The sequence below is a fragment of the Excalfactoria chinensis genome, chromosome 4 (genome assembly GCF_039878825.1).
Source record: "Excalfactoria chinensis isolate bCotChi1 chromosome 4, bCotChi1.hap2, whole genome shotgun sequence".
NCBI lineage: Eukaryota > Metazoa > Chordata > Aves > Galliformes > Phasianidae > Excalfactoria > Excalfactoria chinensis.
In genome coordinates this window covers 27,237,180-27,381,358 of record NC_092828.1, presented here as the reverse complement: position 1 = coordinate 27,381,358, position 144,179 = coordinate 27,237,180, and the positions used below count along the sequence as shown (strand labels likewise).

At 38.2% G+C, this 144,179-nt stretch overlaps 5 protein-coding genes and 2 long non-coding RNA genes across 37 annotated transcripts; 4 read left to right on the top strand and 3 right to left on the bottom strand.

The window, feature by feature from the left end:
- Positions 1-22,670: 22,670 nt before the first annotated feature.
- On the bottom strand, positions 22,671-25,320 carry LOC140252193 (uncharacterized). The gene is made up of 3 exons (XR_011903566.1): positions 25,205-25,320; positions 23,684-23,773; positions 22,671-23,335 (listed from the first exon to the last, which is right to left on the bottom strand). It is a non-coding gene; the product is annotated as an uncharacterized lncRNA (long non-coding RNA).
- A 1,134-nt stretch (positions 25,321-26,454) lies between these two features.
- On the top strand, positions 26,455-34,281 carry FRG1 (FSHD region gene 1). Its single transcript, XM_072336334.1, has 9 exons — positions 26,455-26,641; positions 26,865-26,932; positions 28,846-28,968; positions 29,913-29,970; positions 30,154-30,268; positions 30,613-30,717; positions 31,458-31,549; positions 32,516-32,626; positions 33,388-34,281. The coding sequence occupies exons 1-9, from the start codon at positions 26,580-26,582 to the stop codon at positions 33,422-33,424; spliced, it is 771 nt and encodes a 256-aa protein (XP_072192435.1). The 5' UTR covers positions 26,455-26,579; the 3' UTR covers positions 33,425-34,281.
- Positions 34,282-38,956: 4,675 nt separating this feature from the next.
- Positions 38,957-53,090, top strand: ASAH1 (N-acylsphingosine amidohydrolase 1). The gene is made up of 14 exons (XM_072336376.1): positions 38,957-39,122; positions 43,672-43,718; positions 43,888-43,978; positions 44,604-44,690; positions 45,512-45,590; positions 46,464-46,538; positions 46,960-47,005; positions 48,530-48,674; positions 49,211-49,265; positions 49,447-49,528; positions 50,132-50,263; positions 50,493-50,616; positions 51,113-51,169; positions 52,243-53,090. The coding sequence occupies exons 1-14, from the start codon at positions 39,045-39,047 to the stop codon at positions 52,330-52,332; spliced, it is 1,188 nt and encodes a 395-aa protein (XP_072192477.1). The 5' UTR covers positions 38,957-39,044; the 3' UTR covers positions 52,333-53,090.
- Positions 53,091-58,388: 5,298 nt separating this feature from the next.
- Positions 58,389-66,968, top strand: LOC140252252 (general transcription factor IIE subunit 1-like). Of its 6 annotated transcripts, none has more exons than XM_072336719.1 (7): positions 58,441-58,489; positions 59,156-59,262; positions 61,897-62,358; positions 63,605-63,806; positions 64,359-64,585; positions 64,961-65,146; positions 66,776-66,968. In XM_072336719.1, exons 3-7 carry the CDS (start codon positions 61,908-61,910, stop codon positions 66,862-66,864), a joined length of 1,155 nt encoding a protein of 384 aa, XP_072192820.1. In that variant the 5' UTR covers positions 58,441-58,489; positions 59,156-59,262; positions 61,897-61,907; the 3' UTR covers positions 66,865-66,968. The 6 variants fall into 6 exon arrangements, with proteins under 6 accessions (XP_072192817.1, XP_072192820.1, XP_072192819.1 ...); XM_072336718.1 differs by lacking the exon at positions 66,776-66,968 and adding an exon at positions 66,063-66,330; XM_072336715.1 differs by lacking the exon at positions 66,776-66,968 and having other exon boundaries at positions 61,900-62,358; positions 64,961-65,772.
- A 17-nt stretch (positions 66,969-66,985) lies between these two features.
- PCM1 (pericentriolar material 1) lies at positions 66,986-106,191 on the bottom strand. 25 transcript variants are annotated; one of them, XM_072336690.1, is made up of 40 exons: positions 105,813-106,191; positions 101,599-101,728; positions 100,743-100,988; positions 99,566-99,838; positions 98,854-99,024; positions 98,540-98,656; positions 95,168-95,345; positions 94,745-94,854; positions 94,235-94,451; positions 92,817-93,015; positions 92,330-92,506; positions 91,465-91,622; positions 91,018-91,232; positions 89,174-89,325; positions 88,963-89,092; positions 88,167-88,298; positions 87,165-87,358; positions 86,842-87,036; positions 86,084-86,306; positions 85,824-85,969; positions 84,754-84,947; positions 83,575-83,752; positions 82,591-82,946; positions 81,937-82,095; positions 81,127-81,183; positions 79,843-80,015; positions 79,634-79,762; positions 78,998-79,118; positions 78,567-78,704; positions 78,206-78,339; positions 77,346-77,480; positions 76,987-77,184; positions 75,276-75,335; positions 72,243-72,381; positions 71,547-71,695; positions 71,165-71,240; positions 70,358-70,611; positions 70,075-70,167; positions 69,835-69,958; positions 66,986-68,272 (listed from the first exon to the last, which is right to left on the bottom strand). In XM_072336690.1, the coding sequence occupies exons 2-40, from the start codon at positions 101,692-101,694 to the stop codon at positions 68,247-68,249; spliced, it is 6,222 nt and encodes a 2,073-aa protein (XP_072192791.1). In that variant the 5' UTR covers positions 101,695-101,728; positions 105,813-106,191; the 3' UTR covers positions 66,986-68,246. The 25 variants fall into 25 exon arrangements, with proteins under 25 accessions (XP_072192791.1, XP_072192789.1, XP_072192788.1 ...); XM_072336688.1 differs by having other exon boundaries at positions 86,842-87,039; positions 105,945-106,191; XM_072336687.1 differs by having other exon boundaries at positions 86,842-87,039; positions 105,813-106,190.
- Positions 106,192-106,258: 67 nt separating this feature from the next.
- On the top strand, positions 106,259-134,068 carry FGL1 (fibrinogen like 1). 2 transcript variants are annotated; one of them, XM_072336720.1, is made up of 11 exons: positions 106,259-106,396; positions 107,126-107,178; positions 107,700-107,718; positions 114,254-114,478; positions 118,182-118,257; positions 122,274-122,454; positions 126,115-126,274; positions 126,874-126,971; positions 128,101-128,189; positions 128,740-128,927; positions 132,260-134,068. In XM_072336720.1, the coding sequence occupies exons 5-11, from the start codon at positions 118,192-118,194 to the stop codon at positions 132,417-132,419; spliced, it is 942 nt and encodes a 313-aa protein (XP_072192821.1). In that variant the 5' UTR covers positions 106,259-106,396; positions 107,126-107,178; positions 107,700-107,718; positions 114,254-114,478; positions 118,182-118,191; the 3' UTR covers positions 132,420-134,068. The 2 variants fall into 2 exon arrangements, with proteins under 2 accessions (XP_072192821.1, XP_072192822.1); XM_072336721.1 differs by lacking the exon at positions 107,700-107,718 and having other exon boundaries at positions 106,362-106,396; positions 107,129-107,178.
- Positions 126,286-143,306, bottom strand: LOC140252255 (uncharacterized). The gene is made up of 3 exons (XR_011903593.1): positions 143,269-143,306; positions 129,279-129,364; positions 126,286-126,311 (listed from the first exon to the last, which is right to left on the bottom strand). It is a non-coding gene; the product is annotated as an uncharacterized lncRNA (long non-coding RNA).
- Between the last annotated feature and the right edge of the window lie 873 nt (positions 143,307-144,179).

The following is a 144,179-nucleotide window of genomic DNA, read 5'->3' as shown; positions in this document are numbered from 1 at the left end:
TCACTTTCATCATAACTGAGAAGGCAAACATTTTAACTGCTGTCTCCCACAGACTGCATCAACAAGAAGGGGTTTAGAGATGTTGAGCTCTGGGATATACAACTTGCAGGAACTACAATCAGACTTGCTGCAAGAGTGAAAAAAATGCTAACAGAGCCAACTTATCTCTGTATGAGAATAGCTTTTCTCTACAACACCAGAAGCAATATTTATTTCTTCTAGATGGAAGAGGCAGGAGCACCTGCAATCAGGTATAGCTCAGACAACAGATGCTGCAAAAGCTATAAAAGAATCTCAATGACTCAGCTGGAGCAGACAACCAGGACCTGTAGCACCCTCCCCATCCAGTACTGAGCCAAAATAGCCAACCGTGCTGAGCAACATGATAGTTGGAACCAGAATCACACAGACTCCAAGCAGAGCTGAAAAGATGGTGCAGTACATTTGCAGTGACACTATGCTACTGGTGCTCCTGTGGTTTTATTTCATCTGGTAGAGCCGTTATTTTCCTCACCAAACATCTGTTTTATCATCTCTGCCTCTGCTTATGTATTCATGCTGGTATAGTGTTGATATGGGAGCACTCACAGTGAAATTAGATACTGAGCTTCTGAACATCCTTCTTAAATCATTTCCTGGCATTACTGGATGACCTGCCTACAACACAGATCTAATGGTAAAAGCAGCTATTGCTTTCTGTTTATTTTTCTCTGATGCTTATCTGAGTGCTAGAAAGCACTTCTTCTGGCTTGTAGCTATGTTGAAAATAAATAAATAAATAAATAACCTTGCTATGGAATAAAAAGATTAACTACAGTTATCAAAAGTACAACGATAAGAACCTTGTACCTATAAGCATGCTCATCAATACACAGAACAGAAGCCAAACCTAAATCTAAAACCTTCATCAGTCTCTCTTCATAGACTTAGAATCCTTTTAAGCATTTGCATTTTCTTCCCCCCGCAGAGATTACTCCAAAAATAAATCTACCCCCAATGTCTGACAAAATATCCTTGCTGGAGAGAAAGCTACAGCCCATCTGGCTAGGCATCAGGCACAGGATAATCTCTGTTGTTCAGCTACTGAACTTGTTAGAACAAATTACACTGAGCCCAGTTCTGTTAACTCATTCAAACGAGAGCCTTAATCTTTAACAGAACTTTTTCCACAGAAAAGACTCAACTCCACTTCTACCCAAAGCACTTTGAGACAAACTGAGGGGAAAGTGGGGGACAGGGAAAAGTGCTACAAAAAGAAAGGAGGCAGTGTAGAAGGAAAATAAAAGGAAAACAAGAAGAGATTATAACTGGAAACAATTGGTCTTGTTAACAAGAGTTGTCAGATAACAGCTTGGTGCTTGTTCAAAGTTCCAGAGACAAGAAATCTGGATGTTTGCATTGTTTTGAGGGAGAAAAAAAGCAGAACTGAGAAGTGTTTAAATGTCCCTGACACATAAACCTAAACTCTGCAGTTTAAAGACAGATTGCTTTGATTCCTGGAGGCATTACTCTGCCACTTTTAAAGATCAGAGGGGTTTGTGAAGCTGTGTGGTTGCTGGCATATTCACTACATGTGAAAACTGACTACAAAACAAAAATAAGGACAAGAACGGAATTTCTGAGCATAACAGGAGTGCTGTCTCTGTCCCTTTTCAGATAGGCTAAAGACTCAGAACAGGAAAGCGATCAATAAAAAGCTGAGCTCTCTCATAATTCTTATCTGATTTTTTTCCTGCACACTGCTGCATTGCTCTTCCATGTTTCTCACTCTCTCATGTATTGTCAATCCTCGCACACCCAATAAAATAGTGGGAATAAACACGTGAGAAGAGTAACAAAGCAGGGGACACAGCACAAATCTGTCAGGGAGAAGATGAGAAACCAAGGGTAAAAACTGCTTTGAAACTTTAAATACTACAGGGAAATAGAAACAGTTCTCAGATTTTTTTCTTCTGCAATATCCTATTACACTCCACTGAAGGTGTTACGTTTTTATCTAGTATATCACTGCAGCTCTACCAACAGATTTCTCTATAACATACATTGCTCAGTGAGTACTGTTATTCTCTTGTCATTTGCTCTCTACAGAGCAAACTGAAGTGGATTCCATTAACCATAATCAATTTACAGAAAGAAAAAGAAAAAAGGATCTCAAAAACAATTATGTAAGTAAGTTTCTCTATTGCACAAGTAAAGAGGTGGCCTCTTTGGAACTGATTTCCCACATCAAAAATGATGAAGCTTTATGCTGTGGTCAAAGTTACAAGGCCACTGTGACATTTAAGCAGCTTTATCACACACTGGATCTGTACATAAAGAAGTGACCTTCACGCCAAATGTGATCAGTTTTCAAGTCTCACAGATTGATATAGTTTCAGAAAAACTAAAGTCAATGGTTAAACAGGAACTGACATAAAAAAAAAACAACAGTATAAGTATGCATAAATTTGATGAAAGGATTCCTCAAGAACAGAATTTCTACAGTATTCTGTATGTAGCAGTCCTAAATAACTTATTAACTTCCAAAACATTCCTAATCCTGTAAAAATGTAAGATAGTAAAAGGTAATATTGCTTTAACCTGTGCTAGAAGGGCTGAACTCCCTAGTTTTCTATACATCTGAACATCGATGCATACTATGGTAGAAGTACAAATATTAAAAATTACAATGCTATAGGAATCAGTGTTTGAATACTCATAGCAATATTTTTCCATCAAATGTAGCTATGTCTGCACATACAGCATGTCCAGCACCACCTCACTCTCAATTGGTCAGAACTTCTTTCATCTTGCTTTTTCCAGTCAGCGCCCTAGAGTCATCTGTTCCTGCTGTTTCATCTATTCCTTTGCTTATTTCAAAAAATAATTTTAAAAAATAAAATATATATATATATATATATATATAAGTTGCTTGGGAATTACAGGACCAGACTTATTTATTATTTATTATTATAACTTACTATTTCTTGCAAAAATACTCTTTCATGTGTTCAGTGCAATAAATGCTACTATACATATTGTTTCACCTCCCCTCTGCGTATAAGCACATGCTTATTTGAACTACTGCTACTATCCATGTGTTCACAGAAAAGAAAGTTCTTTAAGGGCTCCTCTTGAAAGCAGCGATCGCATCATTCTCCCTTACAATTTCCACTTCTATAAAAACACCCAGTCAGTGGAAGCGCTGGACGCCCAGTCATTATCTCCTTTTATACTTCAAGTAGCAAATCTCATTCTACTCTTTCCCCTTTTCCATTTAGCTACATCTTCAGCAGAGAAGATTTGTTCTTCACCAAGTCAAGCACACCTTGGAAAGGAGTTACTTTAAGCACAGAAAAGAGTGTTTTTGCTTTAGCTAAAGAAATAAATAAATTGAACTATTCTCCCCATTGTGTTTCTTACATGCACTCTTAAACTGGTAAAGAATTAGCATCAAATCATGCCCTGAATAAATTTACTGAATGCATACATCTGCATGCATTTACATGCACACATTCACTGCGGCACCACACATCTAAAAGCAATGACTCAAGCTAAGCATCAGAACTTGCCTTTTGTTTCCTTCCCAAGTCAAGTAGCAAATTACGCTTAAGCAAAAAATAGCAGGGTGTAGCAGTAGGCTGCTGTGAAAATGAATTATTCGGAAGCAATTGCAGCTTTAGCTTGGTTTCTTGAGTGCTGCTTTTTAAGAGATCTCTGAAAGATGAGGATAAGCTGAATAGCCTCTGTCCGACTGCAAGCAAAGAAACTCAATCCAATTTGCACAACATTCAAGTAGCAGAATTTCTTCCATGTACCAAAAGGTGACATGAAGCAGTCAGATAAAGGAGAGCAGGCCTTCAAAGATACACAGAGCTAGCCACGATCAGGCTGTGAACCACAATAACACAATATTAATCTTCAAATAGAGGTACTGCTGGTTCTCTGAAAGAAAAACAGATTGTGAGCATACGATCAAGCTACTACAAGATAAATTGGTTTGTAGATGTTGGGGTACTAAGTTGTCTTTGTAAGGATTTACGAGTGTATACAGTAATTCTGAGTAGACAGAGTGTTCTAGAATAGCTGAGTTATGGCCTGTAGGTTGAGAGTTAGTGGGTGGGGGGTTTAGGTAGGTGTGTGTATAGGTCCTCTCGCATGCATCAGGTTATGTGTAGCAGGTGCACGCATCTGCAAGGGAATTAGAATGGTATATAAGGAGTGTGATGCATCAATACATTGAGAGAAGACCTCATGGCATCCATGACCATGTCTCTCTCCCCCAGAAGGTCGAGGTCCTGGGTATAAGTCAGGTTAATTGGCAGTTACGTCAGTAGACATAAACTGGGTGAAAGAAGCTCCACAGTGACGCTCCATTATTAATTTAATTATACTCTAAGGTCCATGCTACACATCTGATCCTCCTGTGGAAAAATAATACACAATATACAAGCTACAAGGCACAATCACAACAGCTCATCTGCATGCCTACACGTACAAAAAATTACCTTTCCTGTGTGATTCAGAGACATTCAACTGTAGAAATAGAGAGCCCACAGCTTTCTTCATTTCAGCTAAGACAGAATAGTTTTCATCAAAGTGTCTGGTAGGGTGCTATGTTTTGGTTCTAAGAGAAAAACAACACTGATATCACACTGTTATTTATAGTTACTGCTAACAAGTGCTATACAGAGCCAAGACCACTATCAGCAGAGGAACCAAGGAGCTGGGAGGAAAAGGATTAAGACAGCTGACTTAAACTGGCAAAAAATTCCAAACCATATGACACCCTGAGGAAGGAGCTCTGAAGGGGGGTGGGAGTTGATCTCTCTCAACCACTGCCTGAGGGGCTAGCTGGGCATTGGTTGCAGGGTGCTGAACAATTGCTTGTGCACTACTTTAGTTACAGACATTCATGTTGTCACAGTTAACATCCCTTTCTTCTTCTCAGTAAATAGTTTTATCTCAACCCACAAGTTCTACTTTTGTTTTTTTAATTATTATTATCTCTGCAATTCCACCAGGAAGTGGGGGAGTGAGCAAAAAACTGTTCTGTGCTTAGCCACCTGCTGGGTTAAACCACAACAAGAGCTCTCCTGTGGTCTATTCCATTGCCCGTGCAGCTTCCTGAAATGGCTTAATTACATGCCCCTGGGAGATTCTAACATCAATTAACTGAAACTGTTCTACAAAAGTAAACAATGGACAAAATCCTGTTCACATTATTCAAACAGTTTAGAATACTTGATCCTGAATCAGTGGTGAGAGCATATTTTCCAGGCCCTCCTGTGCAACACACAGGAGTCAAATCCAAAGACAAGCTAATACAGGCCCCAGTTGCAGAGCTGTCACTTGGTGATCAAGATGCAGCAGTTCATGCTTTTAGCTCTGAAAAGCCTGTTATCGATTCCTTTCTGTTGGTCCAGAGCTGATTATCAACCAAAGCAAGCAGTATTTGGCCCACAGCATGCTCTACTTTGAGAGCACACAACTGGGATTGCCAGTATAAGCAAACACTGGCAATGTTTAACACTGACAGGAATGCTCTGTTACATATGCTATGGGACTGTCCAAATCCCTGGCAGAAAATAAAGTGCCAGTTCTTAAGTAACCAAAGATTTAGAAATTCCACATGTTTATTTTAGAAGCTCTAACTGTGCTCCCAAGAATAGCCACAGCACTAAACAGAGGTTGTTCTAAGGATAATACATTGCCAAAAGAAAATCCCCTATCAGATTAAGTAAATAAATAAATAAAAATCAACAGGAGGCAATTTATCAGATTAATCGCAAGAATTAGCTCTGAACTGAAATATTCAGTCTTTAAACGAAATCTCATTCCTTCCATAGTCCTGGATCACTTTTATTAAAGGCTGAACCTTCCTCACTTTATCACCCAAGTGTCTGCTGGCACTGGCTGTAAATCAGGAACTCGGAAGAAAAGCTGAATCTTTATCATGTTTACTGAGTTTTGCTTGTCTCCATTTGTTTAAAATGTTTCCTGTAATAGATTTGGTGAAACTGATCCAGGAATACTGAAGTGTAGCAAACTTACGAACGTATACATTTGACGAAGTTGGCTGCATCTAGATGGAAGTTATGAACAAATAAACCCTAACAAATAAAAACACTTTCTTTGTATTCAACTTTCATACGCTCACATACACTGCCATCTTTTCTGCACCTTAGAACATTCTAGAACACAGAAAATTTAACACTGAACTAGCAGACAAATAAAACTCAACAACATTTAAAAAGACACAAAAATCTAAAGCAAATCATAAAGTTCTAAAGCAGTGCTTAGTAAGTTTCATTTACAGTGCTTCACAACACGATATGGCCTAAGTTCATACTAAGCAACTCAAAACATTTTTTAATTACTCACTGAAGAAAAAAATTGCAATTAATGCAAACAATGCCCATTCTCTACTTGAAGACACCTGTTTTTCAAACATTATTTGACAGCTTATTTGTATGGAATCTGATAACCACCACAAGACAGCCAAAGCATCACATTTTCACAGATCGTACTGTTTTTTTCTCCTTCTCTGCTAACAATAGCTTCATTTTCCAAACTCATCATTTCTAGCTACATTTCTTCCTAATTTCAGCCCCCTGGTCAATCTACCCTCAACATTCATCCCTTTCTTCAACTTGGGGCTGCACATTTCCCTATGGGGGCATAGCACTCTATTTGTCACAAACAACTCTCAGTTATTACATCCAAACTTGTGTTGATTTATCATCTTATCTCCAAAAACTGAAGGAACTTCTGTTTTGAAATTACAAGCTGTTTGAGCTTTCTTTCTTCCCACTGTAATTAGGACCACAAATCCCATTGCATTTTTCCTTTTAAGTTCCACAAGTTGCTTCCTAACACAAGAAAGCAATGCTATTTTCCCAAGAGTTTGAAGTCTGTGGTGACACTAAAAATCTCGTCTTGAAAGTGAATAGAATTATTCAGTTACTAGAGATAGAGCAGGAAATAACTTTCCAGTTCTCTCAAGTTAGAGGATGTCAGATTTATCACCACCCCAAACTGGAATGGGATAAAAGAAACAGCAAAAATTTAATCACATGAAAATCTGAAAGAGAATTGTTTCGTCTAAATTAAATAGAGTGCTTTGATCAAATCCATTTTAAAAGGTATGCATTAAAAAAAATAAAATTAAAAAAAATAATTTAAAAAAAAAAAAGCCATAAAACCAAAGGTACTAAAATTTCTGAATTTACAGACCCCGGTTTCCATCCAAGCTCCTTTTCTTCTCCTACTACCAAAGAGCCAGTACAGCACCAATTTGTCCTTTCCGGAATTGCAAAGCCCAGCAATCAGGGAGTTCTGGGGTCCCTGATATGGTCAGCAGTAACTTCAACACATGGAATTAAACTGAGATCAGTTACCAGAAAAGAAAAAAACTAAAAGGCAATATTATTTTCCTTTATTTAGGCTAGAAGTTTCACTTGAAATCAAAGCTTAGATTGTAATGATTCCCAAAGCTAGAGATACAGAAAAAAAACACCAGACATGGCAAGAGTTAGAAATACTGCCTCAAAAAACTTTTCTGCATCACCTCATCCCTCTAAGTACATGGGTGGCCCAGGACTGCCTGAAGAGATCAAGGGATGACCTAGAGTGTGTACTGACACAATCAACCTATTATGGACTGAAGATAAAAGTATAATACCAGGAACTGATGACAGAATTTGCTCTAATCACTTCCACCTACTTTGATAAAAGAGCAAAGGAAATGCCTCTGTCTTAAACATTCAACTTGGAGAAAACTGATTTGCCATATTAAAAATCCCCTTAAAAATAATGGTTTAAAGCATCTGTTAAAAGCCTTCAGCATATCTATGTACGCCTTCAGTTATTTCACCTGAAGGTCATAGACAGAAGTAATCAGTGATTCCTGTTCATTTGGTACCTAAGCCCAAGAAAAATGTGAAAGATAAAAATGGCTCTTGAACTCTGTAGTTCAGATTCACAAATCATTCTGAAAAATAAACTGTTACCCAAACAGTTCGGTTTATTCCCATGACTGAAAAAACAGATGTGCCACAAGATAGCCAAAAGCTTAAAGAGCTTTTGGGGGTAAGTCCTCCTGAGAATACTAATTTTTCCCCTTAACTCAGAACTTGTGTACTTAATACTGCTACACGTAGAGCAATTTTTAAACTAAAGCTTAGTTAAAGTAGATAAGAGACCAAAGCAATGTGTTTCAAACTGTTAGGATTCATAAGCATGCTTAGCAAACAGAGTTTATCCAAATAAAGTTATGAAATCCTCTCTGTTTGCCTGTATTGGTTTTAGATGACTTCTGATGTTAACTCTCTTCAAATGACAAATTCTCAAAATGGAACTTCTTTCAATCTGCAGTGTTTAGGAAATGTATATGTTACATGTTGTGCTTCTGTGTGTGTTTGCAGAGAAATCAAAGCTAATCAAAGAATTTACTAGGAGGGGTATGGAACTTCATTTGCAAACTAACAGCTATGAAATGAAGAGTAATCAAGTCCTTCATTTCAATATTACTGGTACATGTTTATTCACCACATGCTCCTACAGCACCAAGACATCCCAGGATTGAAGAGACTACAAATGGTGAACCGATTTCTGCCATCTTCTCATATAGCTCATCACTACTACTCCTTACCTACAAACAAACAAAAATAATTAACCTATAAATTGTGAATTTGACCAAGAAATAAAAGAATGGAGAGAATTAACACCAAAATCTACTTGCAGAAATACAGACCAAGGAAATAATTTATTTTTTTTTATTAATGTGTTATTGTTATTAACATCCGTTCTTCTAGAGCTACTCTGATTTGATGTATTTCTTTGGATGCCAATGGGACCATCCCAATTTCAGACAGATTCTTGTCTACCATTACATTTTCAAGTGCAGGTGTCATAGCTTCAAATTAGAAATGGATGTCCAAGTTTAAGACAGAGGACCACAGTAACAGCATGATTATTTTAAATTCTTGCTTTTCATATTAGTATAACCAACACAACTTGGAACTCTAAGGAGGACACTTATATACTTCAGTTGTCTTTTTGTTTTGTTTTCAGGTGAATATTCCAAGCTGCTTTGATTACTTGGAGGTGTCAGAAGCCCAGGAAGGTGCTCCTGTATTTAATTTACACATCAAGGGCAAGGTTTTGACAAGGGGCTCTCCCTGTGCTGTAAAGAGCCATTTCCAGCCAGTTCCAAATCAGACCTGCCTATAACCAAAAGCTGAACCCATCACCAAAGCTGGTAGTACCTGTGTTACCACACATTTGAAAAAAGACTAAAAGCACAGCAAGTGAGAGGCAGAAGAAGGAGAAAAATTGGAAGGAAAAAATAAAAATAAAAAAATAAAAAATAAAAACAATCCTGCAGACCCCAAGGTCAGTCACACAACAAGGGAAGAAGGTCCTGCAGGTGCCAGAAGCCTGTGTCGTCCACGAAGGACAAAGTGAAGCAAAAATTCCTCTTCAGCCCATGGAGAGCATCACAGTGAAGCAGGCAGTCCTTGGAAGACCCCACTATGGAGCAGGTGAATACACCTTGAAGGAATTCACAGCAGGTTCCTAGCAAGAACTGCAAACCATGGGAGGGTCCCTATGCTGCAGAAGGAGGGAACATGAGGAAGGTGCGAGAGAAACAAACTGTTACGGGCAACAACCATCCCACCACTAGTTACAATGAGTAACTGATTTACATTATCTCAACCCACAAGCCTTTCCATCTTATTTTCTTCTCCTGCCCTTTTGGGAAGATGGAGTGAAAGAGCAGCTGGACGGTGGTATGGCAACTAAGCCCACATCAATCTACCACAGCTCCTTAAGTGTTTTTGCAGGCTGGCTTCCTTGATATACTTCATCAGCCCAGATCATTCTTTTGCTGCTAGCAGTAAAGAAGTAACACTCCAAAAATGGCACTTTCTTCCATTTTTTAGATACTTCTAATTCAAATGTATATATTAATTACTTTCTGTTAAATCCCTAGTTTTTTTCCCCATATAGCGTTACCTGCAATTACACAACGCTACATACAGCTGTATCATTATACTCCTTTTTTACACTTACTACTTATTTGAAAGAGACAAAATACTCAGTGAGCATCTGAAATTTTATCTAAAGCTTTTAGTAACTAAATACAGATAAACTATGGATTTCTACCTTTTTTTTAATTCATTTGCATCCAAAACTTTAGAAGGTGTTTTATTTGTACCAAATCCACATCCCAAGTGTTTATGACTTGGTTATAACCAAGAAGCAAAACCAGAAATACTTGTCTTCCCGTTGTCTATACAAAATGCATTACACACTAAGACATGCCTTTTAAATAACAACAGCAGCAGAGATGATTAAATTTTTTTGCCCTATCAATTTTCTACCTTTCGAAGAAGTCAAATGTTACAGCATATATCAAAAATCAAAATGATATAGCTGATAAATTCTGAAAATGATAAAACAAATACGGAGTGTCCAACTGCCTACCTCCTTCTGGTACTGTTTTAGAAATATTTCATTTTCTATGTCAAAATTTCCATCAGAATTGTATATTTAAACACTAATGGAAATGGACTTACCCAGAGTCATTAAGTCATTTCCTTGCCAACACGGATGCCAAACCCAGAAACAACTTCTAGAAACTTGTCAAGTTCTATTCTAAAAGCAACTAACTGTTCTTCCAATTTCCACCTGCACTTATTTCTGTCTACTATCTATTTATATTCTGCCTTTCTGTCCATTATCACAATCCACTAAAAATAACTGTACCTTATAGAATTCTTTTCTTCTGACCACCTAATATATATTCATAGAAAACTAGTATCTCCTTTCAGCTTTCACTTCTCTAAGCTAAACAAATCATTTCATTGTTCCTTCCATCTTCTCCATTATACTAATAGCAATCAATTCTTTACACTTGTAATTTTAGTATGGACGAACCCATATTAAACATGCAGTACTTCAGGCAAGGCCTCCTGTACAGTAACATTCATTCTTCTCTACCTTAATGGATGTGTCTTGATAAATAGACTGGAATTTCTATTTTTTAAACATTAGCCACACTTTCCAAATTAACCACTTCCCCATGCCCTTTATCCTCTAATGTAACCCACTATGCATTAAGTGTCACCATATTAAATTCTATAATGAAATTCAAATAGGTAATATCTGATATACCAGCTTTGTTCAGAAAATCTGGTACCAAATAAAAGAAAACAGTAATGTTAATTTTATGCAGTCTGCCTTTCAAAAGCTGCCATAGCATTTTAACCCCATTGTACTCAATTTCTTCAAATTGCATTTCTGTCTATAGGCTTGAAAGCGACTGTGGTAAATTTAATTGGCCTGTAGTTTTCATGATAACTTCTGCCTGCCTCTCAAATCCTTTTTTCATTATTAAGTCTGCTGACCTCTGGAAGATCTTTTTTTGTTTAAATTATTTCCAAGTGGAACTACAAGAGTTCTGAGATGGAGAGGATCTCAAATCCATCTTCCATGTACCAGCAACTTGAATTTCTAACCTGTTCACAGCCTTTTCAATTCACACGATCACTTTCCATGATCCTTCTCACCTCAATATCTCTGTCTTTATCTAGAAAGTATGTTGTTGGCTCTGGGGTCCTAGACCTACTGGTATTCTTTATCTTCACTTATACAAGTCTTTATCTTCTTTCCCACAATTTCTACATTATCTCCAAGATTCTAACTCAACCGGCTAAATGTCCAACTCTGTCCCCGTGGCTGAATTTAATTTTCTCAATACTTGTAAATTGAAAAAATGTATTCTCCATACTCAAGTTTTTAAGCATGATGAGAATTCTAGCTAAATACGTATTTTTTGTTAGACATTGAAAACACTGTTGTTATTCTTCCAATGAATTTAAACTAAAGTTCCTCATGATCACTTAATCTATTGTTATTTTTCCATCTTTTTATTTTTATTATTTTTTTAAATCACAGCATCACAGAAGGTTGGCAGGGATCTCCTGAGACCCCACTCTCATGTTCAAGCACTGTCAGCTGCAGCTGGTTGCCAAGACCATAGCAATCTCCTTACTCAATGAAAATAAGCAAAAATATCAATGTTTTACCATTTCAGCACCATCAGCCGCCAAAAACATGCAAGTACTACTTAAAGATACAATAAAATTTGCTTCTGTTAGCGTTGTTTGCTAGCATTAGTCATAGCTTAAAAGAGAGGGGAAAAAAAACCACACTAAAGACTCTCTAATCAAGTAATGACAAAGCATCTGAGCTGCATCTAAAAGATATCAGTCTGTGTTTCAGACTTTGTAAAAGCGCAATCACTGCAAGTCACATGCAAACTAGTAAGACATTAATCTACAGTGAAGTTCAGTAACAGAACAGAATAAGGTGCAAAAGCAGTTAAACACTCAAGCAGCCCGTCTGATAGAAGTTGTGGTCATGGGAGAAAGCCTTACAGAGGTAAATCTGAGATGAACACAGACAAGGTAGATTTGATATCCAGTCTTTTATATGTCTGCTGGAGTGAGCAGAATTGATCAAATGGATGACTGCTTCTCAATTTAGCATCACATTTGAAGCCATAACAGGTTTTTAGATGTTCTTCAAAAATACACAGGCTCCATCTACTCCCTTTCTTTCTTATAGCATAGAAAGCCACACTGACAAGATTACTTAAGGAAGAATCAAAGATCACTTTTTTACTTTAATAGAAGGAGTTAGAAATCATGCAAACAACAACCATGTATTTTGCATTATGTGTAAGTCCTATAAAGCCTTAATTTTAAAAAAAAGTTTATTCTTCTATCTGAAATGGAAGATGGTTTGTAAGTTCAGCTACACATACATATGTGCACAAGACACACAGGCCCTCCCCACAAACTTCACATTGTGCACAAGAATAAAATGAAAACTGGAAGGAAAAAAAAACTCTCCCGCTGCTGTGCTGGTTTTGACAGGGTTAAGCACACAGGCCTCAGATCATACATCTGTACTGCCCATTCAGATAAATGGGTTTCATTTTATTGTTTACTTGTACTTGATAAGGTTTTTGGATTGATTCTGGTGGCTCACAATGCCTCCCAGGCACAGGATGTTATTCTTACTACCGCATCCAAAGTCTTTCACGACAGTTTTTTTCCTCTAAGAAAGGCAGTCACTGTGAAACTCAAATATCAGCAAAATATTTTTCTGCTTTTGTAAAAAGAAGATGACTCTAAACATCAAGTCAATTATGTGCCAGCAAAACAAGCAAAGCACCAGAAACATCAACAAAACAGGACCAAAAAATACTCTTTTTTTCTCCTCTTCTGTCAATGTTGGACAGTATGAAGACACAGTGGAATTCATGATTCACTCTTCTAACCCACAGCTGGAAAAGTACTTGAACATGTTTGAAATCACAGATGAAACCACTCTTGCAGAGAAGGAAAGTATTTTTAATCTAATCAATTAGCAACATCAGCAATTCAGGTTCCTAAGCTAAATAAGGAGAGAGACTTTTTCCATCTTCATTTCAGAGCTAATGCCCAGTGAAATCCAAAATGATCTGCCATGAGTTTGCTATGGGAGATAAGCTGCACGTGATTAGTTCAATAGATTACTAAAATCAATATTGCTTTTATCAGTTCCTCACACAGTCATTGACTCACACAGTCTCACAATAGTCACTGCAGTAATAGCTTCATCTTACTTACCATATGTAAAAAGATGAATACCAACATATAATTACCTCACTGAAATGCTGGTAACGTTCTGCATTATTAAACTACTTATAAAACTCAATTTTTAATTAATTCAAGGAAGCCACAGTTTGGGGAGTTTTACTGAATTATTACCTGCACAGTCTTAATGGTAATTGTTTCAAACCTTCAAGACTGGTGCCACATTTTTGGAGCACATGAAAATTCTTACTAGGAGCAATGCACAGTGATCTTATCAAGAAAACGCAGAGTCATTAAAATGACGGCATTTTAGACAATATTTTCCTATTTTCTATGCAAATTTGGATAATACCTTACCTATGAGAGTGTGTTACTAGACTTCAGAGAAAAGCTAGCTCTGTTGTTTATACACGTACCCTGCTTAAAACCTTTTAGGACTATTTCAGGCTTCTGACATATTCTTGAATCTTACCCAGCTTTCTTTCCTCCATGCATAGCCTGCTATAAATTGGAGCTCTGTGTCTGGCTGCATAAAAGAATGCCACACTGCAAAGGCAATTGTATTACAACATTTATTTCACATATCCTGCCATCTTAGGGAATCCCTGCCCACAGAAATTATTCAAAGCCTAACTGTGGAAGTGGCCAATTCTGTCAGTAGTATTTGTGAAGCGCAGCAACAACTACCTTTACCACAATTTTCTAAACTTGTACCATAACGAAAAGGGCAAATCCTGTGTTACCTCCTCAGCTTCCACAATTTAGCAGCCAGTATGCTCCCATAAAGTTAACTAGATATTTGCTAAAGGCAGTATTGAAACTACAAGCCATGATTCATAGTTATTGTGAAATGGGCAGTAGGGCAATCATAGCAAACATGAGAGGGATCACAAATCAGAAAGCGTACTAATTTGCAACTAAAGATGCTCATCATAGCTCAACTAAGTAGAAAATGCCAGAGAAGACGTTTTCAATTCTACCTTTCTTCAGAAGTCATATTCTTCCTCTCTAAGGTTACACAGCGGCAAACAGACCTGGAGAGGATTCATACTTCTGCAGCCTCTGTGTGCTTACAGAATAGACAGTAGTACACCAATACACCTCAAACCAAATTGCTAATAGTTTTTCTAGGCAAGCCATAATAGCATCATATAGAAAATACAAAAAATGTAGTTAGAGCATTGCTGACACAAGGCCTCAAGTCCTCCAACCATAAGATATAAACCCAAAACCAGAATGAACAAGAAACCAAATCCTTGTTTCTGACATGCTGGATCATCACACAAATGGTATGATAAAACAGTATGGAATATTTGAGTTGAAGCATTTCAGTCAAGCAGGGTCAAGGGACTTATGTCTTTTTGAAATATTTTTTTTAAAATAGAATAAAATTACTTGGCTTACCATACAGCAATATGTTCAACACCATCTTGGTACATCCAAAGCCAGTTCTCTTATACTCGTGAGGAATTTCACACCTGTGTCTACTTTCCTTTCAAATTAGCTGCTCATCAACTCTATTGCTAAACAAACATGAAGCAGCTGTAGCTCTCAGACTATGATTAAAATTAAACCCTTCAAATCCAGGCTAGCTTAGAGAGTCTCTGTACAGTTGTACTCAATTGATTAACTCCAACTGGTTTCACTACTAAAACTAATCCATTAATTTAACAGTCTGAAAAGGCTTCAGAAAAAAAAAAATAAAAAAAAATCATTTCACATGAAGAGGATCTGAATAATATTTTGAGTAAAGCACAGAAAAAATGATGCCACTAAAATGCTTTCCGAAAAATAAATATAGTTTTAATTATTTTTTATTTTACAACTGGAATTTATTTATTTATATTTATTTTTGCTTTGCACAACACTGAAAAAATAAAAAAATAAAAAATAAAAAAGTAATGCTGCTACTGGTCGTCTAACAGAAAAATGAAAGGGAAGAGCCAAGGAACTCCAAACAAGTCAGCCCACTATCAGCTTCATGCACTACTTGTGGTAAAATGCTGAGTGCCTACTGGAGGGCTAAGTTCCAACTAGGCTACAAAATAGGTTTTCGATCTGAACTTTCAAGAATACATACCCTCTCTGTGCAGTCAATGAAACAAAGGAAAAGACAAATGGCTCTAATCCATAGGCCTGCGATATCCTGTTAAATCATCATTTGATGAATAAAATATTACAGAGTGAGAAAGTTAGCAACACAGTAGGTGAACTATATAGTGTTCTTCATGACCTTTAAATACATTTCATGAAGTGCTTCTTTTTCCATCTTCTCTCTAAGAGAAAATGTGAGTCTGCATGAATACTTCTTCGCTGCTGGCTGCAGCTTATAAATATGAGCAATACTAACCCACTCATACTCTCCTTTTCCTTGTTTCTGTTTTGGGTTGAAAGGTTTTACCATGAGATCTACATTGTTTTCACTGGTATGATGGAAGTGATGAATCCTTTCCACTTAATATTCTAGTTAAATTAACAGTATTTCACTGGAACTTAAACAGTCCCATAAACACACCTGCATTAGTATTCTAATGACTTAGTTCTCCACCTGCTCACTGACCTCAGCATTTTAAGGCTGCCAACATCTCTCCTTCAAAATGGAGCTGGGTATGTATTTGCTTTGACACTGTTTCCATCCCCACCTGTCCATCATTTCCCATGATACAGCCAAAAGTATACAACCCCTATAAAAGAAAATCGTAGCACCATCTAACAGTTCTGAGACAATAGCCTGAGGCACAACGTCATCCCAGCCCCAGGGATCTGTCTCTGAGCCAGATGGACACGTCAGAGTCTTCAAAAATTGGCACACAATTGAGAAAACGGTTTGACCTACTTCTCAGGTTGCAACAGATTTAAAAGCTATGCCCAATTAATGTTACAGAAATAAAAATAAAAAAGGAGAGGGAGAGGGATGTCTGTAACAAGGCTCAAAATCCTTCCATGGGAGATGGGAAGAGATAAAATGCTACAACTGCTGTGGTTAGCATGTGGTTCAGGGATGAACAAAGCCACCACACAGTGTGCACTGCAGCATGTGGAAGGAACAAGGAATTTCACTGCCCTTCAGGGAGACAAAGGGAAGAAATAGGAGACAACACACAAGAGGAAGGTTACACTGCCTTTCTTGTGCTTAGAGCAGACCACAACTGCAGCAGTAGCCAAAACCATGTCAACAGTCCACCCCAAATTATCCCTTAGCCTCATCATAGAGAGATTTTTTTAGAGACATAAGGCAGTACTATGTATCCAGCCAAAATGAGTACTCTGACATCAGCATCAAAGAGGGTACTGGATGCTCTTCCTCCTTCCACTAGCAAAGGATTCAAAGGGAAACCTAAATGTCACTTCCCAGTGGCTTTCATCTGAATCACACTCCCACAGTGACATGCCATTCTGCAAGGGCACCAAGGCTAAAAGTTAGTTTACTCTTAAGTTCAGCAATGGGGCAGAGCAGAGTAAGGTGCAAAAGCAGTTTAATGCTCCACACAAACAACTTGTTACAAGTCTGATACAGAACTAGTATCAACAAAGATAACATCAACTTGATATCTCCAGCTCTCTGTGCTGCAGAGAGCAGAACTGGACAAATGGAAGACTGCTTCTCAAACCAGCAACACACATGAAGCTGTAACTGCTTTTTAGACACTGTATCAGAAATGCACATCAGTGGCAGCAAAGCTGAGAAGTGCTGTTATGTACGTCCACATATAGAAGAGGAAATAATGCAGCATCCAAAAACACTTCTGACATCTTTTATTGGCACACCCCCTGCCACCTCAGAAACAGAGAAATGACCTGGTACCATCAGGTCAGAGGGTGAAATAGTTTCAAGATAAAGGAAGTCAGTTTTGCATAGCACTCAGGAGCCTGACAGCTCCTTCCATATTTTCCATTTTTGAGTTTTCACTATCGTTTGGTGGATGGATGCTCTATTTGTATACATATGTACAGGTACTCTGGGCCTTACAATGCTCCAAAGCCTTGCTTTGTAAACAACTGTATTGCCTTGGACTGACATTGACTCCACAGGGCAATTTTGTTCCTCAGTGCCTCTAGGAGCCATGTCTAACAGTGGTCAGTATTTATGTTTGTTGTCTTTCTGTGAGCAATATGTCTCAGGCCACAACCCAAGCATGACATAGAAGTACAGTTCATCTCAGCTGATTCTGAAGCTTCCCATATTGCTGCAATAAACTACTGTGAACAGTGTTTCAAACAATATTTGAAAATATTAAGTGGTTGTGAACCTTGACTGCTAGACACTGCTACCAAGAAGGGCTGTATTTACGCACTTCATCAGCCAGAATCCCTAACCTATACACAAACATTCTCTCCTCTTTAAAATGTCCCAGGACAGCAGAGGAGCGCTGAGGGGCCAATAAGGGTGGCCTGGCTTGTAGGATAAGCTTCTTACTGCACACCATAAGACTACCAAAATTATTTTTACATTAAAAAGACTGCTCTACTTAAACAACGTGAGCCTGTTCTCTGAATTTCATGTAGTTTAGGAGAAAAAAAAAATAACCACTGTTCATTTTCCACTCCAACTTTAGTCATCTGTTTCTGCCTTCCTCTCATACCCTTTTCTCGGGTGAGGAAACCTCTGTGCTTCCTGATACAGACTACTTGCCTTGCTTGGCACAGAGGAAAAGTCTTTGTCTCGAGGGGGAAAAGATACATGACTATGGAGCATGTGGTTAACTTGTATGGTCCTGGATTACCCAATCCTACTGCTGAAGCCCTGGGCAGAACAACTTCCATTTTAACTAGGCTGATGATGTCTTTTTGCTAGACGTTAGCAAGTCCCACACACAGGTTTGGCAAGGCTGAGCATTTAATACGTCCTACATCACAGAATCATTGAATGACTTGGTCTTTAAAATCCCTTCCAACCCATCTGGTTCCAATCTCCCTGCCATGGCTGTCCAGCTTCTCTGGGCAACCTGCTCCAGTGCCTCACCACCCTCTGAGTAAAGAACTTTCTCCTAACATCTAACCTAAATCCCCCTTTTAGTTAAAAGCTGTTCCCCTTGTCTTATCAAGGAGTCGTGCTGTGGACAAGTCACAGCAGATCCACACACACCTCTACGGACTTAAGCCTCATAAACAGGCCAAGAGACAGCATGCATATAGCTCAGTACTCCATTATGAAGTTAATTGTGTAAGTTAAACCATTCTATTGACCATGCCAGAAAACGGCCCCGATTATTCCCTGGGACCTTGACCCAACCAAGTAGTCTTCTGGGATGCACTGAACACCTTGGCCAGACTTCCTGACTTCACCTTTTATGATCTAAACCAGTTCATGCTTGTCACAACAGAGTTTCATGAAGCTGTGACACAAAAAGGACTATTTTTTATCTTCAGCAAATTAGATTTGGGATTTTCGGGAGCAAGAGAGACTCCTTCAGCAAAACAAAGCTTAATTGGAAAAAATATTTTGTGCTGCACCTAGACTGTAAGCAAAACACTGATGTATCTGACAGAATGTTGTGGGGGAAAGAGCTTGAAAGCAGGTGATGCATGGTGAAATGTTCTCTTTTGTTTTCTCTCAGGATCACGATGTGGGAAGATCAGCAGTTTCAACTCCCACTAACCTACCAGCTGTGACAGGACACAAACCAACAGATGTTGCCAACTCAAAGTAATCATTAATCAAAAAAAAACCAACCACCTCACAGCAGCATCATTAAAAGCAGTATTTATAAAAGGAATACATGTGGTTTTCTTTTGTTCTGCCTTCCAAATTTTTACACTCTTACTGTCAGGTTTTATGTCTTCTTCATAAACGTGAAGGATGGGAATTCTGGTTTGCATTGTATTTTTTCAGTAGTGGCTAACACTCTGACATCACTCATTCGCTCAAATAACTGAAGCTTTAAGAAAAACAAAGTCAAGCTGCATTAGAACAGTGAATGCTGCCATCTCTGGCTGCCACAGTTTAAAACAGCTTCCATGTATTGTTATGTCATAGAAACTCTATTTTCTAATGTAAAGAAGGAAGGAGGAGTGTAATAATGTACCTGTTTTATTCTGCTTGTGCTGCTCCTAGAAAGCATAACACAAGAAGCTGGGCAAACCTGGCAGAGTTAATAACAGAAGTACATCCACATACTGACAACAACTGTGGTTAAGGTAAAAATCAGGAACTTACAATTCTGCCTTTCATTTCTGTAACTACTTCAAAATCTAATAGATACTGCTGTAATTTGGAGGCTCTTTGTACAAAAAGGATAGTTTGATAGGCTGTCATAAATATGCATAAGCTAAGCATATTTACTTTTTTTAATATTTGGCCCAACAAGGAAAACAAGACACATTTGGAACCTCTGTCACCTGTGGTTTATCGACTCACAAGGAAGTGAGAGAAGGAACAGCTCAGATTTTTCTCGCAGCAAAAAGCTTTTTATATTTTTGCCTAGACTACATATATTACATAGGCAATAGCCCACAGGTCTCCCTCCCACCTCTGCAGTTGTTAAGTCCATACAGAAGGATTTTTAAAAGACATTTACTGCCACTGCATTAATAAAAATTGCCTTGTAGGGGAAAAGCATCTGCATTCATGACAAAGTACATGGACTCTGGAGCTACGGAGAATAAGAAAGAAAAATCACTTAGAATAGCTCTTCAGATTCAATTGGTCAGTGAAAACAATCATAGCAAGTAAATGTTGTCTCAGGGGAAAAAAAAAAAAAAAAAAAAAAGAAAGAAAAGAAAGAAAAGAAATTATGTGACCATTCCAATAGGATACTTAATTAACAAAGAAAAAGGGTACCGTTTTATGGCCAGGGAGAACAACAGCATTGGGAATGAACATCCTGCCAAGGGTTCATTCTCTTTTTAAAGCTCTGACTATTCAGATCTCCATTGAAATTATCAAAGACATCCATGTTGTCTCAAAGGACATGGTGTAGCAATAGGACAGATCAATACAAAAAGAAAAGTTGTTTCACCAGAGATGCAATGATGGAAGAATCAGCACAATAGAAAAGGTGCAACAAAGGAAGGGAATAATATTGCTCACCCATAACCAGGTTCACAGGGGAAAGCTTCATCAAAAATGGATCTCCAGAAAGAGATCCTTCCCCAGTGGCAGTCAGCCCTTAAATGGGATCTAAGAAAGGTACAACCAGGCTCCATCCCTTCTGGTCACACAGCTGAATTGCTTTCACCTGTGCTCCTAGGGCTGACTGGGTCAATCAGTGGTTCAGGCCATGATTCAAGAGTTCCTATACACACAGCTAACAAAAATATCATGAGGATTTTTTTCTCTTCAGGAAAAACAAACAAACAAACACAACAACAACAAACCAATGGCTGGCTGTTTCCCTATTGTCTTTTGGCCAAAGCCAACAAAGAAGCCATACTAGGTGCAGCTCCCTCCTCAGCCAGAAGGCTGCAAAGGTTTGTCTGCAAACCCCTCCTAGACCATGCAACACCACCTGTTTATTTCTTACAAAGTCACAGAAGAAATGTAAAAAGGAAGAAATCCTTTTGGAAACCAGAATCTGAACAAACTGATCTGGCTGTGGATGTTCCTGTTTATTGCAGGGGATTTGGACTAGAACTTTAAAGGTTCCTTCCAACTCTAGGGATCCTATGATTCCATGAAACACCTAATAAACACCACATACAAATGACTTTTATTTTAAATATATATATATAGTCTAAAAAAATGAACAACAACAATAAAGCATATACATGAAATGGCAAATCTGAACTTATTCTAGACTGCCCACCTTCTTTCCCCATGGATCCAGTGGCTTTTCTAATGGCATAACAAACTCAACCATGTATAGCAAGGGAAATGAGGCTCACTTGAGAAAAGAACAAAAGTGCATTCCAGAGATGTAAAAGTCTGCATACAAACACGTAGCACAAAGGCGGTAACTTGCCACAAAATCCTGTCATGTTTAATTTATACACAAATCTATCTGCAATACGGTACCAGTGGGAAAGGGAATGGGTTTTCAACTACATTGGCATCAAACGTGCTAGTTATTTGTCAGGAAATGTCACAAAACTTCAAATATAGTCAACTTGCAGAAGCAAATTTCCATTCCATTTATATATATATATATACACACACACACACAATATATATAGCAATACATTGTTTCTTAAGCATTAGAAGCAACACAGCTTGATTTTTCACTCATTAGTGTCCTATGATTTATTATGAGTATTTTTTCCCCACAGACTCCTTTCTACAAGGTCCTCTCCCATCCCCAGTAAGGTGGAGCTCAAATTGCTGTCCATGAGGAGAGTTTCAGTCCTTTCCCATGCTTACCTAGCAACTGTTTAAAAACTTATCAGAGTTTAATTATCTCTGACTTCCATCTATCTGATAAATTGGAACACAGCTGGGCAGCTAAAAAATACCAATATAGAAACATAGACTGATAGAGATGTACATAGTCACATACATGCAACTTCCTCAGTAAATCAGGATTAAAAAAATCAGAGCAGTTAGTGGAAAAGAATATCAGAATTTGTAGGAAGTAGACATGATAAACCACTTTGAGTGATCTGAAGGACTGAGCCCAAGTGAGAGTCATACTGAGTTGGCATTTGTGAGAGACTAATGGACACTCAAGGTTACCTCTTTATCTCTCCTTTCACACTCTCAGTGCCCTACAGAAAGCAACTCTGGTGAGTGCACTGTCCCCCACTGTCAAACTGTAGAGCAGTGGTTTCAATGTCTGTGAAAGCAGACTTTGGGAAAGTCTAGATAGCTTCAGAAAGGTAGCCACAAAAATTTCACAGAGCAAGGGAGGAGTAAAGTGTGGGAGGTGAGGGAACAAGCAAAGAAAAGCAGAGGAGTCACAACCATAGGATCTCTAAACCAGGGATACTGAGCAGCGAGGGCCTGAGCTGGGGCTCCATGCTGCTCCTGACAAGCTGAGAACCTCCCTTCTATTTTCCAAACACTTTACTACACCATAAACTGAGCAGTAGAAGTGCCATTTCAAAGATATTTACTTATCTGTGCTAAAAACTTAACATTACCATTTCAGGTTTTAAAAAGAGGTAATTTCAGGTCATATTTAAAATTGAGAAGATATTAAAAAAAGCATTTTCAGCAAATGAAATGTCAAGAATCAAATCTGTTTTTATATACATCTGTCACGTTACTGTGGTATACACCACCATGTCCTGGGGATGCATCAAGACTCTTAAACAACTGCTGCAGAACATTATGAGAAACCATTGCAACATTTCAGTACACGCACTTCGTCCCACAGGGAAAAATTAAAATGCAGTTGCTCTGGCTCTAACTCATGTCAGATTTCAATCCTTCTGTAAATGAGCAAACAAAACGATATCAATCTTGGCCGTTACATCAGTCAGCAGCTTAGATATTTCACAAGGGTCCCATACTTACAAATGAAAGCTAAAAAAACACAAAGACTATTTGTCAACTTTGCTATCCAAGAAAGCTAATTCCAGTTTCGTTGGTTAGGGGAGGTATTTTTATATCTCCTAATGCGTGTTTAGAAAGGCAAAAGAAAACTCCAAAATGTCCATGTTTTGGTTCAGGCCTTTCTACAGACTGTCATGACACATGGGCACTCAGGTTCAGCTCTCCGCTTCTGTCAGTTCAGAGCACCTATGGGAGACACTGTTTGTAATGATCTTCAAACTCAAGTGATGAAAGTGCACATCTTGCAAATGACACCTCAGCCAATCTGCCCCATCTGCATGAGAGATGGCAAATGATTTCACTCTTTAGGTATTCAAAATAAAATGCACACATGGCAAATTCCAAACAGGCAGAAAAACCCAGTCATTAAAAAAAAAAGTGATTTGTTTTCTACATTTGTAAACACAAAGGCTCCATTTATTTCCTCTGCCATAAGGAAAATGAACCGCTATATTTTTTAAAACAATTGTAGCCAGCACATTTGAGACTGTTTTAATTTCAACAATACTAACTAGCAAATTAGAGTTTAAATGGCTTTTCTAAAGTGGTACCATTCTAGATACATTTTTCTGATTGATGGCATCACTTTGCCCTGCAGGAAAAGATTTCATCGTCTACTTACATATACCGTAGGGAAGCCAGTTGCTGGAGTCACTAAGTTAACTCATATATTTTAGGTTTCTTTTTTAACAACCAGATACATTCTGGGAGCCTGAAAAATAAAATAAAAATAAATAAATAAATGAAAATGTATATACATGTGTTTATTCTTTTAAAATCAAAAATGTATGGTCTCTAATCTTCTATATGTTCTTCTGTCTCTACATGAGACAGGTTAAGCATGCCTGTAAGGTTAAGCACGCTTAACCTCACATAGAGCGAGTTGCTTAATTCGACTCACTGGGACTATTTCCAATGCAAAAATGTAAGATGCGTGTAATTCTTTCCAGGATCAGGATATTTCAGGGTGACCTGTAATGAAAATAAAACTACTCGGACTTTCAAACTTCTTAACCTGCACTTATTTTTGCAGCTACAGCAGCATCTGGTGGACAGACAACAAAATATACAGCTAATGCACTTCCATCAAGTAATATACATCCATATACTTTAAAATACAAACTGCTATGAATTGCTTTTGTTTACTTTAAGTCAATGGGGGGGGTGGAAGAGCCTACTGTGGATTGTTATTAAAAATGGTGAACTTTACCCAAAACAACCAGAGACACATACGGAAAATTTAGCATGCAGTCTAAAATAAGAGTAATTCACCATTGCTAAAATTGCTTAGTGCTAAGGCTTGGTTTAGTTTCCTAGGGCCTGCAGACAAGTGAATGTAGTCTAAAAAGATGAGTATACTGACCGAAACATTTTGGCCCTGAATAAGACATTCCAGCTTCCTTACTTGGCTTTGGTGGTAGATAAGTAACAACCATTCTATTACTGATCATAAAATCCTAAGTTGACAGTACCAAAATGACTCTAAAAGTCAGGCAATAACCTCTAGGAAGATGAAAACAGAAAACAGAATGTATGAGGTTTAAAACAGTGGATGGAATACTAACAGTATAACCAGGACTTTGTCTTCTATTTGGAAATGTGGATCTTCTCAGGCCCCTCATATATAGTAATGCGTACAAGACCTTCACAGCCTGACTGGATATAAGCCTCTGCAAACACAGCAAACCCCTGATTTTAGCCTCATTAAGAAATCAGAAGTCATCAGCAAGGAGTCAATCACTTCCCAAAGTAACATTAGTCTCTGCTTTTCCACCTATTATTTGAAGAACTATTCTCAAAATGCAAGTTCCAGGAACTAGGAAATCAATGAATCCATAAAGTCACATATCGTCCATATAACAGCACCTCGCTTCAAGTTACCCACTTCCCGAAGACTGACCACAGAGAGAAACATCTTTCACCAACAAACTGCAACCAACAAGCACACAGGCAAGAAAGCAGCCTACCTGGGACACACACACACATAAATAAATAAAATCTGAATTTACAGACATGAGCAGCTTGACTCAAGCATGACTTAAGTCCTTGCCTTTTCCCACCTTCCTTCTCTGCATAGCTCAAAAATGGGAGACCTACCAAAAACTCTGGAAAGCTCATTCCAGACACACAGCACTTTTCTTACCAGATGTAACTATTCCCAACAACTTCACAGCCCCCCAAAAATGAGGTTATGCATATTAGGCATATAGATAAAAATCAAAAGCATTGCAGTGAGAAATAACAGCATCCTGGATCCAATCAAAGCACCTGCAGAAGACAGCTGCAATCATCAATAAACCCCAGGGTCATTCACTGAGAAAAGTTACACCTGTGGAGTTCTGCCACCTGGCTGTGATTTCAGTGATTTTGAAGGTCTTGACATAACTGTACTTAAGAATCTCACTTATTACTTCTAAAACCCTTGCAACCCTCAGTAAGTAATAAAATCAGAAACCTAAAGGAAGTAATAGAATGCCCATGTATAAGGCAAAATTTGGTGGAGACAATATCTCACATTTTACCATCCAGTACCAGCAGAGGCAAATAAACTTTAGGACATGAAACCTCTCTAATTAACAGACTAGATGATAAAACATACGTCACCAATGACTGTTCTAGTTTGGAGCCTAATTATACACGCACTAGGAAGAATATTCCCCAATGAAGAAGGTATTTGTTGATAGGATGGGGAGCTTAGCACACCAAGAGAAAGCTGACCATGCCTTGCAGGAAATCCAGGGGATGGATTTTACTCTGTGGCCTGCCAAGTAACTACATGGATGGCAACAACTGTCATAAACCTCCTTATGCTCCAAGTATAACACATCTGGCAGACTTACAAGCTTTGTTTCCACGGCTCATGCTCTCAGGCTTCCCTCGAAGCTCCCGTTTCAACGCGGCCTCGTACTTCGTCCTGCCATGCTGCCTCCCCCAGCCCCTCCGCCACCTGGCAAGGCTGCTCCCCCCAGCGGCGTGCCATGCAACTGTCCTTGCGATGGACCCCTGCACAGGCCTCAGCAGCACCTGCCGGGCTCCTCAGTGAGCCCCGGGGCACAGCAGAGGGATGTGGTAGGCTCTTTGCTCCCTAGCACGGAGGGCTGAGCAGCTCTGCAAAGAGCTAGAGCAACTCAAGCAGAAGGCGAAGGTAGATATGATTTTAAACCTCATCCTGCTAATGTCATGGTTCTGCAGCCTTCCTTCTTTAATGCATTAATTAAAAATAACAATAAATGAAAACCTTTTGTTACTTGTGCACATAAACTACATTAAGTGTCGCACGTGCGGATTCAGAACAACTCTCGTTCCCTCAACGCAGGGCGCACAGCCAAGATGTCGGACGCACCCCGACCCCCGCCTCGCTTTCTCCGCCATGCCTGCAGAGCGCGCGCACGGCCACCAGGCGGGAAAGAGCAGGCGTGGCGCGAGCCCTGGCGGAGCGGGCGGGGAGGAAGTTTGCCGCTCGGCGGCTTCCGTCCGTGGTGCCGCGTCATGTCCCGCTGCGCCCGCCGTAGGCAGACATGGCGGAGTACTCCTGCGTCAAGTCCACCAAGCTCGTTCTCAAAGGGGCGAAGGAGAAGAGGTGAGGCTGCTCCCTTCGGTTGCTGCTGAGCCGTCAGCTCGGGTTTGGACCTCACGGCTCGCCGGCCGTGTAGAGGTTGAGGTCGGGCCGTCACAGTGTCGGGGGGCGCAGGGGTGAGAGCGAAGGCTCTGGGGTGGGCAGCGCTCCGCTCCTGGCAGCCCCCCCGGCTGCTTGGGGGTGGATCGGAAGGTGCGTTCTTATCTTTTTGTGTCACCCTTTGCAGCAAGAAGAAGCACAAGAACAAGAAAAGGAAAAGGGATGAGGATGCAGAAGAGCAGCTTGATATCGTCGGTGAGCAGCTTTCTGGGAACGATGTGACTCGGTGGCAGCTATAGAGGACAGCAGAGGTGGAAAAGATTGCTACAGGACTCTTAAAACTAAACGTACCCTGTGTTCAGGGTTATAGTCACTTGTAGCATGTTTGTAAGATAGAGTCTTTCCAGCCTCTTTTTGGATCAAGTATGTTCATATGTTCTCAAGCTCTTTATTTGCTTGGATCTCATTTTGGTTTTGTTTCTTTTTGTTTGTTGTTTTCTTTCCAAAAGTATTTGCTGTAAGCAGAGACTTATAATGCTATTCTGCACAAGTAACATGTCTTATGTTATTTGACCATTTCCTACTTTGAAGCATGTGTGCTTTCTATTCTTATTCTGTCTGTAGTTACTTCTTGCCTGAGTTCTTTAGGTCGCTCAGACCTTCAGTCTTTCTGGAAGGAGGTTTTTGTTTGCTTGTTTATTCTAGTTTGTCACACTGCTGTTATGAGTTCACGTTATAAATTTGCTTCTGTTAATCGAAGTCAAAGGCTTAAACATTATTTTGTATCCAAATGTAACTTCACTTTTTTTTTTCCCTGAAAGAGGAGGATCGAACCATGTATGGCTTTGGGAGATAACACAGCAGACTGCCCTTTAGTGCTGTTTGTGCTTAATTTATCATAATATATTTCACAAAAACAGCTGAAATATATTTAGCCATGGGAGGTGCAGAGGTATACTGTAGCACAGTGCTCCTAACAGCATAAATGTCATTTTCTGTTTTGTGCTTAGGCACTGCAAGGGAATTTGTGCTTGTTTCTCTGTTAAAAGACCATAGGTGAGAAAATAAACTACTGTGCTTCACAGAATGTCCCAGGTTTTTTGCATTCTTTAGTTTACTTCGATTTCAAAAGAAAATGCTGGCAGAGATTTGGAAAATGTATATGCTGATGAATTTGCATTGCTCGGGGAGCAATGGCTTAAAACTTGAGTGTAGGAGATTCCATACAAACATGCAGAAGAGCTTATTTGTGATACGGGTGATGGAGCACCGGAACAGGTTGCCTAGAGAGACTGTGGAGTCTCCTTCTATGGAGATATTCAGGACTTGTCTATATGCCTACAAGTGGGACTTATTGTAGGGTTCCTGCTTTAGCAGGGGGCTGGACTCGATGGCCCTTGAGGTCCCTTCCAAAACCTGTAATTTGGTCATTCTGTGAGCAGTAAGCTCTGACTCTGCAGGATAACCAAATTTGCTCCATATGTTCTATAAAGATAGGTGAGGATTATTTCTACTAAGAAAGATAGATTTGCTGAATTTACCATGAGGAAAAAAAGGCATCATATTTTAATTAATTAAAATTAACTATGTTAATTAGGCAGAGAATATTTTTAAGCTAATAGGAGGAAATGTTACCTGTTTAAGTATTACAAACACTGTAATTCTGGTTCATGCGTGTGATCGGGGTTATGTTGGTAGAATTCAGTGAGGCTCAAAAGTTCAAAGTTGTTCAGCTGGAAACATTGTAACTGTAGAACTTGTATGTAGCGATTTCAGAGAAGATGGTTTAAAGGTTTCTGTTGTGTTGGATGTGTAGTAATTGGCTGTGACTGTAAAACTGCAGGAGGCTGATCCAGAATCAAAACCCACCTATCTTGCAAAGTGTTTCTTCTGCTGGATCAGCTGGATGAATCGAAGTGCTTTGTAGTGAAACAGCACTACAGAGGGATGGAGAACAGGAGACAGCGATTAGGGACAGCAAGGTGGATAGAACAGCAGAATAGCCTGTTCCAGCAGAAACACCATTAAATTAGCTGGGTATTATAAAATAATGCACAAAAATCTTAGATACCATTTTTGTCTATAGAATGTCAAGTCTTGGAGTAGATACAGAAATAATGAAGTTGCGATTACTCCATTAACTGTGATGGTTATTTTGTTTGTTTTAGGAAACTGGTGGGCTGTCAGCAATTTCGGTGAAATTACAGGAACTATAGCTATAGAAATGGATAAAGGAGCTTACATCCATGCCCTTGATAACGGCTTGTTTACGCTTGGAGCACCACACAAAGGTTTGTTTCAGAAAATTTGGGAAAAAAGCAGTTTTAGTAATGAAAAGCATAAATGTAGTGTCATTAAAGGCAAACAGTTTTACAGCTAAAGGCAGGTCATTACAAAGAATGCAGTAATCTTGGCTGTACTATGACTGACCTAATGACTAACAATCAGTTTCACTTATTTCTTCATGCTGTTTTATCTGTATAATAAATTGAACCACATTGGAGATGTATCCTGTTACTGGATAGGAAGCCATACAACTTATAAACTCTATAGCTTATAACTTATAAGCATTGTAACTTACAACCCTATAAAATCTTGATGGTATCAATTTGAGAATGCAACTCGAGGCAAATGAGTTTCAAGGATTATTGCTGCATCTTCTTCAGAACGTATTGGTTTTGTCGCTGTGCAAGTGTGGCATGGTGTGTGGCACTGGTATGGTGGGGGTGAGCTTGTCTTCTACTTTCAGTCTGAAGCATCAGTCAGATAAGATATGCTTCACAATCCTCACAGTGTTTCATCTTTAGAGTGAGTTCAAACCAGCAGTGATAGTGTTATCTCACTTTGGTTTTGAGGAATGGAGAGGTTGGCAGCTTTTTAGGATTTCAGGCTCTGCTGGAGGCAAACTGTGATTTTGTTATTGAGAAAATAATATTACAACAAAATTATAGTTTTTCAACATCACCTGGAGAATTACAAAATGTTACTGACTGCAAATTCCTTACAACAAGGATTATATTTGTTCTGTTTTACTTGAATGTAACTAAGCGCCTCCATTGTTTTCCTTTAATAATGTGGATATTCTGAAGGAATAAAAAACGCAGCATTGTGGATTTCCATAGAATTCAGCAGTGGCAGTTGTATTGTTTTTCAGCTTGTTTGAAACTGTAGTGTTAACTGGTTAAATACTGCCTGTAACATGTACTGCATAACTAATGGAACATTCATTCCTAAGATGATGAAGGCCCTAGTCCTCCTGAACAGTTTACTGCCGTGAAGTTGTCTGATACAAGGTAATTACTGTAACAAAACGTTACAAGCCTCGATATTTGTTTTCTTTGTTTCTCATATGAATACCTGATTTTATATTCTCTTAAGATACATTGTATAGTAATAACATTTTTTATTTATTGAAAATTGTGAATTGCTTTAAATCAAGATGTTCTTCATTGTTTTCCTGTATTTTTCCATTTGAGGATTGCTCTGAAGTCTGGTTATGGGAAATACCTGGGTATAAATTCAGATGGACTTGTTGTCGGGCGTTCAGATGCTATAGGATCAAGAGAGCAATGGGAACCTGTCTTCCAAGATGTAAGCTGCTTGGGATAATTCATTCAATATTCCCAACATCTGACTGTATTTTGACTTGTATTGACAGGCTGTAAGATGTTATTTACCAGTTACCTTTATGCATTTTCTTTCATATTTTAAGTTCTTCTGTTCTCCTGAGTACAGTGTAGTTTTTGTATTTCTATAGAATTTTTTTCCTGTATTTTGGCAGCTACGTAGGATTTAAGAATGGAGAAGGCTGCCAGTTAGCTGTTGAAGTGTGTATATGTAAGAGAACAGAATGCACATACAGAGCTTTCTGTTGCAGTATCAAGAATCAATGTTACAGTTAAGGTTTATACTAACCATATATGGTATTTCTGCAGAAAAAAATGGCATTACTAGCAGCAAACAGTCGTTTTATTAGATGTAATGAAGATGGAGACATAGAAGCCAAAAGCAAAACTGCAGGGGATGAAGAAATGATAAAGGTAATTACAATATTCTACAATTAATACAGGCTTGGTGTGGATATTCAAGCTTACCCAAGTACTTGTACGCTACAGTTACTGATAGCATACAGGTATAATTGTTTTCTATAAGCTACCAATTGATTTGGCCTCGAAAGAGGCAAATTAGTGCCAGGATTGCCTAAACCAAGGTACTTATCTATCTAGTGGAAATATTTATGCCACTAAAGAAGTGGTAGGTAACTACCCTCTCTGTGGTACACCAGGTAATTCTGGACTGCTTGGTACAAGATAGAGGAATTCTGACTGAACCAGCAGCAGAAAAGGGTTATCCAGAATGATGCTGGTGCAGAGATTTTATGTATAAGAGGATGTGGAAATACTTCATTTGGACTTGAAAAACGTGTCTGCAGATAGAGAGGTGTGTTAGTCATAGCAATAATACTATGGAGTCAGTCTCTCAGAAATACATTTTACTCCTGATAACTCTTAACAATTGTAATGATGCTTCTTTGGGGGAGGGGCGGGGGGGATTATGTCTTACAGTATTTTGAAGTACTGTGCTTAATCCTTCCCTGTGCTATAGGAGACTCTTGCTTTTATTGCTGTTTTTTCTAGTTAACCAATTTGAAAGCTGAAAACTTAAAGTCACTGTGACTCTCATTTGGTTATGAAGGATATGGTGTCTTCTTTAAATTACAGTTTTTTATTTAAAAAAAAAAAAGACATTTGCTATTATGTATTTTCTTCTCAATTAACAGATTCGAACTTGTGCTGAAAGAGAAACTAAGAAGAAAGATGATGTTCCACAGGAAGACAAAGGAAACGTTAAACAATGTGAAATCAATTATGTGTATGTAGTTGGAAGCTGTTAACAGGTTTAAGTAACTTCTTCCTCTTTTCTTTGGGAGCCAAACTCCCAACCAGTTGGTTGCTCACTTCCTCCTCCTCAGCAGTACAAGGGCATAAAATAGGATGAGAACGTTCATAGGTCAAGTTAAATGGTATGCAACCTCCTTCTGTTCAATGTCGCAGACAAAACAGACTAACCTTCAGGGAAATTAATGTATTGCCTCTTAAAACAGATAGGGGTAGTGAAAGAGACAAGCTAAAATTAAAAAACCTCTCTCTCCCCTTGCTCCCAAGCTTAACTTCACTCCAGACGCCTCAGCCCCCTCCCCCAAACTGGGGAGTAGCCAGTACAGGATAGTTTCTCTTCCCCATGCCTTTATTCTGTGTGTTCCCCTGTTCTAATGTGATCCTCTTCACTGGGGAATATCTGCTCGGGCACCTGGATCACCTCCTCTTTCTACTTTGTCCTTCATACCACATTTACTGCTTTTCTTCCTCTTCTCTGCCTGTGTGGCATCTTTGTCCTTTCTTAGATGGTTTCACAGAGGCATCACCAGCTCTGTTAAATGGACTCAGCTTTACCATATGGTGGGTCTGTCTGGTGTGGGGCAGTTCCTGGCTTCTACTCACAGAGGTCACATCTGCAGCCTCCTCACTACCAACACCTCACCACCTACACCCAATGCACCTTCATTCCTGTCTTGTTTTGCTCGTAGGTGAAGGACTTGGAGTTCTTCAGAACTTTTAACCATATCACGTTAATCATGCATGGTGTCATTCCACTCAGTGCCCCCAAAAAACTGAGTAGTTTTCACATAGATAAATTTTAGTGCACTTCTGGTAGTGTGATGGCTTGTTAGAGTTTTATTACGCCGGTTGTCTACTGCAAGATACTCATCGCAGCTGTTTTTATTTAAATACAGATTTTTAAAGGAGTTGCAATTCTTAACATTTTTTCCCCTTACAGAAAGAAATTCCAAAGTTTCCAAGACAAAAAGCTGAAAGTAAGCAAAGAAGATACAAAAGCCCTCCGAAAAGCCAGGAAAGAAGGCACTTTTCATGAAGCATTGCTTGACAGGTACTTTAATGTAGAAGAAATAAGGTGCTAATTAAAAGAGACTGAGAGATGGGATGACAGTAAATTTGGATCCAAAGAATGGATAGGTTTCATGGAGGGGAGGGCAGAGAGGAGGTGCAGATATGAGCGCTTCCTCCCAGGTCAAGATATTGCAGAGAGTCATATGCATTTTTATTGCATTTTTTGTTGTCCAAATATTCACATATTTGCCTGAAATTTCTGGGTTGGGAAATTCATCAGAACTGAATTCATTTGGGCATCTCTAGGTTTGCTCAGTTTACTGAGTACAGGGGAGGTGAGGAATGGCTCTTTTTAATGACAAGAAATAAGCTTTTAACTTTTTCTTTACCCACAGTATCAGGGCCGTTTGGAAAGGGGAGAGCTGCATTATAAGGAGAAATAGCATTTATTAACAAGTCTTCAGGCTATTAAGTGAGAATTTTTCCCAGGGAGCCAAGAATGCAGAAACTGTCCTGAACTTTTAAAATGCTTTGTATGGTTTAAATTTTAATACATTAATTAAAGCAGAACGCAAGTCCTGATTTGAAAGGAAATATAAGGTTATTGTTACACACCGCAGTTGTAGCTCCTTAAGAAAACAAAGTGAACTCACACAGCCTAAGTGTTGTTAGGTTTTTGTGTTTGCTTTGAATAAAGAAACAAAACTGCTTTCAATGCCTGCTTAAGATTTAGAGGCAAATAAAACACTCAGATGTAATGTTCAGTTTTTAATGTTTTGTTTCATTCTCCTTTCCACACAGGCGAGCAAAAGTGAAAGCAGATAGATACTGCAAGTGATAACCAGTTCGTCTGTTTTCTTCTGTGTCTTTGATTATAGGATCATATTGAAAACACAAGTAAAATGTTTTATAATTGTTTATACAGAAGTTGTTTTGCTGATATTTTTATTGCGTTATTTTTAAAGGACTGCCTAAGAGCTGTAAATAAGCATCAACCTCGTCTCAAATTTCAGTAATGATTACTATTGATATTATGTTACAAATACATGCTCTTGAGATAGTTAATTACTTACTGGAAGACAAGTTATTTGATCCACTGGATCTCCCAAGGTTGATGAAATAAACCTGAGTTTAGAGACAGTGATAAAGGGCAGATGAGAACAGCAAAGTTGTCAACAATAAAGTATTGTTAATGCATTGGAACTGTCAATATATATGTAAATGCCTCAAGCAAGCAAGAGGAAATAAATAGAATACGTCATATCAGTTACTGAGTAGAACATCTGTGGAACCATCCAGTGCAGTACGAGGTAGGGACCAGAATGTTCAGACTTCATAAAGCAGTGATTGAAACAGGCCCATTACTCAGACTGATAAATTACAAACTGCAAAATCCAGATGCTGATGAAAGTCTGGATAAGTCAACCTTATAACAAATGGAAATGCACTTGTCTCGTAAGAAAAGGGACTGGCTATCTTGTGTTAGCAGGCTCCTCATCTAAAAAAAAGGAGGATAACTTCAGGCAAACTTGCTCGTTTCTTTAGGGCATAGACTTTAATCTTTCATAAAACAGCAGTGCTTTTCTTAAGGTCATAATGTAATGTGTATTCCTCCTGTCTTGTATAAAATATGGTTTCCTATGTCTTTTCTGATTACCAAGAAGTTTCTCAATAAAAACATCTCTGTAGGAACTACCTCAGATCACTTAATCTCTCTTTCTACGTAATCTATTTCATAAAGATTACTTGGTAACAATATTGAGGATTGTTTTGGTAATAATTTGCTCTCTCCACAGAGCCCCTACTAATGGTCAGTGTGAACTGTATGTTAACGTATAAAGCTGTAAGCTAATGCAAGATAGTGATGTCTCTAAGAAGCACAAGAACAGACCAATGATGTCACGGCAGTAATTGCAGTTAAAATTGTTCTAATTTAACAGGTGGGGGGTCTTGAGAAAATGCACAGAGTTTAAGTATGTTGAAATTGTTTAAACCCGCTATTTAAGTTTTCAAGAGTAAAACAAATAATAGCCAGTATGACAAGATTAGCCAAGGTCAGTAATAAAAACATCTATAAATTACTATTTTTTCCCCAGGAATTCAGAAAATAAGGAGGTAGCCCAGAAAGCTTTAGGATACCGAAAGAGGAAAAATTCCGTGGGCTGGGTAAATTAATGCTGCAATGTAAGGATCCTTTAGCTCATGTCTTCAGAAAAGCAAGTAAAAGTAGAGACTTTTCTCTGAAGAATTCTTTTAAGCTTTTCATACTTAGTTCTTTCCAGCCTGAGTACAGAGATTTTGCCAAAGGACGTTCTCCTCTAAAGCACTGAAGTTTATTGAATTTACGCAATAGTAATTCATTTGTTATCTGTTCTGCAAGAATAAGCATGTTCTCTAATTCCTGGCGCAAATATCTGGTTTGGTGTGAGTGCGTTTTCTTCCCTATTCAGTTTGAGAAACAAAATGTTTGTGCAACTGTTGAGATGATAATGTTTCTAACTTTCTCCTATGTACAAGATAGTGGAGACTTTCCTATGATTCCAGCTGCTTCATAAGATTCTGTGTCTTAATGCTGATAGAACACCAAGACTGCAGAGAAATTAAACTTCAGTTACAGACTAAATCATGAAGTGAGAATTCTCCTCTATATTTTCACATGTACGGGAGGCCCCTCAGTAGCTGTTTTTTGAACCTAAATGATCTGCAGAATTCTTTTCTCCCATAGGCATCACTTATTTAGTTATTGTGTTTCAGACCACACTGTTAACAAAAATGTCATGGTATCAGGTGACCACATAAACTAATCAATCAACCACTTTGCCTTTTTATAGTGAAGATATCTAACTTGATAATGGTGAAGCATTAACATTTTATTCCTAGTTCTAGTACAAAACTTTGAGATTACTCTTTAACAAGTAGCGGGAGTGGCTGAAAATTATACTTATTTCTTATCAGTTTCTATTAACTGCATGTTCTTTCAAAGCAATAAGTTGTTAGGGATATTGAAGTGTTTTCTAGTAAGAGTGCATTAAAACACTTGCAAAAGCTGCAATTGGCAGAACTGGTCTTTGATTGTAATTTTACAGGTATTCCAGAATTGCGTTAAAATTCCTGAACGTGTCAGTAACACAGGTATAAAGGTCTTGTCTGTGTCACACGTGGATATTTGGCCTTATTGCTATACAAAGTAGCTATTGGCAATGGTAGGCTACCTGCTAAATAGTTTAAGACTTGGGAATCGGAATGTGTGATTACATTGTCCAGAGAGAAAGCTGTCTGGCACTTAGTAGTTTTGAGAGAGAAAAGTTGGTGTGTGGGGAGCTCTGTGTCAAAAGTAGCTACCCCAGATTTCTAGGAGAGGTGAGAACAAGCAAAGTCTTTCTTTTAAGAGTTAAAGAACCATGTAAGCATAGAGCACGGCTAGCTTTTTGCCAATAGTAGAAGAGGTCAAACAGATGTTGCTTAGAAGCTTTGGAAAAGCAGTCTCTGTCTGTGCTCTGTGATTCCCTTTTTGTGAAGGGAGCATAGTGAACAAAGGCCATATTGTGAGTTCTTGTAATTGCTTGATAAGATGTGTTGCACCTGCCCAGGAGATCTGCCAGAGCTGTGAAAACTGAATTTGCAAGGAGAAGGTGGAAAGCTAGAAATAAAGAGATGGTTACTGGCAAATGGTTCTGGCCAGAATCTGAAGAATTACTGTGTGAAATGCAGCAGAGCTGTGGGTTGTGCTGTCATAGAAAATAAATGTAATTCATTTTTACCCAGCACTGCAAAGTTTGGTCTAGCACCAAGAATCAAGCGACGCTCAGTAAGTACTTGTAGGTCCCATAGCCTCTATCTGGAAATGTAAATAACCTGTTGTACAACTGTTGCAGCATCAGAGACCCGGAAGTGGCCTACTGCCAAAATTGCTTCCAGAAACACTGGGAAGCAGGTTGTACCACTGGGAGCAGGCTGTGCACCAGGGTAATTGTTTGCTGAGCTGTTAGATAAGCAGACAATATAAAGTGGCTGTGACAGGTTTTTTGTTTTTCCCTGTCTGTCACTTTCAATAATCCTCAGCTTTCAAGAACTTCACAATTCATTGCAGTTTTCCTTGTTCAACAACCACTGTGAATACAAAGTGAGTGCTGATGGTTAAAAGTTGGCTGGTGTTCCAGTATTTATTCTTCCTTCCAAGAATATATTGTTTAAATACAATTCTGTCTGTTACAACTCATAAAGTGATTGTTCAAATACAGAGGCAGCCGAAGCAGAAATCTGATGCACTGATGGAAAGAATGATGAAAGGAGCATGTGGAATCTGAAGAAGAGCCTGAGAATTATCTGTGGAAAGGAATTTTCCATTTCATGTTTATTGATTTAAACATAAGAACTAATATATACAAGCTTTTTTGATGGGGGAGGAAGTTGGTGGAATGAGAGCATCATAGTAGAGAGGGTTTCGCTCTGTGCTGAGACTGATGATATAGTTGATGGAAATGAAAGGTGTCTTGAGATAGAAGCAGAGATCTGAAGTATTTGCTGAAATATTAGTCCCAGGAGAAGGAAATCAAAGGTACAACACAATAGCGAATAGCATCATGTCTTAAACTTGCTGTAAACAGTGTGTTGGTATATTTTCCCATTTGAGACATTCATGGATTTTCTTGGTGACAGTGTCTTCTGGCAGGGGTCTCCTGGCAGCAGTGTTAGCAGAAAGAGCTTGAACTGAAACACAGTGAAAAGGGAATCGCTTGTGAAGTCTTTATTTCTGGAGAAATGAGCAGATCTGGTATGTGGATGGGCGCTGAACAGATGAATGCGAAAAAGCAGAAGGATGGATCCAAAGTACTGATGGTGCATCTAAGTAACGACAGCACCTTTTGTTACTGGTGAAATAATCCAAAGTACAGAGAGGCTTTAACAGATGTAAGTTGTGCATTCAAAAAGAGCTTGTGGTCATTTTCCAAAGTCCTTGCTGGCTTTTCAGAGTGAACGTCTTGCAGATAAGAAAGCATCACGTTTCCTGTGTTACTCTGTACCTCTCACTTCTTAAGTCTCTTGGTTGGTTCTGTACCTTCTTCCACCAGCGCACAATGGTTTGTGTAATTCCAAGCTTAGATTCTGAGCTGATTCCTTCCTACACAGCGCTGTGCACCTTATGGCTGTGAGCCTTAGAATTCTCTTTTCCTATTAATTTCTGCACATCATGCAACCTTCCAATTAACTGTCTGCCTTTTTTTTTCCTCCTCGCCACCCTCTTCTTTATGAGAGACCGAATTGCACAGCCAATTAAATCACAAAGCTTGATTTTGTGTGCCTGAGTAGATGCAGCACACAGAACCTGACTTGGACACCAGATAAAGCGCAAGATGTGAACTAAACCACAGACTTCCTAGAAGGTTTTTAACACTTACACATGGTTTGTACCTCTTATTATGACAAATGCACTGTTTATCTGTAGTAGTGAATAACGACAGGTAACATACATAGGCTGATACATCTAATATTGTTTCTCACGGTGCTAAGAGTGGCTCCAGTTGCAGGTTTCCTGCATCGTGAAGCAGGCAAGGCAGGGAAAATGCTTTCTTCCTAAGGAAGGTGCCCGCCTTGCATCTCATTACCACAAAACCTGCCTGCTTCAAAGAGTCTCTCAAACGCTGACAGTAATTACACAAAGTGAAAACTGGTGCCACAGGTTTGCTCTGAGTGTTGCCTAAGAGAGAGTTTTACTTCATGTTTTCCTGTGTGGAACTGCAGGAGCAGCTTTCTTTGGATTAAGCTTTCCCAGCAAGGCTCCCTTTCACTCCGCTCTCAGCAGGTCACACTGCATCTGCTCAGCTTTGCAGTTCTTATGCCTGGAACCTCAAGAGCTGTTTCACACGTGCTTTAACACCTCTTTCTTGCCACCAGAATTGATAAGGATGTTCGGGGCTTTGCTGTTGGCTTGCAGAACGCTTGCCCACTTTTCAGCTGATGCAGCATCTGAAGAATACTTTGTATCACTCTATTTACCGCCCTAATAAATTATCAGGTAAAATAACCCTCTACCGCTGCTACAAGCACGTTGTTTGAAAGCTAATGAGCTACTTCGGTACAATCAAACTCAGCATAAAATATTAATCCTGGGTCAACCCATCATTTCCGGATGAACGGATGGAGAATTGGGATCAGTGCTGTTTTCGCTTCGGTAAAAATAAGATCGAAAGTCCTCTGCTCATCAAGGAGATGAAAAGCGGGCTGCGTGTGGCGGCACAGCAGGGTGTCCCACCAGCTGTGGAGGCAGCTGAGGTTTAGTTTTGCCCACGCAGGGGACGGGGACGCACAAAGCGCCCCTCGCACCACGCGCTGAACCGCCCCGCCCGGCAGCGCCCGCCACCACCCCCGCGGCGTCATGTGGGCGCCGCGCATGACCGGCGCTGCCAGCAGAGCCGGGAAGTGCCGAGCCGACGGGAAAGCGAAGCGGAGTGGGAAGGATGGCGGGCAGGGGCCGGGCGCTGCTGCCGCCCGCCGTGCTGATGGTCCTGGTGCTGCTCGTCGTGGCGCCGGACCCGGTGAGTCCGATGGGGCTGTGCCGGGCCTGGGGGGGGCGTGAGAGCTCGGGGCCGGGAGCCGCTCCGACCGGGACCTGCGGCCCTTTCGTTTTCTTTCGTTTTTACGGGCTTTGAGCAGATCTTGTGACAAACAGCCTTGTCTTTATGTACTGCTGCAGCGTGTTTTGTACCACTGTGTCTCCTACGTACTGCAGCGTTCGCTGCAACCGTGATTTTCATACTGAAAGTGAAGGAGGACTTGCTGGAAGCTTGTGTGCCTTTCAGTCCACTTACTGCCCTTATGGTCGTTCCATCGAGCAGGCAGGTGTGGGGTGCTTGCCTTTTGAATCATCATTTCAGAAGTATTTAAGCCTTTACAGAAGTCAACTTTCCTCGTTTAGAGCAGGCTGTCCCCCGCCTCCTTGACGTGCAAGCAAGGCCATTCTGGTTCCACGTTGTGGTTTTTATTCCTGAAGAACTATAGCGTGTTTTCCTCTCCTCAGCTTCCTGCTCTCCTTGTTCTCTGTGGGGAGGAATGGGGCAGCCAGCAGTGAGGGTTTGCGTTTGGTTACACTTGGTGAAGCTGTGCACTGATACAATACCCGCTGGGCATTGAGGTTGCAGGTTGTGCATCCAGCTGTCAGGCTTGGGCATTCTGGTTTGGATTCAGGTACTGGACTGCATCATTCAGAGAGGAATGAACAGTGATGGTTGTGTTCCTCTTAGACAGCTGGCTGGATTCTTGTCTTTTTGCTAACAAAGAACATGCGAATGCCATGAACTTGTGCAGCCCGCCATTCCCTTTAGCTTTTGGTTCGGCCTCTCCAGCCACACTGAATGTTTTGTTTGAAATGCACTTAAAATTGGCTCCGTTCCCATCCCATCAGTGCTGCACGAGGACTCCCGTCTGCATAAGGACGAACATCTCCTGGACTGCGGCAGCAGGGCACAGGGCTGGCACTGCCCTGTAAAGGGAGGGGAGCTGAGGACAAAAAGTTCACAGACCAGAAGATGCAGAATAGTTACAATAAAGCTGTTTTGTCTAAAAGAGACCGAATGTCACCTCCTGTAAATACGGAACAGCATTTCAGAGCATAAATGTACCTGTTTTAAAATAGGAAGAAACACTGAATGTTGACAAGGATACTGGGTTTGATCTACATCAAAAACATTTTTGAGGGTAATAAAGAAGGGCTTAGGGCATGGTTTAGACAGGACGGAGCTACATTCAGCCTATTTATATGAAAGCAGTCAGGCTAGTTTTTGAAGTATTTACTCAGCAGTCATTAAACCACACATTAATTTTCTTTATTGTGGTGAATAATAACTGTTATTAATTGATTTATTTGTTTTTCCCAGGCAGCAATTTGCCTTGATAGTTTGTTGGCTGCTCAGTTCCCCGTACTGCTCTACTTTTTTTTTCCCCCATAGATTATAACAAAGCTGTTCTGTATTATTTCCCTTTTCATTATTATTATTATTCCCTTCTTGTCTTTCCCCCCCGCTGCATTCTTCCTGTTTGGCCTCGTGTTTCGGTATCATGCTGTAAGGCAGCTGTTTACGTACATGATGACATGCATTGTCATGTATGTGCAGATTCTGCAGTCAGCTGCACATCAGGTAATCAGGATGTACAGTAACTCCTGAAAGTTGGTCTTTAAAAAAAAACAGAATAAAACAGGAACAGAAATCATTTAATCGCCATTCAAGAATGTATTTCTCCCGGAGGGTTCGGTGCTTGTTTGTAAAGCAATTTCACAGTGACCTCCTGGTGCAAAGGAGCTTCTGCTGGCTCTGCCTGCAAGACCATCTGTGGTTTACAAAGCCTGTAGCTAAAGGTGGTTCCCTCCTTGGTGCAGAACCTGCAGGGCTGCTTGTGCTTCTCTCAGTCAGTACTAATTGCTGCTCTTGCAGTGTCAAACCTCTGCAGAAAAGAGGATCTCGCTGACACAGCAGTGACTTTATGGCTGCTTATTTCAACCTGATCATAGAAAGTGCCTGGTGGTTTTTCTGGTCGTGTAAAGAATCCCTCAAGCAACAAATAGCTGTGAGTTTTCAGCTGGTTTAATAGCTGGGTACTGAGTTTTGTGCTGTGATTTAGAGAAGGTCGAGGGACAGCCTGAGCGCTCCATCTTTCAGAAGAAACTGGAGAAGTGTGCACCCATTCACATGTGTTTGGCTGTGATGTGTTCATCATCTGTGTTTAGCTGTGATGTGGAACTTTCACAGCTGAGAGCTCAGAAAAAGTTGACTTTCTGGTCTTTTTTAACTTTGTCAAAATAGTTTGCAGTTGATCTTCAGAAAAGAACAGAAAATAGAAGTTTTCTGGCCGTGTCCAGAACGTGTGTTCAAACGAAGAAATAAAATCCTCTCTTGTTTTCTGATTGTTTTGACATCCTTTTAAATTACTTTATATCTGTCAGCACATAATAGATTTTTCTATATGAGCTGCCAATAGTCCCGGCTTTTGACAGGTGTATGGAGCAGAGCTAACAGGTCTGGAAGGTGTACAGACTCTTTTGGGGGTTGTTAAGCTTGCTTTATATATAGTAAGGAGTCTAAAGTGGTTGCGCTATAAGGGGAGGACACTTCATCTGTTCTCTGTGCCTCTCATTAGCTCTTCCTTTGTCCATTCCCTCACCTCATTCCTCATTTCCTCTTTTGTGGCTTAGGTTACAAAGGACTAGGAGAACAAAAATAGCTTCACCTACAGGATTAAAGTCGCATGGGAGAGAGGTGGGAATGACATAACATTTAGTACACAGAATATAAAGTAGTTTGAAGTCAGTCTGCTCGGGCACCACAGTTTGCCCAGTGTATACACAGAGTGTAGTGACAGATAACTGAACTTGTAGGGTGGGAGGATCCAGCAGTGCTAAGTACAGACTGACAAAACTTGTTGGCAGCCTTTCCAGGCTGCAGGCCTCCCAAGCTGAAGTTAATTGAACACAGGACTTAACCTAAACCTGTTGGTGTGCAGTTGATAGCTGCGCGTTACGTGACCATGTGTTCTCTCTAACCTTGCACCAGTCCAGCCTGCAGTATTTGTGCCTGGTCCTCTTTCACAAGACAATTGCATTAATGCTGTTAAGTATTTAGTGGCCTTTGCACGAAAAGCCTCTGACTTCTGTTGCCCAATTAGTCATCTGCTATTTCCACCTCCCCTCCTTATTTTGAAACTTCCTTGTTTTGAAAATGCAATGCCCTCCAGTGTCCAGCCTTCTGTTCCAGCCGTGCAAAGGTTGTAGCAGCGCTGCACTGAAGTCCAGGAAGCACGTAGCTGCTGTACACTTGTGCTATGTGGGGGAGAACCAGCTTTCATCTCGTGCTTTCTCCCAGCCCACGGAAAGACTATTATAATGCACAAAAAAAGAACAGCACTTCAAAATTCCTGTTCCCCGCTGTAACAAATTATGGCAGTGTTTAAAGCCTGTGACGTTGTGTTTTCTAGATCATGGCATCAAAAACCAGTGATGTGATGAGCCCAAGAACAGCACTGACATCAGTTAGCTTATCTGCCATGGGTGCATTGCTGCTCGAGATCCTGCCTCCCATGTTATTGGCTGGGATGTGTTAAATGGACACACTAGTAATTTGACTGCTACAGCCAAGTAGGAACTGGAAATCAGTGGTGGGGTGGGAAGTAGGGGAAGGATCTCTGCAAATTGGTATTTCTGATCAGTCTGACTGCCTGGGCGTACAGGATGGCATTAAGTGCGTTTCCTTAGAGAGAGGCTGGACTGCATTCTCAAGCTCAGAGCCATGCCGGGGGGCCACATCCCATGCTGGTCATGCTCACAAATGCAACTAATTTTGTATTTGTATTTCATGAGTACAACGTGCAGTAACACTTGCGGCACATACATACCTGTATGTGTATGTAGGTACAAGTCTGCTTTGTGTAACTCCTGCATTTTCTTGGAGTTCGCCTAAATATAGTTCTCAGCCTTTAATTTCTAACCATTCCTACTTTGCGGATGAAGGTAATTAGCTCTTAGCTGTCCTTCTAAAACATGGCTCTAATAATATTCAGCATCAGTTTCGGAGCACTTTCCCAAAGTACATCTGAAAAAACACCAAAAGGCTTTATAGCTCAATCCTATGGCACAGTAATTTGCCCACGGTTGTATGTGCTTTCTCAGTCCCAGCTACAAAATGAAGCTTAACACTGGACGTGTCCACGAATGGCTCTGTAAAGTGAAATCAGAAATTAAACAGAACAGGCGTCGTGTTCTTGAGGTTTTGTGTAAAAAATGCTGTTTGGGTGCTCTTAGTCATGTGCCAGTCATGTGTTTGAGTCACGGAGTAAAGATGGATTTGCGTATTTATCATAAACTTGTGCTTGCCTTGGAGTACATCAGATAAGCTATCGGAAGCGCTGTCAGATAGCATGGGGAAGTGGTTGCTTGTCCACTTCCTCTTTTATTCTCAAGTCCCAAGACTTCCCCTTCCTTTATTGTCAAACCATCATGAACTCGTTTGTTCTAAAGGTCCAAATCAGAGTAAAGTCTGCTGTAATAGTGTTGTTTAAGAAAAGAATCTCAATAGTGATCTTTTACTGTCTTCACAGTATGGAGAAGACTGCAGAAGTAAAATGTACCCTCCTTCAGGACCAACGTAAGTAATCTGATGGGACTTGTCTAATAAACTCTTGATTTACAAGCATCAGTAGCTCAAGATTTGTTGTGACTTGTTCACGTTACAGACAGTTCTGGTTACGGTCACAAGTGAAAAGCACTTTGTCAAATGCATTTTCAAAGCCCCTAAATTTGCACTTTTCTTTTAGGTTCAAAGGGAATGTACCCACATACATCATAAATCTTGATTTGCCTCCCAGCAAGAGATGGGATGAGTTGATACGTGCCAAAAAGACAGAGGTAGGAAAAGCAGAGTTTGCATTTAAGCTCAGCATATACAAAACTAGATGTGGCTTTCTATTTTGGAAATGGCTTGGAAGAAATACCTCTGCTGAAATGCTCTTAAAGGTTTAATAGGTCTAATTCGCATTTTTAATATGATTATAGACTAAAATAATTGCTTGACTGCCCAACACTTGAAGTAATCGAATCAGGAATAAGGGGCAGTGATGGTTGGATCGCAGAGGCATAGAAGTAGTGTGGTATAAAGCAGGATTTCATTTATGAAAGCTCTTTACTCATGAAGTAATACAGCATGGGAAGGGAGCAGGGAGAGGAGCAGATCAAAGAAACAGCCTCAGTAAACTGAATTGAAACTGAAGCTGCTGAAAATTCAATTCAGTAATGCTTAATTTCTCCAGGAAGGCTACGGCTTTTTCCTTATCACTGCCAACTTCGGCCTTGACTTTTGAATGGGCAACTGGGGGTGTTTTTTCTCAGCAACATCACCACATCTGGCTCTTCCTTAAATTCATTTTTTCAGTAAAATGTTAGTTTTCAAAAGCACGTGGAAGAGTTTTGTCGGTATTCTGTCAGTTCTTGTGTTCTAGATCTTCTATTCAATAAAAGCGCTTGTTCTTTTTAGTTGAAGGCTGTAATCCAGAACATTAAGGATATAGCAAACACCTTCTTCCCTAGTGGCAAAATCGTTGACATAGTGGATCACAAAATAGTAAGTATTTCCATCTGAATTACTTTATGACCGCATGCTCTGACTACCAGAAGTAAAACGCTACTAAATTTGGCAGTTACAAACCTTACATGTAGCAGTTCTTCCTCTTATATTATCCAGAATAGAAATGCTATTTTCAAGAGTTCAGTCAACCCTGTGACTACCAAACATAACATACATCTCCTCCGAGGACTACTCAAATTTGGGTTTATCATGTTGGGCATATCTGCTATTTACTTGATCTCTGTAACAAAATACTTTGCTGGAATTCTGTTTGACATGTTTGGCTCCTCTTAAACAGTAGAATAAAAACAGGTTTTGAAACTTCTAATAACTTTCTGATTACAAAGACAACTTCAGCCAGGTTTGAAAGAAGTCAGGACTGGCTAAAATAGGCTTTGGCACAGGACTGCTACCATAGCTACCATAGAAAACAGCATAGAGCTGGAGAAGGTGTAAGGTCACATCTGGTCCCCTCTCTATTTGCAGCAGCCTTAGATGGAGCTGGCCATGCTTCATTTGGTTTGCTGCAGTATCCCAGTGTGCCTGCAAGGGGTGACACAAAGCTAGCACTTGTATGGGTACTTATGTCATGACATTAGAGATGCCCTTAAATGCTGACAACCTCCAGTTGAGCTGTTTTAACGTTAGGAGTCCTGCTTCCTCAAGTACTCTACAAGCATCCTGAAGCTATGCAAACTGCAGAAGAATTAAATACTCAGATTTACAGTGCTCAGGAGGTACCTACGGGGGAGAGGCTTCTTTCAAGTAGCAAAATAGCATGAACTTAGACAGTCAACATACAGTATTTTTTCTTTCAGTCTTATCTGACGAATTCACTTCCTTATCCTTTCAATGAAGAGCTCCAAGGGATTGCAAATTCATCTGGAATTCCTTTGGGTAATAGTTTCCACCATTTTATTAATGTAGTGAAAATCAAGGAACCTAGATTCATTTAAAGTTAGTATATTTAAGTGTTCGCAGTATAACTGTACTCAGCTGTGTCTTTAACAAGTAAATTATTAATGAAGTAGATAAAGGAATACAGTCCATCCCACACTAAATGAAACCAGTATTTTAGAAGAGAAAGGCGGTGCATCACATAACCCTTTTATCAGGCTGGGTCTTTTCTGTGTAGCTATAGCTTCTCACTCCTGAGCTTTGGGAGCTGGAGATAGCTTTGCCTTCTGTGCACCCGGGCATTGGGGGATTCTCTGGTTCTCTTTGGTTTCCCATTCAGCTCTGTGTCTGCTGTTGACACACAAAGGCAAGGCACTGTTTCATGCCATGCTTTCATTCCCTCGTGATTCTTACCACATCTTCGTGCCTTTCTTCTGCACTCTCTGCAAAACAAATGCAACTCCAGGCAGGAGGTAGACACTGAATTCTTTCAGAGTCTTGACAGAGAAGGTCCGTATATGCACCTAGTCCCACTGCTTCCTTCAGTCATGAGCAATATCCCTGTTTCTTGCATGGGAAAACTGGTTCATACAACAGCTTATTTCTTTAAAGTGAGTTTTATAGCTTGTTTTGAAGCTTCTGGAGAGGGAAGTAGCTGTCAGCTTTCTGTGTAGTAAGGCAGAAGGCCTTTAAGGAAGCTCTTGCTTTTGCTGAGCTGGTCATTTCAAAGGTCAAACAGGATTAAAACAGTCTCGTAATGGAAATGCTGTAGAATACTGAACTTTGCAATGCAATTTTTTCTCATTTTTTTTCCCCTGGTTTTGGCAGAAGCTTCAAATTAATGTTTTTTGTTTTTTCTTTCTTTTATTCCAGGGGAGATTGTTATTTTTAACATCTTCTATGAAATTTTTACTGTGTGCACATCCATAGTGGCAGAAGATAGCACAGGTAATCCATCCCAGAACAGCGTTTCTGGTTTTGTAATATGGTTGGAAAGGATCTGCCTCAAAATATACAGAACATGGTCCTTCTCAGCTCTAGGCGAGAAGGTCTAATAGAAGAGACTAAAAGCAATGATAATAAGCAGGTATGATAACAAAGAGGTATGTATTCAGACTGAATGACTGGAGCCTTAGGTTAAGCAAAAACAAAATACCTTCAAACAAGTTGTGGGGTTTTCTTGATTTATTTCTCCATATAAAAAGGACAAAACCAGAAGACATTTTTCTGTGCTTAAAAAAAAGTACAGCTATACAATGGTATTTTCTTGCTTGTGTGTGTTTTCTGTTTTTTTCCTAAGCCGATGTTTGTCTCTTTCTTCAGAATATTTTACATGCATGTATTTATTTATTCGTTCCTTTTAACATAGGAAAGCTGTATCATGCCAGAAACTTGGATTTTGGACTCTTTCTTGGGTAAGTACCTCAACGTATGCCTTTGGGGTCCAAATAAAAAGAGTCAGCTGAAGAATAAATTTCTTTGTGCCTTCTTTGTGTGCAAGCGATGAATTGAGTGTTGTTAAAATCGGTGACCAACAAGTCTGCATTGTATGTTGTGGAACAGAGGCTAAATTGAACAAAGGAGTTGTTCTGCTGATCATATGTCAGACTGCTTCGCACTTGCAAGGAATGACTGGAAGACAGCTGTGGTCAGCGTTACTTAGTGCTTCCTCAGCTCCAGTTAAATACACAGAGGACAGTCCATGTAACTTTATTTCAAGAGCACAGTGTATTTTGCTCTTCAAGTGATCGAACAGAAGCATCGCTTTCGGTGTGTGCAGTGAAGTGAGGGTTGGTTTGGATTGGATTTTTTTGACTTTATCCCAGATGACTTCCCTAGTCATTGCAGTGCTCCACTGGCACTTCCCATCACCCACTATTTCTGCTCAGAAGCCAGTGACACGTATTTCACTGATCAGGCATTCACATTTGATATGATACAAACTCTCTTGAACAGCACTGGATCCTCTTCTAGTTTTCACTTTATCCCTCATAGTAGGGAATTTCATTTCATTTTCCAAGTATATTTTGTATGTGCTTTTAAAAATACACATTTACATACATTTTGTCTGTTTTGTAATGTCACTTACCCAGATGAGTGTTAATGTTCACATGGAATTTACATCTTTTCACACAGAGGGTGGTGACACACTGGAACAGGTTGCCCAGGGAGGTCTTGGATGCCCCATTCCTGGAGGCATCCAAGGCTAAGCTGGATGTGGCTCTGGGCAGTCTGGTCTGGTTGTTGGCAGCCCTGCATATGGTGGGGGGGGTTGAAACTAAATGATCACTGTGGTCCTTTTCAACCCAGGCCATCCTATGATTCATTACATTTCTCACCTGCCTATCAAAAAATCAGATACTGTCAACTGTGACTGCATCCATCCATCCCTTCATCAGGTTTATGTTGAACCTTTTGTCCATAAGGACTGGGAATGTGCTCCCTAGAAATGGAGGCAACTTTTCTAAGCTGTTCCCAGAACTTGGATTGTTTCCATAGAATTATCTGTAAGTGTTCCTTAGAACTCCCTAGTAAATTGGCTGCTCTGGCTTATCAGGAGCTACTGTAGTACAAACAACACGTGTTTTCGGAATACAATAGGTTCGGTGTTACAGGCAGCACCAATAACAGCTTCCACTGGACAGTAGGAACAGAATGAAGTTATCATTCAGAAACTGTCATTGCTTCAAAACAAACCAGCTGTACTGAGGGTGCTGCTGAGTAGTATGTATGCTGTTACTCTGAATAAAATTTGGTTCTTTTCACTCGCTGTCTGTGCATTTAGACTTTATAGCTGTCCCTTGTGCTGCTCAGGTAACTACTGGACAGTGTTTGTTGGTGTAAGATCCACGTCGCATGTAGGAAACCTGTGTTTTGTGACTGGAAGTTTTAAAAGATCCCGAGGGACAGAACTTACAGTGCTGGTCTGTCTTCCACAGGTGGGATGTTAAAAATAATTCCTGGACTGTAACTCGGGAACTGAAGCCTACAGTGGTAAACCTGGACTTCCGGAGAAACAACAAAACAGTGTTTAGGTCCACCAATTTTGCAGGATACATAGGCATGGTGTCAGGTGTCAAACCAGTAAGTATGGGGGAGGCTTGTCTGTTTGTTTATAGTGCTTCAGACTTAAAGGTTTTCTTGCTTTAACTGTCTGTCCTGGGATGTATGAACTCTCAATTGCTCCAGCACACGGTAGAGAGATCTGAAGAAAGCTAAAAGGAAACGCTGCTGCACCATCCCTTGTAAAACTGCATCTTCAAACTGTGGCAGTATTCAGAGGTCTGAGAAGGTTACATACAGCAAGGGGAGGAAATCTGCCAATTTGGTGATGCAACAAGGGCCAAGAGAAAAATGGCCACTGGCCTGACTTGCTTAGCAAGCCAGCAAACTACGCTTCTGCTCTATGCTAGGTCAGAAAATTATGAATGATTATTTCTGCTTACTCAGGCAGAGATTAATGAGGCTCTTTTCCACATGGGCTTGATCTTCTAGCAGAAGAGCGTAATCTAATGAAGAAGCAGCTCAGTTATCATATAAACTGCAACACTGTCTTTTGCTTATTTCTGGTATGAATAGTCTGGTGATGGATGGAGGCTGATTTGTTTAATTCTTTTCAGGATTTGTTCACTCTGACAATGAATGAGCGTTTCAGTCTTGATGGTGGTTACATTGGTGAGTAGTGCTTGTTTTGTTCATTGTTTCAGTACAAGTTTTCCAGACCTCAGACATACCAGCTACCTTAAATAGTCACAGAAACAGTGAAAAGAGGCCAGATGGATAAAGAGCAGTTTGTTTTAAAGGCTGTGAAAGTTAGAAAAGCAGGAATGGATATTTTAATAATGATATTTTGCAGGTATCTTTGAATGGTTTCTTGGTAGAAGAGATGGTATGTGGATGGGCTTTCTGACAAGATCAGTACTAGAAAATGCTACGAGGTATTGCTTTTCTTCTCCCCATAAATGTTTTACTATAACTTCTTTTGCTCTTGACTAACATGAATATTGTAGGTATGTGCTTAGTATATAATGATATAGGTATCTTCCTAGAAGTATTAACATTAAATAATCCTGGTTTTGCTTGTGTTCTGGTGCTGAGTAAGCACTGCATGTGATTTCCTACCAACTTTTAAAATGGCTTTCTGAGACTTTTTTTTTTCCTTAATGAAACTACTGGCATCTGAATGTGTAACAGAATCCTGCATTAATACATATTCAACAGGTAGTAATATGCAATGGGAAGTAAACAAGCAAAGTAAATGAGTTAGTGGAATGTAACACTAGTACAGTATATCATCATTTTGTTCCTTTTCAACACATGGAACACTGAAAGAACAACCTCTCAACAACCAAACTTTAAGTACAAATTGAGAAGCTTTTACTTAAGTGTGTTCTTTCAGTGCAATATGATCTCTCACATGATACCTGAAAGGTGAAAAAAAAAAGAATAACTGCCCAGACTCTTCCTGGATCTGTGTGTCTTCTTTAGTATGCTGACCATTTATAGCCTTTGATAGTCCAATGCTACTTCGTTATCTGCAGTTACCAGGATGCAAAAGAGAAACTGGCAAAAACAAGACTGCTGGCTCCAGCTTACTTTATACTCGGGGGAAAAAATTCTGGAGAAGGTTGTGTGATAACTCGCTCCAGGACAGCTGCTCTGGATATCTGGGAGTAAGTACGCTTGATCTGATACCCAGCTTCTCTTTTCAGAAGAGAACAGGCTCCTCCAGTAATTGTCATGTTTTTCCTTTTATTGTGCAAGGACTTAATTCTTCCGAATCGTGTGTGTATGTGTATCTATACATATATAATATATATACATCTGCAATATATATATATATACTTGGTTTTGAGGTCTATACTGAGAGAATCAAACCACAAACGTACACCTCTTTTTTAGCCTCGATATAAAGAAAGGCACGTGGTACGTGATAGAAACAAACTACGATCGCTGGAAGCCTCCACTTGTCTTGGATAATCGTAGAACACCTGCAATGAAGTGCTTGAACCAGACATCACAGGAGGTAAACATCCTCTGAATACCTGATCTTGCTATTTGGAAACCCTCAGCTTAAGTTACAGCCCTAATCCAGTAGGAGCTGGAAGCATTGAGGGCACCTACAAGCACAGCTGCAGTGGCAGAGAAGGCTAATGGCTTTGTAATTTGTCCACACTTCTGGTTAATGATACCAGGTGGCTCTTTATATGACTGTGTTTTATCTACACTTTGTCTAGGTGGGTTGCCTACAAGTATCTTCTACTGCTGCATAAGCAAGGGGATAAACAGGAAATACTTGGAGAAATATTAAGTTTCCTGGGCCGTTTATTGCTAGTGGAATTCAAACACACACACGGTCAGGCTGCTCTGACACTCAAGTGCCTGAAGCAGTATGGAGATGTAGGCTGCACAGCTCTTGGCAGCATAACGTATTCCTAAAGGTTTACCTTACTGAGAAGTCAAAAGTTGCAGTTAGGGAACAGGTTAATGTCCATTTACATCAATGTATTTCTTTCTTTCAGAAAATCTCCTTACCAACTATTTATGATGTTCTCTCTACGAAGCCTGTCCTCAATAAGGTAATGCTTCTGTTTCTGCAGATCACCTAGAGCAGGGGCTGAATGGGACAACAGACCAGGAAGTGCCACATTTCTAAGGAGGTGGTCACAGTAGTACATTTGGTTTTTGCCACAGCGATGGGTTGTGGAAGGGCTGAATTTGTACTGTAAACAAAGCTTAAGGTTTTATAAGTGAAGCTAGAAATTAAATGGTCAAAATAAGCCTGGTCTGCCTTCTAGAAACCTTGAATGTCAGCCTTTCAGCAAACTGGTATGCTCATTTTGAAAGGAGGCTACCAAGCAGCAGGTTCTCTCATCCTGATCCCAACTAAAACTGGCTTGTAGTAAGAGCAAAGTAGCTCTACTGGAATGACAGGGCATAAGGGAGAAGGGATATGGAGATAGGCAGGAAGGTCCCCACATCTGTTTCCATTCTCACACAATCATACTGAGGAGTACATCCTTCCATAAGGTTCTGCCTCCCCTTCAGCCCCTTATATATTCATAGTGCTACATAGCAGAGTTTGAGAGCAAATACAATCAGGAAAATTCCAAGTTACTTCAGAATAATTCTTTTCCCAGCACCCAGCTTTAAAACCCTGAGTAGCCTGAGCCTGTTTCTTATCTGCATTTAGCACTGGCACGAGGCAGTTCTTGCATTACAGACACCTAAAGAATCCCTCTGATCTGAAGGAATCTGCAATATATGCCTTCATGCTCTGCACCAAACAAATTAATATGTTATTTAGGCATACTACGGGCATGTTCTTTTGGCAACATAGGATGCATTAGTCTTAACTTGAAGTTTTGACGTGCTTTGTTTTTATTTTGGTGCTGTTGTGTTTTGTTTTTCAAATGAAGGGTTCAAAAGGACTTCTAAAATGAAATAGTTTCTGTATTCAGTGAAGGTGGCATTCTTGGCTGAGGACACAAGCTATTTGTACTTGCGCATTGTTGATTTGTTAAACAGATTTAGAGATTAGAGCCACAATTAGCTAAATAGGTGCACATTTTAGTTAGATTGGAGATGGGTTTCTTCGGCAATACCTCTAATGAGGCTTTTTTCCTCTCTCCTCCCACCTGCTTATTATTAGCTGACAGTGTGCACAACGCTGATGGAGGTGGATAAGGGTCACACAGAGACCTACCTGCGGGAATGCCCAGATCCCTGCAGTCCTTGGTAGTCCTGTACCCTTCCTATGTTGGAAAGCACCTGTCTGAATTGGAGGCCCTCCGAGGAAGAACACTCATGGAAAAAGACTCCTCAGCCTCATTTCTCTCTTCAGAAATGTAACAGTTATATAGTCAATGGGCTTCTAACAGCGGGGGGGACCCTGTCTTGCACTGGACTTTCTTGCTTTCTGCTCAGAAGTTCTACAGGCAAGAAATGCATACTAATGTGTATCTGGTTTGATTTCAGCTATTTCTGCAACATGAGTTCAGCATTTAGCTCTGGATCTCCTCAGTGTTGACAATAGTCTTATTTTGGTTTGGGGTTTGTTTTGTTTTTGTTCACGTGTTGTTGTTTCTTTTTTCTTTAAAGCACAAATGAGTTTAAAATGGCACCTACCAAGCACAAGAATTGTATATTAGAAGATTATCTGTGATAACATACTTCTGTTGTTCTTTCCTACTCGCTTGGGATGAATAGCTCTTGTTCTGGTCTCTAATATGAAGATATGTCTGAGATGCCCTACGACAAAATAACCTACCAGGAATACATATCTAGTCACGGAAACAAGCTCTTGTGGAAATAACTTAAAAGTAGATCTGAGTCTTGAGTGTCTGATCACTGGTTTGTGGATCTTTAGCTGAAATTCTTTTTTGGCCTGTTAACAGATACATTTTTTTTTTTTTAAATACAGATTTTTTTGTTGTTTAAAAAAAAACAAAAACAAAAACAACAACAACAAAGACTAATACAATAAATACTCTGAAGAACTTCTTTTCTTAGACTGCTATATTTGCACTGATTTCATACTTCACTGGAAGTCACCAGGTACGTTACACACACATGGCAGAAAGGGCAGTTGCTTCCCCGTAGACTGATTTTGAGTGATGTCTAAACCATCTGCCAGTTATGAGTAACCAACTACTAAAACTGGATGAAATAGAAATGAAAAGCCAAGTCAGACCTTATCATTGGCTGAAGCACAAATTTAAGTAAAGGTCACCCAGAAACAGGGAGAACAGTTACCTTAATATCTTAGGAAGCAGATAACATAGAATGCATTAATAGTTTTACATATGGCAGTAGATCATTGCTAGGCCTAATTATAAAACAGTGCCAACTCGTTTTATAACATGCAAAGAGAAAACACTGAAGAGTAAGCATAGGGGCCTGTTGGTTCACCTATAGTACTTCTGCCACACTACAGAAAGAACGCTGTTCGTATGTGAAGTGATAACAGAGCCATGAATTTATCCCTGCCATTGGTGTAAAGGAAGTGTTTCCTGTCTCTTTGGTATCTGCAGTGACTGTCTTGCATAAGGCAGTCTACCTAAAACAGGTGAGTTGATGACATCCACTCACAGCTGGATTCTCGATAACCACAGTATTCAGAGCAGTAGGTGTATAGTGCAGGGCTCTGGAACAGTGGGTATTCTCAGTTTTCTGTTCTTATCAATAAAGTCTAGTATAAGATTATTATTTTTTTTTTCTAAGTAACTTCAAACAACACAAACAAGTCTATAGAAAAGGAAAAAAGTTGTTGCCCATAAATCTGAGATTCAAAGTTAACTTTCATCAAAAGCAAGGCTAGCTAAGTTTCAGTTAGTTCTGTTGTCCTTTCTTAAATACAAAGAAATATAAATAGAAAAGCTAACCATTAGTCATCCTTTGTTTTAGGAACCAGGTTACCAGCTTACAGCAAAGTCAGTTCTAATCCTCCATCAGCAGTGGAAATAGGAGGGACAAAAGGAATGCTCTTTGCCAAATAAGTCTATCAGCTGGTATGTGAGGAAGCGTGGCTTCTGGTTGAAGGAAGTACTTATGTCTTAAGCCATAGAACAAAGGCTGCAGTAGTGCAGCAAGAAGCAATTCAAATGGATGTAATGCACTGGCGCATTAGACCACACAGAAATCCACATCCCATTATTTAAACTGACCTTAAAAACAAAAGGGCCACACTAGTTACATATCAAATATTTCTTTTCCAGCTAACGTAAGCAAGCAGAAACACATTAGCAAGATTGTACTACCAGAGTCTATTTTTCATCTAAATCACATCTGTTGCACCTGCATAAGCTAAAATCACATTTTAGATTAGGGGGAAAATAAGGTGTAGTTTTAATGCAGTTTCTGGGTCAGATGATTCACATAAAACAAACCAGGTTACACACTGCAGTCTGTACCTGTCTGTTGTGAAGGACAGGTCACGATTCTGCTGCATTCACACTTTAATCTGGTGTGGGGATGTTCAGATTTATTTAGAATGAGTTGCATAAGAGGCATAATCAAATTACTTTGTCATTTAAAAATAAGTGGTGAGTTTACTTCCTTAATTAGTCCTCTCCCACTTTAGAGCATATGGAGCAAGGCAGTGCAGACTATTTACAGTCATTAACTAATGTGCTTTTGGTATGCCCCTTGTGCAAGAGAATCCACATTTCCACACTGGAAATTGCTTTATAATTGCAGGTGTGTAACTAAATCCCATGGAGATCTATCCAGAGCCTGAATACGTTTGTCTGCTGTAGACAACAAAATATTAAAAGCTATTAAAAAAATGAAGCAGATATGCTATACTTTATCTGCTGTAGTGTCAGTAGTGATTGACATTATTAATTGCTTATTGATTTAATCTTCACATCTTTATGTTGAAAGCGCTTGCTCTGAAGACAGAGGAGTTACATTTATTACAAGTAGAGACATTCATTCTGTTTTTAGCGTAAGTTTAACTTACTCCAGCTGCCCTCCTGGCTGCTGCCATGAAAGCTAAGGCTGTTTCACTGAAGAAATAAAAGACATTGTTTTTTTTAATAGAAAACACACAGATACGTTTCCTCATATTCAAGTACTGTACATTTATCTTTGAGGTACCAACTTGTTTTTCCCCAGGTCAGTAAGCAACCATATGTATTTATTTTTTTTCCTTCTTAAGGTTTTTGTTTGGTTGGTTTTAAGTTTAAATAAGGCTCTAGTTTATTTGCTTGAATTTCTGCTTCTGTCTGAGGCAAAGCACGTATTTCATTCAAAGAGTACAGGAGAGTCGCACAGCTTTCCTGGCTCTGCTGTTCCTATCCACAAAACTCCGGAGCAGTGCCCACCGATATCACAGGAAGTACTTACCAGGAAGGAGTAAGATTAAATACAAGTTAAACTGGAGAAAGCAGGCATGATGGGGCAATGACAGAGCAGCAGAGAACCCCTAAGCGAGCACCACGACCTACCTTATTCTTCTTCACAACACACGGACACCTGCCTGCCCTTCACACACCTCCACAGGCCACTGCTGGGAGGACAAAGAAGCAGGCCCTAACAAAACAAAAACAAAACCTCAGAACCTTGTTTTTACATTAGTGGTAACAGCAGGCAAATGACCTGTTTATGCTGAGGATCAGCAGCTGTTCTGGAGGAGCAGAATCATGGTTGAAAAAGGAACACCAGCCTCTCTAAGCAGCAAAACCTCCCATCCTTTGAACCAGAGGAACGAGATCAGCCAGAAAGAATAATGCTCAAAGCAGTGGCAGAAATCACAGCTTTCCTTGGGACGAAGTCTCCACGTATTTATGCCTTTTATAAAAAGCTTCCCTTAACTGTTACAACTGTCTGGAAACACAACTTGCAAATCGACCACATACTGTGATCAAGAAACAAGCAGACTTGCAGCTGATTCCTCTTAGCCCACCTACTGGTTTTTCACAGCACTCCATCTTGTTCTGTAAAAGATTTTGAAGGTCTTTTGTAGCTCAGTCTGCTCCCACACTCTGCTACTTAAAAGAGACAATTATAAAGGAGTTGCTCTGTTTACATACTGAGTACCTGGAGCTCTGCCCTCAGGCCATTTTCTGCACTGCAGTGAAGCAGCTCTGAATTACATTAATTGTATATAGGACTATTTCAGTCAAATCTGTTTTGTGGAGTTAGTTCTTTTAGCTCCAGGGTTATGTGTGAGCAGTAGAAGAGTCCTAGTAGCAATGCCTACCTCTGACGAGTACTTTGTATTTAAGGTAACTCCATACATTAAGTTTGCTTTGACTTTCCCACTTTTAAAGGTCTGCCATTATCTTAATTTTGCTAAGCTTTCTCCATTAGGCTGATACACAGTGCAAAAAGTAAAAATAATAAAAATCCTCAATGAAAATTCCATGTCTCAGAGCTTCATATGTAACACAAGCCTCTACCTTTCTGGATGGAGGGAAGAATGCAATGTACGCTACTCAGAAAAGAATCAAAAGCCCTCAGAGTGATTTGTTTGATGCTAGCATGGCTTCAGGGACATTGGATTCAATAATTCAGTAATAAGGGGAGAACACATTAGGAAAACCAGTAGGAAAATGAACAGTCTCGATGCAGGGTTTGGTTGGTTCACAAACACAGAGTGTTAAAAATTAACACCTAGTGTGTTGTTTAAGGCAGAGACTCATAGGACAGCAAAGAAAGAGAGGCAATGGTACAATTAATAACTGCCTGCACAGGGCAGCAGGATTCATATGGTCACTTAGCATCTTCCTGGTGTTTTGTCATTTCACATTCGTTCCACAGGGATCTTGGCTATATTCCTGCTCCACAAAGCAGCAACCCTTCACTTTTCTCATTCAACTTCTGGTGATGCTCTTTATTTCTGTCATTTCAGACTGCTCAACCAACAACCTGCCTCCTTTTTCTTGAGTAGCCCCAAGCACAGCACAACACCAGAGCCACTCTACACAAACATCACCACTGTTCAAATGGGCCTAAAACAAAACCAGACAACCTTGCCTATCTATGTCTCAAGCTCCTGCTTTCAGTAACATCTTTATTGCACAAGAACTTAACAGCTCAAATCCTGCTTCCCACGGTCCTCAGAGCCAGAACTACAGGCACTTAGAAACACTCAAACTGCATTTTTTATTACTAACTTGCTCCTTGTCTGAGTGAGTGTGCATGCCACAGGGGGCATAGCAAGAGCCCACACAGAATCACGCCACCACTCAAGCATGTACAGGGCCCCTGCTGTACACACTTACCTCTGCTACACACACAGGCTGATGTCCTTACTCAGCAAGCCCAAGTGCTTGTGATTTCCTGTTTCTGAGAGCAGTGCCACCAGATAAACTATGGCACTCCTGAATTTAGAAAGCTGTTTTATGTCTTCATGCCATGGTTCCACATCTCCACACACTGGCTGAGGATGGCCACATGAATAAAACTCAGGTTACAGAGCACTTTCCCTGTTGGAAACACTTAGCAAGGAAACCCACAGGCATTACTCATTATAAACCTTTCCCACAGACAAAACACAAGTACCAACATGTAGTCTTGCACCTTTGCGTGTTCGTATGGAACATCATAGCAGAGGACTGTGCTCAAGAACCAGCATATGAAAAGACATACACCTGCTCAGCTGCTCTGTGTAAGCACTTTAAGTTTAACACACAATACACAATAACACACATTGTGTACCACAAGGTTCCACCCTTCTCTGCACCGCACACATCCCTGATGGGCACAGATTGGAGATCAAATTGATGATTACAGTCCCAACAGTGTCTGGCAGCCTTATTTTACTGATTGTGTTAAATGTGGCGTTCTCACCCATAAAAGGAAATAGAAGTATCTATATAAAGTATCTATATAAGTATCTTCTTGAGAAAAATACAGTGAAAAAATGTTTCTTTCATTTCCTTTGAAAACAGAAGCCACCTAAAATAGACAAACATGCCAAAAACACAAAAGCTAAACACACATATTCTGTTTTGTTTTTCTGAATATTTTCAATTTCCTAGATTTGTGTTATGAAAGCTCCTAAACACAAGTTATGTAAATTACCCAGGCTACATTATGAGTTAATTATCATGTTACCTGTAGTTTTCTAAAGTCATGCTAATGAAAACACTAATAAGAGATTGCAGTCACTTAACATTTGGGTCCTGATCTGTTGTAGATATGCAGCATTGAGCAACCAGATTTGTAACTTTATTGTGATGCAACCTGTACCAGAGTGAATTCATTCAGTGCCTAATGAAATGTGATTTGGGGACTCTTGCTCCACCTGGGTGATAATTAGGGCTGATCACAGAAGGGTGTAGGAAAAGGCTGGGAAATACTTAAGCTCATTTTGCAGTCACTTTCAGCTCTTAGGAAATGAGTGATTCTTGTAAAGCAACAGCCCGAAGATTTCTGCATATACAAAGGAGGTAATGATAAAAGTTCTTAACTTAGTTGCAAATAATGTGGTTATATTAATTTTGACAAAAGGCTACTTTAATAAATCTTTCCTTTAGAGCTTTTTGAAGTCAAAGTCTAATGGAAAAGAAAACACATAGCTTGTCTGCTCAGGCAGTTTCAAGTTGAAGGTTAACTAAGCAAGTGGCTGTAGTTCAGCCTTGTACAACCTGCTGCGTGTGATGTCTGTGAACCTGAAATGCTGCTTTTGATAGCTGCTTATGAACACAGCAAGTAATTCTGCGTAGTATTCCCCAAACAAGGGATGATCTGAAAGGTAGTTCCTATTCTTATAGTAAAAACAAAGCAGAGTATTTTCTCTTCTGAAGTTATAATAGCTCCATGTAAATCATAAACAGAAGAGCTGTTCCAGCATCTAAAATAACAGCTGGGTCAAAAATAAATAAATAAATTAGAGCCCACCCTTATAGGAGTGCTTCAAAATCACCTAGAAGTAGAAATTAGGCCAGGATTTCAAGGGTATCTGTCAATATGTGCTACCAGCTGAAAAAAATTACTTCCCATACACCTGCCTCTTGATTGGACTGTGACTGCAGTTCAGCTCTAGAGCAGATTCCTGCTTAAAGCCTTTCTATCTGTGTGGCACAACTGCTTCCCTTTCTTCTCTCCTTGACAAGGGCCATCTCGGTTTCTTCTTAATGAAGATCTGCTGCCTGCGGACAACAGCTCTTAAGAAGCATCAGTTCCTCCTGAACCACAAGCCTCCAGGCTTGGCAATTGGAAGGTGGGGAGGTTTATCAATGGGGACTGGAGAACATCACCTCAGATGTAGCGAAGTGCTGGGGAGAATGTTGGGTTTGTGTTTTCCATGACTGCTTTTTCAGTGAAAATTCAGCCACTTTGGTAAAAAGAGCGCCATTGCCTTCTGTGTTTGACCAGAAGTTTGAATACCTAAATTTCAACCGCAAATTGATAGTACAATTGTGTGCTGATGGGTTTTTAATCAGTGTTTTTGCAGAATATCTTCACAATGTTTATATTACCAGTGATAGACAATGGATTTTGTTGTTTAAGTGCTGGGTTATTTTGGTTTGGCTGCTTTGGTGTTGAGAGTGTTGGAAACAGTGGGGTTTTTTTTTTCTCCTTTTTTGCTTCCTTGAGTAGATTTTGTGGTTGTAAGATGCTGGGCTTGAAGTGCTATTAACAACGAGGTGTTTGGAAACACTTCAGTGCAATTCAAATCTCTGTATTTTATTCGAGTACGTAATACAGGTCTGGGATAAGGAATCATAAGAATTCATAAGCCAGCAAACCCCAAGCTTACAGCTCAGGTCCGACATCTTCTCTACTGAGGTTATCTCCTTATTCTGTTCCTTTGGAAATTATTTTAATCCTGTATTTGACTTAAGGTCAGAAAAAAGCATTGTGAGACCTGCTTGTAATAGAAGTTAAGTGTCATGGTTCTGCCCCACGTTAGTCAAGGAATAGATATAAATGTGGTTTTGTGAACCTTTTAAAGCAGCACCACCTAATTGACATTTTTAAAACAAATAACCCACACAGAGTGTATCTTAGCCCTTTCTGAGATACTAACCCAGACTAATGGTACCGTATCCCAGTCAGGTGCTGAAGCTGCACTTCTGCTCTTTGTTGGGGCTGGTCCTTATTACAGAAATACCTGATGACCCCTTTCTGTAGGGAGCACAGTGAAGGTCCCAGTGCCTCCTGTCAGTTTTATTATTAGCCAGCAAGGACTAGGCTCAGTGCTCTCCAGAGCCTGAGGATGCTCAAAGTCATGCTCCTGATCTTTGAAAATGATGTTGGCCAAGGACACTGTCCCTCATTCCTGCTGAGTAAAAGCTGCTGCACAGAAAGAAATTCCAAATCTGAGGCCAGAAAAGGGGAGAAATAAATCATCAGCACAAGTTACCATATTCTTTGGTGGAAAAAATCTGTGGGTGGTTGTTGTTGTTGTTTTTTGTACTCCAGAAATCATTTTCTGCTGATGCCCATTGGGAGTTTTAACACCAGAGCTCAGATGTGGGAGTACATCCCATTGCCATGGGTCAAAAGCAGCAAATGGTCTGGTACAACAGCAGTCTGCAGCTTCTCAGCTACCCTTTACATGAAGACTATTTATTCTGCCTACACTTATCCTGACTTTTAAAGGAAAACAAGGAGGCCTTCTCAGCTCTAAGAGGCCAAATGAAAATTGCCAGCTGAGTGCAGCTGATTTGAGTGGCTTGATGACAGCTGCTGTACTCAGGCCTATGTATTTTCTCAGTGAAGCAGTTACTTGTGTTTTCCATCAAGGATAGGGGTGGAGATGGAATTACAGTCAAAGTAGTTGGCTAGAGGCTATCTCTGGCCCAGTGTATACACCTGCACACATGTACACAGATGGTGTTATGCTCTGGAGGGCATCTGGTCCAACCTCTCCTCATGCTTCAGTAAACCACAGAGCGAGGTCAGGTAGGCTGCTCAGGCCCTTTCCCTGTTGAAGTCCAGACATTAGTCCCCTCCCTGAACAGCCTAATGCAGAGCTCTCTGTTCTTCCTGTGGGAGATTTAGGTCAGGGCAGTGCCATTTTTTTCTGTGTTTCTAGCCTTAGACCATCAGGATTATACTTGATTTAATGATAAGACAGTGCTTTCCCTATGAGATGTAAATTTAATTATAGCTTTTGTTTTTAAGTGTGATTTCTGTTGAAGGATAACTGCAAGCTCTACGAAGCAATGCAGAGTCACCTGGGATTGAGCAAGGTGCCCCTCAGCACTGGATGTCAGTGCAAGTGCTGGCAACTTACTACATGCCATAATGTGCTGTCCCACCCCCACCCACCTTCTGATGCACTGGATCAAGTAGGCTCAGTCCTAACACTGTGCTGAGTGAGGGCAGTGCCAGGCAAGATGGAACATCCTTTTATAGGCCTTTGCTTGACCCTCACAACCAGCAAGGGAAAAAACAAACAAACAGACAAAAGCCATAAATAGCATGCTAAGAGGTACTCGAATACCCGTTGTAGTTTTGTCACAAAGGGAGACAGAACCACATCTATTTCATGTCATTATGATTTAAACTACTGAGTTCCCACTTGGCTCGTGTTCTGAGCTGTAATATTCATGGCTGGCTATGAGTGAAAGTGGGTACTTCTGGCAGGCCTAGACATGAAGACAGTGTCTGCTGTAACCTATCTTCCTAGATGTCCTCTTGTGTAAAAACCCACAGAAGCTGTGAATGCTTCAGTTGTAATCACTGTACCTAAATACCTAATCTTTGTCTATTGATACCACCCCATCTATAGGCACAGATTAAGGATTGTATATTATTTTATTCAGTGAAGACTCACAGAAGAGCAAATGACAGTGATAAAAAAGGCCTACTATAACTTGTTGTGCAATACTTCTTTCTCTGACAGCAGTTCAACTCATGATGGAAGAGCAAAATGTTACCACAGAAGTCCCAGCAGCCCTAAAGCGCCTGGCCAAATACATAGTGAGGGGTTTCTACGGAGTAGAGTACTCCCTGGCTGTGGATGTACTGACACGCTACCCCTGTGTGAAAGAGGATGACTTGTTACAGCTGCTCAAGTACGAACGCAAGCAGCTGCGCACTGTTCTCAACACACTCAAGGCAGACAAGTTTGTGAAGCTGCGCATGCGAGTTGAAACAGGGCCTAATGGGAAGAGCACAAGGCACAACTACTATTACATCAATTATAAGGTGCTGGTGGATGTGATAAAATACAAACTGGACCATATACGGCGGAAGATAGAAGCAGATGAGCGGGATTCAACTACCAGGTCCTCTTTTAAATGTCCATCTTGTTCTAGCACATACACAGACCTGGAGGTCAATCAACTCTTTGATGTATTTACAGGTGTGTTTAATTTCTTACTTGATTTTTATCTTGAAGAATAATTGTGATAACGGTAAATTTGCTCTTGTGGGAGCTTTGCAAGGAAAGTATATTTTTTAGGGTTTACTTCTTGTTTGGTGATGGGACAAGAGCCCAGGACAGGAGAAAAAGCTGGGAAATGAGGGTAGAAGGAAAAGCTATTCTTGTAGAATAGGCCAAACAAGAGGGATAATAATCCTGAGTGTAAGAGCCAGAGTTGGGAATCAGGTATAGGCTTAAACTTGCTAGGAAGAAGACACTACCTGGGTTAAGCCTACTCATTTGTCTTTAGTCCTGTTTTCTCATATGAAAATGAATACATATTTATGTTACTCTGTCCCAAATTTAAGTTAATCTTTGTGTCTTCTGTCTTCCTGATGGAAGAGCTGGACAAGATGGATAAAGCGCTTTGTAATCACCTACTGTAATAACCACAACAAAGACCCTCAGTGAAGGAGAGGTGTTCTGCCACTCCTGTACCAGAAACAGAGACGTCCAGGCTCCAAATATCCATAGCAGAAGTGGCATCAGAGTCCAGGCGTTTCTCTTTAAAATCAAAATAGCTAGAGAGCACTTGTTCAAAATGATTTAAAATGGAATTGTATTGCAACATGCGACTCTAAATGCAGCTATGATGCTTAATATCTGGGTTGTGGCACCTTGAAAGGATGCCAAAGCCAGTGAGAATGATCGATGCTTTATAGTGACTAACTTGAAACTTCAAAGGTGAGGTTAGCATGCCATCCCTTGGGAAATCATCACCTTGTTCTCAACCTAGGGACTGTGATGTGCTATTGAAATGCAAACATGAAGGCTGGTGATTATTTCATTTAGACACAAATGTTTTTTAACTGTGAAACTTTGAACTAAAACCAGCAGATGCTCTTTATGCTTGCAAAGTCTTTTCATATGTTTGTGAACTTAGAAACTAAGATCAGAAAAGAAGGAAAAAAGCCCACCTTTGTATCTAATGCTACTCCATGTCTAATCAACCTAAGATTTTCCCCCCAGTACGGGTACTTCTGTTTTGCACAACTAGCATGAGAATAGTCTTTCTCCACCCCCCCAAAAAGCAAGCTTAGAACTTGAATTCCTTTGGATGAGATGAACAAATGCAGAAACTCTAGCAAAGTTGAGAGTGTTGCAGGTAGGATTTCTCAACCAGTTACTGCTTATCTTTTGCATTCTATGAACATAAAATTTCTTTCCAATTTTGACAATGTTGCAGAGACTTTCCGCTGTACTTACTGCAGTACTGAAGTAGAGGAAGATGCCTCAGCACTGCCTAAGCAAGATGCTCGAACCTTGCTAGCAAAATTCAATGAGCAGATGGAACCTATCTTTGTGCTACTGCGTGAGACGGAAGATACTGTTCTGCCATATGACTTGTTGGAACCTCAGCCAACAGCAATCCCAGGCATATCGGAAAGGTATAAATATAACTCTCCCATATCATAATAATACAAGACTCTCCAACAACTTTCCAGTTGCACCATCTTTGACATACTTAATCTAGAGGCTGCTTTATTTTGCCTCTGTCACTACTGTCTACTGTACGTGATGGAAAACTCTTTTAACGAAGAAGGTGTATTATCTATGACATCTTAAATTGTTATAAATTTACAGCTTTATTTTTGTTACTTTATTTAAGGAATTATTTTCTAGAGTCCTCCTTTGGTGACTGTAGTTCACAGCTTTTCCTGTGATAATGTTACTCTATGAGTATGTTTTATCTGAAAATGCATTGCTGAAGAAATTATGCAAAATAAATAAATCAGTGGTTCAGGATCACTCACTTGCCTCTGTTATGAGGTAAGGGGGAATGAATATTAATTAAAACTAGAGAGAACCTGTTAAAGCTAGGCAGCTAATAAGCTTGTTTCTTCTTATTATTATTATTATTTTCTATTTGGTTGGTTTGAATGGGAAGTGGGGGTCTTGCTTGTATTTCATCTATCCAGAACTGATAACTTTTCATTCAGCCTTGACCAGGAGGTATGTTCAAGCATGCTGGAACCTTGCAGTAGACCTGAAAAATGGGCCACCAGAAATTCCTCTTCTGGCAGTCTGTATAGTCAGCACTTAATTATTGATGTCCAAGATTCTGAGCACAAGAAGAAAAAGAAAGAAAAAGCAACTAAAGAGCAACCTATCTGGATGTCAGAGAGCACTGTGGAAGGAGCAACAACAGCCATCATCAATAATGCTGGTAAGTTTTGAGAACTGACAACTCAGCAGTTTTACTGCAACTAAATGTAGCTTTCCTATTGAAAATGATGTGATATTGGTTCATAATATACAATAACCCTCCAATTCTGGTCTAGTGACTGTCAAAACCAAGTTTCTGAAAATTATTCTTTAAACGTGTTTAGATAATAACCCTAAAGCCAGAAGTTAAGCACTACGTCCTGAAATGTTCTGGCTCTAACCAAGCGGTAACACTGGTACTGACTTATAAAGCAGAAAGTTCTTCAAAATGCCTGCATTTCAGATAATGCTAAACAAAATAGGAAAAAATATTTCACTTTTATATAGCATCTGTGATAACTAAAACTATTAATAGCTCTAATGTACTGTGTATTAGGAACAAATGCTTCTGAAGAAGCAGAAGAAACTGTAAAAGAAACTGTCACTGAGAATGAAATCATCAAGACTCTTCTCATCCATGAATCCATGAAGTCATTGTCCAGCACAGACTATGCTCCTGATGTCAAAAGCAGATTACCTCAATCAGGCAGTGACATGGAGTCAGAAAATACCAAGCACTCAGGTACAGTAATAACAAAATTAGCAGGCAGCAAGCTTGAACAAGAGGAAGAGCAAGAAGCACTAGATCCTATTTTAATGGTAGCTGGTCAGCCTTACTCATATGGTGAAATTAGTGAAAATCCAGAGCTTGTGTCTCTTATGACAAATGAAGAGAGAGAAGCTTATATAAAAGTAGGACAAGAAATGTTCCAGTCTGTGTTTGAGTAAAAACTATTGCACTGATTTATACACGCTTGTATGGAATGTGTGAAGTTTTCTTTTGGATTAAGACAAAGTTAGCTTGATCATTTAACTTACGATCTTACATCTACCATTGATGAGTTATGTTTTGTTTGAATGCCTTCTGTTAGCAAGATCGTAAACTAAATATTACCTGTAGGAGGTAACTACAGTTCAAAACACTAGCATTGCAGCAAAAGGAGCCCAAAGTTACTATACTGTTTTCTGTTGTTCTAATGCTTAGATTTTTGTGAATGCTGTAACCAGTAATTCTGGAGCATAAATAATTTCAAAGTGCAACTGAATATTGGGATCTGATTAAAATGAAGTTTCAAAATCAAACCTTCCTCCTGGAATTTGCATAAGTGAGTCAAATCCCAACAGGGCTTGGTTTCACTCTGTATCAGTATGTTCTATATATTGGCTTGCAGGTCATTCTCTGTGCAGAGCAATTTCCCTCAATGCAAAGAGCTGCTACTAAATTTTGTTAGTGAAAGAAGAAAATCAGTTCTGCTATTTTCATCTCAAAAATAGCAAAATGGAAACAAACAAACAAACAAGACCCTAAACTAAAAATGCTTTTTGCTTATTGTTCCCATACAACCATTCCTAAAGGGATGAACAGCACAATGAAATTCAGAATCACAGACAGTTTCAAAAAATGTCTGTTCCATTTCATTGTTATTTCCTTACAGAAGGCTGTAACAGCAGGCGTGAACTGCAAGACCGCCATTTTGCCACCCCAACAGTTGCCTTCCACACCTTTTTTTCCTCAAGATACCTACAGTGGGCAGTGTACTGTAATATTCATTTTGGTCCAGCCTGCTATGCAAGCAGTTTATCAAGAAGAAATTTCCATTCATACTCTTCTGCACACATTTGAAGTGAGATTCTTTCTAATACTACTGGAAAGAAAGACATTGTACTTCAAATTAAGGTTCTGTAACCAAGGTTTCCTTCAGCAATTACAACTCACAGAACAGACACCATAATTCAACTGACTTCTGCAAAGCTATATGCAAGAAGTCATTCTCACATCTCTAATCAGTATACAAGAAAGAATTTTTCACTAATGATTTGTCTCAAGTTGGCCTATTATTTCTTATGGTTGGTTATCATTGTATTACCCCCTTGTCTCAGTAAGAGTTCATAATCTTCATAGAATCCAATCACAGTTTTTGCTCAAAATTTCATCACCAAAGGTAGTGCAAATCCATCAAAATGTATTATTCATATGTAGCATTATTGAATGCTCACTCTGGAATGGTTTGTATTCATGATGTTTCCTGAGCTTAACATTCAATGTGTAAATGATATTTTGCCTTAAATAAGGTTACATCCTCTTTTAGGTTTACCAATTCTGGCATTCATTTAGTGATCACAAGCTTTCATTTTGTTTCATCTTCACCAGCTTGCAAGTGTCGCAGTGTACTTCGCTTGTCCTCTACATGCAGCATCACAGTGACTTTGAAGCCTGCACTGCAACTAAATAGTCTTTAAACCTTTTCATATATATAATTTTGCTTTTACAATCACCACTTGTCTCTGATCTGTCATTTCAAAATCCATTCTTAAAAGCTGAGGCTCAAAATAAAAAAAATAATAAAAAGGGAAATCACAGTAGAATCACACTCATTTTATTCAAACTTCATGCTACTTTGGGTATATTTAACCTTCACTATTACTAAAATGTCTTCCATACTGTATAGCCATACTGTAATACTAACCAAGAAGGAAGCAAATTCTGAACTTGAGGTAATCATTACATACTTGACTGCCTTGAAAACAGCCCTGCCCTAACAAATGGTGAACAGGGTTTCTATATATTGCAGTAAATATATTAGATAAACTATTTCTAGCTCAACTTTATGACTTCCTGTTAATAGGAATTCTGATATAAGTAGGAATAGGAAAGAGCAAATACAATTTTTATTCTGATTTAGTTTTCAATTTACTTTGCTATATCCCTAATTCTGCCTTTGCCATGAGATTTTATTAGGTGCCACCTAGAACTTTTTTTTTTTTTTAATACACAGTAACTTTAATAGAAATTTTCTGTATGTCTTCCTTTTGACATCCAAAACCATTCAAAAAGTTAAATACTTAGGGAAAAAATTCTACAAGTATTCACTTACAGCAATTTTAAGTGTTACACATGAAAGGATATTAAAATTTTCAGCCAAGTTTATCCTGTTTCATATTGAAAAGTACAGAACTGGAAATAATAATAGTAAGAAAAAGATGTTTACTGCAATTAACAACAAAACGGGGTATCTGCTTTGCCTCAGACAAATATGCTGACCAGAATTAATTCCAAAGGCTAGAGTAATTAAACTAGAGTAATAATTACAGGCCTGCTATACTTAGGCTGTAAGGGCAAGGAGGAGATACAGACTGTCTACAAGTTATGCTTGTAGAAGACTGAGAGACAAGAGTTTCTTTTCCCAGGGAAAATTAACAGCATTTCTCTGAACAGAACCAGCAAACTGTAAACACACCAACACTTGAGTCAGTTAGCTTCCAAAAACCTCCTCATATCATTTTATAAGCCTGAGGAAATTTTTCCAAAAGACAAATTTACAGACAAGTTCAAACTTTATTTAAAACTACAACTTTGAACAAGTTTTTAAAATTACTAAACAAGTCACATTAAAAAAGATTAAGACAGAAAAAGAACAGTGCAGCAAAACTGAATAAAAGAAAATTCAGTTCCAGCTGTTCAAGCTGCCACAGGCAGAAGTTAGCCTACCTATTCTAAGAGGCAGTGTGTCAAAAACTATTTTACATTTTCATACACTTCCAGAATTTGTGAAATTAGTGCTGATTTTCCATATGCATTTGTATACAGAGAGTTTACATATGCAGGCATCTTCAGGTTATTCTCACGCACTTTGAGCTCCAAAAGTTTCTGTAAAATAAAGATTATTTTGTCATTATTGTCTAGCAGTTAACAATGCATCAGACAGAACCCTAACCGCAGTTCAACTCAATAAAGAATGTGATGAATAATGGATACTTACAAGAAATATTTGATCCTTGCCTCTTCTTCACGAGTACTTTAAATCATGGCCTACTTTAAAAAAAAGCTACAGATATATCCCACTTTCACCGATAAACACTGTCTCAGTTGCTAGCTACAGATTTTCTGTAGCATGGTGTTCTTATTCAGACTGTCTCTACATCAGGCTTCCTCATTCACATTCACCAGACTGAAACAGTGGACTTCTGCTAGCACAGTCATGACAAGCAAATGGTGATGGGCAGTTTATGAAATGGAAGATGCGTCTTTACACTATTCTGGAAGATATTATGCTGTCACTACAACTGCAGTAGATAAATGCTTTTGTCAGCTTATGCTATTTGAGGAATTGGGATTATCTTGAAGGCCTTGGCTTCTCTGATGTGGATAAGCCTGCATTGGACTGTGGTACCTGTGTCAGATGCGCAATCAAGATAGACAACCCAAGAAGAACCAGACAGTATATATATGTATATACATGTATACTATATATACATAGAAACACTCCACAAAAATAAGTGCATGTTTTTCCCTTTTTGTGTTTTCCTTCTGCTTGCAATGAACACAGAGAATCTGCACCCCAACTCTCTACTCCTGCTACTGACCAGACTCACAGAACATTTGGACATTGCGGTGGTAACTATCTCTGCATTCCTATAACAAACCCTTGCTTTTATTTTCTGATATTTTTATTACTGTTTTCTTTACCCTACGTTCCATCCCCAGGTCTAGATAACCAAAGCTTTTATAATAATAAACTGGCTGGGCAAATATTTGACTCTTTTCTGAGACATACATCAGGTATCCATATATCAGAATTCATCTCACCTCTGAGTATTGGAATAATACCATAACCCTTCACAATGTCATATCATATTAAAATAAAAATAAATTGACTTGTATTACCATAAAGTTTTTTAGCTGCAAAAGTAGTTTCATGAAAATGATAGTGAAAATATTTACTGTCATCATACACATTAAAAGTTCTTCTAACTTGCAGTATTTCTTATAACAAATCATTTTATTTTACCTAAGGAGATATTCTGCTATTCTGTAAACTCTGTAGAACTTTTGTATTACAAAAAGCACTGAACAATCTGTCAACAAATTATACTGAGCATTACTGAATTAGATACTAGCAATTAAAATTTAAAACATTAAAGCCAAGCTTATAACAAGACATGTAAATGTTGATTTGTAAGTTTTAAAACGTTTAAGTTACACTATGCATTTTAAATGTTAACTTTTTATGATGTTTAGTCAAAGAAACTAACAGGAATGTATGTAAGGGACAATGGAGGCAAAATCTGTTCATACCTATAGATTATTTTCTAATGTGTACTGACAAAAAAAAAAGGATACTCTATCAGCATCACAGTCAGTGATACCAAGATATGTAAACACTAAGGGTGTTCAGAATGTCTTCCCAACATGTGGAGATGATTCCTTACCTGGTTCTTTCAGATTCTGGCCATCTCCTACTAATTCTCGATCTTGCTCCCCACTTCCATCCAATAATTCATCTGATAAGTTGTTGGTTTGGGCCTCTGATGCTATTTTCTTCAGTAGATCTGCCTTTATAACAGGTAAAACAAAACTCAGTTCTGACTAATTCTTTTTGCTGTCCTGATAAGCAAGGTATTTACATTACACACTTCTAAACCATAGCCCAACAAAACTCAGCAAAATACCTCTGAATAGACTGCAAGTTTAAGGGGCAAGTCTTCAACTTTCACAAAGTCATCCTCATCAGATTTTTGACTTACATTTCCAGAGCCAGCTTCCTGTTAATAAAAATAGTGATATTTAGTGACACTGTTTTATTTTTACTCAAAATAAAGATTTTTTAACATTTTAAGTAGTGCATCAAACAGAAACACACACATTAAATTTGTAGATGAAAAATGTACAGGACTGCAAGCCACAAATAATACTGAAATATGAAAAAAAAAGTTCTTTTAGAAATATACTCACATATTCATTCACTAACACAGGGGACTCTGTGTCAGGACTGCCGGCCATGGAGCTTTCTGAACTTCCAGCAGATGACTTGTTTACTACACATGCTGCATCTAGCATTTGTGTTTCATTTCCTGGTAAAGATGAGCTTGATTCTTCTGTTTTCACACTGGATGTTATAAACGATTCTGGGGTATTCTCTGTTAAAGGTGATGTGTTCTCCATCACATTGAGGTAATGAGGTAAAACTGTAGCTGCATCTTGTTCACCTAAAGACACATTTAAGTTTAAATGTGAAATGAAAGCAAACCATACCAGTATTTTCAACAGCAAGACAGAGGGAAAGGAGGTGGTAACAACAGTTAGAAGCAACATCCATACAACCTGGTGGTACTCATCTTGACAGAAGATGATTTTTCAGTTCTTAATCAGCTACAACTCAGTATAAATCTTTAAACTATAAAATTATTTCAACTGCAAGTAAATGGTAGAATTAGGGAAAAAACTAGCACCAGACAAATCCAAACATGAAAACACCACAATAGACAAATTACTCAGCTACAATTGTGTGTCAATGGCTGCAACAATTATCTGAAATTCATGCTGGTGTCAAACATCAAATGTAACACACCTATGTACTAAAGATTACTTCAGGCCTCCTCTTCAGAAGGTTTACCCAACCCAACAGTCTAGTAAATTCATGCAAGTTTCATCAACTTCCCCTTAGTTCCATATATCACAGACACTGCCTGAGATAATTCTCAGAGTATGCAAATTCCTATAGAAGCGTTAATTTCTTAATTTGCTTTTTACTCATCTTACCTTTTCCATTATCAGACTGTTGTTCAGATGACAAAATATCACTGCCTTTTGTCTTACTCAGTCCTTGGCTTGAAGTCTATTGGGGAAGGTGAAAATGATTTAGAATGAATTCTACTGATCAGTTATCACAGCTAATTGTCTAGTTCACTCTTCTTTGCTAGAACACCTGTTCCGTGTTTTTGTGTTTACTAGTATGAAATACATGCACATATTTCACAGAATTCACATGCAAATATATGCTACAAGTATTTACATATGAAATACATCCATATGGAATACTAATACGAAAACAGTGCAACAAGAAAAAAATTATATAAAGATATTTTTCTGAAAAGTTATGCAATGGATTCGGTTTCTTCTGCACTTACAACTCTAGCAATACCTGTTCATTTTCAGTTGCTGTTTCACTGCTCGCTTGTAATGATGTCTGCACATCAACAGGTCCTTCCTCAAATTCTATTTCTTCATCTTCATTTTCATCTTCTCCACTGCCATAATTAGTGAGAGCTTGGGTTTCTGCTTTTGATAAACCTAAAGGTAAATCAACATAAAACCATCTTCATACTGTAATTACATATTGATCTAACTCACTCAACTTTCTCAATAAGAACTCTCACTGATGCATCTGACAGAGTAAGATGGCTGCAAATCCAAATCCATTTTGAAATAAGAACTCAAAATCTCAAAGTATTCTTTGAAATTATGGCAGTGATTCCAGATCCACATGGTCTACATAAGCCATGTTACCAAAAAATCACTCACTACTGTGTTAGTGTGAAATATCTCAGCTATTAACCAAATTATTGTGAAGAATGGAAATATAAGTGAAACCAAACCATGAGCTGTTGTCCTCAGATCTACTAATTTCAAACAGCAAAAGCTTCTCTAATTGAAACATCTAACTCTTAACAAGGTATTAGTAAATACAGTAACAGAAAACTTCTATTGGAAGAGATCTGTCTAGAAAAGTTGTGAAAGAAGCTGTTACTAAGAAGCACTTAATAAAAATTCTGTTGTAAAATCAGTTGGTTAGAACTGTGGTAAAAGCACTGAATAATGAGCCACAGAAAACACTTACTTATTGCCACTGGGCCACTTTCACTTTCTTCATCTTCCTCCTGGTCAGAAGCATCAGACTTGATACTTTCAGGAACTTCATTACCATCATACGTTTCTAAGCCCTGTACTGGTTTGACAGTTTCAGTCTCATCCTTGTCCTAAGAAAACAAGGAATAATGTGCAATTTCATGTTTGTTTATCTAAAGATCAAGTTATGGTTCCTGCCCTAAGGAGCCACCTCTTTCCCCTCAAAAACAAATCTACCAACTAAAAGCTAATGTTCAAGGACAGATACCCATGAAGCAAGTATCCCAAAGCTACTTCAGAAACAGCATCAGATCCTATTATGACAGACCACACACTTAATAGCCATAAGACTAGCCAGCAGGAGCACAGAGGAAATCATCCCTCTGTACTCAGCTCTGGTGAGGCTGCATCTCAAGTATAGCGTTCAGTTTTGGGCTCCTCACTGCAAGAAAGACATCAAAGCCCTGGAAGGCATCCAGAGAAAGGCAACAAAACTTGTGAGGGGTCTGGAGCACAAGTCTTATGAGGAACAGATCAGGGAGCTGGGAGAAGAGGATGCTCAGGGGAGACCTCATTGCACTTTACAACTTCCTGAAGGGAGGCTGTGATGAGGAGGGGCTTGGCCTCTTCTCCCAGGCAACAAACAGAACCCAAGGAAATGGCTGCAAGTTGTATCAGATGAGGTTTAGACTGGACATAAAAAGGAACTTTTTCTCTCAGAGAGTGGTCAGGCACTGAAATGGCTGCCCAGGGAGGCAGTGAAGTTGCCGTCCCTGGCAGTGTTCAAGAGGCATCTGGATAGGGAGCTAGGAGATATGGTTTAGGGGTTTTCTGTAGGCATGGTAAAGGGAGGACGGTTGGACTAGATGATCTTGTAGGTGCTTTCCAACCTTGTGATTCTAAGATTCATAAGAGCTGCAACTGAATTATCAGAAAAGGCTCATATCAATTAACTAGTGATAGAACTAGAGGGAATGGTTTCAAGCTGCACCAGCGGAGGTTCAGGCTGGACATTAGGAAATATTACTTCTCGGAAAGGGTAGTCAGGCATTGGAATGCACTGCCCAGGGAGGTGGTGGAGTCACCGACCATGGGAGTGTTCAAGAAACGTTTGGATGTTGTGTTGAGGGATATGATTTAGCTGGGAAGTATTGGTAATGGTTGGACTAGATGATCTTCTAGGTCTTTTCCAACCTTGATAATTCTGTGATTCTGTAACTAGTCTTAAACATTTTTCTTTCAGGCAGTAAAAGGAGGAAGTAAGAAACACTGGCAATGCTACCTTCTAGTGATTTTCCTCCACTACTGAAGGGACTCTAGTAGGTATTACGAATATTCCTAACTGCTTGTCTTCATTTATTTGACAGCTACTCAGCAGTTCCTCTGCTGAATGATTATTTAAATACCTCGAGTTAGAAAATTCTATACAAATCCCAAGTAGAGCTTGGAGTTTTGCTCCAAATCTTGCAGAAATCTTTTACACAGAAGCAAGCAAAACAATGACACACAGATTTCCAGTTTTACAACGTAGTATCACAGAATCTCCAAGTTCTAGAAGAAAGCACTCACCCTATGCCCATAAAAGTCGACATATGCACCTATATTCAGTCTGGAGAAGAGGAAGCTTAAAGGAGAACATACTGTTCTCTACAACTACCTAAAGCGAGGTTGAAGTGAGGTGGGGATCAGCCTCTTCTCCCACATAATTAGTGATAGGACTAGGGGGAATGGCCTCAAGTTGTGCCAGGAGAGATTCAGGCTGAACGTTAGGAAAAATCTTGTCTGAAAGAGTGGTCAGGCACTGGAATGGGCTGCCCAGGGAGGTGGTGGAGTCACCAACCCCAGAGGTGCTCAAGAAATGCTTAGATGTTGTACTGACGGACATGGTTTAGTGGGAAATATTGGTGATAGGTGGACGTATAGACTGGATGACATTGGAGGTATTTTCTACTCTTGGGTGTTTCTGTAATTCTGTGCCCATACAGGAAAGCTTTCAACACTACTTCATATATCACCTACATCTTATCTTGGTTGGATAAAAAAATTTGAAACACTACACCTCTCCTCACACACAATGACTCTAAGTCATTTTTGAAACAAAGGGAAAAAGGAATTATTTTAGCTTCTAACATTTGTTAACTTGGAGAACATACAGGTCAACTCGGTACCTCAACTACTCTGTGCCCTAAGGTGGAATATCTGCTTCCTCCTTGAGAAGAAAATATTACTTGCAAGATTAAAAGAAGAAAATGCTTTTTGCTAAAAATAGTTAAGCACCATCTCTATTCACTGTCCTTGATACTTAAAGAGTTAAGGAACAGCTAAATTCTCAATGCTTTGAGTTGAGAATAGGGGGAACAGCACCCAATTAAATCCAATTAAAAAGAAACAAAAAAACTTTCATAGTTGTTTCATAATATTAAAAAAAAAATACTAATAAAGAAAGCTGCTAGCCTAAAGCTAATAAGAAAATAACACTTATATCACTTATTTTGTAGCATTCAATATTAACTTTGCTCTCTTTAGACTTTCAAACTAATACTTCTAAAGTAAAACTCATTCTACACAAAAGTTCACCAATTAGCAGTATTTAAGATGCCTTTCTGTCTTTAATGATCTCAACGCACTGGTTGAAAGATAAAAAGATACTATTTTATAAGAAATGCATCAGTGTTTACACTGCCAATAGCTCTGAAGTACAAACAGGAATAAAAACAACAACTAAAGAGACAATAGTTATGTACTATTACCAAGGCATACAACAGAGTAACTGCTGAAGGCAGACTTTTTTTTGTAGTCATTTTCCAGACTGGAAACTCACAATTAAAAAAATAAAGGACGTTCATCTACTTCAATGAAGTAAACTACTGAAAATAACAGAGAAGATTAAAAAACAATATGTTTTATAAATTCACAAACATAAGAAACTAATTGCTTATAGCTACTGGATTTGTATGATAGAAAACAGTAAGTGATCTGTGAAATTATCTGAGGAATAAAACACAGTTGAGAAGCATAAACATACTTTGTCCTCATCGATATCTTCAGTAGATGAACAAACATCCACCTGGACACCTTTTTTTGCCTAGAAGAAACACAAACTGTCTTCAATTCTAGACTGAAGTAACTTAGAAAAATACTGAACCAAACTAAAGCTTCCTGGAAGGCTGCCACAAATGCCAGTCTTACCAAGAACTCCTATGTCAAAACAGTGGAAAGCTACAAGGAATTCTATACTATGAGATGTTTACATAGATATCTTCACAATTTAAAAGTCACAAAACATTATAAGCATGCTTGGCCTGTAAGAATGCTTACACGGGCTGTTTCTCCAGTCTGTGGTTAAATCATAATTAAGCTATGGAATTAAATATACCAGGTCTGATCAAGACAGCCAGCTATACTTTTAAGCATTGAATCTAAAACCAGTTATTTTGTAGGACTCAATGCAGCCACAAAATAGAGCAAAAACAGATGTCAGGATCCTGGATCTGAAAACCCTGAAAAACTACACAGAGATATTCATGTGGATCTTTACAAAACAGCCAGGACCTTCCAATTCTGGCTCATCTCTGGCTCCATTGAATCTGAACTAACACTTCAGTAGCAACATAAGCACTGATCATAATCCAAGTTCTGAAGAATAGAAGAAATGCCGGATCTGAGTTGCCTACATGCATTCTTATGGCATGGGGTAAAACAAACCTTCACGTAACAAAAAAATAATCCACATAACAGTGGAAATCACACCCAAATCTCTCTGGATTCAGAGCATCTCTTATACACTGTTCTGTTCCCTAAAGAAGACAATCTCCCACTAGGTACAGTACTAGTACATCTAAAATTGAGGTATACTTAAGTTTAGCTGATGCTATGCTTTAAACTACTTGCACGACTTCATAGTTCACAACAGATTCACATTATCTTCTGTTGACTTGAGTAATTTTTGTGTTTCTCAGTCATCTAAAAGTGACAATACAGTTATGACTGGAGTCATAACTATATTATGCAATAAGAAACAATGAGGTACACGCTTAACTGATTTAATTAATTAAGAGTTACATGAGCTTTATCTGTTTTAGTGATTCCTTTGTAAATAGTTCACATAACTAAAAATGAATTCCTAAAAACTGCAATACCACAGTTAAGAAATGCCAAAACATCTTTACAATACTGAAGTGGTAAAATACAACCAAAAACCGCATTGTTAGTGTAGAATATGTACTCATATTCTGCATTATCTCATGTATTTCTGAATACAATTATTACACTAATTCTGGAAAGTCATACTTCCTACATATGCCAATAAGCCAGCTGTTTCATAACTACCTAGATAGTACAGACATTATGAAAAGATGCTTGCTGACTGAACTACTCCAAGTGAAGCTGTAGGAATAGATGGAGAGATCATGAATTGCTACATATATGTGCTAAAATACTTAATTTGACTACTTGGTGACAGATGTTAATACTATTCCATGATTTGGGATTTGGGTACATATAACCAATTACCTCAAATCAAAGTCTCCATGGTTAAACTTACATAGCAAACAGTAACCTATAACACAGGAATCTCCCTTAATGAGAAAAACAGTTCATGTTCACTACTATGACTATGCAGAAGTAGTTTGTTAAAGCAAACAACCACCATTCCTCATACATAAAATTTGGGAAACAAAAATATAGGAAACTTACGAAAAGCCAAATTAAAAAAAATAAAAAGTAATAAGACAAACCTCTTTAGCATAAGACTGCATCTCTTCAGTAGTTTCTATTTTGCGTTTACACCTCTGCTTTACAGAAATACTGTTATTATCCAAGTCTTGCATGAGTTTAAAAAAGGCTAATTCATTAAACAATACTTCGGAAATCTCCACAAGAAGATCTTCCCCACAATCTTTTAATTTTCTACCAGCAAATTTTGCCAGGGAATCCTGTGAAGAGAAATAAATCGTCAGTTTCTGAAACAAGCTTTCACACTTCAAAAACTACTTGCCATACTCTTAGTAACTCTAAAAATTAGTAAAGTATATAATAGTTTGTAATCTTTTTTTAAACCATCCGGTTCTTTATATGCCAACTAAAAATTACTAACCTGAAGTATACTGCCAAGTTGCTTATGAAAGAACTTGACAAATTCTTTACTTTCATCATTCTGTTGTGTAAGAGTCAAGACCATACGTCTTACTGATGTCAGTAATTGAGAAGAACATACTTCATCCATGTGTTCCTAAAAAGGTATTACAGAATGCGCTTTGTTACCATTTAAGAAGTTAATGATCTCAAATACCAAGATATTTTAAACAAAAAAAGATGAAAAATCAACAACTTAGCTGTTTTTCAAAAATATCTCAAGTCACATCATATACAGCAGTCTGAGTTAAAATTACTTCAGTTCTCCTGAGCAAATATTTCAGAAATACATTTTCAAACATTTCTATTCAATTGGGTCAGCTCCAAACAAGAATCTCTGTTCATGAGACAAAAGTCCACCAGCCCTGTGCAATCAAGAAACCTTACCATTTCCTTCCCTGGAGTATTTAATCCTTATTTCCTTCTCAGCAATGTCAGCAGTTCAGTATATAATGGAAGTTGTCGCTAAGATACGAGTTATCAATTTTATATAGAAGTGGGAATTCGGAAGATAATTGATGACAACTGTATATCCTAGTAGTAACAAATTTATTTACAAACTCATTCAAAGATAAATCCAATGTTTTGGTCCTACCTTTCAATGACTGAAATATACCCACATAGGTACGAAACGCAAGTAAAGATGCCTGCTTTAGAATGCAGTAGACAAAGTATTAACACTTGAAGGCTACTTTTATTGTCTTAAAGCATGGAAAGGCTATCACATTTTTCTACTAATTCAATATAAACAACAGCATTCTATGCAACTGTGCAGCTCTTCCTCCTGTTCTTCTAGTACACATTAGTGAAAATAGTTCTTACCTTCAGGAAAGGAATGACCTCTTTCATAATTGCTTTAATCTGTCGGTTAAGCTGTTGAGTGTCTATGCGAGGACATGGCACAGCAGAAACTTCACTTGACTGTGGCACAGAAAGACATTCACTCACGCTGGGACCTCATTAAAAAAGAAGTGTACACATCTAAGTCATTTAACATTACTATTAAAGAAATATCAATTTCAAAAACATACATTTTTCTCTTAGAATCATATTAAGTACATTAAGAACCTACAAAACTTTGTTTTCAATATAAAGACAAAAACAAGCCAGCCAATTAAATTACTCTTGATATTTAGAATAATTATTCTCTAAAACTAAGTAAAATATGTATATATGTGCATACCTTCTAATTTAGCAGCAGTAGCACCCTGAAAATTACTAGAGCAGCCCTCAGAGTCAAGGGTACTTTCAGCTTCAATTTTCATACGCTCATACTCCCTCATCCTAGCCAAAGCTTGATCTAAGTGAATCACTGTGTTGCCTATATTTAGAATAAAAACATCTTTTAATCTAAATAAAAAATTTTCAAAGGATAGACAAGAATACAAAAATGAAAATTTAAAGCTATAGGTTTTGAAATTTACACAACCGCAGTTGCTGTTATGTTCTTATACACACATTCTCATCAAGTGCCTAATTGCTCAAAGTGCTGTATTAAAAACACATGATTACATATTAGATCACAAAAGTACACTACTCTAGTAGATGACTGCAGTCATTTCTGGAGAGCAGGTAAAGGAATAATACTTGTCATGTAAATCACATAATTCTTACCAAGGTCATCAGTGGCAAAGGGTTCAAAATGTGAAGATGTAGACATAGTACTCCCGTTGTCTGCATCATTTTGTTCACAGTCCTGACATGCTTCTGTAGGGAAGTTCTTGTCAAAAGTTTCCTAAAAAGCATTCATCAGCTGAGTACGAAGCAGGGATGCACCATACTCACAAATGTGAGAATGAGCCAGCAACATCTTTTAACCACGTGTGTGATATTAAGGGCTTGTCACCAGGCTGTCTTATATTCTGAAAACAGGTAATTCTAGCACATTTTTTTTCAAAAACTTCAACTATAAGCAAATAGGAAACTAGCTGGAGGACTTGTTAGTTTCTTAAATAAAAATAAATTAATTCATTGGGAACCTTGTAATCAGTACTTGCCCTGACATTATTCACAGAGTATTGGCTATTTTGAATATCAGTTTCCAATTTATATTCTTCATATTGTTCTCCACGTTCTGCTCCTCCTTAACACATCAGTGATTGCAAGTGTAAAGAATTCTACCATGCAAAAGGCTTTTATGAATTTCAGACAATTACAGTCACCACTATGAATATTCTGGTAAACAACCATGCATGTAAATTTAAAACAGGAAAAGCTGACAGTAAAACAGCTTTTGAATTGAAAGCTTACATCATCTGTAGAAGCAAGACTTTCACTGGGAGTGAGTTCAGAGTTCGATGCTATCCATGTTGCAGCGTTTAGTGATTTTATACATTTCCCCTTCTCGTTGTTCTCAGATAAATGTCTGGTCACTATATCCTGAAAAAAAGAACTGCACTGTAAAAAGAGCATCTACAATATCTTCAATTGATACACAAGATTCTAAAGTTTGCACATACCTGCAAAGCATATAGGGCCCTTTGTCTTAGGTAATCTGTGTTCAGCAGCTGTAGCTCATGGAAAAGTTCAATAAGAAAGTGGGGCCGAGACTCATTTTGAGAAATGAGAGTTGCGACTTCCGAATAAATTGTGTCTCGCAAAGCTTCAAACATAGAAAGATCGCTACCAGTTTCTGCAAGAAATAAAGAAAAAAAATCATTAAAAGATCATTTCTTGACACTAAACCAGATGAAAAAGAACCTGCTTGTTACATAACAAAATTAGATCTCTGTTACACAGATACTTTCTTAACGCTTACTCATCTCCTGAAGGCAATAAGGACTTGAACATAACAAAATAATTCTGAAATCCTGTAAGTATGAAACATACAGTATTTTTATCAATCAGGTTGGTTATTTTTTCAGTTCCAAGCAGTATCTTAAGAAAGTATTCCTTATTGAATAGAATATTGCACATACTGCAGTATTGCTTTCAATTCTGAAAGGTATTCACTCATGAACACAGACTTTTAAAGCATTTCAAATAAGACATTCAAAGGTTGAGACCTTCCCACACCTCCCACACTTACACAAATCTTGTATTTCCATGCATTTCTGATGCTCTTCCCCCTAAGCACCATTACACATTCACGAAAACACAATGTTCTAATAAGTTCTAATTCCTAGTTAAGTCCCACATCCCTTTAAGAATTAAAAGTATCATCCTTAAATAATAACTCGTCTGTTAACACATACATACTTTGGCAAGTGTTGAATGGAAAAACAAAGTTAAAATTTGGAAAACTCAGAGTTTAACAGATGCATATTTGTTAGTACTCAAGTTAATTACATTACCAGCAATACAGAAAATTTTACTGTAAAATTTGATTATCTGCCAATAGTATGCCAGTTTAAGCCATATGGACAAGCTTTTTCAGTTTGTAATTAAACATCAAAAATTGCTCTCATTGCCCATTACTAAAGTATAACAGCAGATTTTCCACACAAAAAATTCCTACTTAAATTACTTTTTGTCACAGACTCAATTTTCCACACATAATTTTGATTGACTGCGAACATGACAGACATGTTATCCACAACTATAATACAAGGCAGCTTGTGTTGTAGCACTCAATTCTTATTACAAGTAGCCCCTCTTGCCTCATTTGTAGAGAGGCTGTTGCAATTGTACCAATTTTGAACATCTGCTAAACAGTCTGAGCAACAGGAACAAAGCTAAGGGGGGCAGGAGGCAGCGGGGGAGGATAACAGGACATTGTTGAAGCTAAGCAATGAATGCATTACCTGGTGCTTCAATGCATGCATTTCTGTTAGACTGCTGCAGAATTCTCCTAGCATGTGCTGTAGGAAAGTGGGGATAGACAGTGATAAACACAAAAACGCGCACCAGAAATTAAGACAGGGTCTCTACAAAACAGCAGGAGGAAGATCGCTTAATCATCCAAACCATATCGCTGCTTATTGTGAAAACTTGACTGGCAGAGTTGATATAATAACCACTAATAAACAGCTCTCAGTGTGGACACAGTTACATTGACAAAGCTGTACATCATGCTACTATGACTGAAATATCTGCATGATTCCAACAAGGTACTGGCAGAATCTAAAAAGACACGGAAGAGTATTTTTATGACATGGATGCAAGAAAAGCAGAGCAGATAGCAAAAATGTAAGGGTTTACATGATATGATTGAATTTGAATGATATTTGATCAAGCTCCTTTAAGCACAAAGAAAACACGCATGCAGTACCAGACGTCATTAGATGGTAAACAGTTTCATCTGCTGTCCATAGAAATACCAATAAATATGAGATGTTTTTGATCAACTAGGATTTCGTTTGTCTTACATTAACAGCTTGTTTCCAAATATTTTAATCAAGTACCCAGTCTTCACAAAACACACAGCATCAGTCAGTAAACACGCATTTATGTTTACTGCAACTTTGGAAATTAAAAAGCGAAATCCACATATGCTAAAGTATGCAGTTGATATCACAATACACTACTTCTAAGCAACAAACTAGTAACTAAGCATGGAAATCTCTTACACAAAGTTTGAATGACAACAATTACTGAAATTCAGAGAAGAATACCTGAAGACATTTCAGTCGATCTACTGTATTTAATTATTTTTTCCAGTTGTTCCCGATTCTTCTTGCTAAACACCTTTGCATGAACAACCTCCTCAGAGTGTTTACTTCTAGTGCTTTTGCAGGGTTCACACACACTAGAAGCACTCGCACTGTCATAACCTTATGGGAGGAAGCGGAAGGGGAAATTATAAAGAGTTTTCTTGCTTTCATACATAGGTTCAAGGGCAATCTCAAAATGAAAAACAATTATCTTTTAGATTTTCCTTTGTTTGCTGAAGTGATACAGCAGCACTAAACTGATGCATGCTAGTAGTGTCCCTCTCATTCTAGACTGACTGTATTTTGCTGAAATACCTCCCTCAGCAAATCATCCACCTAGAATGTGAAGACTTAATGAAGAGGAAGATCTGAGCAGCTAACTCTGTGTCTACACACTACGCACTCAAATCAGGATTCCTAATAATTTATTCTCTATTTGCTGAAATAGTCAGCAACTTTAGTATAATTGTGTCATGTAAAATGAATTCATATTTCAGTAACATGTATTTCAAGAACGCATTGCAAATACCACTTATGGATAGTAAATTCTCTGGAATGCAAAGACTATAATCCACGTTGAGTTTGCCACAGCACATAAAATAATTTGCTACCTACCAGTATTCTTTATTCTGCCTTTTAGCTGAGAAGAATTCTTCCTCTTATTCTTTGATTTGGGTGTTTTATCTTTTGATGCCAGGCTTGCCTGAGCCGAAGCTTTTCTAGATTTAAATGTCTTTGTCACAGTAGTTGGGTCAACTGGATCAGGCATGCTACTAAAACTCTCCAAAGACTCTTCATCAAAGTTTCTTCTCCTGCTTGTATCAGACTGATTTTTATGACCCGAAGCAATGCTCTGTACTGAAACTGGAAAGCTTGCTTTCACTTGAAAGTGATCATCTTTTTTCACTTCCTGGCTATCATTAAGCCAAGTTGATCTCTTTTCCACTTCACCTTCAGTTTGCCTATGAGTCCTTCCATCAAAAAAGAAAGAAACACCACAATGTATTACAACCTGGCTTCTTGGAGCATGTATTACCAAATACTTTCTGCCCTAGTTACTCAGTCATCAGCTGAACACCAACATTTAAAAAACATGTAGCAAGAGCCCTTCCAGATGGAAAACTGAAGACATCTGAAGAAACGCACATTTCTGACTGACTGCAATTTGAATATAGTTATGTACTCCGAGTTACTCCTGAAATAATATTCGTTACCATCTACAGTAGCTTTAAAAAAAGAAAATCGCTTTGAAGCTATTTATATCCTGTTGTTATTTCAATTGCTCAAGTTCAAAACAGAAATCTTCCTCCATAGACAAAAATATATCACATATAACTGCATTTAAGATTTGAATATTCCTGAACCAATACATCACTTAATACACAGAAAAATACAACAAAAATGAAAAACAAGCAAAAAACAAACAAAAAAAAACCCAAAAAAACAAAACAACAACATTTTGAAACCTCAAAATTAAATCTCGTCTTGTATTTAAAGTTAATTAATTTACAAGTTCCCAATATGAACCCTAATCCTGGGGTGCTGGGACAGGGTTTGACAGTAGTGATGACAGGAGAGTTGCACTGTGGTAAGACCTACCTTTGGTGTTCTGCTCCATTAGAGGAACTGCTTTCAAAAGGTTTGGGGAATGCCATATACTCAGTTTTTCCAGAAGCATTATGATCTAGAGGATGTTGCTGCTGCTCACTGCTTTGTGGGAAACCACTGTGTGCAAAATCTCCAAAGCCTGAAGGAAACACTGGGTTGTAGTTTATTCCTATAAAACAAACAAGAATGCCATAAGTTGCTACACCATTTATCCATATACTGTAAGTCAAGTCGGAGACACTGAGTGGCACTGTGTTATTCTGAAACAAACAAACAAAAAAAATGTGTTGAGGAAATAAGAAAAAACTACTCTTGTACTGAAAATGCTGCAATTATATGGATTTATCTTCAGTGCAGATTTCAAACATCATTGGAAACTACATATGTCACTACAACCCCACCAGTGTACAGATGAAGGCATTTCAAGAATACTCACACCTACAAGTGAGGTAAAAATTGTAAGTTCCTAAAAAGAAAACAAAAACCTCAGAGTTCTGTGTGTGAAAACTACCAGCTCTATAAGAGATCAAGTTCACAGCAAAATTCCAACAGTGCAACTATCCACAGGGCCAAATAAGCCATAACGCTTACTTTAACTTTAGAATCTTCAAGGAAGTAGCAAATTGAACATAATTACTCTTCTGAGTGGATTCTGTGTAATTTCAAATATATTCTAAAACAGAAAATAAATTTGAGAGATACAGCTGGTAGCTTTCAGGTTGTGCTGATCTTCTGAAAAGGCTACAATATATTACTGTAAAGACAATTTAGGAATTACTTTTTTTAAAAAATTCTTTTATTTTTCTTTCATTTTTTCTTTATTTTTAAAGACACAGTAGGATACCTTATTTCCCCTATTTCAAATTCAACAGTACAAGATTTGGTAATGAGAGGAGAAAAACTGTATCCAAAAATCAGTGGTTACTTGATAGCTCTGATACAAACAGAAATTAGTAACACGTTGCTCTTTGCCATGTTTCAAAACAAGCACTCCAAGTCCTAACCAAAAGAGATACAAACTTCTGCTCATTTAAATACTGTTAAATAACTTTGAGTACTTCAAATTCAATCTGAAGGACAAGCCGGATTTCCATGAAGTTACGATTAAATGAGGGAATAGAAATTTTTTTAAAAAATCATATTACTTTTCACACTTGCAGTAATACTCACCTGGAGCAAAGGAAGAAATATTAGTAAATCCTGGCACATTAAACAGGTTCACAGGCTGTGGAGGAAAGCTGAATGGACAGAAAACAGGAGATGGAGGTGGTGGTGCACTACTGCCTCTCTCTTTTCTTGATGGCTTCTCTTGACACTGTTGCTGTTCTTGCTGGTGCATTAGATCATTTAACATTTGTCTCAATCTTGAAAACAATGAGGAAAAAGAATGCCTCAAAATTTAAACCACACAAGAGAAAATAACTTGAAAGAAATGCAGTAATCAGCAGCATGGTAGCAGTAGACAGCACCATGCAAGAAAACCTACAACTTCACTGATAGAGCCTAACTGCACTACGTAATAACATGAACAATCCTTAAACTGAAATGCCTTGACTCAACAGCAGTTCTAGTACACAGCCACTAGGAGCAGCCACGATGCTCAGGCTGACAGGAAATTGTAAATCTTTACTCAGTAATCCAAGATTTGCATTTCACCTGTTCATGTAACCATCACTACTTTACACACATAAACTATGTTTTCAGTATGTATGTAAAGAAATTCACTTGGCCAGTCAAAAAATAACTCCTGAGCAACAGACACACACAGTTCAAAATCAACTGATCTGTCACTGTAGTCACGTGCACAGAAATTAAACATGCTTGTGAGAATGATTAAAAAAAAAAGCCACTCAGCAAGAAGTAAGCAGCTTGGAAACAAAATTAAACAGAAACAACAGAAGACACAAAATATTTGCAGCAATTGCCATTCACATTACTTTAAAATGTTCTGCAAAAAGGGCTACTAACTACATATCACTTATCAAGCACAAAGATAAATTTTCATACCATGAAATGAAACTTTGACTGTCTTTATTTATTTACTTTAAAAAGATGTAAGAAGTACATTCAAATGGAGCATTACTACGTACAAATTATGACTGAGTAGTCTAAGCAAGGACAAGGCTTTTCTAACATCTTTCCATTACACTTAGAATCCAGAATCTTGCTGGGTCATCTGCCAAAAACCAAAGGCATATACTGAAGCATTTCAAATTATACAGCCAAGTCCTAATACAAACCTTTGGACATTATTCTGCTGCCAAGATAGTTGAGTATAACATTGGTTTAACTGATGCATAATAAGATGTACTTGTGAAGATGCAATGTTATTGGGCATCATATTATATGGGCCCGCAAGCAAAGTCTGTAGAAAACAGGAGAGGGTCTGTGGAAAGAAAACAAATAACAAAGACCAAATTACCAAAATTAGAAGTTATCACTAGAAAAGTTTAGGACAACATTGAGTCAGAACACTGAGTTAACTGCTCTTCATGCCTACCTGCTGATCTTGCATTAAAGTCTGGCAAATGCTAACACTGAATTCCAGTTGTTTCTTCAACTGATTGATCTGTTCTTGCCATTGTTCTTTTTCTTCCACGTAAGAAAGCTCAGATATCCACCGAAAGTTTTCCTGGCGCCTCATACTGATATTTTGCTGCTGCCTAGTTTTAGACATTGGTCGATAATTCCCATCTGCTGAAAGAGGACGGCAGTTTTTCCACCTAAGGCAGGGAAAGGGCAGAAAGGAAGGATAAGAGCAAAAGCTGACTTTTCAGACCTTCCCTGTTAGCAAAGCTTCAATTGTTAATGTTTCAAGTGTATGTAGAAGCAATCAACATAATACAGAAAGAAGTACAGCTTCCAAACAAAGGCCTCATGCATTAGTACTAATTAAAATTATTTTTCCTTAATAAAAACCAGGGGAAAGTAATTCTAATTTTCTGAATCACTGTGAAGAGATGGCAAAAAATTCACATAGGTCATCTTCTGCTATGCTGACTGAAACACAACATGAGGAGCTGTAGCACAACACAACCAGGTAATTGAATGGTAGGCAATATTTAACACACAGAATAATCAAAACTAGTCACATACATCGTAGCTATAGAAGCTAAGACAAGAAAATGCCACCACAAACACCTCACTAGCAAGCAGAAAGTTCACTTTGACCTAATAGGGGGCTTTGCATTTAGTGCAGTGATCCCTCCATCCCTTTCAAAAACACCCTGACACGTATCAAGAAGTAATGCCACTTACCTATCCTTATTTCCTTTATGATAAAACACGTTTTCTGGTATTTGGTTATTGGGATAAGCAGAAAAGCTGTCATTCATACTTGGTGTATCTTCCTCTTCTTCTGCCTGGTCAAGTCCATCAGATAGATAACCATCTTCATCTCCATCCTCTTCATCTAGCGCACACTGAGTAGAACCTCCCCAGGTAGCCATTGTCCTGCTGAGCATTGAAAATGAGAGATTTTGTTTATGTTTATGGCAAAGTATCAAAACAATCTCTTGATAACCGCATGAAACAACAGAAGCGCCCACTGACTGACAGCAAAGAGGGACTCATGTTCTTACTTCTCCGTCCTACTCTGCTGCGGAGTACACTGAGCTTCTGATCCCTCACTTTTAATAGATGCAGCAACAGTAGATATTGTTTCTGCCAGTTCTCTCCTCCTCTGATGTTCAGCCATTAGAGCTTCAAGTTGTTTTCTTCGCCGCCGCAATTCTTCTCTTAGAATTTCATGCCTTCTCATCTCAGACCATAACTGCTTCCAAGAAAATGGAAGGCATCAGAGTATAAACAAACAAAAAACTCTTAAGTAACACCTTAAAATTTCACTATTTGATACTACACTGACATTTTTGTCCAGACACTGGTATTAGTCACACTACAAAATGCACCCAGTATGAGCCATCTATTCCATTTTAAAATTTAAGAAGGTAATCAAACAGCAGAGAATAGTTACTTTTTAAAAATAAGACAAATAGTGCATGTTTCATAGTATCATATCATAGTATCATAGTATCGTGCGAGTTGGAAGGGACCTTAGAGATCATCGAGTCCAACTCCCGGGATTCGAGCCCTTCTGTGTAGCAGAGCAGCATTTCTGCCACTTGCGCCACAGGGAGGATTCGAACCCCGGGACTCTGGTGCTGCAAGCAGCAATTGTACCACTGCGCCACCGGAGGCACACCAAGTGTTTCACAGAACACTTCCTAATTCCACAACTCATTTCAAAGGTTAGTCAAGAAGCAAAAAAAAAAAAAAAAAAAAAAAAAAAAAGGTTTATATCAAATATGTTATTATATAATGCTGTAAGTGCACAGTATTGACCACTTACACACACTTCATAGAGAAAAAAAATCATTTTCCACGAGCATGAAAAACAGTACAGCAATAGCACTAGCAATATTTACTTCTATCCAGAAACGAAGCAAATCAATTATGTACACTTTCCTATCATGGCTACTATACTATGCTCTCTCCATATAAAGTACTTAAAATAATGTGTCCAAGTTTCCTAGAACTTTTTTCCCCTCTTCATATTAAGTATTAGAATATCAAGCATGAAATACCTCATTGCCTACTGGTACAGATTCACCAAATTCAAGTAAAGGCTTGCCAGCTGCATTACACTCATTCATGGCTTGAGCTGATGTTGCTGGTAAAGTCTGTCTATTTGCTGGGCTGTTACTCAGGCCAGCAGACTGAAAGAAAAAGCAGAACAGCAGAACAATTCAGGCTTTTTGAGACAGCAGAGTTAATCAGTATTCAGTGAGAATCTGCATTTTAAAATTCATTAAGTACCTCAGAGGTTAGTCAGAAACAAAAATTGTTTTTAAACTAACAAATTATTGTATAATGCTGTAGATATACAGTGTTGACCAGTTACTATGTACTTCATAGAAAAATTATCTTTTAAAGTGTATGAGAAAAGTACAGCACTGCAGTTCAGTTTGAATACAGTAAAGTGTTGGTCATTTTTATGAGACACCGTATTGTTTGACAGCAGCAGAACCTGCAAATGCCTAATAAGATGAAGGTGCAGTGACTAGCAGACACAGTAGACAGACAGATTTCAAACTAAAAATAATACAGAAGGTCCTCCATTGCCAAAGACTTTAACACCAGAATTTTTGAGGACAAAGGACAGTGAAACTAGAGTTTAAAACAGCAACCAATGAGCAAGAATTTCAATGCAACTAGACAACCAGAGCTCTCTTCCAACTTTAGAAATCCATATTCTTAAAGTAGAACACAATTAGTAACGAGTTTTTTAAAGCAAGTTTTTTTACCTGGAAAAAAATGGTGTGAAAATAATGTTAGACTGTAGACTTCAACAGTCTAAGAAAGCAAACAAAGTCTACCTACTTGAAGGTCAGGACAAGCTTTCTGTAACACTTCAATTTTTTCTTGAATTTCCATCAGTTTCCTTCTTTCTTCTTGTAGCTGCTTAAGTTCCCGCTGCTGCTGCTGAAGTTTAGCTTCATAGAACTTCTCTCTGCATGGATACATTACCCACATATTACCTGGCAGGAAGTCATCTAAAGTAAGATTCTACAGTTCTTGGACAAAGACATACCTCGCTTTTTCATTCAATCCTACATCTTTTTGCAACTTATTGCTACTAACTCGAACATTGTTTGGCTGTTGCTTTGTCTCTTCCATCTCACCCAAAAAGTCACCCATGTTAGATGCATTTGCAGTGAGTACTTGAGGTTCTGGATCATCATCCTGAACGGAAGACAGGAAAGCAATCAGACTATTTTCAAACTGATGAACAGAATGTAAGAGGTTCATTTTATCAAAGCAATTTTTTCCCCCCCACCTAATTAGTCTGAATTTTCTATCATTTGAACTAAAGGTGAGATCTTCATGTCACCTTGACTTAAAGCTAATTTACATCACCTTAACAAAGTAATTCAAAGTTACAAGGCTCAACTTGATATAAACACAAAATAACACAAGCCCCGCTACCACCTATATGCTTGTACTACAAGGTTCAGCCTCGTTAGCATCTACAACATGCCTCATTCTGGGAGCCTGAATCACTTGAATTATATTTTATATCAACGATTGAGAAGATAGAAATACATGAGCACATCAAGAAAAAAAGTGGAAGAAGAATAGAAGAACAGAATATAACTGAGGTGAGGACTCCTAATTATCGTAATAAGTACTATTGGCTTAAAATGAAACCAAAACTACTCTGAAAAGTGATTATTTTTATATTTTAGAAACAATTTCCTGCATGGGTTCCTATTCCGCTTTTTTGTTGGCATGGCTTTTTCATTTTAAGTTCTCAATTAAATCTTAAAATTGTTGTAGCCAAAGCATTCTTCTTTCAACACAATCTTTCTGAACACAGATCCTTCTGAAAAGATCAGCACTGGCTAAGTGCAACATAGCCATACAGACCTACAGCACTGTTACTGAGTGCAAAGTTTCAAACCTTTTAAATATGAAGACTGAATGTATGTTTCTGTGTTTTCATTTTAAGATGCTATATTCTCTCTAATTCTGAAAAATCTTTGTAAAGGTCATAAAAAACCCAATGCAGATGCTGAGAATACTGACAGCAATGTAATCTTGATATAGCTATACAAATAGCTATACATCATCTATACTGTTACTAATATTAAAAAAAGCATGTACTAAAATTGATTTTAGAGCTCTTACATAAAACCTTTATAGTCTTTCATACATACAGTCAGTATGCAGACAGGAAATGTAAACCTTTAAGTTTGCCACAGAGACATTAGATTCAATAAAAACTCTTTTTAACAAAAATAATACTAAAAAGACATTTAAAATAAAAACACCATCAAATTTATAGCTGGCTCTCAAATTCCTTTATAAACAAAAAGTTCCCTAAACATCTCAGCTCCAACATGCTGTGACATTTCAAACACATCTGAAGATTTTAATCAAATCCGGTGTAACATTGCAAAACCTAGGATTCCAGAACTAAGACAAATATTCAGTTTAAGTTTAAAACCATAGATCAAAATAATTTAAGGAATAACAGACTTCCTGTTTTGGCTTGTTGCTTTGTTGTTTTTTTGTGTGTGTGTGTTTTTTTGGCTGGCTTTTTTTTGTTGTTGTTGTTAGTAAAACACAGTTCCAAGATAAAACATTAAGGTCATTCTTGTCTTAGATCAGCAACCCAGGAAAATTCCAGATTTGAACTTGGTGTCACCTTCAACTTCAGACAAATCAACCACTGTCTCTCTTTTCCCCAGTGAATTCTATACAGTAGAATTATATATAGTAGTATAGTGTCACTGTTGAAAGTTAAACATTACATGAAATAACGAGTGCCACATTTTCATGCCTGGATTTATAGTTGTCAGGGTTTTGTAGTGTTGTTATGATGTGGAATATTGACAGCAACACTACAAAACCATGACAATAGTCATAGAATACCTGCACCATAGCAGCAAGGTTTTGCAACTGTCGAAGTTTCTGCTTTGCAGCCATAAGCCTATTAATCTTCTGCTCAAACTCAGCATCTCCTGCAACATCACCCAGGCTGCTTCTGTGACTGGATATGGAATCTTCACTAGCTCTATCTTCTTCCACTTCATCATCTTCAGCTTGGGGTAGGTCAGTATCTTTGTCATCCTCCCTATTATGACAGTCTGGAGATGCGGAGAAGGAAGAGGTGAGTAAACTGCTTTGTTTACTAAATAAATTACAGAAATTGCTTAAATTACATTATTGAAATGCCTGTTTTTATTTAATTACCTTCAGAAAAATTCCAGCCTACTGTTACAACTCAATCAGTTCGAACAAAGTTCTCGCAGATGCTGCATGGCTATCAGAATCGTGTATGCACTAAGACCTGCATTATTAGAAAATTTTAGAACATACCTAGAGTAGAAGACATTTTTAGTGTCCTTATATTAGCAGCAGATCGATTATTTATTTCACAGTCTGTATTAAGATGTCTTCCATCTCTGTTATTAGTTCCACACTGTACGTTTGAGTTGCTATTTATTTCACTCCAACTACTGACTCCTTGAGGGTTTCTAGGGTGAAATGCATTACTCATGTTAACTTCTTAAGAACTGGTATCGATGGAATATTACTTCAGCCATTTTATTGACTCACTTTTATGAATGCCTTTATTTTCCTAATCCATTGTAATTAAAAAAAGAAAAAAAATCTCCTAAAATTCACTTGCAAAATTAGTCCAGACATTGAGAATTCTCAATATCCATCTCTCATACAGACATGTTTCTCAAAACATAGACAAATAAATGAAAATCAGAAGCAGCTACAAATTACTTCCCTACTCAAACTGCAACGGTATCAGTTCACAAGAGAATTTCAAGGTGTACATTTATGTAAACAGCTCTGTATGATTCATAACCAGATTAGTATTGATTTCTGCAGAGATGCACACTGCTATCCTATTACTATACCTCAGAATGCCTCTATACACTGAAGGCTGCTTCTGCTTAAACTTCCTAGCTCTATGACTATTGATCTTCCAGAGGAATTTCACACACATTTCAGTACTTGAATCTAACGTGATTACAAGTTACAGATCTACATTTGCTATCGAGTAGGATTACTACTAGCCTGCATGAGCTACATAAACATTTACAGTAAGTTCTCCAAAAATTTCATGTGAAAAATGGATTACTTCTAGTTCACTGAAATCTTACACTGCTTCAGTAAACCTATGACAACTTAGCTATAAAGACTGAGGATGACAAAATATATGATTAACCTAATATTTGTAACAGGCTGTGGATCCCCATGTTCAGAATCACTTCCCGAGTCTTCTGTTTCTTCCTCTTCCTTAGTGTTTTCATTCACAGCATCTGTCATCATATCAGATGTTTGCTCATAGTAGTGAACTAGCTCACGTAACTCATTCAGTCTCTTACGAACCTCATTTAGCTTCCTGAGGAAAAACAAAAAAAAAAAAAGAAAACAGAACACAGGGCAATATTAATTAAAACATATGAAATTTAAAAAAATAGATAGGTACATTTACAGTTCTTGACACAAACTGTAATTTTTCTAGCTGTAATAAACTTCTGCTTGTAGCTAAGCAGGCATTTACTTTCACAGGCCATTTACTAAGTGGTCCATTAAGTAAATTAAATCACAAAACAGTTTCTTAATACAGAACTTAATAAAACACACCTAAAACTCAAGGCTAAAAAAAAAACAACATTAAAGCAGATTATAGAAAATAAAAAATATTTTACTGAAGCTTTTCCGTTGGATTTAGATTGTCATCCTCTTCACTCTCATTCTGAGAAGCCAGGCAATCAGGAGGATAGGGAGCAGATGCCAGACTATTTGATTCACCATTGATAACAGTTACTACACCCACAGGAGCAGAAGCAGCTGAAGTTGTACTTCTTTGGTCAATACTCCTTTGAGGAGAACTTGAAGCTGGAAAAACTACAGAGAAGAAACATACTTCTTGAAAACAGCATGCAAAAAAAAAGGAAGCTGCCTAACCAAATTACATTAAACAGTAACTACAGAAAATATTACCAGCATACAAAATAGCAGTAAGCAACTTCTTTTCTTCAGGGAACAACAATTTCTGCATTAAGTTTCATGACAGACAATGCCAACCAAAAGTAATAGGCAGCTTCCATAAACAATACTTCCATAAAACAAGTCTGTTCTTTTTAGCTTTATCAAGTGCAGGTGGAAGTTTTCAAGCTGTCAACGTGCCCAAAGAGTTCTTTAAAGGACTAAGTTATGGTTGAATTGTATTTGATGAAATTTAACGCTTAAACATTTAAAATGAGAAAGAGTTCTAATAACTTTGTTTTCCCAACTGGTAAGCTCTTGCAGACACATGCTTCAGAACACAGCCTTGATATATGCTTACCCTGTCCAGCTATATAAAAATCATAACCAGATACACTCAGATTATGCACTTTAAGTACAAGAAAGACGAATGGGTTTTAGACATGTAAGCATCAAAGCAGTCTGCTCTTCTACAGGCGCATGTTGGAGAGACTCATTTCTTAATCAGACTACCCTATCATCGCCTCACACCAACTTCCAGCCATAATACAAAGCTTCACCAGGGCAAATGCAAGTCTAGAACAGGAACAAACAGTAGACTCACATGGGAGACTTAAAGAATTGGAAAATCATCTAAAGAACAGACCAAAACATCCAGTCCATTCAGACAGCTGACTTCCTCTGGCATGACCTGAGATCCAAGTACATTTGACTACTGGACAAGAGAGTACTTTGACAGTGGAAAAAAAATCAAACCCCATCATGCTGTAGCATTATTAACAACAGAAGCACATAGTACATAAATACAGAGGTACTGTAATAATATACAGAACATTCTGAAGAATGAGAATATTATATGAATTGTCACTGACAACCACTGGAAAAAAGAAAATTCCAGTCATCACAACCTCACAAATTAATTGCAGTAATGTTATAACAAGTGCTAGTTTACCTGTCAAGCTCTCCAACAAATATGAAATGTTTTTAGTGCAGTAAATCAGTTACGTAATACTGCCCTATTACAGCTTTATCATCTACTACAGTGATAATCATTAACCAATTGAAAGGCCACCTTAAAAACAAACACTCTGTGTTTTTAAACCCTTAGAAATTGATAATTTCATTTAAATATACTTACAGGAGGAATTATTTAGATGTTGGTCACGAAGCGTATGAAGTTCTCCCAACAGTTTATCCATCTTTTGCTTTTTCCCCTGCAACATTCGCATCTTATTGAAAAGTTGTGCCTTTTCATCTGCCCGTTGTTCTGACACTGAAGAGTTTCGGCTTTGTGAAATCTCTCTGGTAAGTGAAAGACTTTCTGCTTGTCTTCTATTGTCTGGTACAGACTGAGTCTAAAAAGAATAACTTCCTTTTATTCAAAGTACCACGGGTAAAAACAAAATAAATTCTAACGAACAAAAAAGCCTCTTATAGACTTGATAGGCTCAGCAGCAGAACAAAGAACTTCAACAGTTAGCTAACAGATAACCCTCAGGAACACAAAGATACTGAGCTTGCAAGTTTGGAGGAACTCCAATTACTCCATCAGCAGATGAATAACAATAAAAAGACAAATCTTCAACTGTTCAAAAGAATAAGAAAAAGAGACAATGGTAGAACTTCAGAGTGCAACACAAAGACTGACCTGAGAATCATGAAGTTGGTTATGAAAGCGCTGAATTAAGTCAATTAATTCTTCATTCAACTCTGATGTAAGGCTTACTCCAGAAACACTACCTGTTGTCTCTGTTACAACTGGGCATGCAGAAAAAAGGAGGAAAAATGTAAATATTTGTTCACAAAAACCTAATAAAGACCATTCGATGAAAACGCTTTGTTCTGTGAGCATACAGAACCTTAACAAACGTGAGTTTTTTTGTAAAATTTAGATATCAATGCTCATATTTCTAAAAATGTCTATTTAAAATTTAAAAAAATATATAAATATAGCCCTGCAGTAAGACTTCAAAGAAGAGAATTACTAAAGAACTTTTACTATGTATTCTACAATTCCAGCTTTAATCATTTACTCAGCAAGTTAAAATAGCTATCAGAGATGCTTTCATACCAGAATCATCCACAACAGCAACAGCTTGTTCTGCTTTATGCTGCAAAGCAAGAAGAGCTGCCTGTCTTCCTTGAAGAGCCTTCAATTGTTCCTGCTGCTGTAGCATCCTTTTCAGTAAATCGTGCTGCTTCTTCAAGTTCTCCAACTCCTCTTTAGCTTCCTGTTGAGGATCTCTGGCCTGAAAGACACAGAAGAACATTACCATAAATGGGATAATTTATCTGGAAAGTACTGCTGTTAGAGGTGTCAAAACAAGGAAGAATGCAACTGAATCAAAGTCAGGCAAGAGTAAAAGGTGAATCTGTTTCACTTTCCAGACAGTCCACTTCAGTTCAGGAGTTTTAGATATAAAGTAAGAAGAAAACCTGTATCATCAAGATAAGCTTAATGCTCTCAGGGCTGTTTTCTTTAAAAATAGTCAACCACTTAATATGCCCCAAAGACTAAGTATCCCTTTGTCTTCTGAAGCATAAATTCATAGCAACACATTAATATAAGAATGCTAAAGCTACGCAACATAAGGCTGCTTATACAAGACACAGACTATTTGCTAGCTTAAAATCTACTGTAAGTACAAAGTTTTGCATAATTATTCTGCTCTAATGTACAACATGTATTTATTTTTGTACACACTATTTTTACCATAGGCAATAAATCACCTCAGACTCGGGTAAACCAATTTCAAAACAAGACACGTTCATACTCCCTCCATAACACATTTCCAAGCGCATGGAAACAAATCTGGAGGAATGAAAGCACGCTGTATGGTAAAATCCCATACAGAGGAAAGTTAATTTCCTTAGCCCATCTTAATTAACAGCTGGAAATTTGTCTCAAGACCTCCTCAGGAATTAAGTATTTAAGGAGACATCCACTGGTAAAGACCCTGCCTTCATTTAAGTTATCATATAATGCAAATAAAAACACTGAAAAGTTTGCCTCCTTTTTGTTAAGAGTCAATATAAACATAACAATATTAAAAGAATCAACATCTTTTTACGCAACGCTAATTTCCTGAAGTAACAAATTCTCTCAGTGCAGAACAAATCCAGCACCAAAAGTCAGAACAGAAGCTCATATTAATTTCTGGGCACAAGAGAAGCTTCCCAAAAGATCAAGGACAATACATCCATAATTCAACACTTCTCAAAGAAATGCCAATACAACTTGAGCTGAACATTCTTTCTCAATTTTTATCTTACATATATAGAGCAGAGAAAAGGGAAAACAGAGTACACAAAAATGAAATCAACACAGGAAGGAGGGGAAGAAAGGGAAAAGGGGTACGTGCCTCCAAGTTTTACACCAGCACTAACTCAAATATCAGATTTGATCTTGTTCACTAGTAAACAAAAAACATTTCTCAAGCCTAATTCCTCTACATTTTGTTTGATAAGCTTGACAAAAAATTTAAATCTTTCATGTGAAAAATCCTCCTTTTTAAAAATCAGATGGAAAAACAAAGCCAAAGAAAAGCAAGAAACAAATTATAGGCTTTAAGCCCCTTAGTACTCCCTTTCAACCAGAAATCTTTATAAAAAGCTTTACAAGAGCATACATCTTTTCTTTTGGCTAAAATTTGTGAATTTCTGTACACACGAAGTGTCTGAAAGTCAAATTTGCACGTTTTCCCAGAAAGAGAACAGCAAAACAGGAAGAGTCCTCTAACAACACATATAATCAGAACATCTTCCCTACAGCTGGTACAGTTACGTGTTACTGGCATTGTTTTCTCTGCCAACACTTCAGACTTCAGAAAAGAAAACTGACAAATACCTCTAAAGAAAACAGCTCCAGTTAAAGAAAACAGCTCCAGTTAAAGAAAACTCAGTGGCAGGGCAGATGAACACAGATAAGCAAGCCAAACAGAAACATTTACGGCAACAAATACATTTGAAGCAAGTTAACAGAGACAGAAATGAAAGAAAATCAGCACGCATAAATCCTATTTTAGAGGCTAAAATGATATGCTTGAAGTGTACCTATGAAGGCAAACTATGTTTTTGGCTATAAATCCTACAAGGCCAGCCTTCCCTGTCATTCAGAGCAGGTCAGTCACTTTTCCCTTTTGGGTTTGCTGTAACATCAGTGTCTGTAACCTGTTCTCATGAAGCTGAATACGCTAGATTGCCCTCAGCACAGGGACAAATGCTCATACTAGAAGATATCTCCTTTATTAAATAGTTGAGCATTTGTGCTCAGCTTAACATACACGTTTACATGGCAAACGCATCCACTTCTATCTTGTCACATATTGAAAACTACTATCAAATAAAACCTACTAAACAGTAAAGATAGTCCCAGTCTTACAGTTTTAACAATGATACTCCAGATGGAAATCAATCTTATAGAGCAGAAGCATCCATTCTGCATGTAAAGAGACATTAACCACAAAATGAAGCACCAAATAGAAAACAAAACTTTTTTTTTTTTTTTTGAGATGGAGAAAAAAATCAAATTTTTGTGCATCTTAAAATTTGTATCAGTCCTTTTTTTTTTTTTTTAAAGATTTTATGAAGTTAAATGCATACACTGCACATGTAAAATTGTACTTCTCTTACAGTGACAGAGTTCTTTCAGAACTAAACATACCTACAAAGACTCCTTAAGATTTTAACTGCTGTTCTTCTACCAAGCACTTTACTTATCATTTGCAGAGCACTTTAAATACTGTCTGGCTACAAGAGTACCAACTACTAATTCTCCTCAGAAAAGTATTGAAAGATGCTAAACATAAGTTGCTGTTAAAATGCTTTCTTATCTAGAACAACAGTTTGCAATATAAAAACTCTACAGATAGGAAAGGAGATGGTCTGTGTACTTCAGAACTAATTCAGAATATTTTCTAAAAGGTACCCAACTCTCCAAATAAAGAAGTTCCTGAGTTAAGCCAACACTTCAACCATATTACTAGAAAGGCACTTAACTCATGACCCACCAATAACTCATCTATAACCCTCTCACCTTCACCCAACAACAGCAAGCTTTCATCTTTAAAGTTTTTCTGTTGATAAGGAACGACACATTGAAAGTTATTCAATCCTACATTAATATCATGCATGCATCCATCTGCCAAAATACATATTTAACCTTTTAATCTACTTCTAGGAAAGGTTAAAGATTGTCTTAAAAAACTCATCAAGAAACACTGTTGTTGTGACAGAATCATTTTTTCCCATGTATATTGAAAAAATCCTGCACAAAGGTATACCTCCTGAACAGAGGGCTAAGGGAACTTAGCTTGAACTGCATGTCACCGTCACAGTAACCAAGAAAAAAAAATAAGAACAATAATAATAAAAATAAACAACAAACACTCATAACTCTTCATTTCTGTCACTTTAATTACTAAATTACTAAAAGGCAGCTTACCATGGTATCTGAAGCCTCAGCTTGCACATCAGTGTTTAGCGATGTGCTCTCACCTACAGAACCAGATCCCACAGCTGAATCTATAGTCCAAACACCATCATCCTCATTTTCTCTAGCCTGAAATATTTCAGTGGCATAAATAAAAAGCTATATAAATGGAGCAGTAAGAATAAATTAGGGAAGGTACTACATCTCATAAACCAACACCCCCAGTAGCACCATCAAAACAGCAATAGTCAACTTCTTTAACAAAAAAACAATATAGAATTGAAGCTTACAGTGCAGAAACAGACATATTATGTTCTCAAACTTACAAGCATCTTTTGCAAAAATTTCAGATAGGATTTCTCCTGCTCTTTAAGGTGATCTATAAGGTGTGATAAACGCTCAACATTGGCCGATCTTTCATTTTTCTCTACGAGATCATCCCGCATGTAGCTGGCCTTAGCAATATAGTCGCGAATTTGAACTAGTCTGCTGACAATCTGTAAAGACACTGTAATTACTGAATGTGCTCAGCAATAGCTATAAGGTATTTAATGCACAAAACACAGCGAAAGCAACAGAAATAATTAAGTAATACACTGTACTTTCAATCATATAGGCACATTTATGTAAGTGGTTAAAAATTAAAAGCCTTTAAGGATACATAAAAGCATGCAAGAAATTGTAAGGCTGAAGCACAGAGCTTCTTCTTGATATCAGCTAAAACAGAATTGAGCTCATACTAGTAACGTGAAAATACTCAACTATGAAACTATTCTTTGGAATTCTGTAACAGAGAATCAAATGAATACAGCTTCTTTTACTTTCTTTTAATAATTAGATTTCTAAAGGACAATACATTGCTTTTGGTTCAATCTTTTCTTCGGGCTGCCTTTTAAAACAGTAGAAAGAGTATTTCTAATACAAAACGAAGTACAACAGTTACACTAAAAATTAAGAAAAATGCACTGAAAAATAATAGTGTAACTGACACCTTTTGAAGAGCCCATGTTCCACAGACATTACAGGCTATACAAGTACCTGGCTACTATCCATAGTTGGTTCTCCTCTTCCATCTTCTTGAACAGAGAGTTGACCATTTTGCAAGAAATCTTTGTTTAGAGCAGCTCCAAACAGCTCTTTACATTGCAATGGCTCTCCACTTTCCTTTTTTTGGGAACCTGACACAGGACCTTTGCTTTTGTTAGTGTTTATCTGCAGTGACAAGAAGTTGAATGTTTTTTTGCTTTCATTAAGTTGACGTTTGTTGTTAGCAGCAGTTGCCCTGCCTTGAGAATCACTTCCAATGCTTCTCTGTGAACAAAGAGAACAAAGAATAATTGTGCTTATTTGTGATTTTATAGTTCCCTCGTAAGTTACTGACTAGACAACAGCTAAGCAGTGCCAGTAATCCTTGTCATACGGTTTTCAGAGAGCAACCTACACTCTTAGAACATCTGAAAAGCACAAGAGCTCTGTAGTTCCACAGAGCTAAACTCTCCTCATCCTTGCTCTGGCCTCTACCTTTTCTATAGTGAAAGGCATCCTACACACATTTCTGGAGGAAGTTCTGCCCAGCCTTTATATTCTAATGAATCACATTTCAAACATAATCATTACAACTCTAATGAGTTAATAACAAGCTTTGGCAAAGACTAACGAAGTTCTATTCTGGAACTGTAAAGAAACAATAAATTTGCGCTAACAAATTAACCCCTCCAAATTTGCAATGCACTGGACAATGGAGGGCCGAATATGTCAATATTCCTAAGGAAGCACTTAGAGCTAAAGAATTTGTGTCCCCCTTTTTCCACATTACAGAGGTACAACTTCTACTGCTGCTCCTCCTCTGCTTAAGCTGCAGGGATAATAGTGTTCAGAGTCATAAACTACATCACTTCCAGAGCAAACTTTCAGAATAAAATAACAGAGACTTTTAAGTGACAGACAAGTATGAGAAATTAAAAAAAAAAAATACTGGTTTTAGGACATAGAATGTGGTGATAATTGAGAGGAACAAAGTAAAGACAGCTGGCAGAGCCTAGGGCATAGAAAAGCCAAGGTTCTGAACTTAAGAACTAGAACTGCTATTTGGCTCCCACAGTGCATTTAAGCTATGCACTATGAAAGCCTGCTTTATTCATCTGACAAATTATTAAGAGACAAATGAACAACTTCTGTAGTCACGTTTATAGTGAAAGCTAATATTCACACAAACCTGATCCAGATCACTGAAATTTATTCTTTGTTTAAGCCTTTCTAATTCAGCCTGCTCTGGAACAGACATCTGAGTCGTGTATCGAGCATGAGGAAAACTGTGAGGAGTTCTGGTCTTCCGTCGTCCCATTCCAGGTGAAGATTCTGGAGATATATCATTAGTAAGCCTCGTCTCAGCTTCTCCACCAAGCTTTTTCTTGTTCTTTTCTGATGATCTGTTTGCTTTTTTCTGTTGACTTCCCCAATCCTTAAGAAAAAGGAAAGAAGAAAACTCATATTAGCTATCCATGTAGACAAAAAGTAAAACTTCTTAATTTGGTGAAACAGTTTACTTCTATTTTAACAGTAAATAAATAAATAAAATTAAAGGGGAAAAAAAACAAAACAAAACAAAAAAAAAAAAAAACACACATTACAAAGCAAAAACAATTTTCTTTGCCACTTATGTGAAATCTGTCAGGCAATTTCTAACCCATATAACTCTACAATGCCTTCAATTTGTGTAAAATAAAGCCAAAATTCTATTTTTCTTCTTTGGCAATACACTTAGACACATTAGAACTTTCAGGAATAAGAGGTTTCAGTTCTAATGACACCTAGCATGCCTGTATATCTAGCTACTTTATTTTATTCAAAACACCTCCCATAAATGAGTTTATGGATTGTACAATCTCTGAACGATACCTAACAGTTGCATACATATAACTCAACTACTTTTCTTGATTTTGTAGATGCTTAACTGAAAAGCTGTAATGATAGTGCTTAGTTTTTTGCACTGTTGCCTGCCATAACAGAATCTACTTGTTTCTTTCAACGTACCACATAAAACAACAACTGGGAGCTAAAGTGAATCATACCGTGTTGTTCAGCCTGTCATCAAGGCTCTCATTACTCCAGCTAGGCAAGTCCTGATCATTCATGCCGTCTTCAAATGGACTGCCTCCTGTTGCCATGGCAAGCACCCAAAAAAGAATCTAAAAGAAACAACTGAAAGAAATAAACTTCATTAAAATCAGTTTATGTAGAGTTTTTTGCAAAGAGATCTTATATGACAATTACACATTCTAGCAACCTAAACCTATTAATAAAAACGTAATGCAGATATCATCATTAAAGACTAAAGAAGTAGCTGGGAGGGAGGATGCTGTGGATGTTTTTTGTTCCTTTTTCATAGGCTTTGTAAACTCCAGCTTTTCTTTATAAACCACTGCTCTTAGGAAGTAAATGTGCTTTTTTTCTGAGGATCCTAATATACCTGACTTCAAAAGTACACTGCAGAGTGCTTGCGAAGATCACTTTGAGACTTTTCAAGCCTGCAATTCCAGGTCTAGTGCTATCTATTTTATACTGGGCCTCCAAAGTTGCTTGCTGTTAGTTGAACTCTGGCACTTTTTTTCAGTTTTAAGATGCTAACAGCAAAGTACCGAAGGCAATATTTGCTGATAAAACACACAAGAAGCAGACATCAATAAAAGCATTCTTACTTTCCCTACTACAGGTTATTTAAACAAGGATACCACTTACATACCAGCTTCTAGCAAAACCAAAACAAAATACTTTTCCTAGAACTTTGATCTTCTCTTTAACAGTATCTTTCTGTACAGCAAAAGGAATCCTATATCTTTGAATCTTTCACACTTATTTCCAGTTTTGACACAAATAATGAAGTTGTTTAAGCTGAAAGACCAAAAACAAAGTATTCCTTTGTAGTAAGGAAATTAGCTCAGGCTGCTCAATAGCTGCACCCACCACCAGGCGGCAATAAGAACTGGGAATTTTAACTGCTGCTAATACAGCCCCACTGTGCTCCAAACTTGTTCTTTATAACATCTGTGTAACAAAAAGTTCTGTTACAGATACAAAGGATACAAAGTCTTGCAAAGAACCACTTTCTCAAAGTAAGCTTAGCTACAAAGTTGAAACATAATCCCAGTTTTGCCTTCAAGTGAAACACGAAGAAAAACTGCTTATTTCTTACCATTTTACTGGATCCTATTTAGTATCAGTATAATCAAACCCAGTCAAAAAAATAAATGATGACGTTTAAAGGCACATGTCTTGTTTAACTTTTACAGCATTTCACCAGAATCACACAGTACAGCCCTTTCAGTAGGTTCATATGTACAGAGCGATACTTTCATGCAAGCATAACCAAATACCGTATCATGAAGGAAATGGGATCTACAAGACATGGCCATTCTACCACAACATCTGCAATTGGCTGTGGATCAATCTCAGCCTTGCTAACAGGCAGTAATTCAGCTTCTACACTCACTATCAGATTCACAATGTAATTACATCTGCTGCACCTTACTATCCTTGCACATTCATTCATGACCCTTTTTTGCTTGGCACTTCTAACTTCTGTGATAAAACAATTTGAGTGTTCCATCCACAAGCCAGCTTGGCCAACAAACAAAATCTGAACAGAAAAACCCCATGAGGTTTGAATCAGAACGTCTTCCTCATCTGTCTAATCAAACAGCGGCACGTGCTCTGCCTGCTGGCTCAAGGAAAGCAAATAGAAGCCATGCCATCAGTAGGAGGAAAACATAAGGCAAATCTATAAATCCACACGTTCTGTGCAATTTTCACTCAGTTATTTTATTTTAGAAAACAAAACCATGATGTTCTTTCACATTTGTCATGTAAAAAATGCAAACATCTTATGAGAAATTCACAGGGACACGCTTCTACCAACACAAAGTGTACATGACAACCATTCAAGATAAACCCATAGGTATCAGTTCAGCTTACTTTAGAAAACAGCTATGTTTTTCTAAGAACTTGTCCACTACAGAAAAACCATTTAGCTGTGCAGATGTGCAAGATCCAACATTTGAACTGGCACTCCGTGATGACCTACACCACTAAGCACAGTGAGTTCATCACGACAAGATTAGAGACCATCTGGGGTTACATTCGACTTTAGTAAGCCACTTCCTCATAATGCTGTTATATAATTCTACTAAAACTGCAGTAAAACAGTTTTTTCTTACTTTTCACTGCAAAAACAAACAAACAAAACCCAAGAAGTGGAAATATTTCACTTCATTTAATACCTATATATATTCGCATTTATTTCACTTAAATTTTTCACAAAAGCTATCTTCAACTACTTTTGCTCTAGGCATCAGCCTGGAAAAGAGAAGGCTGTGGGAAGATCTCACACTGGCCTTCCAGTACATGAAGGGAGATTACAAACAGGAGGGAAATCAACTTTCTACACAGGTATATAGTGACAGAACAACTAGAAATGATTTTAAACTAAGAAGGGGAGATTTAGATTCAACGTCAGGCAGAAGTTTTTCACTGAGAGGGTGGTGAGGTGCTGGAATAGGCAGGCTGCCCAGAGAGGCTGTGGATGCCCCATCCCTGGAGGTATTCAAGGTCAGGTTGGATGGGGCTCTGGGCAATCTGATCTAGCAGCTGGCACCCCTGCCCTGAACTTGATGATCCTTGGGGTCCCTTCCAACCCAAGCCATTCTATGATTCATTCTAAATGCAACGCTCTGAGTTGTCTTCTCAGCATATAAGGGTAAGATACATGCCAAAGTACCCCATCATATACAGCTCAGAAACCACAGTGACCTTACTGCTTCAAGTAAGGTCAGTAAAGACCTTCAACAAGTGGACTGTAAGAAAAATGTTTAACAGCACTGTACTCTTCTCAGACAGGGAGTCTCTAAACTTTCCTACTGTCATCTGGGATATTCCCAAACAACTTATATGCAAGCAAACTTATGTTCACAGAGCTATGCTGATTTTTTTCTAAATGCAGTAATGAATCAAAGAGGTTCAGCCAGCTTTCCCTCTTGGAGATAAAGCTTTCACATAAGCAGTATTGTTTTTCATCCCCAACATATTTCACTAATTTGTGTATCGCCTTACTTTCCAGTATACCGGTTATTGCCAGATGAAATCCTCCTATAAACACTTTGGAGTCCTTCCATTGTTCTATTTCTGCAAGCAGCAACCCAATACCAGTCTGTTTCTTGGACAATGGGGAATCCATGAGAGCTCTCTCTATTTGTGCATGTGCACACTGCTTTGTAATATTACCAGGGAGATGAAAACACTTTCAAGTATATTTACTACGGTAATGAGAAAACAGCACACAAGATTACAGTCACAACATTTACACATCAAACCAGCTACGCAATTTAGAGTCACACATATTTTGCAGTCTACAGCAATGTGCAAATTGCCAGAAGTATCACACGAAGACATGCTAATAGAATGAAAATTCCTAAGACATGCAAGATTTTTTTTCTGCACTGGATTTGCTGTTGGCACTCTCCTCTACCACAGCATTCACCTCAGTTGCAAGAGATGTGAGCAATACTTCTCTTTGTGCTCAGAAGCTTGAAAAGGTTAAATGAAAAACACAGAGTCATAAAAAGCCTTCAAAGAGCCATAAAGATGGAAGATGGTATCAAGTATATCTTAAAATTCAGATTCTGAGATATGCCCTCCTCACTGAGCCCTGTAATTTAGCGTTAAGTCATGAAACACCTACACAGTACTGCCAACCGTGTGATACCGACACGCAGACGACAGAGAAAGCTCTCCCGCACGGCACAGCCCACACGGAAGCATGGAAAGCCACAAACCTAATCGGCACAGAAATAATCACCCAGACCAAGGGAGGACCACACGCTGCAGCAGCGCACACTCAGGGCCCAGCGGGTCCCGCCGTCATCGGCAGAGCAGAACAGCGTTGCAGCCTGAGAGCCGTGGGCCTTGGTGAGGCACGACGCAGGCCTCCCGCTCCCTCACGGCGCCGGAGCCCGCGGCAGCGAGGGCGGGCTCCGCTCCGAGCGCCGCGGGCAAAGCCGCGACCGTTGCCGACGCCCCGCCGGCGTCTCCTTGGAGAGAGGGTAACGCACCCCTTCCCAGAGCGGAGAGGCGCGACTGACTGCCGCCCCGCGGGGTCTCCGGGCCCGCTGCCTCCCCCCGGCCTTCCCCACAGCTCCGAGCAGCGAGACCGAGCCCACCTCCTCCCCTAAGCCCGCACGACCCCGCGCCAGGCGGCCGCGCAGCCTGAAGGCCTCTGAGAGGATCGGCTCACCCCACGGCGGAGAGGAGGTCACCCGGGCCTGGTTTCTCCTCCACCGCCGTTCACCACTCCCGAGCTGCCCGGTCGAAGACTTCACCTTCGAGCGGCGAAGAAGAGCAGAAACCGAGGGACTCACAGCACTACCTCAAAGGCCACCGCCGCCATCTTGCTCGCCGCACCGCCAGGGGAACGGGAGGCGGCCCTCGCGGACGGATACACACGGTTACCTAGTAACGCGGCCCTCTCATGCCCCTCCGCGCTGCGCAAGCGCCATCCGTGCTGCACCGCGGGACAGCTGAGGGGCGCGGCTGCCTCTTCCCGCGCTTCTACGCGCCTCCGGCCCGCGGAGCGATCGGCGGAGGACAGCCCCAGGGCACGGCGGGATGGACTCCAAATCCCAGCGTGCAACGCTCCAGGGAGCGCGCTCGCGCCTACGCTACCCTCGCGCAAGGCCTTCTGGGAGCTGTAGTTTTTCAGTCAGAGCAGCGCTCAAGACTGTAACTGAATTAGCGCGTATCCAGCGCTCGCTCGGCGAGGGTTGCCTGCTCGCTTAGCGTTGGGCTCGTTTCGCTTCTAAAATGAAAAACGAAAACTATGTAAGTGATTTTACCAGGCTGATAGACTAGTAAAATTATAACATCAAAACTGCAAGCTGTGAAAAAGGTTCAGAAATTCTTTAAGACAGTACCGACTTAGAGTGTGTTTCTGTCTGCGTTTGTTTGGTCACCCATAGCTGAAACATACAATGTTGGAAAGGAGGAAATCATAATCCGTCCCACCTGCTTTTCCAGCATTGGTATTGTACCTGCTCAGCTGCTTGTGTTCCTGCTTGCAGCTTGCAGGTCTAGGTTTTTAACAGTGTCTTTGGTGGAACATAGGGGAAAAAGAAAAGAATTAGTCAGTGTTTAAACTGGCTGGGTTTGTTTGTTTGTTTGTTTTGTTTGTTTGTTTGCTTGCTTGCTTCTTGTTGTTTTTTGAGAGTGATTGCTATGTTATGATTTACAGTGGGCTCCTAGGAGGGGCTGTCCCATTGCCAATAGGAAAAGCAAGCTACAATGTTCAGGATATACATTATGCTGAGCTACCAGAGCAGAAGCATAAAATACTGCCTAATCATCATAGTTCATCCTGGGCCAGAGGCGTTCTACTGATACTGTATGGAAGCATAGTTAAATCCTCATGAGATCCATGTGATAACATGTAGTAATGTGTTTTGGTCTAAGGGGGGGGAAAGAAAAAGTAAACACATTAGTCTATAGCTTATTAAAGGAACAAACTCTGTGAAATAGTTTCTTTTCTATAAATATATGTATATTTCTCTCCAGCAGTTGCCAGGGGATTGAAGGAATAGATCTGGACCACACGTAGTGTGTGAAAGGTAAGTCATCACAGCATTTTGCTCCAATTTCTGGCTACATGACTGTATATCTGTAAGTGAAATCACTTCAAAAAGAATCTGCAACAGAGAAACTCTGTGTGTAATAAATAGATCTTATTCATCTGTATTATACTTTACTAATATCCTTTTATGCTGGCCTGGGTACCATGCCTGGATACTCGGCACAGTACTGGCAAGGTTGCTGTTGGTTTTATATTGTCATGGTGGCATGCCTTCCACTGCCCAGCAGGTGGAAGCAGAATTTAAGAAGAAAAAAAATGCCGTAGTAGAATGACTACCGTTGCATTTTTTTACTGTGGTTACTCTTAAAATACACACAGATAAAAAATTACAAGTTAAGGAAAAACAAATTAAATAGGTATTTACCTAAACAATTACACATAATGTATTGATAGTATGTCTCTTCTAGGCCCTTACGGGATCATTGTACTGATTTCCATCTGACATAAATTATTTTTCTCTTCTTACTTTGCTGTCTCTCTTTTGGAAATGGCTACAAGTTTGTTCTTATGAAAGAAAGTAAGTACCTAATGAACTCCAAAGAAATAAAGCAGTACCATCTCCTCAACACCAATTATGTTGTTGTTGCAGGGGGGGGGGGGCAAAAAAAAAGGCATAATAAGCATTAAGGGACCTTAGATTGCACTGCAAGAAGCATTATTTTAAGTTGTTCTCTCTTATGGTCCTAAAATAACATCTCAGGATTGGATGGAACTCTGAGTCAATACAATATAGCTTACAGAATGCTTTGTTAATTAAAACAAAACAAAAAACATATCTTTCTTGGGAAGTCCCATTTCTATGCAAATGAACCTCTAGACCAACACTAATTCCTCCTGCAAAGATTTCTGTTATAAGTCCTTCCATCAGCAGACACGCTAATGAATGCACCCTCACAGAAAGTGAATAAATAATAAATGTTTTGAGGTACTTTTCAATCCTAATTAAATTAGACTGTGTCAGAGATGTGATGATTTTTCCTTGTATATCTGCTGCTCTTATCTTATTAATTTTACTTTATTCTATATTGAAGGGAAAGAAAGCAAACAAGATGTGGATGTATAAAAACAAGAGACAAGAAGAAGCGAAGGGTTAGAGTTTAAATGAGGGTGAAGAGATATGAGGAGTAGTTGAAGAGAATTATATCTAATAGCATTGAAGCAAAGGCAGTAATTACCACAGCATTTGCTTCAAATAGTAGTTGTCTGTTTCTTTGATTATTTTGTCACAGAGATAGTTTGGGGTTTTGGTTTGTTTGGCTTTTTTTTGCAAAAATGAAACTGGGCAAAAGTGCTACATACATATGCTACATATGGCTACATACCATCTATCAGACTACTGTACTGAAGTTATTTTTTCCTATTTTTGCATAACATTGGTCTAGAAAAATGTTTTCTAGATGTACAATTAATAGGGCAGAAAAAAACAAAAACGTAATCAGTTTGGTTTTATTAAGCATGCTTATTTCACACAACCAAAACGCATCAGGAGGACTGCTGTTGCTCTGCCTAAGCAGCCCTAGGAGCATATGTATTGTTTTCTGCTTTCAAGGCAGATTCCATTACAGCCCATTTTGAAGATCACTTTAAAGGAGGTTGCTGTAGCACAGAAATTAGCAAGGTTATAAGCACTGTTCCACTTTTAATTTCAGATCCAGTTTCACAAACAAGCTCCAAATTCAGGGCTTAATCTGTCTGTCCTTCTTTGTAGTTTAGTTCAACACTGCATTTGATACACTATACTCTTACTTATGTAATCTCACCTGCTTTTGTTTGTTTCTGGTTCAATAATAACATCTGCAGTTCATTCCCTGGCCAACAAAAGCACTTAAACTCTTTTTTGTTTTGTTTTTGTTTTTTAATTGGATGTTCTGAAATGATAGATTTGTGTTAAACAGGTATTTGCAGATTCCTCAGACAAGTAAACAGGAACAGCCTTTAATTCATAATATCTGGGATGGTCATTGCGCATTACGACGTTGTCCATGATTTCTAGACTTGTTACCTAAACACCTGCTAGACTAAAGGAAAACAAAAAGAAAACCTAAAAAATAAGCAGGAGAACAATTAAATGATTGCATAGCTTGGAAGTATCACATATTTTTCCCTCTGAATTGAATGAAAGGTCAAGAATATTCTTCTTTGCTCTTGCATTGAGTTCTTCAGCAAGTCACCTGTCTACCATATACTTTTCCACACAGCAGAGCTTAGTTCACATTTGAGATGTGTACTATATGGTCATTACACCTTTAACTTCTATTATATGATCTATCTATGCTAATAATACTGCTGTTGCTACTATCCATGGGAGGAACCTCTCATTTTACATTTTTTAATGAGAGATGTTAGGTTTTCCTAATATTTTGAGTGTTATAAAACGATGTTTCATTATGTTGAATTTACTGTCTGTGATAATGAAGATTTGTTGCTGATTTCTGTATCATGTGTCTAAGTTTTATACTTCTTTCTTAGGTTATACAAAATGAGGTTAATTATTCAATGACTGAAATTTCTTGCTGTTCCAAGAAACAGTACAAAATAAGGTCATTCTGTCATTTCAATTCTTGGCCTCATCAGGGAATCACATTAATTGTCCTAACATTTCAAATTCATCATGCAGTTATGCAAAACGTAGATCTGTTATTCATGTACTTTACAGTGCAGTCACGGGTCCCAGTCCCTCCGTGCAATGTATTTACAGTGGATGAAACCTGTAGAGATGTAAAAATTAACTTCAGTATTTTTGGTCTAATTTGCCTCTGCCATTGCTCTCAATGGAATTGTGATAAGCCATTTTGAAGAATACATGTTAAAAGAATCAAAAGTTAAGTTTTAATTTATCCAAAAGTAAGCAAAGTATTGGCTTGCATCACTCTCATTCATCTGGTATTGAAAAGCAAAGTATTTATAAATTTTATGAGAGGAATAGTTGATTGTAATGCATAAACAGCCTCATTATATACCTTAGGCAGATAGGCAAGTGAAACAATAAACAGCCACTGTCTGCTTTAAAGACTGAAACCTCTGGTGGATCATGTAGATTCATGTAGCTTTTCTGAAGCCTGAGCACCACTGAAATGACATGGAATATTACCTCATGGAACTGCACATCATTGGAATGATGGAAGCAGGAGAGTAAAATATGGGAAGAAGGCAACAATCAAAGAAAAATTGGTCAGTAGGGCAACTGTGGGAAAGAAAGAACTCATGATAGTGCCAAATATGCGGAGAATTAGAAGAACGAACAATGATACTGTGTCATTTTGATGATTTCTGTTATTGTACAACAGAACTTAGAATCATAGAATCACCAAGGCTGGAAAAAACCTAAAAGACCATCCAGTCCAACTGTTCACCTATTACCAATAGCTCCCACTAAACCATGTCCCTCAGCACAACATCCAAACATTCCTTGAACAGCTCCAGGGTTGGTGACTCCACCACCTCCCTGGGCAGTCCATTCCAGTGCCTGACCACCCTTTCTGAGAAGTAATATTTCCTTATGTCCAGCCTGAATCTCTCCTGCCACAGCCTGAAACCATTCCCTCTAGTCCTAGAGGGAACTTCATAGGCTATCCTGTAAATAATAACAACTGCATCAAAAATGCCCATTGCGAACACCTCATGAGTTTGGGGGATTTGTACTGCTAAGAGCACAACGCTTTAACTTCATACGGTTGTGTAGCTATTCTAAAACTTTAATGTAGCCATCTTTCATGTGAATGAGTAGCCCATGTAAGAGAGATGCAGTCTTTTAACTAAGTAGGATTCTCTTTAAGTTGTTGTAGATTATTCCATAGGAATCTTGAAATGCTGAATAGCTTTCATAAGTAGGATCACTAAGGATCTATTAATGCTGAAGTTCATATGACACATTCTGTTTTATCAAGGGGGGCTCCATATTAGCATGAAGTAACTAAAACATATTTAACATTCAGAAATTCAGGGGATGTAACTTAGTTAACAGTTTGGTCTGCTTTAATAATCGTGGGAGCCATAGTGGCGAGGCTGGTCTGTTTTCAGTAGTGCGTGGGGACAGGACTAGGGGCAATGGGCTGAAACTTCAGCATAGGAAGTTCCGCACGAATGTGTGCAAGAACTTCTTTACAGTGAGGGTGACGGAGCACTGGAACAGGCTGCCCAGGGAGGTGGTGGAGTCTCCTTCTCTGGAGATATTCAAGACCCGCCTGGACGCCTACCTGTGCGACGTGGTGTAGGGAGCCTGCTTTGGCAGGGGGGTTGGACTCGATGATCTCTAGAGGTCCCTTCCAACCCCTATAATTCTGTGATTCTGTGTAATAACTCCAACATAGCTTTTTCATTATTTTACTTATTGAATTTGTGAGCTAATCTTCAGTACGTATAGTGCAAGTGAACTGCTGAACAACATAAAGTAACCCCATGCAAGTGAATGGCATTGTAATCATTTTCATCAGTGCTCTCTGGAAAATTAGAAGCCATTTAACACAGCAGCCAGCTATGCAAACAGCTATGAGAAATTTGTGTAAACCTCCTATGCAGCATTTTTATTTGTGGAATAAACTAACAATGTGAAGATATAATAGTATTCTGGCAACTGGTACTTGATCAATTATGATAACTACTGAACCAGATTTGATTATAAATATGGGTGACAATTTTTAGAGTTAACTAAAGAAAAACTGTACACTTATTATTGTAAAGGAAGCTACCTTTAAAAACATAAACATGCAAAGGAAAGTGCATAAAGCTGAAGCTGGCTTATCATCATAGTATCATAGTATCGTGCGAGTTGGAAGGGACCTTAGAGATCATCGAGTCCAACTCCCGGGATTCGAGCCCTCTAGTGTAGCAGAGCGGCAGTTATCCACTTGCGCCACAGGGGGGATTCGAACCCGGGCCTCTGGTGTTGCAAGCGGCAGTTCTTCCACCGTGCGCCATCTTTGTTTTCAGCTCTGTTTCTGTGACAAAATGAAAATCAAACAGATAAAAAAATGGTTAAATTTACTCATTATTGGGGATAACTGGGTATCATATTCAGAAAAAGCCTTGTGGCTGAGCTGAGGAACTGAGCAGCCGCTTAAAAGCATTTTCTTCATACTGTTGGAGGCCATTTGCCCCTGGTTGGATGTGTAATGCTGACTGCATGTTTTCAAATGCAATTTGAATCAACCCTCAGATGGCGTCCATTACATTGTCTTCTATTTTATCCTTAGAATTACACAAAACAATTCAGAGAAGAGTACAAACAAATTAATTTGTAACAAGTGGAATGAAAGTATTTTTTTGGTTGGCAAGCAGGAAGTTACCATGTCATCGTTGTACAATCTCTGACGCTCTCTAATTTCTATGTGACATTTGTGATTTAAAATTTTTCCAGATAAATGCTATTTATAAAACTGACTTTTAACACCTATAATGGAGTTTATTATGGAAAACTAATGATTGAGTATACCAAAAAAGCATCTCATGTGCTTGCAATTTCTTTTAAGACTGAGTGATAAAAGGGTAATATGAACGCGTTATCTATCATGTATTTTTTGGTTTTATAAGCTGCTAAACTGCTGCCAGATAAAATATCTCGGGAAATACATGGCTGAAAGTTCTAATATATTTGGAGCAAAGCCTACTGCATTACTCTGTTAGCTGTTTACTGAAAACTTTTCCAAAAATAAAAGGATTTAACACAATGGATTTTGCCTTGCTTAGGGGAGCAAGCACGTGGATTTAGTGTTAAAATGAGCAATGTAATTTTATTCTTTAAATGTGCATTTGTCAAAAAGCTGATAAAAATAACTAACTTCTATGTGTTTTTTCACTTCTGTGAAAACCATCCCAAGAGCAGCAAATCTGAACAAGGTTTGTGTGAACAGCCAGGCCTTTTCCTTTTGTGCTTCTATTATTTCCATTTGCATACTCTTAAAGAGTCTTCTATTTAATATATTTATTTTTGTAAAATCACTCAGTTGATTTTTAGCTTATAGACCCTCTGAGTAACATAGATCTAACTTGCTGCTGTATATAATTCTTGCTTCGAATTTAATTCATGTTTGACTGAACCACAGCCATAGATTTTAACCATCTAGCTGTAGTTTAAATGCATTAGATGGTAGAGAATCCACTTGTAGTCATCAGAAGTTTAAATTCTTGATAAATCTGAGTTGAAAACATCATGCTTTTTTCAGCTTTCTCAGTTAGAGCCTATACACTGAGTTGTATTATGCTTTTATGTGCTACATCAGGAGTCATGCTATGAACAGGTACAATCCCTCCTACCAAAAGTCAATAACCATAGTAAGATTCCCAGCAAGAATTAACTGCTGAACACTCTTTAAATGATTTTCAGCGTAGGCCATTCATGAGGAGTTTCAGTTACTTGAAACTCAGAATTCAGTTATAATGTAATGTAATTAGTAAAAGAGAGATACTGCCAAGTAAAGGGGGTCCAGATAAGACAAAAAATTAATTAAAGGTTGATTAGTCCTCAAAAGTAAGTTGAGAGTGTGTATTTGTGGAATGTAAAGCTCTTTTAATGTCTGTTGTTCTGCATTTCCTTAAGAGACCGCTTTGTGTAGAAGCAGTCTAGAAAGCGAAATCATTTGCTGAGCTATTTGGAAAGAACCAGCACTTTAGGAGAGCAAAAACTCAAAACAAATTACATTTTTTAAGAAGCACGTTGTGTTCATCTGGATCTAAAATGCTTATATTCAAAGTGATGTTTTCCAACTGAGTCACCAAGATCATGTGCTTCTGGGTGCCTTTCAATTCAGCTAAAAAAATACCTGCATCACACAGGATTCTTTCTCTCCCTCCCTGTTCTCCTTAGCCTCATCTGTACTATTTTCTCTTTTGTTTGTTTTAAGCAGATTTTTATTATATCAGCTCTAGCCAGTAAGTTATAGTCTGAGAGTGTTACTGATCAGTCAAGTCAGTTAAGCTCTTTTTACCTCTGAAGTCTAAGAGATTTAGGTTCTTTTTAAGGAAATCTGGATGTCATTCTGACACCAATTTCTTGGATCACAGCAATAAAAGAAAACAAATGATTATTTGTTATTCTTGGTCTATTTTTATTTCAGAAGTGCTGTGTTAGGCACAGAATGATCTTCTCCTTCTTATGGTGCAATCAGTCTGGAGAACTGCAGCTCCTCAGTAACATTCCTGCCCACTGACTCATTGCAGATGTAAGCCTCAGCATTACAGAATTTAATAGCAAAAACAATCGCAGTCTGGGAAGGGATCTGGAATTCTTTGCATCAGCTTAAGAAGATTTAACGGCTTTGAGTTCTTTCCAGAGCACAAAGGTAAATATTTTAGTTACCTGTGGGGGAGGAAGAAAGAATTTAGCATAATTTGGATAGCTGTGGACTAAAAGTAGTTTATTTGTGAAAGTCATATAACTTTGTACCATGTTGCTAATGAACTATGTATGTTATTTCAGTAGTATTTAGCTATTTTGCTATGATATCTAGCTAGTTTGTTAATTAACTTCATATTCAAATTTGTAGTTCTTTAGTTTGTAACAATGCATAGCTCTTGGATGAGGCTTGCTTTCTAGACCTAGAAGTGGATAAAATCATGAACAATTATCCATTTTTCAGATAAGGAAGTGGGCTAAATTTTTATTGTACTAATTAAACCAATGCAAAATTTGTGCATGAGTTTAGTCATCTAAACAGGTTTGAACTCCAAATCAGTAGAAGTCCTTTTGGCAGACAGATTCTCAGGTTTGCCTGTAAGGAAGGCCCAGACACAGAAGTGCAAAAGTCTTCAGAGTTAATTTTCTATAATTTTAATTATGGAGCTATAGGAGAAATCTTTCCATATCATCATAAAAGTACATATTCCAGGTAACCTCAGACTATATGCATAATTTGATATAAAATTTCAAAGTTTCACAAGATTTGCACTTAAACCTCCCTTTTGCTAATACAGAAAGCAGCTATTAAAGGCTTGTGCTTTCAACTAAAAAAACATTACAGTAAGATTCCTCATTCTGTTATGGCATGCTAATTAAGCCTCATATCTATTATCTGAGATCTCTCTCCTGGGAATGGGTATCTTCTGCACGAGTTATTTTTTTATTTATTTGAACTGGCAAACACCAATGGTTTTATAACAAAAACTTTGAATGTTTCAACAAACACTATCCGTTTAGACTTAGCCAGCATCAGCAATACAAAAAAAATAGATATGCAGTTGTTCTCATCTAAGACGTGGATTAAGATTTGGGTGTTCTTAAGGTTCTGTTTGGTTTTTGTTCCAGCTTTTTGGAATTAATGCTTTTACTGCATTGGGTTTATATATGTTATACTTCCTCCCTACATTTTTAACTATTTTGCTTTCTTGGTTCATGTCTGGATAGTGCATTTTAAATAGCTGTAAAGAACCAGGATAAATATTTAAGTGAATGGATAAATTAGTTTGAGAAATTGCCTTTGAAAGCATTTTTTTCCTAGAGCAAGACTTCATGTTTCACTTGAACACAGTTTTAGCTTTACATATCACCAGGAAATAAATGTTCACTTTTAGAGAACTGATACTAAACAGATATTCTTGAAATTTTGCATAGAAATATGGAAAAGTAATCAATTATCCCCACAAATTCCCAGACTAAACATACGCGGTGTATGCAAAGCACTTCAAATGTGTATGGGCTATTTGATCCTGTTACATAATTTGTCACTTCAGATAGCTATTCTGGCCTCTCAGTGAATCTCCTGTAATTTTGGGATCAGATAACCACAGAAATTTGTAGCCAGTGAGAAACCAGCTCAAAGATACAGGGTACATCTAGAACCAGCACTACTCATTCTTAATGATCTCTTCTGAGTCTCTGCTACGCAGTTACCAAAGCAGAGGAGCAATGTTAGGTCAGCCTTTTCCTGTCAGAGTTGAGTTATAGTGTCTTCTCTTAGTCTTCTTGACTCTCCCCCCCGCCCACCCCCCCAAGTACAGCGGCCCAAAGACACTACTTTCCTCCCACACCTTATTCTTAGTTCAGGCACATGCTGCATTTTTCCTCCTGTGTCTTCTGTTTTAATGCCTTCCCTGTTTCTGGATGAAAATCTGCCAAATGTTGATCTCAGTTACACCCTTTAATTTTCCTATGACCATAATGAACTCAAACATATCCTGAGTGACCACAAGATCATTAATGCACCTTGGCTTTACTGTCCAACTTCCTATCCAAAAAGGAAACTCCATAATGAGAATATCTTGGGCAATATGTTTAAATCATCCCTTGATTTTTTTATGAGAATGCTGAAGTGATTTTTAAAACATTGTCTTCTATGTGTAGCCCTTATGAAGTTTCTCACAACAGGAACATGTGTTAGAAAGAGGCACCTTTTATCTTCATCTAAAGGTGACAAACCAAACCAACTGCATTTACTGAATTTACAGCTTAAATACAATTGATAAAATAAATTTGAAGTGATTTAAAGCTGGTTTTCACAGGTTGATTTTTAGGGCATTAGCTAAACATTTTGCACTGTAACTGTTAAAATAACAAATCTATTACTGGAGTGGCATTTTGCAAAGATAGTCCAAAAGTTTGGTGTTCTGTACTGTGTCAGAGCAGGCCAGGAAATCCCACTCACCCTGTATTTATGCCCATGTTTGTCTCATGTTAGTTCTGTATCTGTCCATAGGGAGGGAAGAACAGAGGGGGAAAGGTGAGATACACATAGGAGACCCTGTGATTACAAGATCTGATGTGACATACTTTATCTGATATGCATGGAAGAGGGACTGAAATTATCAAATACAGGTCATTTGTAGCCTGCCCAGGCAGTTAACATACTGTTTGCCTATTGTGGTAGAGTAGTGACCAGCGTCATTGCAACAGGTAGCAACAGCTGCATAGTTCATGAAAAGGTATGTTTTGTTACAGAAAAAGCTCTGAAATCCAAATTAATAACAGAACTCAATGCCAGGGAATTCTTGTGAATTCAGTCCACCAGAAAAAAAATCCCTCATCTGATCACTTGCATCAATTTAAGTATCAATTTAAAATTGCCTTTTGTATAATCTACACAAATATTTTAATAATAAGAAGATTTGATTTCTCATCTGTGAGCTTAAAGACCTATATCTACATTGTGGAAAAAAAAAATCACTTTATAATAGCTAATGTTTGCAAAGCAATCAGATACAATGGTGTTATTTAATCATATGAAATAAACCTCATATGAAGTAGTTAGGAAATACTACTTCTCTGAAGAGAACTACTTCTGGTCAGGCAGCAGAATGTGCTGCCCAGGGAGGTGGTGGAGTCAGCAGTCCTGAAGGTGTTCAAGGAACGTTTGGATGTTGCGTTGAGGGACATGGTTTAGTGAGAACTATTGGTAATAGATGGATGGCTGGACTGGATGGTCTTGTAGGTCTTTTCCAACCTTGGAAATGTAAGGGGTCATACAGTACAAAATATTCGTGAACTGATAGCTATGTATGTAATCCTTGTCACCGTTAGAATAAAAGCTGATATTACTTTAAAAAATATATATATTACTGTGTGATAGAAAAATTATCTCCATCCTTCCCTGGTACACAGAAGTTGCACAAGCCACTTTCCTTACTTTAAGGATAACCAACTAAATTCAGATTTTAATCATTAAATGCAAGAGAGGCTTTTCTCCTAATTTTAAAGGGCCAGCAAGGAATACTGTCCTGCTTTTTAGAATATTTTAAAGGGCTATTTTGCTTTTGTCTTGTTTCACAGTAGCTTGTGCATTTGTAACCTTCAATAACCGTCCTGAAATGTGCAGAGACCCCTGATACATAATAGCCTAAAATGGTAGTTTTTATTTTCACTGTTTTAAGTTGTGCTGGTCACACTATTTAAATATTATTAAAAAACATAAACATACGCTGTACTCGTAAAATACAAGGATACAATTATAGTTTGGTTAGATTATTTCCAATAACATTTGAAGATATCAAGTGTAAATATTTAGCTTTAATGCTTACACTGACTACTGTTTCCCTTGTTCCTCTGCTTCACAGGTTTGAAAGAATGAAGACTTTGATAGTGATTGATTTTCTCCTTGCAGTTAGCTTGATAGCTACCACTGGGAGCTCTGTGAGTTATACTCATTGTGTTTAGACTTCGTCTTAAATACTTCACACCTCATTCTCTGTAGTTCTTAGAATGCATCTCAACCAGATTTGATGGCAGAATCTTTCATTTAAAAGACTGTACTACAAAACAAATCTGAAGAACTGGGGAAATAGCCTCTGTAGTCAATGGAGACAAGCTTTTTATAAGAAAAACAAAAAGGTGTACATGCATATACAAGAGGGTATAAATGATCAGGCGAGAGCCTCAAATAAAGTAATTTGGTTTGTTTGTTACTTGAACTAGTATGGAACAGAAGTCAGTGGAATTCCTTCACTAAGAAGGTATCAATGCATTAATACAAATGATATAAGAGAAAGCACTGAAGGCAATTGTTCCATTCAGTGGTAACAATAACTCAAAATAACACCTTTAGTTTTGAGCATTATACCTACAAGCAGGCAAAACTCAGGAATTGGTAACAAATAATGAGCTTGGTGGCTGCAGCAGTAGCACGCTGATACAAAAAAACGAGTATTTCTATTCTTTTCTATCTGATTGATTTGCTGTACAAGTTCTCATTTAAGAAGACCTACAGTTTTACACTCTTTTGTTCCCATGTTATAACTTACACTGAGAAACAATGGCCGTTATTTCCTTTACCTCTATCTCCCAAAACCTTTTACTTCTTCTCCCAGCTCACCAACAGAAATATTAAAACACACTCCACCAAAATACTTGTAACCTCACCATAATACTACAATGTGATAGAAAGTACAGCAATAATAGCAGAGTAGCAAAGCCTTTAGCTACAGCAAATAAAGACAAACCCAAATACAACCACAAAAATGATGAAAAGGAAGGAAACAAATCTGCTTACCTTCAGAAGACCTCAGATGTGTAGCAATCTCTAGTAAGACTCCCTTGCCTCCACTGCCAACACTTGAAAGAGATCTGGGATGGGGTGGATCCTGGCTCCACCCCTTATGGTCACTCAGGTAAACTGCGTGCACCTTAGCTCCCCTGGGTTGGCCAGGCCTTCCCAGTAGATGCTCAATCACTGCTTCAAGCCATGACCTAGCATTTCTGCTACAGTCACTAATCCTGTATCTGTTTTGGATGTCCTTCCTTCTTTGATATTCAGATCCTGTCAGAAAACTTGGAGATTTAATTGTTGATTCAAATTGTTCACATAAGTGATTGCTGAACTTAGAACTGGGTGAACGTAACTGCTTGTGGCATATTGTAGCAGAAATATAAAGTCACAGCTTGTAAGAGTGATAGAGCACCTAGTAGGAAGGCGCGGCCTACTCAGGAAAGCCAGGATCCACTCTTTCCCATACCTCATTTAAGGGTTGACAGTGGAGGCAAGGGTATCTTGTTGGTAATCCTTGTCTACCTGAGGTCTAATAAAGGTAAGCTGTCTGTCTATGATTGTTGTTTTTGGGCTTATCCTCGCTTGTAGCCTAGGACTTTATTACTCTATTATTATTGATGTGCTTTCTATCACATTATAGTGCTCCAATTATCCTGTCCTGTGGAAGCTGTTTATTTGCCTAACTGGCTCTGTAGGGACAGAATAGGAAGCATCTGTCTCTGTGATCACCTTTGCTTACAGAATGAAGAAACTTGCTGCTTTCTATAGACTAGTGAGAAAGAGGCATTACTATGAAGTATACTTGCTTTCTTTTTATTTTTTAGTGAGAATGTTAAAGGCAGTCACTAATAGTAACTAAGAATTGGGAGTGTTTGAAAACTCATTTCTAAAAATTCATACTCTAGTATCATCTGAGATTATTTTTTTAAGCTCATTTAGAGTCTAAAAATAGAGGGAAAAACACTACAAGTGAAGTTCTTGTGTTTTCATAGTTCTTAAAAGTACCATCACTTTTAATGAGAGGACTTCAGATGCTAAGTATTTCACACAACCATGACATAAAATGAAGATTATGAATACATGTTAGTAGTTTAAATATGGGACTGCATGTCCACAAGCAAAGCTGTCAACAACTGTTAAGTAATTGCTTCTCAACATGTAGTGTAAACAGTTGCTTCGCTGAAACAGAACAACTTATCTTCAGTTTGTTTTCAGACAGTGGGCTCTGCTGTCTGCTGCAGACGGTCACAATCAAACTCGCATTTTTAAAGAATTTTACTGCTGTAACAGTTTTAATTTAATCCATGCCTAGCAAAAGGAATAGCAGCAAGTTATAGCCTGTTACAGGCATTTGATAGTGATACACGAGGTAGGGGCACACTGAAGTTGTATTCCAGAAGATTTTTGAGGGAGTGCTCTAAATTAAGATGGTGCTCGAGGGATTTTAGGTCATTAGATAATTTTTAAAATGTCTTCCAAAAACATTGTCACTTAATAAATTGTGCCTCTCAATTAACAACTCCTCTTTGTGGTTAAGCATTGAATGGCTTCTCAGGAGGCAGTAGCAAGCAGTTAGAGCCTGGAGGCAAATTTGCTGTAAAAGCTGGTTAGTATGGGCAGCTCAGCTGCACAGAGGTAGCCTAACTGCCTTGTCCTGCCACCTGTATATAACTTGCTCTTTTATTCTACCATATATTAGTTTGCAGTTTAGCAAGCTTGTGATAATATGCAGCAATACTTACAGTAGAGGCCTATACTCAGGATCATTCTGTATAGTCAGCATGCTTGAACACACTTTTTCTATGAGACTGAATGTTACAGTCAAATGGAACATGATGGCTTTGAACCATTTTAATAAAACTACTGACATACATTCTTTTATCTTCAAATATTTTATTGAAATTTATCAAGTTACTTTTGTAAACAGAAAGTGAATTGCATCCTAGTATTTAAAACACAACAAATTATCTTGGACATAAGCAACGCATTTATGTTAGAAATAACAGCACAATGATGACAGTTTATGTGTAAGTTTAATGACAGTAATTGAAGTGTCCCTGATTTTTAACTAGTGTCACAAGTAAGTTATGAAAAAAAAATTCCACATGAATTAAAAATAAAACACAGTTTCTTGCCAACGCTGTTAGCTTACTCATAGAGCCTGTTCTTGGAGCTGTAGAGAATTACTAACAGTGCTGCAGGGAAATATCCAACCAGAACTGTTTCTGCTGGATAGAAATGTACAAAATTGTATCAGCTTTTCAGACAGAAGGAAAAAAAAATCACTGTAGCAAGAAAGTGACAAGAAACATATTGGTGGTAGTGTTTGTGGAAAACAAATGAAGCCTGAGCACGATGCAAATGGAAATATGCTGATGCTAGTGGATATAAGTATGCTACTTCAGATTTATTTGTTCCTTAAGCGTGATAGGGCAGTGTTCTAACATATCAGCTCTTCCATATGGATGGCAGTTGTTACAGGCCTACATCCTTAGCTCATGTGGTTAAAAGTTATCACCATATCAGAGTTGCAACACCTTCCCTACTCTTGCATAGCAAAGTTAGGTGTACAAGTCACAGAACAATACTGACTTTAAGCTGTTATTTTTTTATGCCTATATTTGCAGTTTCTTAGGGGCTAGGTATTGTAGCAAGCCAAAAGGGCTTTAAATTTTACAATATTTATGTTGGTGATCTTAAGACTCTTATCATAAGAAGTGTGTAACCTAAAAGCATTTAAAAATGAACAATAAAGTTCAGAAAGTATAAATGTGAATTTGTTGAAGACTCTGGGAATTTCTGAGTCTTAACAATGTTAGCAGCATTGCTCTATGGATAGTAAACATCTGTAGACGATGAGGTGATAGAGAGAAAGTGATCGTTACAATAGGGTCAGGTCTGTAGTGTACTGAGTCCCATTTGCATGTTTCCAGTGAGAACTGGTAGCAGAGCCACTAAAGAGAAGTTACATTAGCAAAGCAGATATGGCTGCACACTCCAGAATACCAAATCAGCTCAAAAAGAGGTAACATTTGGGGTGGAGGTCAACATAGGGTTTGTAAGGAATTGTGGAAAAATACTTTATTCATATTAGATTTTATTTTCTTTCTCACATGTTAAACATGACAAAAAATTATTTGTTTTATAATATTTCCCTCTCCAGGATCTACAGAATTGTTTTCAAGAGCAGATACAACTTCAGGCCCAGGTGAGACTTCTGGAACATCGTGTGAAACAGCAGCAGTTAAAAATTATACAGCTTTTAGAGAAGAAAGAGATACAGTACAGTGACAGAGGAGATGAAAACAGTGTCATTGACTTGGGAGGAAAAAGACAGTATTCAGGTTAGAAATGAAGCTATTCATTTCTGTCCATTGTAGTGATACCCAGAAGCTTTAGCACAATCAGACCCTTTGATGTGTTGTCTTACAACTCACAGAAAATTGTTTGTTTCAAGCACAGTGTTCATCTCTTACCTAGGCCTGCTGTCCTGTGGAAAATCTCACGATACAAATGAAATCAGGATTGAAGAGGTTTATTAAATTTTTAGTAGTTCATAACTAAAAAACAATAATTAAACAGTATATTTAAAATCATTATCAGCAATACAACAGAAAAAAGTTAATAACAGGCATTTACAGAATGTTAGTAAACTATTACAGATTTTTAAAAATCCCTTAACTCATTGCAGGAAGTTCCGACACACAGGATTTAGAAATGTTGTGGTCAATCTCGGTTCACATTTACACATTCTCAGGGTTGCAGGCACACACTTGCTCTTGCAGAGGTGGATAACTCACACTTTCTCTGGAAGTGCGGGTTCCCCAGTTCACACACACACCTCCTGGAGATGGAAATCTGAGTGCAATGGTTTGTGCACCACCTTGCTGCCTGCAGACTGCTAATTCATACATAAGTGAGAAAGCATCCTGGAAGTTCACATACAAACATCTGATGTCTAAGCTCCTACTTATTGTAACCCATGTTGTCAATCCAGTAGCCTGCAGGGAGGCTTTTCGTGGTGTTCACTGGGAAAGGTTAGGTCTGGAGGTAGGTCTTGATCTTGGCAGAGCAACTATTGGAAGTGCAAAATCTGGTTTAACTGGTCAGTTATCTAGGTCTGGTCTCTTACACCCATCTACACACATTTGTAGGTTTCAAGCTGACTCATTTTTTCTCAGAAATAATTTGGTTTTTTCCTTGTTGTTTAAACAGCTTTTTGGTCATTTTCAGAAGATTTCATTACTTGCAATTTGCTATTTAGAATTATCAGTTTAGAGGCAATCATTGTCTCAGAAAAGATATTGTACTTGTACGCAGTGTACACTCATATCTCTATCACATCAGCTATTGTTACCTTCCTTGTGTTACCAAGATGGGAGCTCTACAGACACGTTGACATCTATGATAATGCAGAAGGCTGTACTTGCTACAAAGAGCTATACCTTTAAAGTGGCCTAGAAAACGTACATTTTAATTTCTATTTCTTTGAAATGAAATATCATTATGGAATTATATTACACAGGAGGTAACCTGTATAATAACCTGTATTATAACCTACTCTGCTGATTTTTTGATAGATTTTAAGGTTACTTTTTTGACAGAGATAGCCCCAAAAGATTTAGGGGGCTTAGGTATCTTAGAGTCCTTTCTTACTGGCAGGCAGTAGTTGTTTTCAAGTTGATGTTTCCCTCAATATAAAAGAGAATTCTCATTTACAGGAATACTATGAATAAAGAGCAATACCTAATCATAAGATACAATTGTTTTGTTACTGTTATCTATAATAGTAATAGGTCTAGTGGCCCATTCCCCATAAAAGAAAAGCAACTGCAGATTACGCTGGTTAGTGGGACGTAGAAGATGCTCAGTGTACATTTATTAATCCTTTCACTTTTAAGATGCACAACTGCCAATGTTAACAATGTGTATGACAGTCTTGCAACAAATACCTAATAGTTCAAGGAATATTAAAATATCCTTGGTTTTGCTATTAGTAAAGATGCTCTGTTATAATATTACTTCTACTACTTTCGTATTATAGAGTTTTGTAATTGCTAGCCCCAAATCAATGTTTGAATCTTGCTCAAGAGCTGGAAGCTTGATTCAACTTGCAGAATAATTTGAAGAAAGAATTTTTGAAATTAATTGAAATATAATTTGAATAAAGAAATAAGAAACTTTTTAAACTAGTTAGAGATCATTTATTGTATGAGAGAACAATATCTCAACATATATTTAGTTCTCCATATTAGAGTAATGAAGTATCTCATTTGGAAATAAGATGTCTCTGCAAAATAGGAAAGATAATGAAAAGAATGGACACATGGTCAGCAGTTGAACTAGCTTAGTTAAGTAGAAGATGCTCAGCATCTAAGACCAAATTCTAAATTCAGGAAGTCACCTGGTATGTACAGTCTTCTTGCTTAATACAATAGGTGTATGAGTTCTAAGCCTGTAAAGTCCCCAGGGGATCCATATTTATACATAATCTTGTTATAATGATGTCTGAACCTCGCCTTATTAATATTCTTTTTGTTGCAATAGTGTGACTGAGTTAAATTCAGCTCAAGACTTCACTGTTTCTGAAGTTGTAAAGCCCAGGTTTTAAGTTGGTTCTGTATCTTCCACAGTATTCTGATGGTGGTCAGGGTCCTCTACAGTGGAAGAAGGCAAAGTGTGTTAACTTATCATAGCTGGCTTACTTGGGGGGGGGGGGGGGGGGGTGAATTAAAAACACATTTAGCGGAAAGGTCTTTGTCCTTTCTTAAGTGTATTCTTCATTTTTCTTTAAATGGAATTTTTCTGTATAACAGACCAAGGTTATTTCTAGTTTGTTGTTTAGTTTTTTACTTCCCTAATAGCTTGGTAAATGCTTTCCCTTGTTGATACTGCATTATTCTATTCAGGCTGCTGTAAAGTTTTAAGGTCAACAGATCTGGATAATTTGGAGCTCTACAGTGAGAGAATAATTCCACAGTAAACACGCTTGCTTAAAATTAAACAATTAAATTTTAAGTATTTTGCTAACCTACTGAGAAAATAATGGATGCAAGAAAAGTTATTTTCTGTAATCCAGTCAAAACATTCTCTGCAAAGACATCTTAGTTGTTATTTAAGCAACATTTTTTGTTATAATTTATCAAAATCCTGGCATAGCTATTTGTTTTCATTATAAGCTGTTTATATTTTCTGTGTCTAATCTTCACTGATGCTTTCACCAAGAAGAAATGTTGTAGTTCATAAAGTTCCAAACTAGCCTGGAAGTTCAGCCAACACGTTCTTAAAGAATTCAGGGAAAATCTTACAGTTAATCAGTTTCACTTCTGCCAGGAAAAACAGAAATGTTGAAAACTATACTACCTTCCTGTGTGACTACTCGATGGTAGATTACATATAAACAAATAACTCCTTTCATTTCTTAACTCCTTGAGGGAAAAGAGATAAGATGGTATGATTACAGTACTGTTATATTTTCATGAGCTCTGAAATGGTGATTTACATGGTGATTAGTCCTTGAAACCAATGCAGACCAGACTGAAAAAATGGTATCAAGCCAAAAGTAACGTTTTAGACACACATAATACTTTTTGTAGGATTGACTTATGTATGAATTTGGACCTGTGTGGTACAAGGGACAACGGCATTAGGTCCGGTAACAGTTTCCTTTTTCTAACACTGATAATTTCATACTCTCATATTTGGTAATTCTCCTGTGCTTCTACATCCAGAAAGCTCACATCTTTGTTTCTGAAAATTGAATAGCTTATATGTAGGGAAATTGTGATTGTAACAGGATTCAAGTGTAGATTATACCATTGTAAATTAGAAGTGGCACCACCTAAACCAAAGGAATTAAAGTCATAAAAATCTATTTGTGGAGGCATTTGCTTTCTATTAGCATTTTTCATATGTGCCTCTTATCTGACTTATTTTTTATTTTTTCTGGTTTTGTTAGTAAGTATAGAACTAAAAACTGTATTCAATGGATGTTTTGTGAACAGACTGTGCAGAAATCTACAATGATGGCCACAAGCAAAGTGGATTTTATAAGATGAAACCTACCCAGAGTCCTAAGGAATTCCTGGCCTTCTGTGACATGTCTGAAGGGGGTGGTTGGACTGTTTTTCAGAGACGTTCTGATGGCAGCCAGAATTTCAATAGGTAGGTACTAGGCTTGGTCATTAAAATTGGAAGTGAACTAGAGAAACAAGAAACCAGAAGGAGATAAGTTACTGATTAACTTTATAATTATATGAATAAATATCTCAGACAAAAAGGAGGAAAAGTTATTCAGCAGGACAGCCTCCATATGAGATATCACAGACTGCCTGTATGACCCAGATCAACTCTTAGGTTATGTTACCAAAGTACTTAGGATCTAATTTTTTTTTTATTTTTTTCTAGCATCAGTCTTGTTGAACTTGGCGCAGTATGCAGAGTGTAAGACAGAAAAATAGGTAGCAGATGGCTAGAAAAATGATCAAGGGCTGGAGCACTTGTCCTATGAGGACAAGCAGGGGCATGTTCAGCCTGGAGGAGGGATGGCTGCAGTAGAATCTAAAAGCAGACTGTGTTTACGACTAGGTCACTAAGGGCTGAGCTGTTTGAGACTGTTGAGGAAGATAGGCTCCCCAAAATGGTGTCCTAAGGTTTGCTTTCAGCTTGAATTATTCTGTGGTCTGTGATTGCATGACAAAATAAATACTCAAACAAACTTTATTTTTTTGATTACTGAATTAGTCATTTATACTCATCTACAGAGGTTGGACTGACTATGAAGAAGGCTTTGGAAATTTTGTTTTGACTAATGGTGAATATTGGCTTGGAAATAAGAATCTTCACTACTTGACTAATCAAGGTAAGATTTGTATTGTGATAATAGTTCTCTATTAGTTCTGTTCCTTTTTTCATGCCAGGCCATTTTATTGTTAGCATGAATCCTGAGTTGTGTTGTTAGTCTGTAGGACATTTAGTTTAAAAAACATTAAAATAGATATTTTCTCACAAGAGCTAGAAAGCTGTCATTGGGCCAGTTGAATACAGGGAGATCCTTCAAAACAGGGAACAGTAGTCAGGAGTATACCTTAAAACAATTGTTTCTACCCATTTCACAGTCAGGATGAATAACAGTTGGTGTAGTATGCTGTACCAATTCATTTACTCAGGACTTTACATGACTGCATAGGGTATCACATGAAGGTAAATCTATGTTTGTCAATTTGATTAGGCTAATCTTGAAAAGCTATTTCTGTTTTTCAAATAGTTACTCAATCTACAATAACTTTCGCTTTCTTATAGAGTGCTGAATATACAAGTTACCTATTGACTTAGCCAGCTAAAATGCATGGAGATCACTGCTGTGATTTCTTTACTATTACTGCAGATTAAAAGTAGCTCAGGTCTGTGCAGTTGTGCTGCAAATTATACTTCTCTAAAAGGCTTTGGGACTCATGAAAATTTACAACATAGATGACTGGGGTGGGAGATGGAGAGAGATGTTTATACTACCACTTACATACATAGGACCTTCTCAGGTCTTGTGAATGGACATTGCTGCTCGAATCAGTGAACTCTGAAGATTTACACCAGCATGTGATCCTGGTTTAACTCTTATTTTCAGAGTGCGCAAATGCTGTTTGCTTAGGTGTATGCATATTTATTGATTCTTACACTGCTTCCATCGCTATTTCAAATGCCTTAATAAAACATCAAGTCCATAACGCCTTTTTTGTTTGTTTGTTTACATGACAAAGTTTATACTGGAATAAACCTAAAATTTTCAAAGATGAATCATGTGAATAAAGAAAAACATCACAAGATGTGATTTAAAAGGCATAATGGGGGAACATTAAAAGAATATAATGGCACAGATAAGACTTATGCTAAAAACCTAATTAGTATTTTAATATTCTACTATAATATTCTGGTCTGCAAAGTAGCAAGGTAGGCTAGTTTTACAAAAATATTTTCTATTTTTATTTCTTAAGGAAACTATACTTTAAGAATTGATCTGAGTGATTTTGAAGGAGAACGGCATTATGCACAATACACAAGATTTGGAGTTGCAGGTGAAGAGGTAATAAAATATTTCATTAAAACCTCTGGTCATTAAAATGTGAAGTGTATATAAGCAGGCAATAAACAAACATGTGCCTTTATTTTCATAACGATTTATGCTGAAACTTGATAACAAGTATTCTTTCTTACAAATGGTTGGAATTTTCAAATATGTCATAATAGTGGTTTATTTGGATGTACTGATTTCATACCTCGTGGAATCTGTATGAATACGAGCTTTAGCAGTTATGGATACAAGCAGTTTCTTGATTGTTATTGTTATTATCAGCAGCAATGGTGCATGATTTCTCAATATCTACTCGAAATCAACTAGTAGCTTTTACTTTTATTTCTACGTAAAATTACTGATTTTTTTTTACCCCTGGTAAGCATCTATGTATTCCTTTATTCACTAGTATGCAGTGCTTGAGTGGTATGACACTCCTGGCATATAAGTAGTAGCAAATGGAACAGGTTAGTTTCTTCTTACTGGATTTACTCCCTGACATACTAAAGGTTAAAGACATATTGGATTACTTTCTTTTTTCCTTCTTCACAATTTTCATTAGCACTCCTATCAGATGAGCTGTGGTGAATACTCTGGTACAGCTGGTGATTCCCTGACTGGGGGTTTTCACCCTGAAGTAAAATGGTGGGCTGATCATCGTGGGATGAAATTCAGTACTAGAGACAGGGACAATGACAACTATGAAGGCAACTGTGCTGAAGAGGAAAAGGCTGGTTGGTGGTTTAACAGGTATTTTGATTTGATACGTGCATTGTCTTTCTACTTCACATTTATCCTTACAGTAGTAGTATTTGCTAGAAGATTTCAGTGCTGTTAGGACCAAGATTCACTTAACTGCACTGGCCAAGCTTATCTGTTAAATGGTATCTGTCATAGGCTTTGGTCATTTCTGTTGTCAGACAGTAAGAAGTAGACAGTTCTGTCCCTTTAAGGTAACTAGTATTTACATAAATAGGTCATGCATTCCTGTTGCATTTTATTCTTGTATTTCTCCTGTGTTTCACTAGACCAGATGTGGCAGTACTGCTGAGCAGCTGATGAGTTAAGCTAGTACTGGGTTAATAAGCCATAGATTTTTACCTCAGTTCACAGCATTTCATTCTTGTTATTCCTTCTATATCAAGATGGGAAAGAGTTCACTCAGTTTGTCAGCGCACATGACTGGGCTGAAAGGAAAATAATTTTAAATAGGGTTCATTAAAAGAAATTTAAAACTCTACTTATCTATACAATAGCAATTCTAAAAGGAAGACCAAAACTGATAAAGTGAGCACTGTATGTATAGGCAGCTCTGTTGTTTCATATACTTCACATACTAAATATAGTCATGAAAAGAAATGATGAGATATATCTGTGTAATAGACAGCTTTAAAATACAGCTCAGAAGAGCACACTACTCTCTCATTCTGATCTCATTTCACTGGGCGAGAGCTGCCAGGCTGAATCAACTCCATTGTTTCCTCTCTGTGTCATCCTTTGTTCCTGTTCTTTAACTCCTTATTTTCCAAATTCTGTTTCCATAAGTTGTCTGTGAGCAGCTTAGCTGATAGGAAGTAGCTCCTAGCTCAGCGTTTCACATCTAATAACTTTATACATTTCAGGGGTGGTAGGCTGGCAGAGTGTTTGAGGCATACAGAAAATACTTACATGTAGACAAACGTTCTTGCAGTTGTCATGAATGATGAGATATAGGTAAAGGGAAAACAAACTGTGGGAGATACTCCTCCCATGGAATCTGAACTTTTGTAGATTTAGAGCAACGTCCACACCTTGGTATAAAATTGTGATACCGTGACATGAGATTTAATAACAGTGAATAATCACTCAAATGACACTGTTTTTGTCCTTTAGAGACTTATTTTTTTTTAATACTGGATTGGCCTGTACAGAAGAATGATCTCTCTGTAAAAGTAGCTCTAGAGCAGAACTTGACAGTTATTAATACCTTGTAGTTGGTGCTACATAACTACTAAAGATAGCTGACTCCTACCAGGCTAGTTCCTATTACGGATGTGTATCTGACATAGTTAAAGTGACAGTCTATCTGGATAATGAAAATCAGATAGTGGTATTATTATTCCACTGTCTTGCTACTGACTTTATGTTAAGCTTAATAGAAGACTGAAAGCTGCAAAATATTATAGAATTGCAGTATCCTGAAATCCTGGTAGGCTCAAAGAGAAAAGAGAACACTCAGAACACAAGTATGCTGTGCACAGATTAGCAAATACATAAGAAATTAGTGCTCTTGTCTGGTTTGTATAGGAGCTCTCAGCTGTGAAGGAATTTTTCTTAGCCAGCTCTATACTATCTAGCCTAATGAAATACAGAAACACTCAGATAATATGAATGCCACCGAGGGATGTGATACAAGTGAGGCACAGAAAATAGCTCAGATCTATTGCTCCAGCTCTGCATTTGTTATTGTGGACTCCTGCAGAAGAATGTTCTCTCTGCACTTGTTTGTAAGCAGACATTTTCAGCTTGGAATCAAGTCCACAGTACTAGGTTCTCTCTGGCACTGCACTTGGTTTATAAGCTTTACTCCTTCCAGGGTAATGCAAAGGTGTAGAATTGCCAAGTAAAAGCTAAAAGCCCATGTGGACATGAGCTTATTCTTTCTCCAGTATTCCCATTTCTAGTTGCAGAATGCATGGATGACCGCAGTAGATTTGGCAGACATCAACCAGGGGCCACAAGGTCGCAGTCAGGCTTTGTGTCTCACCAACCTTCTGCAGACAGTGTAGCTACATTCATGTAGGGCTCTGCTGGAGTCAGTATGTCCAGGCAGAATCTAAGCAACTCTTCCAGGAACCAACTCATCTATCTGTATCTGTCACAGAGTTAATATATAACTCAGGTAAAATGTCAATGGAAAATTGAGATTGGCTGTACTTTTGAAACTATTGCTGTAGGGTTCTTGGCTTTAAAAATCAGCCTGTTGGAAAGGAGGAACTTAGACTAACTTTAAGGTGACTATTGACTTGTTGCTTCAGAAAATTCTATCAGTAGTAGTCAGTCATATGCCAGCTGCTTTTTCAATATGGCCAGTCGCTTTAGCCTGCCTCCAGTCTTTACAGAATATATTTTAGCTATTTTGTTTCTCAAAAACTGTTGTTAACAAAGTGTAAGCAAAGCCAATGGGACAAAGATTTACCAGTGAAAATATCCATAAATGTCATTTGGACTGTTTTAATTTTTTCCGAAGTCAGCTTTTGAAATACACTGCGGTGTCTGACAGACACATATTAACAACATGATATTAACAACACATAAAACAAAATTTTGAATAGGCAAATAGGCAGATTTACTGCAATGTGGTACAGAAGAAACAAGCACTTTGCTCTCCATATGTCGACATAAGTCTAAACTTACTACTTTCTTGCAGAAACCAAATGAGTATCAAGGTTGTGCTGATAGCTAGTTGAGCCTTTGGGGTTTTGCTAGGTTAGTCAGTTTTGTTTTCAGTTAGCATAATTAACAACCTGTAACAGCATTTCAGTATGTTAAACAGCCGAAAAGAATGTAGTTCAGTCAAATAAAATACCAGCTCTGACAGCCCATGGAAGTGGTATATATAAACTAACAGCGAGATTTAACCTATATTTAAATAGAAATCAACAGTTGAACAGGCAAATTGATAGTGGTATTCATGCTTTGTCATGTAACACACTATGTGGGTTACTGCATGACATCGGAACAATAAAAATCAGCACAGTATTTCTTTTCAAGAGTTTTGCTTGCTGCAAGCTCTACTGCTACATGTGACCTAAAGGATTCTGGAATTTCATTAAGACAGATTACCAGGCAGAACTTGGAGACCTGCTAATGTCAGAAAACCTGTAGAACAGAAATAACCTTTGTTTCAAAGATGTTAAGAGTACTTGCGATGGTGCCCTAATTAAACTGTTTGTGTGTGGGGCAATGCAGTCCACAAATATAAATTTCTGCAGCTGTCAGACTGGGCTGTTATCAACATAGTGAATTTTTGCCTTGTTGAGAAACGAAAGTGCTTGCAACTTTTGGATGGGGGTCTTACTCATCTTTTCCTTTTCCACCAGGTGTCACTCAGCCAACTTGAACGGTTTGTACTACAAGGGTCCCTATACTGCAAAGACAGACAATGGAATAGTTTGGTATACTTGGCATGGGTGGTGGTATTCTCTGAAATCTGTTGTAATGAAGGTCAGACCAGCACACTTTGAACCTAATATTGTTTGAATATTTTATTAAGATTTATCTTTCAGCAAATCAATCCAAAGTAAAACACAAGGGCTATTATCTATGTCTATATAAATCTAAAATAATTCCTCTGTAATTAGTAGTTTTATGAGAAGTAAACGAGAAGATAATCTGGTTTATGAATCCATATGAACAAATACTACTGCTAATATGTCTACAGGATTATGTTTTTAAGGCAGAGTTTGCCTAGGAGAACGGATATCTTTATCAACATGGAGAATTTGTATTGAAAGGTAACTAGAAGTCTTTTTACTTTCTTAATAGAAAAAATATATTGTCACTGTTTTATGTCTCAAAAATTGAAATAAACTGTATATATAAACTGACTGGCATGATAGAAAGGTGCTATAAAGGAAGGGAAGAAGATTCCAGGTTCACAGTGGAAAGCTTCACTAAGAAGGGATCTCCAGAAAGACATCCTTCCCCAGTGGCAGTCAGCCCTTAAATGATGTCTAAGAGAGTAATGGTAATAACAAAAATAATTGATGAATGTATGTCACCATGGAGAAAGGCAGGCACATTCTCTAGAAAACTACCTAATGAAATGTAATTCTGTGACTGGAAGGCAGGCTAACTGAATTACGTGTGCATATATATGTGCATATATGTATACAGGCTTGTGTTTGGAGAGTGTTAAGACAAACTGTATAATGCTTAATTGAAATTAAAGACAGAGTTACACTAACATGTACAAATTGTGCTCAAGTAATATACAGCAATACTTTGCTTCAGCATGAATCCTTCCTCCTTCTTTACTTATGAGGATGCTAATGATATCCTTCAGCTGAGTGAGCACTTTTCTCACATTCTGATGTAAAATTTTACTCTTCTTCTCTACGTGGTATTACAAAACTATGGAGGAACAAATCTTTCTTTTTTTTTTAAAATGCATTTGTATGTTTATTTGGACTGGATACTCTTCAGAACAAGGACTTTGACATCCTAGCTGTTTGAAAAGCATCTCGCCTTCTGCTAGCATCTCTCTCTGGCCCTTCCTTGTGCAATAGATCTTCTTGGCTAAATGAAAAACATGTGAAAGTTGTTGTAATTCAAAATGATTGTAATTATTCTCAAATATACAAACTCCTTACTTTCAGAGTGAGTATAAATAGCTACTCAAAAAGAGAGTACAGCTTAGAAGAGAAACCACAAGTATTCTTTATTTCCTTAACAGGTATGAACATGTTCTAATGGAATCATTATTCTTACAAGATAGTAGAATAAAGGCCAGTGTTGTTTTGTTGTTGTTGAGGCACTAGACTGAACAACGTACTAACTCCCAAATAGCTGAAAATGAATACATACCACTTGATATAAATCTTATAATATCTTATAACCCTAAATAGAAAAAAATCAGAATCAAAGATAAAACAAGTGAAATATTTTGTCAGCGATGGTTTAATAATTAACATATACATAACTTCCCACAATATGATCAGAAGTACATCTTCTTGTGATACTTGTTCAAGAGAAACACAGGTACAGTTTCAACCGTCTATCTGTTTCCTTCCATTTGCTAAACATTTTGGAGATTAAAACAATGAAAACTACTCTCAAGAGAATTAAATCAATGTTTTAAGACCCCTTTATGCTGTAACACTTGTTTTTAAATGTCCAGTATACACTAATAAAGAGCTGAGGCACTAAAATGTGGCCTGCTTATTTCCAATGGAAACTTCTCTTCAGCTATATTGCCTGCATTCCCAAAACCATTCCTAACACCAGTTCTTGAAAATCAGCTTTTAAGTATAATGCTCTGTCAAAGCTAGTTTTCATTCCTCATAGAAGAATGGTGTGCCCAGAAAGCTTAGCTTCAGCAGGGGGTTCTCTTTGGCACTTGTGACAGAAGTATTAAGATCAAAGAAACTATCCAAGGAAGTATCGTATATCTAGATTTTCAACAGCTTCCACTTGTTTCTGGTGTGTTTTCTTGTTGTTATAATTGCTTAGAAAGCAAAAAAAGAGAGCTGTTCAAAACTAGGGTTTTCCTAAGAGTATGTCTGAGAATGGGGAAACGAGCAGTATTCAAAGCATTCAGCCAAACTCCTTATGCAATAAAGAGAGAATTTAAATGTACAAAGAGAAACGTTACAATGTTTGTTCATCTTCATAAGAAGAGTTGATAAGACTTGACAGTGATGGTGGCTTGAAAACAGTATTTCATCCAAAATCATCCTTTCCAAGTCCCTGTGGCCCATTTCAACCTTTAATTAGTGCAGGATGAAAGCCAGCTTGTCATTGTTACATGTTCAGTTAACTAAGGCAATTCCTCTTAATCCAACCCTAATGCTAAACAGATTGCATCAGGAATATAATATTTATCCAAATATTGATTAAACGGATGAATTAGTGTATTTGGTCTGATACACAGCCCTTGCTAAAAGAAAAACCCAACCTTGTAGCTTGCTCTTTTCTGCCCTTCTTCAGCAGGTTTTAGTAATTATTTCTTTTGCTTGCCTCCTATTGAATCTGAACTTCCTTTATTTCTTCTTTTCTTAATGATAATTAAATATGTAATCTCACTCATTAGTCATAACTTGCACACATAACTGGTGAATACCTGGGCTTAAGGAATCTGGGCAACTCTGAAGTTCCGCAGAAGCTGAGTAAAGGCTTTGAGGTGCTAAATGGTGCACCTAAGGAATCAAAAATGGCAATTTGGTCTCTAAAACTTTGTGGGAATCAACGTCTAGTCTTGTTTATAACTAGATGGGCAGTATTTATTGTAAAGAGAGTATCCACCCAGCACTCTGGGCATTGAAGATAAGCAGATTCCTCTTAGAAACATGTTGTTCTCACAAAAAATTACCTGAATTTCAGTGCTTCCAATGTATTTTGTCCTGAATCCACGAGTAATTATATTGCCACAAGAGCCACAGGGCTGGCTCTTTCTCCAACATGATGGTCCATAACAAATTAGCTGAGTGAAGACAAGTGATAGTAGCAAGACTTCTGTTAGTGATATCCTGCACTAGATGGTGCTCTGTACATGTTGTATTTTCTTAAGTAATACTATGTTTGTAAACTAGTGCTAACACTTCTCCCCACTAAGTTCTGTAAGTAATTAAGTTACAGGAAAATGAATCAGAATCACAGAATCACCAAGGTTGGAAAAGACCAACACGATCATCCAGTCCAATCATCCGCCCATCACCAATAGTTCTCACTAAACCATGTCCCTCAACACAACGTCCAAACGTTCCTTGAACACCTCCAGACTCGGTGACTCTATCACCTCCCTGGGCAGCCCATTCCAGTGCCTGACCACTCCGTCAGAGAAGTAATATTTCCTAATATCATAGTATCATAGTATCGTGCGAGTTGGAAGGGACCTTAGAGATCATCGAGTCCAACTCCCGGGTTTCGAGCCCCCTGTGTAGCGAAGTGGCACTTCTACCCCTGCGCCACAGGGGGGATTCGAACCCGGGCCCTCCAGTGCCGCAGGCAGCAGCTTAAACCACTGCGCCACTGGGGGCACACAATATATCCAGCCTAAAATCTTCCTGGTGCAGCTTGAAGCCATTCCCTCTAGTCCTATCAGTTACAGGAGAGAAGAGGCCGACCCCCAGCTCACCACAGCCTCCCTTCAGGAAGTTATAGAGAGCAATAAGGTCTCCCCTGAACCTTCTCTTCTCCAGGCTGAACAATCCCAGCTCCCTCAGCCACTCCTCATAAGGCCTGTGCTCCAGACCCCTGACCAGCTTTGTTGCCCTTCTTTGAACAAATCAAAGATGTTTAAGTAAATTTAGTCTTTTAACTCACTTTTGAAATCATACATTAGTTCCTAATGTTACCTAAATGCAATAAAAATAATCTAATTTAAGTATGTCATATTTAGGCAGCTCAATTGTGCTAAGTTAAAATGCCTTCCAACCCAAATGTAGATCATGTATTCTGCTGATTAGCAAACAGAAAAAAATCTGCAAGTTCCAAACAGTACCTAAACTAATGTATCTGCACTTCTGTATTCCTGCTATGATTTTTCTGCTCTTCTCTGTCTTGAAAAATCTGGAGAGATCCTATCTCAACTACTGTTAATTCAGAGTTACCTTACTGGAGAGAATGCCATCTTTCTATCGTAACACAAATGGTGCGAGTGTTCCTCATAATCAGGTAACTAAGAACTTGTGATATCAGCAGGATAAAGTGAGAGTGCCTGTGCCAAACTGCAGGGAGGGCAGAAAGCCCATCTCCTACAGAAATGCCATAAACCTGTCTGGGAAAAGTACCCTCTCTGAAATCAGTCGTGGAGTACTCAGCAAATGCCTCATGTGATTGCTTGGAAGTCTTGCAAATCTTGCTCAGTAGGCTTGTATTTAAGTTACAATTAATAACACTTGCGAAATATACAAACATTCTATCTTGTGATAAAGGAGATTGTAATTTTTTATTCTTTTATTTTTTTTTAATAGTTTTGAATGATTCATTTTAAATATGCCATGGAAGTTTTTGCAGTAATTCTCACGCAGATTGGTTAGTCCTCTGTCACTCAATCCTCTCCATTTCTACTGTGCAGCATGATTAATTAAAGACCTCAGCACAGTTCTCATCTGTTCCTCTTAAGGCCTCTTCCAAACAAGAGGCTTAACAGCTTCAGAGGTGTGTTGTTCTTCCAGAAAGGTTTGGTTTTTCTTTTTTCTTTCCTTCGTACTGAGTAGAGAAACCAAATCCCTCCTAAAAATTCTAAGCAGAAGGTTTTACAGTAGGGAAGGAAGGGGCTCATTTTTATGTTTACGCTTGGGGAAAAAAAAGAAAAAGTAACTGATTTTTGCAATCCATGACAATAACTTTAAATTCTACTTTGTTTTTCTTTTTAAGCCCCAACAGTAACTGAAAATATTTGAGCTTTTAAAGGTGGAACAAAAGTTTGATGTTAACAAGATACTAACAAGAAAATACTCACTAAAGCATTACATACTGGACATTCATCCAGTCACATAATCTGCAATTTCTTTGTTTTTTTTTAAGGATGAAAAAATCCCATGCAAATCAACCGAGTCCAGTGAAGTTACACTGGGGATAAATTAGCTCTGTAATCTGCTCCTGAAGCAGATCCTTTACACTGTATCCCAAAGAAAACACAGCTGTAACAACAAACCCTTTCTAGTATTCTACCTCCTCATTATGAAGTTCTAATACATATTCATTATATATCATTCTATAGGGAATGTAGCCCTGTAAGTTTGTACATGCTCTGTCATTCAGAATATACTAATGATCAACAACCTCTTCCTATGCTTCCCAAACAAAAAATCTTCACTTATGTTCAGTCAGAACTGGAAGGAATTAAGACTAGAAAGGAAAAACACAGGATCTGACTTACTTGCCAACACAGGAGATAGCAGGCTACATGGTCTCTAAGAACATCTCACAGTGTCTCTGTCATTTGTGTGCTAATTAGCCCTCAAAAACATGAGAATCTTTCTCGCAAGAGAACTGAAGACATCCTTCAGCTTTTCAAAGAACACCATCGCTAAAAGGTGTTCAATGAGCACCAGGCTGTTCAACGCCCTGACAGAAGAACAGTTTTACCAAATTCACTTGTGAGGTCTTCTGCTACATCACAAAGTGATCGCAGGGGAAATACGGACTTCCTTGGATAACAACAGTACCATAAAGATCCCAGCAAGTGAAATATAATTTACATGCACATTTACCATCGTTTCTCACTTGATGGTCATCCTTTTCATCTAAGACAGCCTTAAAAAATACTGAACTCTGTTCCATAGACTTAGCTTATGGAAAGCTCTTCCAAGAGAATACAAAAGACTACCTGTTTCACAAGGAAACATGCTGCATTATGATTCGTTTTACTATCACTGATAATGCAGATATTTTTGAAGAACTCAGTGGAAGCCGATGTCTGGCAGCTGCCCTGTCTCTGTTATTTCCCTCCTTTCTTTTACCTACAATATCTCCTTTCAGCTGAATAGTGCTGGAACCAAAAATGTAAAATGAGACTCGAGAGAAGTCAGCTGCTAATAAAAGGTTCCACTGTCCTGTCTTGCTGACCCACTAATTTAAATGCAAGCAACTCTGATGTGATACCAGAGAAAGCCTTCACTGGAGTGTATTCATGTTTAATTATTAAAAAAACAAGTTTCAGCAATTCCATTTCTTGGAAATGTGCAATAAATCTTCAGCAACAAATGTATTTCTTAAATTATCTGATAAGAATAAATATTTGAAGCAAAAACTTTCATTGTTGTCTGAAGGGAAAAAAATAAAATACTGCAGTATTGTTTATTTGACTATTTTACCCATCAAGGAATACAAATAAAGTGGGAGGAGAACAAGTACCAAATTAAATACATTCTTGTGGGACGTGTACATTTAGAAAGGCAGAGAAAAAACGGAATCTCTCTGATCCACGGATCTCATTTTCTTAATATAAAGAAGAATAAAAAACAAATGTATGAAATGAAGAAATGAAACTTAAAATTCAATACATAGCTATAGGAGTAAGAACATTTCCCCGCTCACCTCTGATTTTCTCTGCAGCACACAGCAAGTCACTGAACCCTTCCATATTCTCTACTTGTATATGGAAGAAATATGGTTTACCTGTTTTACAGAATGCTTTGAAACCTGCTGATGAAACACGTAATTCAAGGACTAAGTCTCATTCCACTTCTAGGTGAGGCTGTTAGTTATGTCTGATCTTTGTGATAATCAGGAATCCTAAGATTTTTCACCTGGATACAAGTTTATTAGCACCGTCTAAGGTTTAAGGTAGCACAGTGCCTCAGTTTGGGAAGCTTTTTGCAGAGTAAGGAATTCGGTCTCCAGGAGAGGTGTACTGCAGAAGTATACTGGGGTAAAAATGCCCAAAGTCCTCCTTGAAAAATTACCTCTGCTAGCTAACATCCAAGCTTTGTATTTAAAGGAAAGAAGTGCTGACAATGAAGTCTCCACTGCAATTACTGTCTTCAGTTTCTTAACTGGTATGATTAATTAAGGAAATCTGAAGCTTCAGTTTCCACAAAGACAGCAGGACTAAAGAGCGGGAAGTAATCAGCTATAGCTGGCACCACCATCCTTTATATCAATATTCGGGGAGACAGGATCAGTAGCTCTTAACGTGAGCAGTTCCTGTTATAACCATTTACCCACTGCAAGCTGCTCTCAGTAAAATGCAAACAAAATCCAGAAGTACAAGTCAGTGTGTATACCATCCATATTATGTATGGTATTTTACAGTCTTCTGTCATACATTTAGGGTATCATGTGACAAGAAAACAGTCAGACATACGAGGATTCCTCGGATAATTCTAATAGTATGTATGAGCTTAGAAAATGCTCTTTGCTGCTACCAATGGCATTTCAGACTGTGGAAAGTCATAGAACCTGACAAATGCTCACTAATAGGAGGCTGAGTAAGAGATTGTGGTTAAGGAGGGCGCCACGTGGGACAGCAGGGATGAGTACTCTTCTGGAGTGCAATCCAGCTCTGACTCAGAAACCCATCACAATGAAAAACACGCATGTTTTTTATAATCCTTTTGGAAGTAAACTGACTTCTGTCTTCAGAAGATTCCAGTGTTGCATCTTGGTGGCTAACTTACATGCTAGCCTGAAGTTTAGCTAAGAGAAAACAAGCAATTAGCAGTGAAGAAAGAAGTATTTAATTCCTACTGCAACTTAAACTTTCTTCCTACTACCCAGGGCTACTGAGCTATCAGAAAAAGGAACTGGTGTGATAACAAAGAAAGAAATAGACTGCCCACACAATGTTAACATTAATGGCTTCATAACTTCATGTTGAACTTTTTTTTTTTTTGGTTACAGCTCATTATATGTTCAATTAATCCTTAAAACAGCGCAAGAGACAAAATAACGCATGCTTAAAATATTAATCCAAAGTTTATATAGTCTGTCAAAAAACTCATCTATTTGCACTGTCTTTTTGGTATGAAATAACAACACAGAGTCCTAGATGAATCCTACTGTATTTCAGGTGAGGACTGCTGTATATACATAGTATTTGCAATGCTTTTTTCATTTACTTGCAGTTTTCCAACGATGGGAACGTTCTTTTTACTTCAGATGCACCCGATTCAATAATATATCTTGCCCAATTTGGAAAGTCAAGGGGATTGAAGGGAAATCCTTGACAGGAATATATATATATTTTACTTTAAGGTCTGCCCAGACATTAAAACTATGCCAAGAACACCAGTCTTCATTCTGCTGCAATCAAGGTCTTTTTTCCCTAGCTATGTTTCTTTGATAATTTAGAACAAGTATTGAAATGGGGAGCAAAAATAATACTTCATCAAACCCATTCTAAGAAAAATAAGGTTTAGTTAAGACACGAATTAGCGTAAGAATACCTCTGTGTGATCCAGGCTGCAATGGAAAACATGGACTAAAACAGATTAAGTACAAATGTAAAAAAAATTGGATTTTTCCTCCCATTGGATTATTTCACTCTAAATTCCAAGTGTGTTTTCCAATCTCATCCAACCTTTCATGCATACAGAACAGCATTCAGTATCCCTCAAAATGAAACATATATGTCCTTTCATTTATGTTGGAATTAATCTGTCTATACTAGGGAGGATGGGAAAAGAGATGAGGAAACGTTTTCGTTCTCTAGTTGTCTGGCTTTTCACCTTTAACAGTTCCCTTTTGAGTAAGCAGTGTGAAATCCTGTCCAAGGCTGCTGCAGTGCAGCTTCCTTAAAGTCTTGTTTCCTTCCATCCTGTCTTACTAAGGCTCACATGGGAACATCTTGTTGCCACACAGAGCTGACTTCAAGCTTTTCCTCTCTCTTTTATTGGTGCAAATCTCTATTTGGAACGAACTACCTTTATCACAATTACTGTAATTTCCCTATTGATTCTGCCCCATTACATTTACTATAAATACTTTGACATGGGACTACTCCAACCAGTATGAATCTTGGTATAATTTGTAGTATCAAGGTATCATGTGTATAATGCAGTATATTTGCATAGATAGAGATCTGAAATGCATAGAAGCCTACAGAATGACCATTACTGTTAGAGCAGAGCCTAAGCAAAGAGAAGCGTGGCACACTAAACTGTCTTGTGATCTCAGAAGTCCCATGAAGTTAGCTCATATTAACAACTTGTAATATGTCAGCTGATCTGCAGAAATTGTCAGCACGTATTACTTTGCATTTGCTATACACAAGGTAGCTTAGCCTTCTCTCCTGTCAGAACAAGTCACATCACCAAGGTCTTTGCTGCTGGCTAAGAGCCTATTCATCCCCATGTCCACAGTTGCCACAGCACAAATGATACTCGCTAAACCCTGCTAACTTAAATCTTACACCCAAACCTCACATGAGGGAGATGCTGCAATAACAGTATGATTTATTCATTCCTTATATCATAGGAAAGTCACAGAAAGAAGTAATCTTCAGTGCCATTTAAACAGCTGATCAGCTACAGATAAGAATGCAAATGGTTTTGCTTCAGCAACATTTATTTTTTCCAAACGTTAAGTCTGTAGCGGGCCAGTGATTAAACCACTTTCTCCTACTTCTGCAGTACCTCCATCAGCAACTTCTTTGGAGAGTTCCTCTGTTTCTCATCTAATTTGCAATGGGTCCCATAGAATGGCTGAAAATAAGGATTCTTAGCTTTCTTTCTGTTCAGTGGTTTCCTGATATCTACAAAGAATAGCACCGTTCTCTTAGCAAGTTGGCAGGTATGACTGGACATCTTCATATTGTGGCAGTATATGAATCCCTCAGACATCTTCTACATACAGTCCATAATTTAACCTTTCCTAGTAGCCAACATTCCAACTGATACACTTCTTCAAGGTTCAGCCATGTGCTTATATAGCTGTTATATCCCTTCTCATTGCCTGTCAAAGGCAATTACATTTGCAATTATACTCACATGCACTGAAAGTTCTGCAATGCAATGGGCCCTCACTATAGAATGTTTTTGTTTGTTTTTCTATCAGAAAAGACAATTAGCCATGTTTGGAATTTTTGCATACATTTGCTTTTGTGAAAGCTTAAAAATAACATACGTGGAAAATACTGAAGGATAACAACAGCATGTACAAAACAGTAAATTTATCATTGTGCACGTGGTTCTGAATGGGATTAGAAGCCACAAGTCAATTCTTTAATGGGCATTTAGGAAAAAATGGAAAGAATAAATAATTAATAACACATACAGTGCAGGGGTTTGTCTCACTGATAATGGCTTGAGAAAGGAAGAATTTTATTACATTGGGGAATCAGGTGAACTACAGCTGTCTAATGCTCAAAGATCTAAAAGTATTTCCTAGTTTTTTACCAGTGCTGCTTGTAAGACTTGACCTTGTTTAACTGATACCGTATGAAGAAAATTTTTACTTAAGGGATTAATTCAGCCCAGAGGTCTGTGAACTGTTCACCAGTGGATATGCCCACAGCCTGTCCGTTTTCAAAGCGTGGATGAGAAACACTGAAGATTCTTACAAGAGAATTACAGGTAGAATCCCCAGTAAAATTACAGGATCTAGTGCAAGTCATCATCCAGCAACACTGTCAGCAGGGCTATTCCTAATGGTTTTCTCTTAGCATACATCATCAGTATGTTGTCAAAGCAGGAAGTGCACTGTTTCATTCAAATGGGCCTTGGGCAAAAAAAGAAGTCATATGAATGTGAAGTGTGTGGTAAAAAAAAAATTAAAGAATATTCATTAGTAATTGAGCGTCAGAATATAATGAAAACTTTCAACTGTGGTGCTACACATTTCTTCAACCAAAATTGGCACTGGCCTCCAGAAAGGTTTGCTTTATATTATGAAATACTTTAAACATAGTCTGCATAGGCAAACAAAGGGGAACAGTACTTACCATTTGCCTAAGAAATTAAAGGTAGTTATCGACATTCATTACATGTCTTCACTGGCCCTCTCCCCACCTTAAAAAAAAAGACAAATCTCAACAGAATATGCTCACCTCCAGCGTGCTGGAATTTTATCAGACAGAAGCCTACCTCACAGTGCCATAGATGACCAGTGAGCACGCCACTGAACAAGAACAAATCCACAACACGGTGCTCTCCCAAGCACAGCAAAGATAAGCTTTATGCACAACAGACTTTCTGCTGCAGCGTTGAAAGCTGCAACCCTCAAGTTCTGGCATTTGTTTCGTAGCCCAGAGCTCTGAGGCAGGTGTCCCCACACCAGAAGCACCTTGGACCAGAATCTCTAACAGGCAGTGTAAGAAGCACCTGAGCTGCCAGCTCCTGATGCTGAAGTTAACAATGTTCTTGGCATCTACAGCATTTAATCTTTGAGTTACGCTTATGCAGTGTCTGCACCTGGACTTCAGTATCTTTCGAAAGCATGCCAGGAGTAAGGCCCAGCAGACAGCAGCTTAGAAACCTGCAGGATATTGAGGACAATACTGAATGCCTATCTCTCACTTCCCAGGAAGTTCCCTTCATCACCGGGCCAGAGGCTAGTTTGGTGGAACACCTTTCATTGTGCCTGCTGGAAAGCTGTTATTCTGAACAAACTAATCCACACTCATTGGGACAGGGAAGCAAAGCATCATTTTGCAATGCAACAATTAAAGTCCATGGCTCGGAGTGGGGAAATTTGAATTTCAGTCCCTGTTACAGGACAGCTTTTTTAGCCAATTTCCATATAATATTAAAGTACAGTGCAACCAACCATTAAGAGTCAGGAGTAGAAACGTAGTTCCCTAATAACCTATTCAAAACCATCCATTACACTGGATACCAAAAGAAGACTGACTTG

What these genes read in the sequence shown, in the direction of transcription:
- FRG1 (XM_072336334.1), top strand. Translation starts at nt 26,580, where the DNA reads ATGGCGGAGTACTCCTGCGTCAAGTCCACCAAGCTCGTTCTCAAAGGG. An exon ending in GTGAAGTTGTCTGATACAAG is followed by an intron (nt 29,971 to 30,153) that starts GTAATTACTGTA and finishes TTTCCATTTGAG; the next exon opens with GATTGCTCTGAAGTCTGGTT. An exon ending in GGGAACCTGTCTTCCAAGAT is followed by an intron (nt 30,269 to 30,612) that starts GTAAGCTGCTTG and finishes GTATTTCTGCAG; the next exon opens with AAAAAAATGGCATTACTAGC.
- PCM1 (XM_072336688.1), bottom strand. Translation starts at nt 101,694, where the DNA reads ATGGCAACAGGAGGCAGTCCATTTGAAGACGGCATGAATGATCAGGAC. An exon ending in AGGCAGAATAAAGAATACTG is followed by an intron (nt 82,096 to 82,590) that starts GTAGGTAGCAAA and finishes TCCTCCCATAAG; the next exon opens with GTTATGACAGTGCGAGTGCT. An exon ending in AAGTGGCCCAGTGGCAATAA is followed by an intron (nt 71,696 to 72,242) that starts GTAAGTGTTTTC and finishes ATTTACCTTTAG; the next exon opens with GTTTATCAAAAGCAGAAACC.
- FGL1 (XM_072336720.1), top strand. Translation starts at nt 118,192, where the DNA reads ATGAAGACTTTGATAGTGATTGATTTTCTCCTTGCAGTTAGCTTGATA. An exon ending in TAGCTACCACTGGGAGCTCT is followed by an intron (nt 118,258 to 122,273) that starts GTGAGTTATACT and finishes TTCCCTCTCCAG; the next exon opens with GATCTACAGAATTGTTTTCA. An exon ending in GGCAGCCAGAATTTCAATAG is followed by an intron (nt 126,275 to 126,873) that starts GTAGGTACTAGG and finishes ACTCATCTACAG; the next exon opens with AGGTTGGACTGACTATGAAG.
- ASAH1 (XM_072336376.1), top strand. Translation starts at nt 39,045, where the DNA reads ATGGCGGGCAGGGGCCGGGCGCTGCTGCCGCCCGCCGTGCTGATGGTC. An exon ending in TACCCTCCTTCAGGACCAAC is followed by an intron (nt 43,719 to 43,887) that starts GTAAGTAATCTG and finishes CTTTTCTTTTAG; the next exon opens with GTTCAAAGGGAATGTACCCA. An exon ending in TGGTGTCAGGTGTCAAACCA is followed by an intron (nt 48,675 to 49,210) that starts GTAAGTATGGGG and finishes AATTCTTTTCAG; the next exon opens with GATTTGTTCACTCTGACAAT.
- LOC140252252 (XM_072336717.1), top strand. Translation starts at nt 61,908, where the DNA reads ATGATGGAAGAGCAAAATGTTACCACAGAAGTCCCAGCAGCCCTAAAG. An exon ending in ACTCTTTGATGTATTTACAG is followed by an intron (nt 62,359 to 63,604) that starts GTGTGTTTAATT and finishes ACAATGTTGCAG; the next exon opens with AGACTTTCCGCTGTACTTAC. An exon ending in AGCCATCATCAATAATGCTG is followed by an intron (nt 64,586 to 64,960) that starts GTAAGTTTTGAG and finishes ACTGTGTATTAG; the next exon opens with GAACAAATGCTTCTGAAGAA.